General features: G+C 46.1%; 2 protein-coding genes across 2 annotated transcripts in view; both read right to left on the reverse strand.

The window, feature by feature from the left end:
- The window catches only part of LOC137334324 (E3 ubiquitin-protein ligase RNF123), a 370,362-nt gene extending 368,444 nt beyond the window's left edge, over positions 1–1,918 (reverse strand). Inside the window, exon 1 of the mRNA XM_067999016.1 lies at positions 1,699–1,918. The gene's annotated coding sequence lies outside the window, so the exon portion shown is untranslated. The remainder of the gene's footprint in view (positions 1–1,698) is intronic.
- Positions 1,919–32,199: 30,281 nt separating this feature from the next.
- ip6k1 (inositol hexakisphosphate kinase 1) lies at positions 32,200–90,996 on the reverse strand. The gene is made up of 6 exons (XM_067999017.1): positions 90,885–90,996; positions 82,282–82,663; positions 67,607–67,811; positions 59,251–59,432; positions 44,386–44,561; positions 32,200–37,880 (listed from the first exon to the last, which is right to left on the reverse strand). Exons 2-6 carry the CDS (start codon positions 82,502–82,504, stop codon positions 37,374–37,376), a joined length of 1,293 nt encoding a protein of 430 aa, XP_067855118.1. The 5' UTR covers positions 82,505–82,663; positions 90,885–90,996; the 3' UTR covers positions 32,200–37,373.
- Positions 90,997–134,289: the final 43,293 nt, after the last annotated feature.

Genomic DNA, 134,289 nt, shown 5'->3' on the forward strand with positions numbered 1-134,289 from the left:
TGGGGGAGTCCCCTCTGTGTGTGGGGGTGGGGGGGGGGGGAGTCCCTCTGTGTGTGGGGGTGGGGGGGGGGGGGGGGGGAGTCCCTCTGTGTGTGTGGGGGGGGGGGGGGGGGGGGGGAGTCCCTCTGTGTGTGGGGGGGGGGGGGGGGGAGTCCCTCTGTGTGTGGGGGGGGGGGGGGGGGGGGGGGGGAGTCCCTCTGTGTGGTGGTGGGGGGGGGGGGGGGGGGGGAGTCCCTCTGCGTGTGGGGGGGGGGGGGGGGGGAGAGTCCCTCTGCGTGTGTGGGGGGGGGGGGGGGGGGGGGGGGGAAGTCCCTCTGTGTGTGGTGTGGGGGGGGGGGGGGGGGGGAGTCCCTCTGTGTGTGTGGGGGGGTGGGGGGGGGGGGGGGGGGGAGTCCCTCTGTGTGTGTGTGGGGGGGGGGGGGGGGAGTCCCTCTGTGTGGTGGTGCGGGGGGGGTGGGGGGGGGGGGGGGAGTCCCTCTGTGTGGTGGGGGGGGGGGGGGGGGGGAGTCCCTCTGTGTGTGGGGGGGGGGGGGGGGGGAGTCCCCTCTGTGTGTGTGGGGGGGGGGGGGGGGGAGTCCCTCTGTGTGTGGGGGGGGGGGGGGGTCCCTCTGTGTGTGTGGGGGGGGGGGGGGGGGGGAGTCCCTCTGTGTGTGTGTGGGGGGGGGGTCCCTCTGTGTGTGGGGGGGGGGGGGGTCCCTCTGTGTGTGGGGGGGGGGGGCGAGTCCCTCTGTGTGTTGGGGGGGGGGGGGGGGGGCGAGTCCCTCTGTGTGGGGGGGGGGGGGGGGCGAGTCCCTCTGTGTGGGGGGGGGGGGGGGCGAGTCCCCTCTGTGTGGGGGGGGGGGCGGGGGGGGGGCGAGTCCCTCTATGTGGGGGTGGGGGGGGCGAGTCCCTCTGTGTTGGGGGGGGGGGGGGCGAGTCCCTCTGTGTGGGGGGGGGTGGGGAGTCCCTCTGTGTGGGGGGGGGGGTGGGGAGTCCCTCTGTGTTTGTGTGTGTGGGGGGGGGGGGGGGGGGGGGAGTCCCTCTGTGTGTGGGGGGGGGGGGGGGGAGTCCCTCTGTGTGTGGGGGGGGGGGGGGGGGGAGTCCCTCTGTGTGTGGGGGGGGGGGGGGGGGGGGGAGTCCCTCTGTGTGGGGGGGGGGGGGGGGGGGAGTCCCTCTGTGTGGGGGGGGGGGGGGGGGGGGAGTCCCTCTGTGTGGGGGGGGGGGGGGGGGGAGTCCCTCTGTGTGGGGGGGGGGGAGTCCCTCTGTGTGGGGGGGGGGGGGAGGGGGAGTCCCTCTGTGTGTGTGTGTGTGTGTGTGGGGGGGGGGGGGGGAGTCCCTCTGTGTGGGGGGGGGGGGGGGGGGGAGTCCCTCTGTGTGGGGGGGGGGGGGGGGGGGGGGGAGTCCCTCTGTGTGTGTGTGTGTGTGGGGGGGGGGGGGGGAGTCCCTCTGTGTGTGGGGGGGGGGGGGGGGGAGTCCCTCTGTGTGGGGGGGGGGGGGGGAGTCCCTCTGTGTGGGGGGGGGGGGGGGGGAGTCCCCTCTGTGTGTGTGTGTGTGGGGGGGGGGGGGGGGGGGGGGAGTCCCTCTGTGTGGGGGGGGGGGGGGGGGAGTCCCTCTGTGTGGGGGGGGGGGGGGGGGGGGGAGTCTCCCGGTGTGGGAGGGGTGTAGGCGGGGGGATTGGGGAGGCCCGGGCTCTGACGCCTGTCACGGATCATCACTCACCCGGCTCAGAGCGCTCCAGCCGCGGCCGCCGCCGCTGCTCCCGGTCGTGCCAGCCCCTCGCTCCGGTGCGGCCCGTGCCCGGCTAACGCTCCGGATCCCGAGCCGTGGCCCCGTTTCCCGGGTAACGGTCTCTCACTCCCCCCCTCAACGCTCCGGTACCACCGCCATCTTACACTACGGCTACCCCCCCGGGCCGGCGCCGCCAAACCCAACGCGATTTCAAAACGCACTCGACCCAGCCGCCACGGCACGCATGCGCGCCCTGCTGGGGCGGGGACTCACTGGTTCAAGCTCAGTCTCTGAGCCGGCCCGCCTATAGGGGGCGCTAGGAACTGGCCTCAGCGCTCCTGGGCTGGGGAGGGAGAATCCAGCCCCAACTCCTGGTCACTCCCCATGGACCATCCAGGAGTGACTGCATGGAGAATCCAGCCCCAACTCCTGGTCACTCCCCATGGACTTCCAGGAGTGACTGCATGGAGAATCCAGCCCCAACTCCTGGTCACTCCCCATGGACCATCCAGGAGTGACTGCAGGGGAGAATCCAGCCCCAACTCCTGGTCACTCCCCATGGACCATCCAGGAGTGACTGCAGGGAGAATCCAGCCCCAAGCTCCTGGTCACTCCCCATGGACCATCCAGGAGTGACTGCAGGGAGAATCCAGCCCCAACTCCTGGTCACTCCCCATGGACCATCCAGGAGTGACTGAAGGGAGAATCCAGCCCCAACTCCTGGTCACTCCCCATGGACCATCCAGGAGTGACTGAAGGGAGAATCCAGCCCCAACTCCTGGTCACTCCCCATGGACCATCCAGGAGTGACTGCAGGGAGAATCCAGCCCCAACTCCTGGTCACTCCCCATGGACCATCCAGGAGTGACTGCAGGGAGAATCCAGCCCCAACTCCTGGTCACTCCCCATGGACCATCCAGGAGTGACTGAAGGGAGAATCCAGCCCCAACTCCTGGTCACTCCCCATGGACCATCCAGGAGTGACTGAAGGGAGAATCCAGCCCCAACTCCTGGTCACTCCCCATGGACCATCCAGGAGTGACTGAAGGGAGAATCCAGCCCCAACTCCTGGTCACTCCCCATGGACCATCCAGGAGTGAACGCAGGGAGAATCCAGCCCCAACTCCTGGTCACTCCCCATGGACCATCCAGGAGTGACTGCAGGAAGAATCCAGCCCCAACTCCTGGTCACTCCCCACGGACCATCCAGGAGTGACTGAATGGAGAATCCAGCCCCAACTCCTGGTCACTCCCCACGGACCATCCAGGAGTGACTGCAGGGAGAATCCAGCCCCAAGCTCCTGGTCACTCCCCATGGACCATCCAGGAGTGACTGCAGAGAGAATCCAGCCCCAACTCCTGGTCACTCCCCATGGACCATCCAGGAGTGACTGCAGGGAGAATCCAGCCCCAACTCCTGGTCACTCCCCACGGACCATCCAGGAGTGACTGAAGGGAGAATCCAGCCCCAACTCCTGGTCACTCCCCATGGACCATCCAGGAGTGACTGCAGGGAGAATCCAGCCCCAACTCCTGGTCACTCCCCATGGACCATCCAGGAGTGACTGCAGGGAGAATCCAGCCCCAACTCCTGGTCACTCCCCATGGACCATCCAGGAGTGACTGCAGGGAGAATCCAGCCCCAACTCCTGGTCACTCCCCACGGACCATCCAGGAGTGACTGCAGGGAGAATCCAGCCCCAACTCCTGGTCACTCCCCATGGACCATCCAGGAGTGACTGCAGGGAGAATCCAGCCCCAACTCCTGGTCACTCCCCACGGACCATCCAGGAGTGACTGCAGGGAGAATCCAGCCCCAACTCCTGGTCACTCCCCATGGACCATCCAGGAGTGACTGCAGGGAGAATCCAGCCCAAGGTCCTGGTCACTCCCCATGGACCATCCAGGAGTGACTGCAGGGAGAATCCAGCCCCAACTCCTGGTCACTCCCCATGGACCATCCAGGAGTGACTGCAGGCAGAATCCAGCCCCAACTCCTGGTCACTCCCCATGGACCATCCAGGAGTGACTGCAGGGAGAATCCAGCCCAAGCTCCTGGTCACTCCCCACGGACCATCCAGGAGTGACTGCAGAGAGAATCCAGCCCAAGCTCCTGGTCACTCCCCATGGACCATCCAGGAGTGACTGCAGAGAGAATCCAGCCCAAGCTCCTGGTCACTCCCCATGGACCATCCAGGAGTGACTGCAGGGAGAATCCAGCCCCAACTCCTGGTCACTCCCCATGGACCATCCAGGAGTGGCTGCAGGGAGAATCCAGCCCAAGCTCCTGGTCACTCCCCATGGACCATCCAGGAGTGACTGCAGGGAGAATCCAGCCCAAGCTCCTGGTCACTCCCCATGGACCATCCAGGAGTGACTGCAGGGAGAATCCAGCCCCAACTCCTGGTCACTCCCCATGGACCATCCAGGAGTGACTGCAGGGAGAATCCAGCCCAAGCTCCTGGTCACTCCCCATGGACCATCCAGGAGTGACTGCAGGGAGAATCCAGCCCCAGCTCCTGGTCACTCCCCATGGACCATCCAGGAGTGACTGCAGGGAGAATACAGCCCCAACTGCTGGTCACTCCCCATGGACCATCCAGGAGTGACTGCAGGGAGAATCCAGCCCAAGCTCCTGGTCACTCCCCATGGACCATCCAGGAGTGACTGCAGGGAGAATCCAGCCCCAACTCCTGGTCACTCCCCATGGACCATCCAGGAGTGACTGCAGGGAGAATCCAGCCCCAGCTCCTGGTCACTCCCCACGGACCATCCAGGAGTGACTGCAGGGAGAATCCAGCCCCAACTCCTTGTCACTCCCCACGGACCATCCAGGAGTGACTGCAGGGAGAATCCAGCCCAAGCACCTGGTCACTCCCCACGGACCATCCAGGAGTGACTGCAGGGAGAATCCAGCCCAAGCTCCTGGTCACTCCCCATGGACCATCCAGGAGTGACTGCAGGGAGAATCCAGCCCAACCTCCTGGTCACTCCCCATGGACCATCCAGGAGTGACTGCAGGGAGAATCCAGCCCAAGCTCCTGGTCACTCCCCATGGACCATCCAGGAGTGACTGCAGGGAGAATCCAGCCCCAACTCCTGGTCACTCCCCATGGACCATCCAGGAGTGACTGCAGGGAGAATCCAGCCCAAGCTCCTGGTCACTCCCCATGGACCATCCAGGAGTGACTGCAGGGAGAATCCAGCCCCAACTCCTGGTCACCTCCCCATGGACCATCCAGGAGTGACTGCAGGGAGAATCCAGCCCAAGCTCCTGGTCACTCCCCATGGACCATCCCAGAGTGACTGCAGGGAGAATCCAGCCCAAGCTCCTGGTCACCTCCCCATGGACCATCCAGGAGTGACTGCAGGGAGAATCCAGCCCAAGCACCTGGTCACTCCCCATGGACCATCCAGGAGTGACTGCAGGGAGAATCCAGCCCAAGCTCCTGGTCACTCCCCATGGACCATCCAGGAGTGACTGCAGGGAGAATCCAGCCCCAACTCCTGGTCACTCCCCATGGACCATCCAGGAGTGACTGCAGGGAGAATCCAGCCCCAGCTCCTGGTCACTCCCCACGGACCATCCAGGAGTGACTGCAGGGAGAATCCAGCCCCAACTCCTGGTCACTCCCCACGGACCATCCAGGAGTGACTGCAGGGAGAATCCAGCCCAAGCACCTGGTCACTCCCCACGGACCATCCAGGAGTGACTGCAGGGAGAATCCAGCCCAAGCTCCTGGTCACTCCCCATGGACCATCCAGGAGTGACTGCAGGGAGAATCCAGCCCAACCTCCTGGTCACTCCCCATGGACCATCCAGGAGTGACTGCAGGGAGAATCCAGCCCAAGCTCCTGGTCACTCCCCATGGACCATCCAGGAGTGACTGCAGGGAGAATCCAGCCCCAACTCCTGGTCACTCCCCATGGACCATCCAGGAGTGACTGCAGGGAGAATCCAGCCCAAGCTCCTGGTCACTCCCCATGGACCATCCAGGAGTGACTGCAGGGAGAATCCAGCCCCAACTCCTGGTCACCTCCCCATGGACCATCCAGGAGTGACTGCAGGGAGAATCCAGCCCAAGCTCCTGGTCACTCCCCATGGACCATCCCAGAGTGACTGCAGGGAGAATCCAGCCCAAGCTCCTGGTCACCTCCCCATGGACCATCCAGGAGTGACTGCAGGGAGAATCCAGCCCAAGCACCTGGTCACTCCCCATGGACCATCCAGGAGTGACTGCAGGGAGAATCCAGCCCAAGCTCCTGGTCACTCCCCATGGGACCATCCAGGAGTGACTGCAGGGAGAATCCAGCCCCAACTCCTGGTCACTCCCCATGGACCATCCAGGAGTGACTGCAGGGAGAATCCAGCCCCAGCTCCTGGTCACTCCCCACGGACCATCCAGGAGTGACTGCAGGGAGAATCCAGCCCCAACTCCTGGTCACTCCCCACGGACCATCCAGGAGTGACTGCAGGGAGAATCCAGCCCAAGCACCTGGTCACTCCCCACGGACCATCCAGGAGTGACTGCAGGGAGAATCCAGCCCAAGCTCCTGGTCACTCCCCATGGACCATCCAGGAGTGACTGCAGGGAGAATCCAGCCCCAACTCCTGGTCACCTCCCCATGGACCATCCAGGAGTGACTGCAGGGAGAATCCAGCCCAAGCTCCTGGTCACTCCCCATGGACCATCCCAGAGTGACTGCAGGGAGAATCCAGCCCAAGCTCCTGGTCACCTCCCCATGGACCATCCAGGAGTGACTGCAGGGAGAATCCAGCCCAAGCACCTGGTCACTCCCCATGGACCATCCAGGAGTGACTGCAGGGAGAATCCAGCCCAAGCTCCTGGTCATTCCCCATGGACCATCCAGGAGTGACTGCAGGGAGAATCCAGCCCAAGCTCCTGATCACCTCCCTGGACCATCCAGGACTGATTGCACCCCTCCCCTGGATCGACTGGCAAGGATTGACCACCTCCCTCCCCTGTATGGGTCAGACTGTCTCCTTCTCCAGGATGGGTTAGCGAGGATTAGCCTCCCCACTTCCCAAATGAAGCAGTGTGGAGAAATTTGGCGAGAATGGGACCAGGCTGGGCTGCGTTGCCCTTTCCCGGTTGGATGACCCATCAACACTCCCCATCAAGGCTCACAGGTGAAGAGTAGCCAGTTGGCAAGGTACCAGAGAAGGGGCAGTGCCTGTGGGACCCCTTCATACCCCAGCAACAGTTAATGGGGTCAGGAAAGGAGGGGAGAAAGTTCAAGGGGCAAAGGGGGAAGTAAATTACATCAGAATCCTGACACTAAGGCTTTTAAAAAACAAGGGTAGTGCTAAATTACAAAAAAATCTTTATTTAATAAAAGTAAATACTGTGGATAATCGCATGCTACAACGATAATGGAGTTGTTGGCTAATCATAGCAATCAATCTCTATCAATTAGTCTACAACAGATTCAGACATGACACGAGGGCAAGCCCCAGTGGTGGAGAGCTTTGGGAACCATAGGTCCAAAGTCACCTTTTTTCCTCCCAAGCATGCTACACTTACCACACGTCGTCTCAAATTACTCATATTTGACCTCTGACCTCCAACAACAAAGGGGAAATGCGCCGCTTGCTGTGGATCTGTCCATTCGATGTCCCTGCATTGATTCCACTCACTGATGTGGGCATTAGATGTCCCTGCATGGATTCCACTCACTGATGTGGGCATTAGATGTCCCTGCATCGATTCTACTCACTGATCTGTCCATTCGATGTCCCTGCATCGATTCTACTCACTGATGTGGGCATTAGATGTCCCTGCATCGATTGCACTCACTGATCTGTCCATTCGATGTCCCTGCATCGATTGCACTCACTGATCTGTCCATTCGATGTCCCTGCATCGATTCCACTCACTGATCTGTCCATTCGATGTCCCTGCATCGATTCCACTCACTGATCTGTCCATTCGATGTCCCTGCATCGATTCCACTCACCGATGTGGGCATTAGATGTCCCTGCATCGATTCCACTCACCGATGTGGGCATTAGATGTCCCTGCATCGATTCCACTCACCGATGTGGGCATTAGATGTCCCTGCATCGATTCCACTCACCGATGTGGGCATTAGATGTCCCTGCATCGATTCCACTCACCGATGTGGGCATTCGATGTCCCTGCATCGATTCCACTCACCGATGTGGGCATTAGATGTCCCTGCATCGATTGCACTCACCGATGTGGGCATTAGATGTCCCTGCATCGATTGCACTCACCGATGTGGGCATTAGATGTCCCTGCATCGATTGCACTCACCGATGTGGGCATTAGATGTCCCTGCATCGATTGCACTCACCGATGTGGGCATTAGATGTCCCTGCATCGATTGCACTCACCGATGTGGGCATTAGATGTCCCTGCATCGATTCCACTCACCGATGTGGGCATTAGATGTCCCTGCATCGATTGCACTCACCGATGTGGGCATTAGATGTCCCTGCATCGATTGCACTCACCGATATGGGCATTAGATGTCCCTGCATCGATTGCACTCACCGATGTGGGCATTAGATGTCCCTGCATCGATTGCACTCACCGATGTGGGCATTAGATGTCCCTGCATCGATTGCACTCACCGATGTGGGCATTAGATGTCCCTGCATCGATTGCACTCACCGATGTGGGCATTAGATGTCCCTGCATCGATTGCACTCACCGATGTGGGCATTAGATGTCCCTGCATCGATTGCACTCACCGATGTGGGCATTAGATGTCCCTGCATCGATTGCACTCACCGATGTGGGCATTAGATGTCCCTGCATCGATTGCACTCACCGATGTGGGCATTAGATGTCCCTGCATCGATTCCACTCACCGATGTGGGCATTAGATGTCCCTGCATCGATTGCACTCACCGATGTGGGCATTAGATGTCCCTGCATCGATTCCACTCACCGATGTGGGCATTAGATGTCCCTGCATCGATTGCACTCACCGATGTGGGCATTAGATGTCCCTGCATCGATTGCACTCACCGATATGGGCATTAGATGTCCCTGCATCGATTGCACTCACCGATGTGGGCATTAGATGTCCCTGCATCGATTGCACTCACCGATGTGGGCATTAGATGTCCCTGCATCGATTGCACTCACCGATGTGGGCATTAGATGTCCCTGCATCGATTCCACTCACCGATGTGGGCATTAGATGTCCCTGCATCGATTGCACTCACCGATGTGGGCATTAGATGTCCCTGCATCGATTGCACTCACCGATGTGGGCATTAGATGTCCCTGCATCGATTGCACTCACCGATGTGGGCATTAGATGTCCCTGCATCGATTCCACTCACCGATGTGGGCATTAGATGTCCCTGCATCGATTGCACTCACCGATGTGGGCATTAGATGTCCCTGCATCGATTGCACTCACCGATGTGGGCATTAGATGTCCCTGCATCGATTGCACTCACCGATGTGGGCATTTAAATGCTTAAACACGTAATAATTTTTCTTGTTGTAACACGTTCACTTCACCTGCTGTGTCCAGCGTTTAATTTTGCCCATCCTTATTTGGGTTCCGGTGTTTGGCAATAGTGATACCGGAAGATTAGTACAGCCCCACAAATGGATATTGTTCTACCGTTACCAGCCCCCGTCCACGCTTCCACCAACCCCCCCACCCCAGTCTGTCCCAGTAATTCCGGAAAATGGCTCTAAACCCTAGGACAATCTCACCTCAGGAGTTTAAAAACCAGCTGCAGTTAAAACCATCTTCCAGCCTAACTTAATGCATAACACTTCAGTTATATGGAGAGACTAGAGAAGCTAGTATTGTTTTCCTGAGAGCAGAGAATATTAAGGGGAGATTTGATACAGATGTTCAAAATTATGAGGAATTTTGATAGAGTAAATAAGGAGAAACTGTTTCCAATGGCAGAAGGGTCAGTAACCAGAGGACACAGATTTAAGATAATTGTCGAAAGACAGAGGGGAGATGAGAATTTTTTTTATGCAGCGAGTTGTTGTGATCTGGAATACGCTGCCTGAAAGAGTAGTGGACTCAGATTCACTAGTAAGTTTCAAAAGCCTCTGCAGGAGAGATAAATACCCCAGAGTGAAGTTATATACCCACAGTGGGGAGATAAATCCCCCAGAGTGAGGTTATATACCCACAGTGGGGAGATAAATACCTCAGGGAGGTTATATACCCAAAATGGGGAGATAGACACCCCAGAGTGAGGTGATATGCCTACAATGGGGAGCTAGATACTCCAGAGTGAGGTTATGTACCCACAGTGGGGAGATAAATACCCCAGAATGAGGTTATTAACCACCATTGGGGAGATAAATACCCCAGAGTGGGGATATATACCCACAGGAAGGGAGATAGATACCCCAGAGTGAGGATATATACCCACAGGAAGGGAGATAGATACCCCAGAGTGAGGATATATACCCACAGGAAGGGAGCTAGATACCCCAGAGTGAGGATATATACCGCCAGTGGGGAGGTGATACCTCAGCGTGAGTTTATATACCCACAGGACGGGAGATACCCCAGAGTTTGGTTAAATACCCACAGGAGTGGAGATAGATACCCCAGTGTGAGGTTATATACCCACAGTGGGGAGATAGATACCTCAGAGTGAGGTTATATACCTCCAGTGGTGAGACAAATACCCCAGAGTGAGTTATTTACCCCAGAGGGTAGATAAATAAGCCAGAGTGAGGATATATACCCACATTGGAGAGATACACACCTCAGAGTGACATTATATTCCCACAGTGGGGAGGTAAATAGCCCAGATTAAGGTTATATAACTCCAGTTAGGAGATAGATACCCCAGAGTGATGTTATATACCCTCAGTGGTGAGATAAATACTCCAGAATACAAACATACGAATTAAGAGCAGGAGTAGGCCATTCGGCCCCTCGAGCCTGCTCTCCCATTTGATAAGATCATGGCTGATCTGATTGCGACCTCAACCCTATTTTCCTGTCTACATACTATAACCTTTGACTCCCTTGTTAATCAGGAATCTATCTAACTCAGCCTTAAAAATATTCAATGACCCTGCCTCCACCGCTCTCTGGGGAAGGGAGTTCCACAGACTCACGACCCTCTGTGAGAAAACATTTCTCCTCATCTCCATCTTAAATGGGAGACCCCTTATTTTTAAACTGTGGCCCCTCATTCTAGTCTCTCCCACAAGGGGAAACATCCTCTCAGCATCTACCCCTTCTAGTCCCCTCAGGATCTTATATGTTTCAATAAGATCACCTCTCATTCTTCTAAACTCCAGTGTATACAGGCCTAACTTGTCCAACCTTTCCTCATAAGATAACCCCCTCATCCCAGGAATCAGTAGAGTGAACCTTCTCTGAACCGCCTCCAAAGCAATTATTTCCTTTCTTAAATAAGGAGACCAAAACTGCACACAGTATTCTAGATGTGGTCTCACCAATGTCCTGTACAACTGTAGCAAAACATCTCTACTTTTATATTCCATTCCCCTTGCAATAAATGACTATGTTCCATTTGCCTTCCTAATCACTTCCTGTACCTGCATACTAACTTTTTGTGATTCATGTACTAGGACACCCAGATCCCTCTGTACCTCAGAGTTCTGCAATCTCTCTCCATTTAAATAATATACTGCTTTTCTATTCCTCCTGCCAAAGTGGACAAGTTCACATTTTCCCACATTATACTCCATCTGCCAAATTTTTGCCCGCTCACTTAACCTATCAATATCCCTTTGCAGACTCCTTATGTCCTCTTCATAGAGTCATAGAGTTATACAGCACGGATAGAGGCCCTTCGGCCCATCGTGTCCGCGCCGGCCATCAGCCCTGTCTACTCTAATCCCATATTCCAGCATTTGGTCCATAGCCTTGTATGCTATGGCATTTCAAGTGCTCATCCAAATGCTTCTTGAATGTTGTGAGGGTTCCTGCCTCCACAACCCTTTCAGACAGTGAGTTCCAGACTCCAACCACCCTCTGGGTGAAAAAGTTCTTTCTAAAATCCCCTCTAAACCTCCCGCCTTTTACCTTGAATCTATGTCCCCTTGTTATAGTACCCTCAACGAAGGGAAAAAGCTCCTTAGTATCCATCCTATCTGTGCCCCTCATAATTTTGTACACCTCAATCATGTCCCCCCTCAGCCTCCTCTGCTCCAAGGAAAACAAACCCAATCTTCCCAGTCTCTCTTCATAGCTGAAGCGCTCCAGCCCTGGTAACATCCTGGTGAATCTCCTCTGCACCCTCTCCAAAGCGATCACATCCTTCCTGTAGTGTGGCGACCAGAACTGCACACAGTACTCCAGCTGTGGCCTAACCAGTGTTATATACAGCTCCATCATAACCTCCTTGCTCTTATATTCTATGCCTCGGCTAATAAAGGCAAGTATCCCATATGCCTTCTTTACCACCTTATCTACCTGTTCCGCCGCCTTCAGGGATCTGTGAACTTGCACACCAAGATCCCTCTGACCCTCTGTCTTGCCTAGGGTCCTCCCATTCATTGTGTATTCCCTTGCCTAACTTACTTTCCTACCTACATTTGTGTCGTCAGCAAATTTAGCAACCATACATTCTGTCCCTTCACCCAAGTCATTGATATAGATTGTAAATAGTTCAGGCCCAAGCACTGATCCCTGTGGCACTCCACTCGTTACATCTTGCCAACCTGAAAATGACCCATTTGTGCCTACTCTCTGTTTCCTGTTAGCTAACCAATCCTTTATCCATGCTAATATGTTACCCCTACACCATGAGCTCTTATTTTGTGTAGTAGCCTCTGACGTGGTACCTTGTCAAAAGTCTTCTGGAAATCCAAGTACACCACATCCACAGGATCCCCTTTATCCACGTTGCTTGTTACTTCCTCAAAGAACTCTAATAATAGATTCTAGCATTTTCTCTATGACAGATGTTAAGCTAACTGGCCTGTAGTTTCCTGCTTTCTGTCTCCTTCCTGTCTTGAATAGAGGAGTTACATTTACTATTTTCCAATCTGATGGGACCCTTCCAGAATCTAGGGAATTTTGGAAAATTATACCAATGCATCTACTATCCCTGCAGCCACTTCTTTTAAGACCCTAGGATGAAGTCCATCAGGACCTGGGGACTTGTCAGCTTTTAGTTCTAATATTTTTTTCAAAACCCTTTCCCTGGTGATTGTAGATGTTTTAAGTTCCTCCCTCCCTTTCACCTCTTGATTCACAATTATTTCTGGCATGTTATTTGTATCCTCTACAGTGAAGACGGACGCAAAATATCTGTTCAATTCATCCGCCGTTTCCTTATTCTCCATTATTCATTCCCCAGACTCACTCTCTGGAGGACCAACGCTCACTTTACTTACTCTTTTCCTTTTTAAATACCTGTAGAAACTCTTACTATCTGTTTTTATATTTCCAGCTAGCTTTCTCTCGTACTCTAATTTCTCCCTCCTTATTATTCTTTTAGTCATTCTTTGCTGTTTTTTATATTCTGTCCAATCTCCTGACCTGCCACTAATCTTTGTGGAATTGTATGCTTTTTCTTTCAATTTAATACTATCTTTAACTTCCTTGGTTAGCCACAGATGGTACATCCTTCCCCTCGGGTCTTTCTTTCTCACTGGAATGTATCTTTGCTGAGTGTTATGAAATATCTCATTAAATGTCTGCCACTGCATCTCTACTGACCTATCCCTTAACCTAAGTTCCCAGTTCACTTTAGCCAGTTCTGTCTTCATGCCCTCGTAATTGCCCTTATTTAAGTTTAAAACACTCGTCTTAGACTTACTCTTCTCTCCCTCAAACTGAATGCGAAATTCAATCATATTGTGATCACTGCTACCTGGAGGCTCCTTTACAATGAGATCATTAATTAATCCTGTCTCATTACACATTACCAGATCTAGAATATCCTGCTCTCTGGTTGGCTGTAGAACGTGCTGCTCTAAGAAACTGTCCTGAAAGAACTCTATGAACTCATCTTCCAGGCTACCTTTGCCAATCAGAGACTTCCAATCTATATGTAGATTAAAATCACCCATGATTATTGCTGTTCCTTTCTCACAAGCCCCCATTATTTCTTCATGTATACCCTGTCCTACAGTGTGTTACTGTTAGGGGGCCTATAAACTACTCCCACCAGTGACTTCTTGCCTTTACTATTTCTTATCTCTACTCAAACTGATTCTACATCTTCTTCTTTAGAACTAAGGTCATTTCTCTCCATTATACTTATGTCATCCTTAATTAACAGAGCTACCCCTCCACCTTTTCCCAGCTTCCTGTCCTTCTGAAATGTCAAGTACCCTTAAATATTCAGGTTCCAGCCTTTGTCATCTTGCAGCCATGTCTCTGTAATGGCTATCAGATCGTACATATTTACTTCTATTTGAGCTGTCAATTCATCCATTTTGTTACCAATGTTACGCGCATTCAGATACAAAGCCTTTAGTGCTGTCTTTTTACTATTTTTGCAACCTTATCTGCTGGCGCACTCTTAAGTTTGCATGCTCTGTCCCTGCCACTCTCTGATTATCATTTCCCTTATTGCTACCTTGCTCTCTTGCCTTGTCTTTCTTTAATTTATCACATCTTCCCTTACTTGATCCCTAGCCCCCATTATTTAATTTAAAGCCTTCTCTACCGCCCTAGTTATACGGTTCGCCAGAACACTGGCCCCAGCACGGTACAGCTCCCACTTTCCCCAGTACTAGTGCCAGTGCCCCATGAATCAAAACCCATTTCTCCCATACCAATCTTTGAGCCACAAATTTAACTCTCTAATCCTATTTACCCTATGCTAATTTGCTCGTGGCTCAGGTAATAATCCAAAGATTATTACCTTTGAGGTGCTGCTTTTTAGTTTAGCTCCTAGCTGCTCATACTCTCTAAGCAGAACCTCTTCCCTCGTCCCACCTATGTCGGACATTACAGACCCACAGTGGGGAGATAAATACCCCAGAGTGACATTATATAGCCACAGTTGGGAGCTAGATACCCCAGAGTGAGGATACAAGAGTGAGTGTTGGTGATGGATAGGTTATATACCCAGAGTGAGGTTATATACCCATAGTCGGGGAGATAGACACCCCAGAGTGAGGTTATATACCCACAGTGGGGGAGATGGACACCCCAGAGTGAGGTTATATACCCACAGTGGGGGAGATAGACACCCAGAGTGAGGTTATATACACACAGTGGGGGAGATAGACACCCAGAGTGAGGTTATATACACACAGTGGGGGAGATGGACACCCCAGAGTGAGGTTATATACCCATAGTCGGGGAGATAGACACCCCAGAGTGAGGTTATATACACACAGTGGGGGAGATGGACACCCCAGAGTGAGGTTATATACACACAGTGGGGGAGATGGACACCCCAGAGTGAGGTTATATACCCATAGTCGGGGAGATAGACACCCCAAAGTGAGGTTATATACCCACAGTGGGGGAGATAGACACCCCAAAGTGAGGTTATATACCCACAGTGGGGGAGATAGACACCCCAGAGTGAGGTTATATACACACAGTGGGGGAGATAGACACCCAGAGTGAGGTTATATACCCACAGTGGGGGAGATAGACACCCCAGAGTGACGTAAATCGAAGGGGTGTAATGCTGCTGGGGTGTAATATGGACAGGGTGTCAATCAGGTGGGTGTAAATCGGTTTATGTGTAACAGACGAGTGGAAATCGGGGAGGGGGGTGTAAATCGACTGGAGTGTAAATCGTGGGGGATATAATTCGAGTGTGGTGCAAATCGGGGGCTGTGAATCAGGGAGTGGATATCGGATGCGGTGTAAATTGGGGTTGGGTAAATCGAGGGGTGGATATCGGACTGGATATAAATCAGGTGTGGTGTAAATTGGGAGGATGTAAATTGGGGTGTGGATATCAGGTGCGCTGTAAATGGGGTGGGTGTAAATCAGAGGGGTGTAAATAGGCGTGTAAATTGGTGGGTGTAAATTAGGGGTGTAAATTGGGCAGGGTGTAAATTGAGGGGGTGTAAATCAGGCGGGGTGTAAATCAGGCAGGGTGTAAATCGGGGGGGGGTGTAAATCGGGGGGGGGGGTGTAAATCGGGGGGCATAAATCGGGTGTTGTTTAAATCGGGGGGTGTAAATCGGGGGGCATAAATCGGGTGTTGTTTAAATCGGGGGGTGTAAATCGGGGGGCATAAATCGGGTGTTGTTTAAATCGGGGGGGTGTAAATCGGGGGGCATAAATCGGGTGTTGTTTAAATCGGGGGGTGTAAATCGGGTGTTGTTTAAATCGGGGGGGGGGTGTAAATCGGGTGTTGTTTAAATCGGGGGGGGGTGTAAATCGGGTGTTGTTTAAATCGGGGGGGGTGTAAATCGGGTGTTGTTTAAATCGGGGGGGGGTGTAAATCGGGTGTTGTTTAAATCGGGGGGGGGGGGTGTAAATCAGGTGTTGTTTAAATCGGGGGGCGTAAATCGGCGGGGGTATAAATTGGGTGCGTGTAAATCGGGGGTGGGTGGATATCAGACGGCATATAATACGGGTGGGTGTAAATTGAGTGAGTGTAAATCGGGATGGATAATGGACAGGGTGTAAATCGAGGGATGGATAACGGGAGGGGTGGAATATGGGTGGGTGTAAATTGGTCGGGGTGTAAATCAGGCGGGTGTAAATCAGGCTGCCCGTTTCTGACTTTCAGCAAAGACCAAGTTCACCCCCTACCTGTATTTTAAAAGACGGGAGCTTTACACCCTGTAACGCCCAATGTATCATTCTGCCGCTGAGGTGCAACTGGGTGAAATTTAGTATGTCCCTTGAAGCCGACAAGATCAGGTCAAATAGATGCTAATTGATCTTACAGATCTGCAGGTCAATTAAAAGTTTTCATGTTTTCTCCCCCCGTGACTCCTGAGTCTAATTTCTGTTGGTGAGATTTAGGGGTAAATTTTAACCTGGAGCCAGGAAGAGACCGAGGTGGGGGAACAGAATTCCTGACGGGAAACCTGGACGTCTTTATGATTTTGACAGGCTGGTTGTCAGTTGGACAGGTGAAGAGCCAGGAAGCAGATGTGAAATGGGGGTCTTAGATGGGGCGGCAGGGTGGGGAGGTCATGTTGGGGGGGGGGGGGGTCGGAGGTCACTCTGATGAAGTGGGAGGGGTCGGAGATCATGGTGGAGTTGGAGATGGTGGGGAGGGGGTTGGAGATGGTGGGGAGGGGGTTGGAGATCGTGGGGGGGGGGGTCGTAAATCGTGGGGTGGGGGTGGAGACCATGGGGGGAGGGTCAGAGATCGTAGAGGCAGCCGGAAATCTGGGGGGCGGGGGCGGCCGATTGGGTGTGTGGGATCGTGGCAGGTGAGCTTGTTGGACCTCCGGGCCCACAATCTGTGCTATAAAGGCACTTACCTGCAGTTTCGGGCCTTCTCACCTCCTCTCATGTGGCGTGAGGCAGGAGGCCTGGGAATCCCGGCCCCCAGGGGTTAGAAATTAAAATTAAAACCCGCGGCCTCCTTAAAAGCTTTCACTGACCGACCTGCCTCCTGAGAGCGAGTTGGTCGTCCACCTCTCGACCTGCCTCCGTTAAAACCGGAAGTGGGTGGGTTGGGGTCGGGTTTTAGTTTTTTACAATTTTTACCTTCCCACCCGTCCCCAACCCACCCATTCGCGGGGTTAAAATTTAGGCCTTGGTCTCTGACATTGAAAAGGACTGGCTTGTTTTCTTTGATCTGTTATTTGAAGTGAGACAGAAAGGGATGGACTGCGTGCCATAACTTTGTTATAAATAATTTATTCATTGTCTTGGAGAATTGCAGTCCTCAGTTGCCATCTAGTGGCTCCAGGAAGTGATTGTCCCGACTCAAGGTGAAGAAGGTCAGAGATCTCCAATAACTGTGGGGCCACCTCTCGAAGGTCTAGCAGAAGAATTTCGGCAGGGATGCTCCCGATTCCCCACTGTAACTTTGGCAGAAGATCGGCAGGATTGCCGGAGAAGTGGCGGGAGCAGCCGTTCACAGTGTAACGCTCCTGTCCTTACAACACAACGGGTCCAACTTACTGTCAGCAACACTGCAAGACATCCAGCTGTACTTCAGAGGGATCAGTGGGGAAGAGGTAAAATCACCTCTGAAGTTCCAACAGATCAGGAGAAGCCCATGGAGATTCTATCCCTTGGCAGATGGTCCATGAGCTGAGATTGGGCCTTGATGAGTGGTCATTAATATTACCTCACAGGTAGATCGCCCATTTGTAGAAAATGAATATTGGACTGCTTACCTCCCTGGCAGCAACCCACAGGTAAGTCCCGAACGTACAAAATTGATGGGCAGGAAGAGACCAGTTGGTCCATCAAGCCTGCCCCACACACCATGATGGCTGGAGCAGCAAAACTGGACACCAGCACTTCGGTGCGTCCTGTTAGCCAGTTAGTTGGGTTTTCACCTGATGATTCACAACTCACAGGTGAGCACGAGTAGACACTGGTGTCAGGGGCAGCTGTGGAAAGTCTGCTTCGGAGAGCACACTCCTCTCCAAGCTCTGCTCAGCAGGACACAGATGCTGAACCCCAGGGGCCATCGTTGATAATGAGAATGATAGAGGTGCAGACGCACCCTTGCGAGGTACTGGAAAACGTGCCACGCACACTCTCCACAATGGCGGAGAGGATGGAGGAGTCCAACTCCAACAATAGTGGAATGGTGTCGCAGGTACACACAATTACATAGAATGTACAACATAGAATCAGGCCATTCGGCCCAAGAGGTCCGTGGTCTATGCTCCACACAAGAACTGCGAGAATGTCTGCAATGGAGAGAGAGGCCGTCTCCGTGGAGCTTGAAGTACGGCTCTCAAATGAGTCCATGCAGGCCGTGACTAAGGCTATGCAGACTTTGGAAGCCAGCCTGTCTGCCGCCTTATTCAGTATGACCGATACCTTATCCATGGCCTTACAAGGCAGCACACCTGTTCACCAAGCTGCTCTCCAGCAGAGCAGTGGGAGAAACGTGGCGCTGGCCCGGGAGAGGGATGATGGTGAAAGGGGACATGGAAGTGGGAACTCCACTCAAAGCGCTCCCTGGTCTCACCCATTGCCCTCCCACCCACCACATCCAGTACCCGACACGCTGCCTCCTCTCCCACTGGCCGAGTCTGTCCCTGCACAGGTGCCGGTGGAACAGTCTTTGGCGGGGCCCTCATGGGCTCCAGAACCCAGAGATCGTAGGCCAAAAGCATTGCAGCCGTCAGAGCAGGGATCTGAGCAGCCTGCCTCTACCTCTGCTGAAGCCACAGGGGATGCACTACGTAAAAGCAATAGGAAGTGTAAGTTCAAGAAATTGTAGTTTACCATGAGTGTGCACATGGGTGTTTGAAGAAATATTATGTTGTGAAGTTTCCATTTTTTAATATTGGCACATAAAAATGAATTGATTGGCACCACTTTCACGTCTTGACTATTATTGTGTCCCGAATGTTAAGTTGCCCTTTCATTTGCTTCATGATGAATGCTAATACATGACGGTACCCATTGGACGGATGTGCGATGGATGTTTGCGTGGTTGTTCTGTGCAAAGTGGTGGTGGGGGGGGGTGGAGGTGGTAGGTGGTTGTTCCAGGCGGTCTGAGTATCTCAATGTCTCTCTTTTGTCATTGTTATTAAGAGAACCTGTGACAGATAAGGGCACCCCTGGCATCCAGGCGGCAGTGTGCGTGGCTGGTCTGGTGATGGGTGCCCCAATTTCACATTCTTCACCCTAACCCTAACCTTCTCCTCCTCCTTCTTCAATGTTGCTGCCATCAGAGGACGATTGATGAGCGCCTTCGTCCTCCTCCACCTCTGGATCTCTCTGCTGCTTTATGTTGTGCAGGACGCAGCACACCACGATGATTCTGGAGACCCTCGCTGGCGAGTACTGAAGGACACCTCCAGACCAATCCAGGCATCTGAAGCACATCTTCAACATGCCGATGGCTTGTTCAATGACACACTGGGTGGTCACGTGGCTCTGGTCGTAGTGCTCTTCTGCCTCATGGGTGGGGTTTCTCAAAGGTGTCATGAGCCATGTTTGCAGGAGGTATCCCTAGTCTCCAATGAGCCAGCTCTTAAGTTTGTCTCCTGTCTGGAAGAGGTTTGGAATGTTGGAATGGTGCAGAATGAACGCATCATGACAGCTGCCAGGAAATCTGGTGCACACCTACATAAATCTTCTTATGGTCGCAAACCAGCTGTGCATTGATGGAGTGAAACCCCTTTCAGTTTATGAAGTCTCCTGGTTCATGTGGTAGTCCTCGGATTGCAACGTCTGTGCAATTGATTGCGCCCTGCACCAGTGGGAAGCCAGTCAGAGAGGTGAAACCCACTGCCCACTCATTCTGGCTATTGTCCTCGCGGGGGCAGTTCACTTAATCGGACACCCTGCCTTATACACTTAGGTGACGTGGGTAGCACCCCCTGCGACCTTGGCCCCTCCTTTGGTCCCCTCTCTGCTCTTCTCCAGTTCCTTGTTGTGCACCTCGCCCTTGTGCACCCGCTGATCCCAACACAGCACGAGATGGCTGCCGTGAATGGTCATTTTCCTCCTCCTCCGATGTCCTCTGGAATACATTCGTACCCCGCCCCCATCCTGATCTTGTCAGTTTGAGAGGCTCCAAAGTTTTGCTAAAGCTGCCTCTCAACACAGAACTCCATCTCAACGCAAGAGCTCTCAGCCAAATGTTTGCCTGAGAGAATTGAGCGACCAGCTGCAGTGCCTGAGCTTTTATTGAGATGTGTCAATCACAGGATTAATAGAACAAATCAACTTCAGCTGAATCTCGCCTCCGTTTCGCTGGACACCCGTGCAGTTAAATTTGTTTCTGTTCCAGAATCAATTAAAAAATTGATTTAACTACTTCAACGATCTTAATTGACGTGCTAACTACCCACCCACCGGCAGTAATTGGGCACGCGACTTCCGGGTTTCAGCTCCGCGCACGCATTCAAACGTGCCCACGGAACCCGGAAGTGGGAGTTGGGTTGCGGTCGCACTGGAAAAATCAAGGATTTTCACTACCCCAACCCACCCGTTTGTGGGGTTAAAACTCCCCCCTGTTGTTATACCTGTAGCCCCGTTGGGCCAGTCCCACTGAAGCCTTTGAAGAATAGAATCTACAGCCTTTTGTGGGAGAGCTCTCCAGATTGCCAATGTCCTTTGGGTGAAAAAGTGCTTCCTGATTTCACTCCTGAATGGCCTGTCTCTAATTTCTAAGATTATGCCATAAAAAAGTGTCAAATGGCGTTCAATGTCAGTAAATGTGAGGTGGTACATTGGTTAAAAGAAAATAATTATACTTTGAATTGTGGGGGGGGGGGAGCCGGAATATGTGGAAGAGCAGAGGGATTTGGAGGTTCAGGTTCACAAGACACTAAAAGCAGCACCTCGAGTCGAAACGGGCATAAAGAGCAAACGGAATAATGGGTTTTATGGGAGGAGATATAGAACATAAAAGTCAAGATGTAATGGTGAATCTATATAAAACCTCAGTAAGATCACAGTTGGATTACTGTGTGCAGTCCTGAGCTTCACACTATAGGAAGGATGTTGAAGCAATAGAGAGGGCAGAGCACAGATTCACTAAGATGCTGCCTGGTGTGAGGAAATATGAAGACAGACTTAAAAAATTGAGGCTGTTTTTATTAGAACAGAGAAGATTACAGGGTGGTTTAATATCAGGTTTAAAATCAGCAAGTGATGGAACAGAGTAGATGGAATTAGACTGCTTCCAGTGATTGAGAGGTCTAGAACAAGGGGACATCGATATAAAATTAAATCATAGAATCATAGAATGATACAGCACAGAAGGAGGCCATTCTGCCCATTGTGCCTGTGCCGGCTCTTTGAAAGATCTATCTGATTAGTCTCACTCCCCTGCTCTTTCCCCATAGCCCTGCAAATTTTTCCCCTTCAAGTATTTCTCCAATTCCCTTTTGAAAGTTATTGAATCTGCTTCCACCTCCCTTTCAGGCAGTGCATTCCAGATCCTAACAACTCGCTGCTTAAAATTTTTTTCCTCGTGTTGCCTCTGTTTTTTGCCAATTATCTTAAATCTGTGTTCTCTGTTTTTTTTTATTCATTCATGGGATGTGGGCGTCGCTGGCAAGGCCGGCATTTATTGCCCATCCCTAATCCCATCCCTAATTGCCCTCGAGAAGGTGGTGGTGAGTCGCCTTCTTGAACTGCTGCAGTCCGTGTGGTGAAGGTTCTCCCACAGTGCTGTTAGGTAGGGAGTTCCAGGATTTTGACCCAGCGACAAAGGAACGGCGATATATTTCCAAGTCGGGATGGTGTGTGACTTGGAGGGGAATATGCAGGTGGTGTTGTTCCCATGTGCCTGCTGCCCTTGTCCTTCTAGGTGGTAGAGGTCGTCGGTTTGGGAGGTGCTGTCGAAGAAGCCTTGGCAAGTTGCTGCAGCGCATCCTGTGGATGGTACACACTGCAGCCACGGTGCGCCGGTGGTGAAGGGAGTGAATGTTTAGGGTGGTGGATGGGGTGCTAATCAAGCGGGCTACTTTGTCCTGGATGGTGTTGAGCTTCTTGAGTACTGTTGGAGCTGCACTCATCCAGGCAAGTGGAGAATATTCCATCACACTCCTGACTTGTGCTTGTAGATGGTGGAAAGGCTTTGGGGAGTCAGGAGGTGAGTCACTCGCCGCAGGATACCCAGCCTCTGACCTGCTCTTGCAGCCACAGTATTTATACGGCTGGTCCAGTTAAGTTTCTGGTCAGTGGTGACCCCCAGGATGTTGATGGTGGGGGATTCGGCGATGGTAATGTCGTTGAATGTCAAGGGGAGGTGGTTAGACTCTCTTGTTGGAGATGGTCATTGCCTGGCACTTGTCTGGCGCGAATGTTACTTGCAACTTATCGGCCCAAGCCTGGATGTTGTCCAGGTCTTGCTGCATGCGGGCTCGGACTGTTTCATTATCTGAGGGGTTGCGAGTGGAACGGAACACTGTGCAATCATCAGCGAACATCCCCATTTCTGACCTTGTGATGGAGGGAAGGTCATTGATGAAGCAGCTGAAGATGGTTGGGCCTCGGACACTGCCCTGAGGAACTCCTGCAGCAATATCCTGGGGTTGAGATGATTGGCTTCCAACAACCACTACCATCTTCCTTTGTGCCAGGTATGACTCCAGCCACTGGAGAGTTTTCCCCCTGATTCCTATTGACTTCAATTTTACTAGGGCTCCTTGGTGCCACACTCGGTCAAATGCTGCCTTGATGTCAAAGGCAGTCACTCTCACCTCACCTCTGGAATTCAGCTCTTTTGTCCATGTTTGGACCAAGGCTGTATTGAGGTCTGGAGCCAAGTGGTCCTGGCGGAACCCAAACTGAGCATCGGTGAGCAGGTTATTGGTGAGTAAGTGCTGCTTGATAGCACTGTCGACAACACCTTCCATCACTTTGCTGATGATTGAGAGTAGACTGATGGGGCTGTAATTGGCCGGATTGGATTCGTCCTGCTTTTTGTGGACAGGACATACCTGGGCAATTTTCCACATTGTCGGGGGGATGCCAGTGTTGTAGCTGTACTGGAACAGCTTGGCTAGAGGCGCTGACTAGAGGTTACTGACCCTTCTGCCATTGGAAACAGTTTCTCCTTATTTATTCTATCAAAACCCTTCATAATTTTGAACACCTCTATCGAATTTCCCCTTAACCTTCTCTGCTCTAAGGAGAACAACCCCAGTTTCTCTAGTCTCTCCACATTACTGAAGTCCCTAGTAAATCTCCTCTGCATCCTGTCCGAGGCCTTGACATCCTTCGTAAAGTGCATTGTCCAAAATTGAACACAATACTTCAACTGGCACCTAATCAGTGTCTTATTGCCTCTCTTTCTTCCTACCAAAATGAAATGTAAGAGATTTAGGACAGGGAGTAGGAGAAAGTAGAGGGTTGTGAGGCTGTGGAATTCACTGCCAGAGTTAATGATTGAAGAGAGACCATGTCAACATTTAAGAACAGGTTAGATAGTGTTTAAAGGAAAGGGGGAGTAAAGGATATGGGAACAGGGCTGGCGCGTGGGATTAGGATTACTGCTCGTATGGGGGATAAACACCAACGGGGATTGGTTTGGCTGTTTCAGTGTTATAATTTCTCTGTAAATCTGATTCTTTTGGGGGAGGAGGATTTTAATATTCAAATGATGTAACCGCCTGGAACAGAACGATGCTGGCGTTTCACCCCCGCCCCCTCATCCAGTCAAGTGTAGGCCAAATCAGGTAGAGGTGGTAGGTACCCTTCCCTGAAGGACATTAGCGAACCAGGTGGGCTTTTACCACTATCCGACAGCTTCATGGTCATTTTACTGGTGCTAGGCCTCAAGTAACCAGATTTATTGAATTCAATTTCACAATTTATCATTTGCCAGTCCAGTACCACACCACTAGGCTATTGTAGCCTGTCAAAGGTTCTTTCCAACTAAAGTTGTTTCCTGGTGAAGACAAGCTCTAAAATTCACTGCTGGTTCAGTGGGTAGCATTATTGCTTCTGAGACTGAAGGTTGTGGGTTCAAGCCCTTTTCCAGCACCTGACCATAATTGGGGATGCTATCATTATCCTTTTGGAGTGAAATGTTAACATCCTCCTGATGAGGTAGACAGTTTAATAAATCTGATGGCGCTATTCAAAGAAGAGCAGCGAGTTATCGTGCACAACACTCCAACTGGTCATTCATTACATTGGGTGTTAGTGCTGTCTGCAAAAGTCCCGACAGATTAAGATCCTACACTTCACAGCACTGTAACTGTTTGCACTTAGCAGTGTTTCTGCTATATAAACGCATGGCTCTTCATTTTATGGCGATCGAGGTATGCACTTGACTAAACATTTGAGTAATCAGGATTGAAGATCATCTCCGACAATTCTTGTATAAAATTTGAATTTGAACTATAATTGAATTTGGATACTTTAAATGCACTGAAGTACAAACTGATGACATTGTGCTGCTTTGTCGCAAGATTGCTATCACTGGAAGTAAGGGTGATTTAAATTACCCACCAACTTCAAATCCCAGATGAGAGATCCCAAAGCAAAGTGAGGGTACCACGATGTTGTCACAAACACTCCAGAATTGGAAAGGGGGTTGGGAATCAAGGAATGTGAAGGTTCCCTATGCTCACAGCTGGCATAATATCTCAGAACAATGGCTGCACTGAAGGCAGGTCATTTAGCAGCCTTCTGCCTTTGTTTTAGACCATTGAATTCTCTGAGTTGCTCGTCACCCCTCTGAACAAGAATCATAGAATCATAGAAGTTACAACATGGAAACAGGCCCTTCGGCCCAACATGTCCATGTCGCCCAGTTTATACCACTAAGCTAGTCCCAATTGCCTGCACTTGGCCCATATCCCTCTATACCCATCTTACCCATGTAACTGTCCAAATGCTTTTTAAAAGACAAAATTGTACCCGCCTCTACTACTGCCTCTGGCAGCTCGTTCCAGACACTCACCACCCTTTGAGTGAAAAAATTGCCCCTCTGGACCCTTTTGTATCTCTCCCCTCTCACCTTAAATCTATGTCCCCTCGTTATAGACTCCCCTACCTTTGGGAAAAGATTTTGACTATCTACCTTATCCATGCCCCACATTATTTTATAGACTTCTATAAGATCACCCCTTAACCTCCTACTCTCCAGGGAAAAAAGTCTCAGTCGATCCAACCTCTCCCTATAAGTCAAACCATCAAGTCCCGGTAGCATCCTAGTAAATCTTTTCTGCACTCTTTCTAGTTTAATAATATCCTTTCTATAATAGGGTGACCAGAACTGTACACAGTATTCCAAGTGTGGCCTTACTAAGAGCTGCAGGCACAGTGGAAAAAGTTTGGTATGTACAGCGCTCAGCATGACGCTATCCAAAGGGAGGTGGCTGGAGGATCAGTGTGCTGCGTAGCTGAATGGCTAGGCTCTGCTTTCACAGATCTGAGCACATAATCCAGGATGACACTCCAGTGTAGTACTGAGCATCAGAGGTGATGTCTTTTGGATGAGACATTAAATGCAGGCCCTCTCAGGTGGATGTAAAAGAACCCATGGCCACTATGTCCCCGGTGTCCTGGCCAATATTTGTCCTTTTACCAACATCACTAATACAGATTATCTGAGCATTATCTTCCACTGTTTGTGGGACTTTGCTCTGCGCAAATTGGCTGCTGCGTTTCCCTACAACAGTGACTACACTTCAAAGTACCTTATTGGCTGCAAAGTGCTTTGGGATGTCCTGAAGTCGTAAAAAACATTATATAAATGCAAGTTCTTTCTTTCTGAATGGGAAATAATAATTTTCAGATTGAGAAAAGGCAATTTTGTTTTAACATCAGGCACATCCAGAAACCCAGCACTGAGCTTGGTAACAGCCAAGGGTGCTAGTAAAAATGACCACAACAGCGGCCAGAGTGTTGCAAAAACCCAAATGATTCATTCATGTCCTTCAGGGAACCTGACCCCCCTACAATAGCCCACACAACATGGTTGACTCTCAATGTCTTCTAAAGTGGCCTAGCAAGGCAGAATAATAAGCTGGGCTGATCAGGACATAGGGCAATAAATGCAGCCTTGCTAGCATTACTCACATCCTGAGAACACCAAAACCTAAGTTGGTGATTTACTGCATCTTCTCTCCTCTGGGTTGGAGTGGTAGACAGCCCCCCAACACTAAGCCAGTGGCTGGAAATGGGTTGGGTGGGTAGGCAGGAATACCAGGCTTGAGGTCAGACCACTGGTACCAAGGACTGGAAACAGAGTGGCTGGGGATTGGTAGGTCCATGGCCTGAAATCAGAAATAGGCAGCCATAGGAGGGTTGTGTTCAGAGTAGAGATGGGTGTCAGGGCTGTGTGAAAAATTAGCTTAAAAACCAAAAATTGAGTTAAAATAAAATGGTGGTTGGACCCAGGCAACTGAAACAGCACCATCTAGTGGCAGGAGGAGAGCAATTACAGTGTGACAACCAAGTGTGGACATAGGGTTTTCCCCATATAAATACTTACATAAAATCATGACACAGGAAGGGTAATGTGGTAATGTGTACAGGAAGTGGGGACTGTATGCCAGACCTTTAATATATTATAGTTAGATAGATTGTTGGCAGCAGAGGAGCAGGACTTCTTACAGAGGATTTCCCCTCCCTCGGCCAGGAACTGATGCTCCCACTGCCACCTTGGCTGAGACCAGCTACTCAGGAAGTGATGTTAGGGTCTGTTTTAAGGTAAATCTAGATAACAGCATTCAGTAAAGGACTAGTGCATGTCACTGCCTTAAAAATTGAGCCCAATTACTCAATGGAGAGGGAATGAAATATCCAAAGCTCAAGTAAGAAGAGCTCTCACTTCATCTGGCATTTACTGAGATGCTAATTCATAACAAAGATTTACATTCCTTCTGGCAGTTAAGTGCTTGCTGAGAAGGTTACTGATAACTGAATGAAATAACTATCAATCTTTAGCCGCCGTTGACAAGGAATGCCACTCGCTAATAGTTCACCTTCATTGGGATAACTATGTGAAAGATGGAATTGAGACAATTTTAAGGCAATTTCCCACCTTTCCCCATTCTCTCCACTCCATCACTTACAATTTTCTGCCCTGTCCTCCTAAAGCTCTGAATCACACTGTGGAGCAGTTCAGCGGGCATTGACTATTCTTCCTGTGTAAGCCTGGACGGTGTGTTTTGGTAGGCTATTCAACCATATTTGTTGTGTTACCTGGGTGGGAGGGGGTGCGGTGAGGGAATTAATCCTCAGCTTACATCTGCACAGAGTAATGATCAGGGCCAGGAACAACTATTAAAAGTTTTGCCTTCCTAGTTCTGAGATGCTGAGGCCAATTGTAGCACCTCTACGCTGTCAGGTCAAGATCAGCACCGACTGGGGGTGGAATCTAGGATCCTCCTAGTCCATAAACCTTGGTTCCACATTGGGCACTACACTTACCAACTGAGGCACCAGTGGAGTTAATATTAAAGAAACCTTCAATCAAGTCTCTGAATAGCCTGATGGAAGTGCTCAATCAAACATGGCCAGTTTGCTAAAAATAGCAGCAGGACTATTGTAATGTGGGAAAGCCACACAGGCTCTAAAGGAGCATGTTAAGGTTTATGGAGAACAAGATTAAGATCCTACAATGGTTGTGAAGGGTTTGACTGAAGACCTTGTTGTCCAGCTTTCCTCGTGAATCTGCACATCAGGGAATGATCTCCTATGGCTTTTCCATCTAGAAGAGGATAGAAAGCTGCAATGGCCACTAAATGAATACTAATGGAACAATGCTTGAGCGCACGATCTTACAAATAAAGCCCAGTCCCCAGCCCACTAGCTCAACAGAGACACTTCCACATTGTGTTACATGGTTTTATCCCTCACCTGATGATTTAGTGAGTAAAAGCACCATCTGATGTGCTATTGGGCCAGGTGGACCAGGAAGGTCTGAAGTTTGATCTCTGGTTTGGGTTGAGTTAGCTGATCTCGACTGGAATGGCAATGGGGATATTACAACAGGGTCCAGTGGCCCTGGACTGGGGTGATTTGACAAGGGGGGTGGGGGGATGGTGGAATCTGCCAGGGTTTCAACTCCTGGTTGCTATCCAGTGTAGCCTTTTGGAATATGTGTGCTTTGGCTATGATGCCCCCAAAGTTGAATAGCTTGCCAACACTCATTGTTCAGGGTGACACATAGTGAATGACATAGGTGAGGTAGCGGATGACTGCTGGTACCTATAAAACTATAGTCAGAAGTCAGCTTCTTCAGGAGAGAACAGAAAGTTGGGAGGAGTAAAAGAGCAGAGTAAAAAAGTGGAATAAAAGAATTGATTCTCCCTCATGAATCAAAGCACCTGTGATAGTTAGAGATCTGTCCTGGGACGATTGCCCGGGCCTGCAAGCAGCATACAGAAGCTGAAAGATGTCCACTCCAACAGGACCTAGAACTGAGTGTTCAGGCGCAGGGGCACCTACCCAGACACTCCAAAGATGACATCCGAAAACAGAGGTAGAATACTTCAAGGATCAATACTGATTGAGGAATGCATGATTGAAGAGTATTCAATGGGCCACAGTCTGCAGAAAGGGCTCTGAAAAGGGACTAATCAAGAATAATCTTCACATTTTAATATAATTTGGATGAAAGACTCAGTCTATCCCGTGTGACCTAAGGAAAAAGATGCCAAGGGCTTCAGAGAAGACACTCTATTCTGATTTCCTGTACACTGCTCCTCAATCCCAAGATCACTCCGACTCCTCCCCTCAGCTATATAGTTCATAAATTGTTAATATTCTGATACATATGTAATGATCGGCAGGTAGGTTGACCCTTATTAATATTTTTTTTTAAACCGTGTAACCTCAGTAATAGGCCGAAACCAACATGCAGGAAATTACCAGGGCTGAAAAGAGTAAGAGAGCTGACTTGAGCTTCAAACCCTACATCCTATCCATCATCAAGAAAGCCTATTTCCACCTCTACAACATTGCCCACCTCTGCCTCTACATCACCGCAGTGCAGCAGAAAACATCATCCTCTCCTTTCTCACCTCCTGTAGACTTCAGGCTAGACTTCTCCAAAGCTATCCTTGCCAACCTCCCAAGTTCCATCCTACATAAATTGCTCAAAATTTAATATGCGCTAAACCCCGCTGCCCATATCCTATGCTGCACTAAGTTCTGTTCCCCTTTCATCCGTCTGTATCAACCCCGATTGGATCCTGACCCCATAACCCATTTAATTCAAAATCCCTTTTTTACTCTACAAATCCCTCCATCGCAACATCTTCCCCTACCTCTACAATCCCTTTCAGGTCTATGTTCCCAACGTGCCCCATTAATGACCGTCCCCCATTCTGCGTAAAATAAACTCTCATCTCCCCTCTGGTTCTTTGGCCATTATCTTAAATCTGTGTCATCTGGTTACTGACCCTCCTGCCGGTGGAAACAGTTTCTCCTTATTTATTCTATCAAAACTCTCCATAATTTTGAACACCTCTATTAAATCTCCCTGCTCTAAGGTAATTGACTATCAGGTCACTACCAGGGGCATCTGAGCATGACTGCAACAGGCAGTCAACTTGGTCTCCTTGTTGCTGTTATCTGGCTGGGATTATCATCAGTCTGCAGTATATTGCAGCTCACGTACTTTTACTTATTATATGCATGCTGATTTATTGCTTAATTATCAAGGAAAGGGCAATAAAGCTGTTTGTTACTCATAAGTAAAAGTAGTTCGATGGGATTGTGGTGATAGTTTTGGATGATATAAATGATATACTCTTGCAGCAGAGGTTTGCAATTTTGGTTTCCTTAAATAGGAGACAGATTGTTCCATCATTACTTTACACATCTCATCTAATCTTCTGCACATGAGCAGTCCTGCCCTTTTTCCCTTCAAGCTCTTGGGCCCAGGTTTTGTCTTCACTGGGGATGTTTATCCTTCATCTCCTTGGCTGCTTTGCTCCTTCTGGAATTTATCCCTGTCATTCTACACCCTTATGTTGAAGAGATGAGAGAAAGATCTGCATATTAATCTTTGTTGTCATTCAGCAGTTGCAGTAGATATAATGGGTGAGGATGGAGGCGTCTGGAGGAACATTGCCAGCTTCAACTCCTTTCCAGTGCGAATGGGTCTAAGGGTAGCTGACAGTGTGATTGGGTATGGGGTGGGTCAAGAGGCTCAGGACGATTTTCTTACCCCCTTCGCCCAGACCCCATGTCCTTCAATGGTCTTTGGATGGCACAATGCATGTTCAAATCACAGTGTCTACACAAATGTATCATAAATTAATAAATTAACTGTATAACAGTTGAATTGTTGGTTTCATTTAAACGATCATGGTAGTTAGTTTCCTAGGTCCTAACAGCATTGTTCTCTTTGGTGTGGAATTAGTTCATGCTATTGTATAGATTTTGTATGCAACTGTCATGTGAAGTATTTATCCTTGTAAGTTTATTTGACATTGTACTGCAAACAACTGTTCATCTTTTGCCAATTATGTCTATTGTATATCAACATTGATGAGTGGGTCATATCATTTCATTTCAAAAGGCAATTGAAAACTCCTTTGTCAAGCTCTGTCTATGGCAAAATCTATTATAAAAGTGTTAATATTTATCTGCAGTACCAGTTATGCACCAGTACGGGTGGTGTAGTAAGACGCCATACAATATTAAATATCCTATCACATAACGTTAGTGGAAAACCCTGCAATGATAGTGTAATTTGGCTCTGAAACTCAGTATACGATTGCACAATAAGGCCACAATGCAGAAATCTGTCAGTCCGCATCAAAGCAAGGTCAAAAGGTATTAATGTTCTTCAATAAATAACTGTAATGACTTTTCAGACCCCCCCCCCCTCCCAGGTTGAGATTAAAATCTATGTCTGGCGCTGGGAAGAAAACCTTATAACCCATTCCCCACTCAGTCAGAGCCCAGTGCAGCGAAATGAATTCCCCTCAAAGTGTAAATCTGTTCCGAGGGAAGGGGAACATATCCCAACCCCCGCCCTTGATATGTTATATTTCTGTCTCAATCTTTGTCCCGATGCTGTCTCTCAGGACGTTCCTTCTGGATCGGTACTATGTTTCTTTCCCGGCCTATATTCCACCCCCAGAATGTGATCTCCTCAGAGCTATAAAACCAATCTTCTATTTCCCTGGTTCCTTCACTGAGAAACAGTGCAAATTAAGAAAACATTAAGAAACTTCCCCATCCCAAAACGGAAAAAATGGAAACAATGGGATTCTTCCCCCCCCCCCACCCCACCTACCAAACCCAGGTACAAAGTCATTTTTCTCTGGAGGAAAATTGCTCCCCCCTCTACCCTCCCCCCACCCTAAGCAAGCGTTAGAGAAAAACCAAGACCCCTTCCCGAGTGAAAACAATAATTTTGGCATTAATTTTCGGCAGCACATCTCACTGCATTGCCCACCCCTGAAGACAAAATGGGAGCACTGATGTAGGGTAGGAGAGCACACCAGAACCCTGTCACCCAATGAATCCAAACGGGGGCCATTAATGGAAAGTTAGCAGAGCTGACCTGTGCCCCCCACGATTCAAAAAATCAGGGCATTGCTGGAATCTAGAGGAGGCGACTGGCCTTCCCACCCAATGAGACCAAATTCAGAGCAGTGACTGCATATGAGAGCCTACCTGACCCCCACCATCAGACAATTGACCTGGGTACAAAAGCTGTCCGACCTTGCTTTCCCCATTTGTTGCTACGGCTGGTCCAGTTAAGCTTCTGGTCAATGAGGACCACTGCGATGTTGATGGTGGGAGATTCTGTGATGGTGGTGCCATTGAAGGCCAGGAGAAGATGGCTGGTCCTTTTCCCTTTGTTTGAGATGGTCATTACCTGGCACTTATGTGGCGTGAATGTTACCTGCCACTTGTCAGCCCGAGCCTGGATGTTATCCAGCTTTTGCTGGCCTGCACCACACCCAGAGACCACCTTTCTACAAGACAAAACTGCCAATGAAAGATCAAGCGCAATTTTGTTTCCTAAATGTATTTATTTTATACATAACTGTGACAACTGGGAGGTAACACTGTCAAACACAGATCACAAGGGTACAGTATGCTCATGCCCACAGATTCCTGAAGAGATAGTCTGCTACCATTGAAGATACAGTCGCACAACAGAAATACAGTAAAAAGAACCACTGAAACTACTTTGAATAAATTAGTAATATAACAAAACAATTCCCATGTCTGCTTGGCAGCTGAGGGGTTTTCTGTCTGGTTTTGATGCTGTGCAGAAATTAACACTTCACTACATTTCTGCAAGATAGTTTAGTACAACTATCAGGAGCTCATGTGGCTTCAGCAACTTCTGAACAAGAAAAACGTATTCAGCCTTGTCCTTCCCATCCCCCTGCCATTTTCATTATTGAGTGCCACATCAAAGCTGCAGTATCCCTTCTGATCAGGTTGCTTCAGCTCTTGGTACATCAACTGGGCACAGCACTGCTCGAAAAATAAAAAAGCAATCACGCCGCACCCTGCTCCGCATCTTCACAGTGCAATGTTTTGACTGCCAGTCCCCAGGGATGGTAGTAACAGAGTAAGGAACTCCACGAGGGGCAGTACTAAGGGAATGGCATACAGAAATCAGTGATATCCATTAGAAGGTCACAAAACACAGATTTCATATTTTGCAGGGAAATAAATTTGGCAGCGCCGTGAAGGGAAACACCACCAGATCTGGACTCAGACAGTTGCACTATAAATCCCACCTGGTCTGAAAACAGCCAGCGAGCAGTTGTGGTGAAATTCTGTCGGTGTCAGTCGCCCCCTGCTCCCTCAGTTCTGTAGATCTGTCCTTTTTATTCAGAGTATTTGGCAAACGGCACAAAGTTTGGACAATCTAAATGGAGCAAGACAACATACCTGGGTTGGGCTTTGTTCCCTCACTGCGTGTGCCACGATGGAGTGGCGCATTTGTACAATGCCGCCTCTCTAGCCAGGCAGCTCCAGGTTCCAGCCACCCTACAATCTGCTGGATCCAGGTTGAATTATTCCTCATGTCTCAGCCATCTGCAATAACCTCAGGCTGACCAGATGCTCCTTAATAATTGAGGACATTCACAGTGAGGTTAATGCTCTGGGGGAATGAGAGAGCACCAAGTGCTCCAAGACCCTGCGTTCCAAAACCAGACCTCATGCCATTACATCCCTTATTTATTTCTCTTAAATGGCACTATTTTTAAAATAGCTGTGCTTTTTGTTCAGAAAGTCAAACTTCCATTTCTCTTTACTGAGAATAACTAAAAAAATGTCTCAACTTGACATTTGAAAATGTTCATAGTTGGGCAACCTGCACACTTTCTGGTCCTGCCAGCCTCTGGTAATCTGCAGTCGGGCATGGTAAGATGTCACACTGACACTCGCGTGCTTGTCCCTCTGTAATGCGCTGCCACAGAAACAAAAGACCTAAAAAGGTGGGCATGGCTCAGAAACAGAAGTGCTCCTTAACTCATTGTGCAATTGTGTTTTTTTTGGTTTTTTTTAATAAAAGTCTTTAAACAACTAAAATACAACAATTTAATCTTTTTAATACATTGTTGAGCAATGATAGCCCATACGTTACTAATTCTGGGCTGAATTACTCCACTAAATACATTTCATTCATTGCCCGTGTCTCGGAGGGGCATCAGGTTCCAGGGCTGCTCAAAACGCACTGTCCTGTGGTGGGTTTTTGCAATCCTTCTCAGGAAATACGTGGTGAGATATCTGTCGAGACGCAGGATTGAGGGTTGCAGAGATATTTAACAGCACTGCTTGATTTTTTTTTCCCCAGGGAAATCAGAGGAGTTTAATGGTGGGGATGGGAGAAGTGGGCTCAAGTCTCCCATTCACTAATAAACCATTCAAAAACCACTGCCCCACTGGAACAAAATATTGTACTGTTTTATTAAAAATCTCCATTCACTAAAAACACAGCTAACGAGCAACCGCCACTAAAGTCACCAAATGCCTGAAAGTTTTAGCAAACTCCTTGGAGCGCCCATGTTGGTCCCCACCCACATCTATCCCAGAAAATAAAACAGATTAAAAAAAACAAATCTGGGATTAAAAAAAGTCAAACTCACTAATTCTCTCTTACAACCTTCCTCCCCCATGGACCTCTCTTCAATGTCCTCTAATGTGCCTTGTGCTCCATTTCCAGGTCTTCGACCCTAGGTGCCTTAGGTCTCTGTGCACATGGTGTGAGGGCTCGGTGTCCCCCATAGAGCTACAGCTCCCAGCACGCTGCACTAAACTGTTAGCTCCAGGATGAAGTGATGGTGAAGCTCACATCGACAATCTTCCCTTTCTCCCGGCGTGCTGGGAGCTGTCCTCTTTTCCGGAATGCAATGGATTACACGTATGGAAGACAACGAATGGAACGTTCTTTTTTCCAGCTTGCAGTGTCCCATCAAGGTGTGCTGGTACCACAGTCACTTAGTAAGCTGTGGGTTGGAGTGGGAAGAAGCAGTGCCTTTTCTATTGGCTAACAGTCGGCCACTGGGGCTTTGCATTAATGACAGTTTCGTGACCGTGCTCCTGAGTGTCTACTGGCTGTAATTCTCAAGGAATGCAAGTGCTTAGTACGGCTGTTTAATATGGGACGGGCACAGCTACAGATACAGGCAGGACTACTCGGGACCCCGGCCCCTGAGCCCTGTGGCACTCAACATTTTACACCCATTCAATAGCATACTGCCTCTTTGATAAATGCCCTGATGGATTCAGATCTACTTTTAGGGGGAGGAAACTTAAAAAAAAATAATTGAGGAAGGGGAATGTTTACAGATCCGAACCTCCATTTAATATTCTGCGCAAGTTACTATTTTGCTGTAATAGTGTTTATTTTGGTTTTGCAATTTGTGCTTTGAATGGCCGAGAGCAATTTAGAGGCACGTCAGGAAGTTTTTAAGATATATATTCTCTGTTGAACAACTATTTATAGGATTAAAAGTTTTGTGTTTGACTCGTGTCCGCAGAACATAGGAAGCTGTCCCGATGTGTCCATAGGGCAAAATGTCAGAAGGATATGACTCACTCATTAGCTCAAATTTCACGTTCTCCTGCCCACTGCACAAGAACGACCCACACTGCTCTGCTCCATGGCTCATGCTCAACATTGTCTGTGAGCATCATCAAGGGAGATCCAATAGTAGTTAATGAAGTCACCGGAGAGGAGTATGGTCTAATCATCTGGTCGCACAGGATCAAGCAAGTCAGTTAAAATTTCCCTCGAAACTCAGTTTAGAACTGTACCTTTAGGTGGGAACTTACCCAGGGGCCTCTCCAGAAGACGCTGCAGGCTCTCGCACTTCTTGGGTGTGATCTATACATCACTTGCGCTCTATGCGAAGGGCACGATTCACTCCCTGGTCACAGGTAAAATATCTCTCAAACCCAGCCAATTGGCAGGGTCAGAACAATGCCGGGGAGCTTGCTGTAAAACCCTGCTCACAACCCAAAAAGCAGGAGTGTGGAACTATGTCATTCCACTTTCCCTTCTGACACACTTGTGTGCAAAAGTCCAATGCCGGGGAGGGAAAAATGCTACGCCCTGCACATCAGCACATGGCGATGTCCTTGGACAAAAGTAGATATAATACACTGTGTGACGCAGTGTGCTGTGAGCTCACTACAAAATGTTTACACGTGTGTTTGAATTCAAACCTACAGTTTGAACAGGCGGCACTCCGGATTGGTTAATCCGGATCGTCGGTTTTACACCACTGCGTTTTCCAACCTTGGCCACATGGGGCAGCATTCCAGGCTGCTTGTCAGCCAATCGTGCTTCACACTGGAGCAAACCGCTACAGGTTTCAGCTTTTCTTACGTGGGCCACTCAAAGGAGATACTGCAGCTTTAAGGGATGGACAGCATTGTGTAAACCAGGGCTCTCAGTACTTCATGATCTGGACTGGAACATACACTTCAAAAGACAAAAATAAAAATTTGGGATCAATGTAACAAAATAGCGTTCTTAAAAACTACACAGTAGAATTAGTTTGAAACTTGTTAAGTACTGCAAGTAATTGTAAGCAAAGATGTGTAAAGTCAACATATTCTGAAAAGGATGGCAACATAACAGCTTTATATTAGGAACAGCATACAGGTCAGTTTTTACAAACACACCTGCATTGTGCCAATGTGCTTTCCTACAAATTTCTAAATGTCTCCACTGAATCAGCAGGACGTATATATGTAACTGCACGAACAACAGGTGAAAGCCAAGTCCTTCTGGGAATGAGCAACGGGAAATGGCTCCCACACTTCCACTACTTCTGGTTACATTCACTGGAAGTCCGTGACAGCGCTGAGCTTATTTTTTGTCTGCTCGCTCGCCCAGTGTTGACAAAGAAAGATTGTGCTAGCTAGCAGAAGAGCCTTGCTTTGCGATACTCGTATCTAACACCCGTACGAAGCTCTGACCTTGCTGCACACAGTCCTTTGCAGTAACCCGGCGTTGGTCCGTGATCCGACTCTTGGAACGCTACTCCGATCGGCCTTCCGAAAAACGTGCAACAGCCTCCCAAGGAGCAGGCGAGCCACAGGCTCTGTGCATTAAATCGCTGGCACAGTGAGAGATTAACCCTGGCAAGGTACTGAAGAATAATATTCAAGGGAAGAAGTGAAATTCAAAACAAACCCGCACACCTGTCAGCTAAAGAACCTGAGTGTTAGATTATGGAGTCCTTCACTCACATTCAGGTGGTCGTAAATGAGGAAATTTGTCCCAGCATTTACAAATATACAGCAATCCATGCAGTCTCGGTCTTTGGGAGCAGTAGGGGAATTACCTGGCCTGCTTGCTGCTTTGGTACCGAGTGGGTGCCCCCCATGTTGGCACCTGCCACTGTATGGCAGGCCTCAGTAAGTGAATGGCATTGCTCCCTTTACAAGATGCACTAGTGTCAGTACAGGCAGTGCTGCTCCATGTGACTATGTAACAGTTTTATACACTGGGGTATAACAAACAGTTCGAACAACAAACTCACTTTTTTTTGTCTAGCAATTTGCCAGAAGTTGATAGTATTTTTTTTTCTGTGGTGTCATCGCTGCGATGAGTATCAGAGTAAGCAGTCATAGTATGTGCTTGAGAGGGAGAGGTCAGCGCCTCTCCCTCCCGAGTAATAGGCAAAGAAATAGGAAAAGTTTGGAATATGCTACTGATTCTGGAGTTGAATCTCTTCTAGGATATTAATGAGGCTCTCCAGTCCGAAGATGTAGCCTGTGTCAGGCCCGTCATGCACAGTTTGGTCATCTCGGAACCCCTTGTACGTACTGTGGGCAAAGTCTATCATCCGCACGTCAATTTGCGGCAGGTCCTGAGTGCTGCCCGAGGAGGACGATGAAGATGGCAAAGGACTGGAGCTTTCCTGCAGGTTGTCCGGGTTCAACGTCTCTGTGGGTTTGCGCCGAAGATCTGCCTTTCGCTCCTTCCCGTCATAGATGATCAGTAAAGAGCTGGAGTAGAAGCGGTAAGAAGCTTGCTTCTCCAGAACCGCCTTGAGGCTGCGAAGTTTCTGCAGAATAACATCAAACAAGTCCCTGCGCAGGTACCTGCCATTGTGCAGGAACTGATACAGAGCTTTGCCAAACCCTTCGACGGAAAGACTACGGCCATAGTACTTGTTCCTGCAAATGTAATGCCCTGAGTCTAACTGATACACCTGGAAAGACAAAACATGACTGGTCAGCATGGCTTACTGGACAAGCAATTCGCATCGCAACCAAATTGGCTGTAGTAACCTGAAATACTCTGCATTACTTTTCAACCTAACTGCAGCCTTTGTATCCAGGTTGAGATATGGGATTTCCCACCAACAAGTACCATTCCAGCACTATACATAAACTTCGGTCTCACACCTAGAGTCTGTTAGTAGCTCCCCTTTAAAAATAACCATTACAAAGAAATATTATTCACATTTCTGAATATTTTTATTTAGTGAGAGTCCTGACAATTTGAGTGAAGTGGTTGAAAGGAACTACTGAGGCAGACAGTGTGTGCGATTATCAGTAGAGGTAGAGGTAGTTACAGAGTCCGGCTGAGAGAAACAACAGTCCCACAAAATAAGGGAGTTGGATTATCAGTGGAGATACGGTCAATAGCACAGGGTGCTGGGGGGGGGGGGGGGGGGGGTGGGGGGAGTTACTGGGTGAGTGTGAGGGAGCTGCATTAGCAGTAGAGATACAGTCAGTAACAGAGGGTGCTGGTGAGGAGAGGTTGCTGAATGACAGTGTGAGGGAGCTGAATTGTCAGTAGATGTACAGGCAGTAACAGGGTGCCGGGGGGGGGGGGGGGGGGGGGCGGGGGGAAGGGGAAAGAGAGAGATTAGAGTCTGATTGTGAGAGAGCTGCATTAATACCAGTAGAGATACAGGCAGTAACACGGGGCGCTGGGAGGAGAAGTTACTGAGTGATTGTGAGGGAGCTGGATTAACATCATATGAACTTACGAATTAAGAGCAGGAGGCGGCCATTCGGCCCCTCGAGCCTGCTCTGCCATTTGATAAGATCATGGCTGATCTGATTGTGATGTCAACCTACTTTCCCATCTACCTACGATAACCTTTGACTCCCTTGTTAATCAGGAATCTATCTAACTCAACCTTAGAAGTATTCAATGACCCTGCCTTCACCGCTCTCTGGGGAAGGGAGTTCCATAGACTCACGACACTCAGAGCAAAAATTTCTCTTCGTCTCCGTCTTAAATGGGAGAACCCTTATTTTTAAACTGTGGCCCCTAGTTCCAGTCTCTCCCACAAGGGGAAACATCCCCTCAGGATCTTAGATGTTTCAATAAGATCACCTCTCATTCTTCTAAACTCCAATGTATACAGGCCCAATTTGTCCAACCTTTCCTCATAAGATAACCCCCTCATCCCAGGAATCAGTAGAGTGAACCTTCTCTGAACCGCCTCCAAAGCAATTATGTCCTTTCTTAAATAAGGAGACCAAAACTGCACACAGTATTCTAGATGTGGTCTCACCAATGCCCTGGTACAACTGTAGCAAAACATCTCTACTTTTATATTCCATTCCCCTTGCAATAAATGACAACATTCCATTTGCCTTCCTAATCACTTCCTGTACCTGCATACTAACTTTTTGTGATTCATGAATTTCTCATTCAGTATGCGGATGGCCCGACTAGAGGGGGCAAAACTTGACCTCCTCTTGGGAAATAAGGAAGGGCAGGTGACAGAAGTGTTAGTGAGGGATCACTTTGGGACCAGTGATCATAATTCCATTAGTTTTAAGATAGCTATGGAGAATGATAGGTCTGGCCCAAAAGTTAAAATTCTAAATTGGGGAAAGGCCAATTTTGATGGTATTAGACAGGAACTTTCAGAAGTTGATTTGGAGAGTCTGTTGGCAGGCAAAGGGACGTCTGGTAAGTGGGAGGCTTTCAAAAGTGTGTTAACCAGGGTTCAGGGTAAGCACATTCCTTATAAAGTGAAGGGCAAGGCTGGTAGAAGTAGGGAACCTTGGATGACTCGGGAGATTGAGGCCCTAGTCAAAAAGGAGGAGGCATATGACATGCAGATAAGGCAAAGGAGAATCCAAAGAGCTTCTACAAATACATAAAGTGCAAAAGAGTAACTAGGGAGAGAGTAGGGCCTCTTAAGGATCAACAAGGTCATCTGTGTGCGGAACCACAAGAGATGGGTGAGATCCTAAATGAATATTTCGCATTGGTATTTACGGTTGAGAAAGGCATGGATGTTAGGGAACTTGGGGAAATAAATAGTGATGTCTTGAGGAGTGTACATATTACAGAGAGGGAGGTGCTGGAAGTCTTAACGCGCATCAAGGTAGATAAATCTCCGGGACCTGATGAAATGTATCCCAGGACGTTATGGGAGGTTAGGGAGGAAATTGCGGGTCCCCCAGCAGAGATATTTGAATCATCGACAGCTACAGGTGAGGTGCCTGAAGATTGGAGGGTAGCAAATGTTGTGCCTTTGTTTAAGAAGGGCGGCAGGGAAAAGCCTGGGAACTACAGACCGGTGAGCCTGACATCTGTAGTGGGTAAGTTGTTCGAGGGTATTCTGAGAGACAGGATCTACGGGCATTTGGAGAGGCAGGGACTGATTAGGAACAGTCAGCATGGTTTTGTGAGTGGAAAATCATGTCTCACGAATTTGATTGAGTTTTTTGAAGGGGTAACCAAGAAGATAGATGAGGGCTGTGCAGTGGACGTGGTCTACATGGACTTTAGCAAAGCCTCTGACAAGGTACCGCATGGTAGGTTGTTACGTAAGGTTAAATCTCACGGGATCCAAGGTGAGGTAGCCAATTGGATACAAAATTGGATTGACGACAGAAGACAGAGGGTGGTTGTGGAGGGTTGTTTTTCAGACTGGAGGCCTGTGACCAGCGGTGTGCCTCAGGGATCGGTGCTGGGTCCGCTGTCATTTGTTATTTATATTAATGATTTGGATGAGAATTTAGGAGGCATGGTTAGTAAGTTTGCAGATGACATCAAGATTGGTGGCATTGTGGACAGTGAAGGTTATCTAGGATTGCAACGGGATCTTGAAAAATTGGGCCAGTGGGCCGATGAATGGCAGATGGAGTTTAATTTAGATAAATGTGAGGTGATGCATTTTGGTAGATCGAATCGGGCCAGGACCTACTCCGTTAATGGTAGGGCGTTGGGGAGAGTTATAGAACAAAGAGATCTTGGAGTACAGGTTCATAGCTCCTTGAAAGTGGAGTCACAGGTGGATAGGGTGGTGAAGAAGGCTTTCAGCATGCTTGGTTTCATTGGTCAGAACATTGAATACAGGAGTTAGGATGTCTTGTTGAAGTTGTACAAGACATTAGTAAGGCCACACTTGGAATACTGTGTACAGTTCTGGTCACCCTATTATAGAAAGGATATTATTAAACTAGAAAGAGTGCAGAAAAGATTTACTCGGATGCTACCGAGACTTGATGGTTTGACTTATAGGGAGAGGTTGGATCGACTGAGACTTTTTTCCCTGGAGAGTAGGAGGTTTAGGGGTGATCTTATAGAAGTCTATAAACTAATGAGGGGCATAGATAAGGTAGATAGTCAAAATCTTTTCCCAAAGGTAGGGGAGTCTATAACGAGGGGGCATAGATTTAAGGTGAGAGGGGAGAGATACAAAAGGGTCCAGAGGGGCAATTTTTTCACTCAAAGGGTGGTGAGTGTCTGGAACGAGCTGCCAGAGGCAGTAGTAGAGGCGGGTACAATTTTGTCTTTTAAAAAGCATTTGGGCAGTTACATGGGTAAGATGGGTATAGAGGGATATGGGCTAAGTGCAGGCAACTGGGACTAGCTTAGTGGTATAAACTGGGCGACATGGACATGTTGGGCCGAAGGGCCTGTTTCCATGTTGTAAACTTCTATGATTCTATGTACTAGGACACCTAGATCTCTTTGTACCTCAGAGTTCTGCAATCTCTCTCCATTTAAATAATATACTGCTTTTCTATCCCTCCTGCCAAAGTGGATAAGTCCACATTTTCCCACATTATACTCCATCTGCCAAATTTTTGTCCACTCACTTAACCTATCTACATCCAGGCTCCTTATGTTCTCTTCACAACTTACTTTCCTACCTACCTTTGTGTCATCAGCAAATTTAGCAACCATACATTCGGTCCCTTCATCCAAGTCATTGATATAGATTGTGAATACTTGAGGCCCAAGCACTGATCCCTGTGGCAGTCCACTTGTTACATCTTGCCAACCTGAAAATGACCCATTTATGTCTACGTTCTGTTTCCTGTTAGCCAGCCAGTCCTTTATCCATGCTAATCAGTAGAGATACAGTCAGTAACACAGGGCATAGGAGGGAGGGGTTACTGAGTGACAGTATGAGGGAGCTGGATTAACATCAGTAGAGATACAGGCTGCAATACAAGGCACTAGGGGAGGGGTTACTGAGTGACAGTGTGAAAAAATGGGATTAACATCAGTGGAGATACAGTCAGTAACACCGGGCACTGGAGGGAGGTTTGAGGGAGCTGGATTAACATCAGTAGAGGTACAGGCAGTAACACAGGGCGCTGGTGGTGGGGGGGGGGGGGGGATTTACTGAGTGACAGTGTGAGGGAGCTGGATTAACATCAGTGGAAACAGTGTAATCCTTTGGCTGTGTCATTCCAGCATTCAAGACAGAATTGGATAAGAAGGACTGCATTGTGAATATTAAGAGCAGGCCAGTGAAGGAAGAACAGTAGCAAAACGCTTTATTGAGCCTCTCTTGCTTCTTCTCTCCTACAGGTTGTGGCTTGTGCTGGGCTAGAATTCCACAAACTCCAACAGGTACCCAATATTTCACCTGAATGGCTGCTGTGTGATCTTAAATGTTAATAGGCTAACTTGACCACGGTAGGCAACGTGACTGAACCCAATCACATCCTCACTCAGAATCGTTTTCCAGCACGGGTGAATGCACAGCGGTTAGGGGTTGGAATTCTGCTCATGTTTCCTCTCATAGGACACCTGGCGTCCCAGTAGCAGTATCCCCAGTCCTGGTATAAAAGGTACTTCCTGATATCAGTCCTAACTTGTCTTTTACTGTTACCCTCTTCTTACGGTCACGGTTTAGCTTGAATTACTATACCGAATTTTACCTTTCTTTTACTATCTGATGTACCTCTATAAGATCACCTCTCAGTCACCTTCTTTCCAGGGTGAAAAGTCCATGTTTCACCTGTCTTTTCTCATACCTCAAACCTCTGACACGAGGGATCAAGCTCATGGCTCTGCTCTGAACTGCCTCCAGTACTCAAACGTCTCCCTCGTGTCTTGGTGACCAGAGCTGGACAGAGTGGGCAAGTTGTGGTATGACCAGAACGTTGTACAGTTTGAACATGACTTCCTCTGACGCCTGTTCTACGGTTGTGGTTACATAATTCTGTGTTCTATTTGCTTTGTTGATTGCTGCTCTGCAGTGATTGGACATGTTGAGCATCAAGTCTAAAACCTCTAAACCTCTTTCAACGTCTTACCTAGCTCACCAATTTATCTTCCCATGTACTGTACTTTATAATATTCTTTGATGAAATTCAATAACAAGAAAGCTTGCATTTATATAGCATCTTTCATAGCCTCAGGATGTCCCAAAGCACTTCACAGCCAATGAAATACTTTTGAAGTATGGAGGTAAACACAGCAGCCAATTTGCACACAGCAAGGTCCCACAAATAGCAATGAGATAAATAGCCAGGGAATGTTTTTTTTTAAGGGGTACTGGTTGATGGATAGACATTGGCCAAGATATCATGAGAATGCCCCTTCTTGTCTTCGAATAGTGCCGTAGGACATTTTACATCCATTTCAGCTGGCAGATAGGGCCTCAGTTTAATATTTCATCCAAAAGAGCACTCCCTCAGTATTGCATTTTAAGTGTCAACCTAGATTATGCGCTCAGGTCTTGGAGTGGGACTTGAACCCACAATCTTCTGACTCAAGAGGTGAGAGTGCTACCAACTGAGCCAAGCTGACACTTCTCTGCCATTTTTCCACCCATATATTTGTTCCAATTCATCTTGTAGTTTCCAACTTGCCTCCTGATTTCAAGTCCTCCTCTTAGTTTAGCGCTGCCTGCAAATTTGACCAGTTTGCATCAAGTTGATGAACCCAAGTCATTTAATGTAAATTAGAGATTGTAGTGTTGTGAACACCAATCCCTAGGGCACCTCACTCAGCATTTCTCCTCCCCTCCCACCCCCGAACCTGACATGACTACTTTAACAAATACCTGGTGTTTCTTGCTCTTTAGCCAATTTCTTATCCCTTCCACGGTTTGAACCCTGAACCCAACCACTTTAAGCTTAAAATGGTTATGTGGAGCTTTGTCAAATGGGTCCATTGTGCCCACCTTGCAAATAATGAGACCAATATAATCTCCACACTAGCTCTGCACAACATACTCTCCCCCTCCCCCAATCCCAAAGTATTAACTACAAGTTATGTTTGAGGATAACAAATCCTCAAGGTTTCCAGTCTCCTCTGTGGAAGTGTATGCCAATAAACTGCCATCTGTTTGGGGACAAAGGGAAGAGACTCTGTGATAGGACACAGAATTAAGTTTCTTTCCAGTGAAGATTTAAACAAAATAATTTACCTCGTAAGGGAACCAAACTCGAACTGAACAGTGGGCTGCACTTTATTATTTTAGATCAGTCACTTACCTGCATCCCACACACTCGCACACCCAGTGCTCCCGATGTGCTCAGCTCACATTTTCTCATCTGTCGTGCTGCCTTCTCCTCAGAGGCATCATCTCCATGCTGCCTGGTCCCCATCTTTAGATCCAGAATACAAGGATACCCAAACTGATGAACCACGTTCTCCAGGAGCAGAAATTCTGTGGCGAGCTTTATTAAGGAACGTCCCGCCCGTTCCAAAGCAGAAACCACCAAGTACAATCCTAATATAAAGCTATTCCAACAGCAAGGGGACTTTATTAAAAGGCATTGCCCTTACCATTAAGGCCTTGCTCCTCAGCCAAAACTTTAGCCCTGAATCTGCACAATATCATACCCGGTCCATCCTGAAGTCATTCCATAGATACAACCACTCTTGGGCTGACTTGCTATGAAGAGGAACGGGAATAGTTTGGCCAAAACTATATGACCCACTAACCCCTCCTGACCAGCTGTAACAGAAACACTGACTTATACGAGGGGCTTTTAAACTACACATTATCCAATCTCTTATCACAGCTTTCACTGAGTAAAGCAAAAGCCATTTTTAATTTTGGTGTAAGGATTAATATTTCAATACTGACCAACATGCCCTATCAGCAGTCTAACAGTTCAAAAGGTATTTCTCTACCAATTTTATCTCACTCCCTCTCCCCACTACCTCATGCTGGGTACTAGTAGCCATCCATTACTTCACCTAATTGGCCATTCTACATGTACGAGCCTCAATAGTGAATACTGGTGAGATATTCGACTTTGGAAGGCACCACAACCAAGCCCAATCCTGTTCTCACTGATGTCCACATGTGCACACTTACCAGGAGGATTCATTGGATAGAGATCAGAAGCAGGAATCCAGGAAAAATTTCCCCCCAACTCTTTAGCCCAGGGGTGGTACAGCCAACTTCAGTGACTGGCCCCAGCCGAGACTGTCTGAAGGGGTGCTGGAGGCAGATTCAATCGCGGTTTTCAAAAGGGAATTGGATAAGTACTTGAAGGGAAAAAATGTGCAGGGCTACAGGGATAGGGCGGGGGCCGAATAGCCTCCTTCCGTGTTGTAACAGCTAATTTAGCACAGACCAAGAAACAAACTTGGGACCTCCTGGTCTGTATGAATTAGGACCACAGCATCCTAGTGCATTTAACCGCTAAACAATAGGGAAGGCCATCTCAAGTTTACTCTTTTAGAAATATTTATCCAGGCTCCAGAGTACAAATGCGGTTTTAATACAAATTATAACACCACTCAATTTTCTTCAACTGTCCTGCTGGCAAGAAAAAGAAAATCAAGGACAGGGACTAGCATGAAGGACGAGGAGTGACAGATGGAGGGATAATGACTTAAGTGTATTCACGAGCACCTGCATCGCGCCAAAGGGTCTCTGAATGTTTGCTCGCTGATTTGCAGAGCTGATACTGCCTGTGGCGAGAGGGGAACATTTGGCTTCAGTCTGTGTTATAACCAATTCACAGAGCTCTTCCACCACAGTAAACCTGCCAGAGTCAGACCCGCACAGCCCTGGCAATGTGTAATGTTGTATAGCTAGCGCTGCAGAGTCTGACTGGGTGGGCATGAAGACATGATGAGGGGAGGGGCCATATAGACAGAGCTGATCCCATCAATTGCAACATTTACTTGCAGCTGAAACAGTTTAAAAAAACTAAATGGAGAGATAGAGATTTTTTTTGTAAATGGGGACAGAGCAGGATTTAACCCTCTCCCAAAACTAAAGAATCTATTTAATTAACAGTCTTGTATCTAATACAGGACTGTCCCATCACTCTTTTCAAAGGCAACATGCATGGAGAGCAAAAATTGGTAATTGGCTCAAAACATTACCAAATATGAATCACTCAATGTGAACAAATCAAAACCCAAAACTAATCAAATTGTTTAAATAATTTCTGTCACAGGTCAGTGTACACAGCTAGATACACCATGCACATTTCCCAGCTTGGAGAACTGAGCCCATCCACACAGGCCTGCCTTTCTGTCTGAAACCTGGGGCTTGAGTTTGAAATCTCAGCTGGGCTCTGGAATTGCCAGCAGCTGTCGATAAATTCTGTGTTGAGACAAAGATTTCAAGAGAGTTGTTTTCACTCCAAAGGAACAAACAAGCATGACAATAACCCACATCACGTGAAAACCAGGCAGAAAAGGATTTTGGGGGGGGGGGGGGGGGGCCATATGAGAGAGAGAGAGAGAGAGAGAGAGAGAAATGCATCATGGAGGTTGTAGCTTCCAGCCTTCTGTGAAATTGCAATACTCAGGCAGAAAACTTAACCAACTGCAAGACATGAGTGACAGAAAAAGTAAAAAGATTTAATATTTCCAGCTCTTTTGCACAGTTTAAGCCACTAAAGGTTCTGAGCTAATGGTGTTGTCTGGGTGAGGTTTTTCCTTATGTTGCCGAGGAGGAACTGATGTTTGCAGCAGGGTCGGAGTCGGATGTTGGCGAGGTGCTTGGATGCTGACCTAATACATTGCGGCAGAGTCAGTCAGTCCTGAACCATGGGGGAATGGCCAACTGTTCAGGGGTTGGCTCGCATAGGAAAAACCTCCCTTGACAGCACTACATCAACGGCAGCTTCAGCAAGGATTCCAAATCCATCGTGGAAAGTAAAGGGAAGACAAAAATATATTTTATTCTGTAACTAATTTAAGACAAAGGAGGAAGGAGGGAAGAATAAAAATATAAATAATGTACTTGCATCTTAAGCAAATATTGACAAAGGTAGGGCAAAAAAATATTTTATGGTGAAAATAACTGGGAACAAGAGGTTTTGGAAATGGAAGAACAAAGTTACTTACATTTTAAGCAAATTTTGTAATGTGGTAGGTAAACAGTCTTGTAATATATTGTGAGGTCTATACCATTCAGCATCAGTAATGCATGTCATTTTTATCTTGATTTAGTCATGTAATATATTTCTTCAATAAATTAGCTGGGGCACTTGTGCTTATGCTGCATTGGGACTACGGGAAACATCAGAAACCACATTTCAGATCCTGGACTACCCATGAGCAATGCCACGGGAGATCGATCAGTGTTCATTTAAAAACTGGAACGACTAATGTAAAAGGAACTGCAGCAGAAGCAGCCCTTCAGAAAGGCAGAGTTAGCTCAGAGGGGTTCAAGGGTGTCAGTTAAATAAAGTAACTTGCTCTGGTTGACAGCTCTGTTGATTGATGCACCATCTGGTGTGAAACCAACATACACCTGACCAAGGAGGTCGCCAGTTTGATTGCCAGTCTATGTTGAGTGAACAACCGACACCTAAGGTGGTGGAAGTGGTAACAGCATTCCCTTCAGTACCCGTGGCCAAGGGAGGAGGAAAGAAACATCAGGGTAGGGGGGGGGGGGGGGGGGGGAGGGTGATCCCACTCCTGATCGCCATCCAGCTGTGTAGGCATTGGGTGAGCATTGTGGTTGGCTGTAATACCCTCCTTGGTAGAATAACCTGTCAACAGTCACTGCCAAAGCTGAATGGCCACTTCGGGCGAGGTAATGAAAAGCGACTGGTGTGCATGGAACTGTACCCCAGGATGAGCCCGCGCCTTCAGCTGAGAAAATCAGGAAAAGCAGCAATACTAATCCACACGCTTAAACCACAGCGCATTTTTGCACAAAATGGTTACAGTATTAATGATACTATAAGGAGAGCAGGAAAGTTCTGTTCGCACTGTCTGGAGTAGGAGTAGAGAAGGACTGGAGAACAGACAACCTGCAGTGGGAGTCGGGGGGGAATTCCCAGATTAGAGGTGGGTGGGCTTTTATTGGAAGGCATGGTCTGATCTGGGAGTGCTTCTGGTGCTTTACCTGCCTGAAGGGATAGGAAGTAGCCATGTGAATGCAGAGCCTGGCTGCAGCCATTCCCTTTTTGTTGTTAACCACTGGGAACAGTCCATGTAAGCAGAATCAGAACTGATCTGTCTCTCACAGCATGACAACAGCCAGTTAGAAATGAAGAAGAAATTGAGGGTGGAGGAAGAGAGAGAAAAGTGCAGTTTTTTCCCTATGTGAAGATAATGCAGAATGAACGCTAACAATTATTTTAATGCAAATTGGACTAGCCTAAGACAAGCTCTGGGAACTCGTTCCTGCTCACTGTTGCTGTGTGCAAACTACAGTAATGGAAAACAAAACCTAAAGCTCCAGAGGTTGGTGGCATGTGAACTGCAGCATGTCTTTCACTCTCCCTGCTGCAGTACTGAGTGCATAGAACACATGCGGTAGACATGTTCTCTGCGTTACATCTGGTATCCTGGTAGCTTTCAGCCATTAGCTGCCTAGGCCCTAAGCTCTGGAATTCCCTCCCTAAACGTTTTTGCTTCTCTACCTTTCTCTTCTCTAAGACACTCCTTAAAACCTTGGTCACCTGTCCTAATATCTCCATGTGGCTCGGTATCAAATTTTGTCTGATAACACTCCTGCGAAGCGCCTTGAAACGTTTTACTCTGTTAAAGGCGCTATATAAATACAAGTTGTTTGTTGTTGTGTTTCCAGGCCTGCTTTGCCCTTCCCATACTGCAAGCTGCCAGTATTGCTATGCTTTGGACTGAAAATTCCTGGTCCGTAGCTTTTATGCAAGCCTTTTGTCAGAAAGTTAAGGATCAATGTTATTTTCCAACTTACTTCCTGAAATCTGGGGCTCTTCACTCACAGCTCCACAATGCAAAGGTACAGCTCTACCAGGGCAGTGGGTTACAATCAGCAACTCCAATACATGTACAACTTAAAAAAAGCATGGGAATATAATTCAGTAATTGCTTGTCCACAGAAAACCAACAAGTTAAAAACAGCTGTAAACTGCTGACTTTGCATTTGCAACCATAACGTAAATTAGCAACATAAATCCATCTGCTAGCTGGGCAACAGCCAGAAGTGACTATACAAAAACAAACTAGCAAATTTAATACAGGTTAACCCTTTGGGACCTTAAGCATGATGCACTAAGGCCTACTGACTAAGCAGATTTGCCAAAAATAAGAAATTAAATGGTTCTTGCCCAGGCACCATCAGTGTGACAGACCTCCAGGCTCCAGTCACACAAATGCACCATAGGCCTGTCCCATTCACACTGACCAGGCATCAGCTGATAAGCGGAATATAGAAAAAAAATTTACAGGATCCAAATCATCAGTTCAAAACCACTAGCATTTATTAGAATGTTCAAAAGATCAACACTTCATTTTTGACCATTAACCCCACAACACATTTACATAGCAACACACAGGAACGTTGATGGATATTGAGAACTTTTAACTACAACAATAACTTGCACTTATATAGCACCTTTAAAATAGAAAAACGTCCCCAAGTGCTTTACAGAGGTGTAATCAAATAAATGGATGCTGAGCCAAAGAAGGAGTTATGAGGTGACGGAAGTGGGTTTTAAGGAGAGTCTTAAAGGAGGAGCGGGCAGTGGAGAGGAAAAGGGGTCTGGGGAAGGAATTCTAGGGTATGGGGCCTAGGTGGCTAAAGGAAGGGCCGCCAATGATGGGGTGAAGGGAGTGGGGATGCACAAGAGGCCGGAGTTGGAGGACTGAAGAGTTTGGAGAGGGGTGGGGCTGGGGCTGGAGGATGTTACAGAGTAAGGGAGGGATGAAGCTATGAAAGGATTTAAATGCGAGAATAAGAATTTGAAATGTGAGGCATTGGGGGAAGAGGAGTCAATGTAGGACATCAAGCACAGGGGTGAAGGGTGAATGGGACTTGGCGCAGGATAGAATATGGGCAGCAGAGTTTTGGATGAGCTGAAGTTTACAGAGGGTGCAGGATGGGAGGCCGGCCAGGAGAGCACTGGAATAGTCGAGTCTGAAGCTAACAAAAGCATAGATGAGGGTTTCAGCAGCAGATCGGTTGAGGTTGGGGCAGGGCAGGTGTTACAGAGGTGGTCTTTGTGATGGAAAGCATATGCAGTCAGAAACACAGCTCAGGATCAGATGGGCCACCGAGACTGCGAACAGTCTGGTTCAATCCAAGACAGTGGCTGGGGTGGGGGGGAATGGCAAGGATGTGGAGTTTGTGGAAGGGTCAGTACCAGAGAATCCCAGCGAGCTGGGACTGGATCAGGGAGGAGCAGAGAATCCCAGGGAGTTGAGGCCGGATCAGAGGGGAGCAAAGAATCCCAGCGAGCTGGGACTAAGTCAGGAATGAGCAGAGAATCCCAGGGAGTTGGGACTGGATCAGAGAATCCCAGGGAGTTGGGACTGGATCAGGGAGGAGCCGAGAATCCCAGGGAGTTGGGACTGGATCAGGGAGGAGCAGAGAATCCCAGGGAGCAGCAGAGAATCCCAGGGAGCTGGGACCGAGTCAGGGAGGAGCAGAGAATCCCAGGGAGCTGGGACCGAGTCAGGGAGGAGCAGAGAATCCCAGGGAGCTGGGACCGAGTCAGGGAGGAGCAGAGAATCCCAGGGAGCTGGGACCGGGTCAGGGAGGAGCAGAGAATCCCAGGGAGCTGGGAACGAGTCAGGGAGGAGCAGAGAATCCCAGGGAGCTGGGAACGAGTCAGGGAGGAGCAGAGAATCCCAGGGAGCTGGGACCGAGTCTGGGAGAGCAGAGAATCCCAGGGAGCTGGGACCGAGTCAGGGAGGAGCAGAGAATCCCAGGGAGCTGGGACCGAGTCAGAGAGGAGCAGAGAATCCCAGGGAGCTAGGACCGGGTCAGAGAGGAGCAGAGAATCCCAGGGAGCTGGGACCGGGTCAGAGAGGAGCAGAGAATCCCAGGGAGCTGGGACCGGGTCAGAGAGGAGCAGAGAATCCCAGGGAGCTGGGACCGGGTCAGGAAGGAGCAGAGAATCCCAGGGAGCTGGGACCGGGTCAGGGAGGAGCAGAGAATCCCAGGGAGTTGGGACTGGATCAGAGAAGAGCAGAGAATTCCAGGGAGTTGGGACCGAGTCAGGGAGGAGCAGGGAATCCCAGGGAGCTGGGACTGGGTCAGGATGTGACTGGTAGCTGCACTGTAATATAAATGTAGCAAATGTATTTTGTATTATTACAGAACAGCTAACTGGGAGTCACTGAAGATTTATACGGTAACTGAGGTTAAGTCCACATTTACAGATGGACATTTGGATTAGTGAACAGTTCCCACCTGTGAAAGGAACGTGGCTGTAAAAAGTCACTTCTGAAACACTGCTGAATTCTGATGTCTTAAGTTAATGACGCACATAAAGCAGTACAACACAACATAGCATAACATCCAGCTGATCGGGGTCTCTGCTAAATAATTCCGTGCAATCAGCCCGATACATATCGTAAAAAGCAAAGCAGCTGCTGACATAAAATGAAAGTTCACTTTTTTTTCTTTGAAGTCTTTAAGTTTATTTTTGTTAAGTTTAGTTAATAATGTAATAAATTGAGTCATGGCAGGGCAGCTCCAACCCGTCAAATGCATGGCCTGTGCAATGCGGGAAACTCCAGGACGCTTCCCGTGTCCTGGACAACCACAGGTACAGGAAGTGTCATCAGCTGGAGGAGCTCAGGCTCTGGATTTTGGAGCTTAAGCAGCAGCTGGCATCACTGTAGTGCAGCCACGAGGCTGAAAGCTACGTGGATAGCACGTTTCAGGAGGTGGTCACCCTGCAGCTTAAGAGACTGCAGGCAGAGAGGGACTGGGTGACCGTCAGACAGACAAGGAGGACCAGGCAGGTAGTGCAGGGAGTCCCAAGGGCATCGTGCTCTCTAACCAGTATTCAGTTCTGAATACTGGTGGGGGAGAGGGTTCATCTGAGGAGTGCACACCCAAGTCCACAGCGCCATGGGTGGCTCAGCTGTACAGGGGGAGGAGGAGGAAGGTCAGCAGAGCGATAGTGATAGGGGATTCTATAGTTAGGGGAACAAATAGGCATTTCTGCGGCCGCAGACAAGATTCCAGGATGGTATGTTGCCTCCCGGGTGCCAGGGTCAAGGATGTACCGAGCGACTGCAGAACAGTTAGCATGGATTTGTTAAGGGAAGGTCGTGTCTGACTAACTTGATTGAATTTTTTGAGCAGGTTACAAGGAGGGTCAATGAGGGTAACTCGTTTAATGTAGTGTACATGGATTTTAGCAAGGCTTTTGACAACATCTCACATGGTAGACTGGTCAAAAAAGTAGAAGCCCATGGGGTCCCAAGTGAAAGTGGCAAGTTGGATCCCAAATTGGCTCAGTGGCAGGAAGCAAAGGGTAATGGTTGACTGGTGTTTTTGCGACTGGAAGGCTGTTTCCAGTGGGGTCCTGCAAGGCTCAGTACTAGGTCCCTTGCTTTTTGTGGTTTATATTAATGATTTGGACTTGAATGTAGGGGGGCTTGATCAAGAAGTTTGCAGATGATACAAAAATTGGCCATGTGGTTGATAGTGAGGGGGAAAGCTGTAGACTGCAGGAAGATGTCAATGGGCTGGTCAGGTGGGCAGAAAAGTGGCAAATGGAATTCAATCCAGAGAAGTGTGAGGTGATGCATTTGGGGAGAGCAAACAAGACAAGGAAGTGCACAATACATGGGAGGATACTGAGAGGTGTAGAGGAACAAAGGGACCTTGGGATGCATGTCCACAGATCCCTGAAGTTAGCAGAACAGGTAGATAAGGCTGTTAAAAAGGCAAACGGGATACTTTCCTTTATTAGCCAAGGCATGGAATATAAGAGCAAGGAGGTTATGCTAGAACTGTATAAAACACTGGTTAGGCCACAGCTTGAGTTCTGTCACCACATTACAGGAAAGATGTGATTGCATTAGAGAGGGTACAGAGGAGATTTACGATGATATTGCTAGGGCTGGAGAATTTTAGCTATGAGGAAAGATTTGGAACAAAGGAGGTTGAGGGGAGATTTAATTAATGTATATAAAATTATGATGGGACGAGATAGAGTGGACAAGGAGGACCTATTTCTATTAGCAGAGGGGTCAGTCACCAGGGGGCATAGATTTAAAGTAATTGGTAGAAGGGTTAGATGGGAGCTGAGGAGAATTTTTTTCACCCATAGGGTGGTGGGGTTCTGGAACTCACTGCCTGAAAGGGTGGGAGAGGAAGAAACTCTCAACTCATTTAAAAAGTACTTGGATGTGCACTTGAAGTGCCGTAACCTACAGGACTACGGACCAAGTGCTGGAAAGTGGGATTAAGCTGGATAGCTCTTTTTCGGCAGGCACGGACATGATGGGCCAAATGGCCTCCTCCTGTGCTGTAATTTTCTATGACTATTATTCAGTATTAACAGGACTGGCTTCTAATATATAGATAAGTAGACTGAAAAATATAAAGGGAAAAATGCCCTGCTGGTTATCTGATTTAAAACAGAAAATGCTGGACATACACAGCAGGTCAGTCAGTATTTGTGAGAAGGCAGGTTATGGCATTTCAGGTGTGAAACACATCAGAGTAAAGAAATGTTAACCCTGACTTTTCTCAGTCAGACACTGACTGATCTGCTGTGTATTTCCAGCATTTTCTCTCTTTGAGGATACTGGAGTCTGGGAGGTTTATAGATATAGGCTGTGAACAAGCGTCTCAAGCCTTTCTTTGACCCAATTCACCGTGTGGGAGAGAGCTGGAAAGACTTGCACCCTCAGAGATCTCTGCGCTCCCCCAATTCTGGCCTCTTGTGCATCCCCGATTTTAATCGCTCATCATTGGCGGCTGTGCCTTCAGCCGTCTAGGTTCTAAGCTCTGGAATTCCCTCCCTAAACTTCTCTGCCTCTCCACCTCTCTCTCCTCCTTTAAGACGCTCCTTAAAACCTACCTCTTTGACCAAGCTTTTGGCCACCTGTTCTAATATTTCCTTATGTGTCTTGAGTCAAATTTTGTCTGATTATGCTCCTGTGAAGTGTCTTGGGACATTTTACTACATTAAAGGCGCTATATAAATGCAAGTTGTTGTTGTCTTGCCATATGTACTTGAAATCATTAGGATTAGGTAAAAAGAATAAATACAATTCGGAGAGATGTCCCTGGACCATCCCTTTGAAAGAGATAGGTAATCATATGTGGCCACTATATAGAATGGAGTCCCCAGAGATCAGTCATTGGACAGTAAAAGCTTCTACAAGTATATAAAAAGGAAGAGGGTAGCTAAAGTAAACATTGGTCCCTTAGAGGATGAGACTGGGGAAATAATAATGGAAAACAAGGAAATGGCAGAGGAATTGAACAGATATTTTGTATCTGTCTTCAAAGTAGAAGACACTAATAACATACCAATAATAGTAGAAAATCAAGGGGCAAAGGGAAGGGAGGAACTAAAAACAATCACCATCAGGGGGTCCTAGTGCAAAAAAAATCAAAAAGTTAGTATGTAGGTGCAGCAGGTGATCAAGAAGGCCAACGGAATGTTGGCGTTTATTGCTAGGGGGATAGAATATAAAAACAGGGAGGTATTGCTGCAGTTATATAAGGTATTGGTGAGACCGCACCTGGAATACTGCATACAGTTTTGGTCTCCATACTTAAGAAAAGACATACTTGCTCTCGAGGCAGTACAAAGAAGGTTCACTCGGTTAATCCCGGGGATGAGGGGGCGGACATATGAGGAGAGGTTGAGTAGATTGGGACTCTACTCATTGGAGTTCAGAAGAATGAGAGGCGATCTTATTGAAACATATAAGATTGTGAAGGGGCTTGATCGGGTGGATGCGGTGAGGATGTTCCCAAGGATGGGTGAAACTAGAACTAGGGGGCATAATCTTAGAATAAGGGGCTGCTCCTTCAAAACTGAGATGAGGGGAAACTTCTTCACTCAGAGGGTGGTAGGTCTGTGAAATTTGCTGCCCCAGGAAGCTGTGGAAGCTACATCATTGAATAAATTTAAAACAGAAATTGACAGTTTCCTAGAAGTAAAGGGAATTAGGGGTTACGGGGAGCGGGCAGGAAATTGGATAGGAATTTAGATTTGAGGTTAGGATCAGATCAGCCATGATCTTATTAAATGGCGGAGCAGGCTCGAAGGGCCGATTGGTCTACTCCTGCTCCTATTTCTTATGTTCTTATGTACTAGAGAAAAAGTACTAGGTAAACTAATGGGTCTAAAGGCTGACAAGTCCCCTGAACCTGATGGCTTGCATCTGAGGGTCTTAATGGAAGTGGCTACAGAGATAGTGGATGCATTGGTTGTAATCTTCCAGAATTCACTAGATTCTGGAAAGGTCCCAGCGGATTGGAAAACTGCAAATGTTACACCCCTATTCAAGAAGGGAGTGAGACAGAAAGCAGGCAACTATGGACCAGTTAGCCTAACATCTGTCATTGGGAAAATGCTAGAATCCATTATTAAGGAAGTAGTAGCAGGACATTTGGAGACTCATAATACTATCAAGGAGAGTCAACATGGTTTTATGAAGAGGAAATCACGTCCGACAAATTTATTGAGGAAGTAACGGGCAGGGTGGATAAAGGGGAACCAATGGATGCAGTATATTTGGATTTCCAAAAGGCATTCGATAAGGTGCCACATAAAAGATTACTGCACAAGATAAGAGCTCATGGCGTTGGGGGTAATATATTGGCATGGATAGAGGATTGGCTAACTAACAGAAAACAAAGAGTTGGGATAAAAGGGTCATTTTCAAAATGGCAATCTGTAACTAGTGGGGTGCCGCAGGATCAGTGCTGGGGCCTCAACTATTTACAATATATATCAATGACTTGGATGAAGGAACAGAGAGTGTCTTGTGGCCAAATTTGCTGATGGTACAAAGATAGGTGGAAAAGCAAGTTGCGATGAGGACACAAAGAGTCTGCAAAGGGATATTGACAGGTTAAGCGAATGGGCAAAAATTTGGCAGATGGCATTTAATGTGGGAAAATGTGAAGTCATCCACTTTGGGAGGTAAAATAAAAAAGCAAAATATTATTTGAATGGAGAAATACTACAAAATGCTGCAGTACAGAGGGATCTGGGTGCCCTCGTACATGAAACACAAAAAGTCAACATACAGGTGCAGCAGGTAATCCGGAAGGCAAACGGAATATTGGCCTTTATTTCTAGGGGGATGGAGTATAAAAGCAGAGAAGTCATGCTACAACTGTACAGGGTGCTGGTGAGACCAAACCTGGAGTACTGCGTATGGTTCTGGTGCCCTTATTTAAGGAAGGACATACTTCGATTGGAGGCAGTTCAGAGAAGGTTCACTAGGTTGATTCTGGGTATGGAAGGGTTGTCTTATGAGGAAAGATTGAACAGGTTGGGTCTATACTCATTGGAGTTTAGAAGAATGAGAGGAGATCTTATTGAAACATATAAGGTTCTGAGGGGACTTGATAGGGTAGATGCTGAAAGGATGTTACCCCTCATGGGGGAATCTAAAACTAGGGGGCATAGTCTCAGAATAAGGGGTCGCCCTTTTAAGATGGAAATGAGGATGAATTTCTTCTCCCAGAGGGTCGTGAATCTTTGGAATTCTTTACCCCAAAAAGCTGTGGGGGCTGAGTCATTGAATAGATTCAAGGCCGAGTTAGACAAATTTTTGATCAGCAAGGGAGTCAAAGGATATGGGGAAAGGGCGGGAAAGTGGAGTTGAGGTAAAAATCAGATCAGCCATGATCTTATTAAATGGCGAAGCCGAATGGCCTACTCCTGCTCCTGTCTCTTATGGAATGATCACCTTTCATTGCATGCGTATAAAGACAGGCTCTTCGAAGGGATTAAAAGCAGAATTGTTAAATTTGCTGGCAACACAGGATGCAGGATGGCAAAATGTGCAGCAGAGATAAGAGGATGTAGAATGAGCCAATTATCAAGAGGTAGTTAGTGCAGATAAACACACACTAAGAGTCAGTGACACTGCCATCTGTTGGAAGAAGCATCAGCAAAGCAGCTCAACAAAGAAGCGTCTATAGAAAACGTGCTCAAATACCCCACCCACAATCCATTCCTACCATAACCTGCCAACTGTTAGCCTTCAGATCTCCCACCTAATGTCTCCTTTATGTTGTGGATCTGCATTCACTAATTGCAAGGTGCAGGGGCTGTTGGGACTTGCATTTTCTCACAGAGGCTCTAGCTCCTCGTCAAGAAAAGGTCCCCCTTGGGCCAGTTGTGAGAAAGTTGCCCACGGCCAGGGCCAGCAGTCTGTGCCTCAGGCCCAACCTGTGACAGCCACATTAATGTAAAGGGGACAGACACTAAGTTACTATGCCTTACATGACTATCCAACGGCAGCACATACACTTCCCACTCCATTCAGTGCACGGTCAACATAGGTGACAACGCTTCTGTGGATGGATTGTAAGCTAGGCCATTTAGGAGGGAAATCAGGAAGCACTTTTTCCCACAAAAAGGAGTGGAAATCTGGAACTCTCTTCCCTCAAAAGGCTGAGGATGCTGGGTCAATTTAAATTTTCAAAACTGAGATCGATAGATTTTTGTTAGGTAAAGGTATCAAGGGATAGAAAAATAGGAACATATGGAAATATGGACATGGAACAAAGGTGGGTAAATGGAGCTGAGATACAGATCAGCCATTAAACGGCAGAACAGGTTCAAGGGGCTGAATCACCTACTCCTGTTCCTATCTTCCTATGTTCAGAAAGATGTAATGCATTACAATACAATTAAACCTGATGCACAATGGAATTAACGTGGGTTATGGGACAAAGCAGTAAACTGTAGATATACCATTTGCTAATTTCAATTCTAAAATAGTCTCACATCGGTGGAAGGGGGAAAAGAAAAATGCTGCACCAGACTTTAAACATCTCCCTCTGAGGGTGAGGCTGACTGTGACATTTCCTCCAGGTAAACGTTGGGAAGACCAAAGCCATTGTCTTCGGCCCTCGTCACAAACTCCATCGCTCTTCTCAGTCACTCTCAGGTTGAACCAATGTTCCCAAAGGGAACTTCTGACCCCTTATCCTCGCCTATCCTATCCTACTTCGATCTCAATGGAAATGCTTCGAAGTTACAACACAGAAACAGACCATTCGACCCCGTCTGTGCCACAAGCACAGTTTTAACACATATACCGACTCTGTTCACATAACCCTTCATTCCAGCTTTGCAATCTAATCTTGAATGCTGACGTAGTTTCTGTCTCAATAGAAATACATACAAGAAATATCTCTAACATCATCCACCTATCCCATCTTAGCCCACCTGATGCTGAAACTCTCATCCATGCTTCTGTCACCTCGAGACTCTTCTATTCCAATGCTCTCCTGGTTGGCCTCCCATGCTCTGTAACCTTCAGCTCATCCAAAACTCTGCTGCCTACATCCTATCCCCCACTATATCCCACTCATCTATCATGCCTGCCTTTGCTGGCCTACGTTGGCTCTTCCAATGCCTCAAATTTAAAATTCTCATCCTTGTGTTTAAATCCCTCCACGACCTCATCCCTGAAAATCTCTGGGGGTACCTTCTGCAAAAGTACAACCATCCCTCCAAAATGTTTCTGTTCTTCTGACTTCGACCTCTTACGGATTCCCCCTGCCTTTGCCCCACTATTGGCGGCCGAGTCTTCTGCTCCTTTCACCTCACCCTCTGGAATTCCCTCCCTAAACCCCTCTGCCCCTCTCTTCTCCTTTAAGGCCCTCTTCAAAGGCCACCTTCTTGACCATGCTTTTGGTCACCACTCCTAATCTCTCCTATGGCTCCGCACAACAGTGAAGCAGCTTGGGAGTCTTTCTACATTAGAAGGCGCTATATAAATGCAAGTTGTTATTGTCATGGGGTACTGGTGGAGCAACATTGACTCAGTTCACATCTAGATATGTCTTGAGGTGCAGAAGTACTGTGCATTTCTGTTCAGACTTAATGAGGTGCTACACTTACATTAGGCTGTACTAAATAAATAGGAGAGGACGGTAAGCAGGGCTGTCATTGTGCTGACCTCAGCACATTATATCAGTGGATCTGAGCAAAGGATACTGTAGAGTTTCCGCTCCTTTGAATCAGAGCGCATGCGACTCAGCTGCTGCTTGTGGCAGCGTAGACTCCAAGGGTTGAAGCTGATCTTCTCTGAAATCAGCATACTGTTGCTATCCAGCATTTGGAAGGGAATGTCCGACGGAATCTGTAGCTCCATCTTTGGACTCTTCATCTCCTGAGAGCTGTGAGAAAACCAGAGAGAGAAAAGGATGAAGAGGAAAGGAACCATTTTACTGCCAAAAAGACAGCCAGAGGCATCGCACACGTTCACCAGCAGCAGGATGGGCTGGCGACCTTTCTAGACACATTGACCTGAATGCAGTCTCAGTGCAATCCAATACTTCAATGAATACACAACAGCATCTTATGGTGTGTTAGTTCACATCTGTTTCTCTAATCCCAACCAAAAAGTAGTGTCATGTTTTACTGGTAACCTTCCATTCCTGTTTTTTGGGCGCCTGCTTTGAGAAATACTCATTTATTGCACTAAACGTTTTACATATTTGATTTTACTATAAATCATCTAATTTTGCATTCAAAGCTAGAACTGGAAACGCTCTGATGTTCTGTGGAAAGTATCCATCTTACAACAGTTAGGGATTGAAAGCCATTCTGTGAGGAGCACGCAACTTGAAAACCAAGCTGGGAGAAAATGAAAATGGGCAGCCCTGATGTTCTGGGAAGAATTCACTTCATACAAGCCTCATCAACAGTAAGTAATGGTCAGTCGCCTGTTCAGCTGTGTAACATGGGCAACAGGACTGATCTGATTTATACTCGTTACAACGAGCCCCTTTACTATACAGTCCACAGGTCTCATGCATGCGCACACACAGTGCAAGCTAGTGCCAACACAATGACACATACTCTGTGACATGGGTAACTACCACATTTTTTGCTCAAGGTTTTAATTTCCTTCACAGTACGTGGGCAACTGATATCGCATGTCGCTGCCTGGTACCAGTCACTCCATCCCTGTAGGAATGCAAACACATGCAATATCAGAAACACACACTACTTCTAACAGAAGACAGAATGTTAGTGTGTCACCTGTTAATTGTGAGAGTTGTTGGCTGAATTCGCACTGTGTTCCTAAAAATGGACAACTCGCCCTTTATCTGAGCTGCCACCGACAGCAGTACAGACACAAAGTGGATTCACTGCACCAGAAGACTTGGCTCTCAGTGGCACCTGTGAATTCACTTTTGGGAATAAAGAGGCTGCTCCTTTCAAATTCAAATCCTCAAATACACTGTCAAGTTGAGAGATTCCCTCAATCAGTTGTGGTTTGCTCTGTACTGAGCATTAAGGAGAAGACTACAGGACACAGACGTTTCTCTCAAGCCTCAGCCGAGAATTTATAACACTTCCTTAAAAAGCACTAAATAAATCGCTCAGTGAGAACTTCTATTCAATCCGACTTAACTCCCTCTGTCCGCACTCACTAAATACTACAGCATTCCTTCAGTTCAATATATGCAAAGGCATGTTTATATTGCAATAAAAACAGATTATCCCAGCCATCAATCTTAGCAAAGGTCAGCAGTTTTACATCTGGGAAGCAACCAGCTGTGTAGGACCTGCACTCGGGGAAGTCAGCAGCATTCACGCAAGCCTCACACAATAATTCTTTGACACCGTTTTCCCCCCAAACTTTATTTACAGCTCAGTTTTTCCACGTTTTCTGTCTTCTAGCAGTTAGGATAGTAACTATTGGAGATATTTCCATAGCATTTTGTATTCTCTCATACACATTTACAGCAGTAAAAGATAACAAGCACCAGCTTTACTTGGCATACTGGCACCAAAACACAAGAAAAATCACTTAAGCCACTATGCATCAAATTATCCCGTTCAATTATTCTCACCATTGCCACCACCACAACAGTACACCAATGTTATAAAGTGACAATCTTGTACTGTACCAGTTATACAGTGTCAGACCTATAACCACCAGTACCGTATCCCAATGTTACACAGTGACAGACCTGTATCCACCAGCACTGTACCCCAGTATTATAGTGTGACTGGCTTGTACCCATCAGTACTGTACCCATGATAGACCTGTACCCATGTTACAGTGACAGATTCGTACCCACCAGTACTGTATCCATTATAGTGACAGACATGTACCCACCAGTACTGCATCCCAGCGTTATACAGTGACAGACCTGTACCCACCAGTACTGCATCCCAGCGTTATACAGTGACAGACCTGTACCCACCAGTACTGCATCCCAGCGTTATACAGTGACAGACCTGTACCCACCAGTTCTGCATCCCAGCATTACACAGTGACAGACCTGTACCCACCATACTGTATCCCAGCGTTATACAGTGACAGACCTGTACCCATCAGTACTGTACCCCAGTGTTATACAGTGACAGACCTGTACACACCAGTACTGTATCCCAGCGTTATACAGTGACAGACCTGTACCCACCAGTTCTGTACCCATGTTATACAATGACAGGCCTGTACCCACTGGTACTGTACCCATGTCATACAGTGACATATGCACCCACCAGTACTGTACCCCTTATACAGTGACAGACTTGTATCCACCAGTACTGTACCCATTATAGTGACAGACCTGTACCCACTAGTACTGTATCGCATTGTTATACCATGACGGGGGGCAGTAGCAACATGGATACAGAATTGGCTAAGTGACAGGAAACAGAGTAGTGGTGAAAGGTTGTTTTTCGGACTGGAGGGAGGTGTACAGTGATGTTCCCCAGGGGTCGGTGCTGGAACCACTGCTTTTCTTGATATATATTAATGACTTGGACTTGGGTGTACAGGGCACATTTTCAAAATTTGCAGATGACACAAAACTTGGAAGGGTAGTAAACAGTGAGGAGGATAGTGATAGACTTCAAGGGGATATATGACCTCAACTCCACTTTCCCGCCTGATCCTCATGTCCCTTGATTCCCCTAGAGTCCAAAAATCTATCCATCTCAGCCTTGAGTATATTCTCTCCTTGTGCATTAGAAATATTCCCCATGTCATTTTACATTGAAATAAATGCCAACTATCCAGGCCAAATTAACAGTACATTAAACATCAAAAATACCCCTTTAATCAGTATCACAGGAACAATACTCCAGACTTGAGCACATAATCCAGGCTGACACTCCACTGAGGGAGCGCTGCACTGTCGGAGATGAGATATTAAACTGAGGCCGTCTGCCCTCTCAGGTAGACATAAAAGATCTCACAGCACTATTTCAAGGAAAAGCAGGGGAGTTCTCCTCTGTGTCCTGGCCAATATTTATCTCTCAACTAACATCATTAAAAAAAATTGTCTGGTCATTTATCTCATTGCTGTTTGTGGGACCTTGCTGTGTACAAACTGTCTGCCGGGTTTGCCTACATTACAACAGTGACTACACTTTCATCACCATTTGTTGCACTGAAGACGTAAGCTGTTTAGTACTTCAAACGGCAGTAAACAGACTTATTGCAGTCGCTAAAACAAATGGTCAAATTTATCTGCAAGTAAGTTCCCTGCACAGAAGAAACTGTGGTTTTACTAAACAAACCGTTGCAAAATAATAGTGCTGAATCTTTGAAACTCATTCCAGTAACATTTGAACTGAGTTTCTGATGAAACGTTACATGGCGATTGTTCCTGGACTTGCTTTTCACCATCTCAACAGGCATTCGAAATAGGGAACTGAAAATCCTAGGACAACTGTCCAAATGTATCCCTGTCTTTCTGTGAAGTGGAAGCAGGCTGCCTCGAAGGATAAGCAGGTTCTCTCTCAATGATCAGGCAAACAGAATACCGATCATCTCCACCATTCAAGCAACTAAGGAGTTAACAGCAGTCTTTTGGTTACCCGTTGAGTCACTTGCTTTGGACATTTCGAAATTGTTCTAAATGTCTGATGCAAGTCGGCAGGTTTGCATTTTTTTTATATTTCAAAGAGAAAACTAGCAAACATGACCGTATCATATTCTGATCAGACAACACCACCAAAACAATGGCTGCCTGCCTCCTTATTAAATAAACAGCCACCTCTAGACTGTTTTGTGTATGGTTTCTCTCTCCAACACCAAGGCCAAAAAGACCTCTATGTTGAAGCCTCAGCTAACTAAAGTCAATTTTAAAACGTGCTGCTTTATTTATTCTAAAGACAGAAACGCTCTTGTTCGAGGCATGTTGGAGCACTGACTCCAGCACAATATACCTTTTACAAAGTAATTACATCAAGGGCACAACACACTTGACAGAAACCACTTGGCTTGGTAAAGAAAATGTAAAACAGAGAACATACAAACATAAGAAATAGGAGGAGTAGGCCATACGGCCTCGAGCCTGCTCTGCTATTCAATCAGATCATGGCTGATCTTCGACTTCAACTTCACTTTCCTGCCCGATCCCCATATCCCTTGATTCCACTAGAGTCCAAAAATCTATCTATCTCAGCCTTGAATATACTCAATGACTCAGCATCCACAGACCTCTGGGGTAGAGAATTCCAAAGATTCACAACTCTCTGCGTGAAGAAATTCCTCCTCATCTCAGTCTTGAATGGCCGATCCCTTATCCTGTGACTATGTCCCTTGAATGAAGTTTGCTCGGTTCATTACTACGCCATTAAGACCAAGGCGGCCATGGATTTAATTCCCAGTCTGTGCCGAGTTGCTGATCTCAGTCAAGGCAGCAGCTGGGGTGTTACAATTTGTTTTAGCTCCCCTGTGGTGGTGAGGGGAAAATCAGCCATGGCCCCTACTTCTGACTGCTACCTAATGACCCCTGCTGGAAAGCGGGTGTACATAGATGGCAAGTGAGGGCAGCATCAGGCTCATCTGTGGTGCTGCACACAGTCAAATAGCCTGACGACACTCAATCTCCACACATGCAGGATGGTAACCTGTGAGACACACCGGAGGACAGCTGGCACCCGGGGAATCTGGTCTTCAGGAGCAGAGGAGGGAAAATTGAGGGCGATTTAAAAAATGACATTAGGGATGATTGTTCTGTACAAAATGAAATTCATAACCAACCAAAACAAGAATGTGGTTTCTCACTGGAATGTTTTTCTCTTCCTTTCTGGTCAAAAATGACAAGTTGCCTGTCAGTGAATCCCTCTCTAGGTTACAGAGGATGGCACGGATTCCCTGCCATTCGTATAATAAAATGTAACAATTTTCCACAATGCATTACGGACAGAAGATTTCAGAATTACAATGGGACGGACGTATTCAACACCTTAATACAATAGGCAGGAATGGGAGTTCTTAAAAACAAATTAAAAAGTTCATGTTTATGTCATTCGGGAAACTCATTAAACAGAGGACAGAAAGTACAGTGCCCATTTTGGATGACCTAAATGATCAACATCATAATAGGATAAACCATGTACTTATCCAGATCAGTGGTAAAGGTCTTTCACAAGCTTAAGTAGAAAGTCATTAGCCTGGTCTGTAATAATATGTTTGCATTATGGAATGAGGTGGAGGAAATTCAGCCCTTTCAGCTCGAGGGCTGGATAACAAACTATGGTCATCAGCTCGAAACCTGGTTCATTACAATGCTTGCAAATAACCTCAGATTGGGGACTTCTGCTCATCCAATAATAGACAAACCATTCACAGTGTGCAGAATGGTCCCCACGGGCAGTGATCTGAGCCTGCCCACATCTATGACCCAGCTTCAACAGTCGCTCAGTTGATAAACACACTCATTAGTGCGGTTTCGGCTCAGTTAGCTGATCTCAGTTGGGGCAGGTGTGGGGGTATGGTCTACTCCTTTTAACTTAGTGGCTTAATTTGAAGCACTGAATAATTTGAAATGCGCTAAAATAGAAGTGGTTCTGCAATATTAGGATGGTACTGGGCTAACAATGCAAACTCAAGCATGAAAACAGATGCTACTTACTTTCCTGTGTCAATTCAACAGATCCTACATCATATGATACTGGATCAAAATAATTCTTGCACTGTCACCTCTCATCCCTAATCTAAATTCAAACTGATGGTGGTTCTACACGTCCTGGTCTCAGACTGGTACCCGTGTCGTGCAATGTGCAGCCTGCAAACAACCATTATGATTCCTGCCCCACACTGCATTGTGCCAGACGGTTAAATTTTTATGTTCAGAGAGCATGAACGGGAGGGAGTGAGGGCTGTCTCCTTCCAGTAACAACATTGAAAGTTCTCAGATTGTCCACTGAATCACCATTTCAATTTGGGCTTGAGTTATACTCCGCTCAGCGTGAAACCCAAACAGTGTTGAGATTACTGCCTCACACTTCTTAGTTTTACATGTGGTTTTCTCAACTTCCAAGCTGAGCTGATGCAAAAATTATACTGTATTGACTCCTGGTCCAGCAACACATCGATTTTAAAATTCACATCCTTGTGTTCAAATCCCTCCACAGCCTCGCCCCTCCTTATCTGTATCACCTCCTCCAGCCCTACAACCCTCCGAGATCTCTGCGTTCCTCCAATTCTGGCCTCTTGTGCACCCCCGATTTCCTTTGCTCCACCAGTGGCGGCGGTGCCTTCAGTTCCCTAGGCCCTAAGCTCTGGAATTCCCTCCCTAAACCTCTCCCTCCTCCTTTAAGACGTTCCTTAAAACCTACCTGTTTGACCCCTGTCCTAATATTTCCTCATGTGGCTCAGTGCTAAATTTTGTCTGATAATGCTATGAAGCACCTTGGGACGTTTTACTACGTTAAAGGCGCTATATAAATGCAAGTTGTTGTTATGTGAACCCCAGCCTTAACTGACTTTATAACGTGCTACTCTTCATTGGGCAAGTTTGAGAGGGAGTCACAACATTCAGGGGAAAAGAAAATGTACAAAGTCATTGAGACATTATGTTGTTCGCAGGCATACATGTGTTTCAAACACATACCTCTAAGCTAAAGTGATCAATGATGAAAGAAGAACTTGTATTTATAAAGCGCCTTTCATGACGTCCCAGAGTGCTTCATAGTCAATTAAATACTTTTGAAGTGTAGGGAAACGCTGCAGCCAATTTGTGGTCAGCAAGGTTCCACAAACGGCAATGTGATAATGACCAGATAATCTGGGTATTTTTAGGGGTTGGTTGAGGGATAAATATTGGCCAGGTCAGGAAATGGTTTATTATCGTTGCATTTTAAGGTTTGTTCTGAAGGGCACTTCATTTTCCACTTTGTGATTTTAGAATCCACACACACTGGGTTGCTACAGGAATGTGGGAACAGGAGGAGACCATTCAGCCCCTCGAGCCTGTTCTGCCATTCAATTAGATCATGATTGATCTGTATCTTAACTCCATCTACGTGCCTTGGTTCTGTAACCCTTAATACCCTTGCCTGACAAATCTATCAATCTCAGTTTTGAAATTTTCAATTGACCCCCAGCCTCAACAGCTTTTTGGAGAGTGTTCCAGATTTCCACTCCCCTATGCGTGACAAATTCTAGCCCCCTTCCTACGTCACTAACTCCATGATATGGACAGGTGCTCCATACAATGCACCAAGTAGAATGACTTGCTTTACTGCTTTCCAGTTATTTTTTTAAATATAAATTTGTTAAAAATAATCCACAACTCAAATCCTGCTCACAAGTTGGGAATCAGCAAGACATTGTCAATTTTGAGATTCAATGCATCAAAAATACAGCAAGAAATGAAATGCTGAATCTTTAATTCGAACCATCATACACCTCTTCAAACAGGTTTCTCCTGTAATTTGATACCTCTTATGATGGACTGAATAACCGCTATATCAGAATTCCACAGGGCAGCTGCAGAGAAAAAACTGTTTACCCCAGATCAATCCCGGTTAACTCTCTCTGCTAAACCACTCAAAGGCTGATACGTCACTAACTGTAGAAAAGGATTAGAACATGATGCAGATCACATAATGCAGTGATATTCAATATGGCTCAGGTCCTGTAGTCCTCAGCACACATGCAGTTCCACGAGCCTTTGGTCCTCCATTCACTGTCAGCTTAACTGTGGATTCCTAGGATTCAGAGCTGTTCCCTTTCCTTTTCTTGCACTCCAACAAAAGATACGGGTATGTTATTCAGAGGGAGGGCTACCCCAGCATCCATCGAGCAAATGAAAGCGTCCTATTTAAATAGAACTAGTGGTCCTATAGTGTACTCCTCCTCTTCCTGCAGTCTGGCCTGATTTCCCCATGACAACTGCACACAGTGACATGACTGAGATCAGGAGCTCACTGTATGGGGAAATCACAGGTATAGATTTGGGGCCCACCACTGCAGCATTCCTGAGAGCTCCCCTTGAACAAATCATTGGTTGGGGATGTGGTCCTTGACGAGGTTATTAAAACTGTCCACACTGAAGCATACGTACAGGCACCCTGAAATCGCTCTGCCTACCTGTCTGTGTTGTCAGAATCGTCCTTCTGGAGCAGATGCTCGTTGCTACTAGTTGACCGGTAAAGGCTTCTCCGTGAATGTTTCCTGCGAGGTTGCTCCCTTTCTTGAACCTCATCCTGCTCCAAACCTTCACTTTCCACGTATGGGTATGCGACCAGATTAATGTAACCGTCACGACCTCCTTCGAAACACACCAACACAACTCCTGGATGGGAAGACCATCAGCATTTAACAAGCTAGCAAGTTCAGTCGTATAAATTAACCCATTAGCAATGTGTTATACAACTTCATGCACTCTTCCATTTGTGAACTGTCCAAGCGTTAATGATTCTTGCCTATTCAGAACACCCTCCTAGAATACAGCAGCACCAATTCCAAGGTAACCCTCCCTTGGGCAAATGGAATTCAGCTGCTGTAAAACACAAACAGCATCTGAATTCACTTCCTCAATCTAATTTCCCTGAGAAAGCAATGGCAAAATAAGTGCACGCATGCATGCAAAGCATCAGGCGATGACCTTTGGTTTAATAAACAAAAGCACAAAATAGTGATGCTGGAAATCTGAAATAAACACAGAAAATTCTGGAAAATACTCAACAGGTCAGACAGCATCTGTGGAGAGAGAAACCTTTGGTATAGTGATGAATTTGCCTTGTTCACTCGGGTAAACGCAGATAACCCATGTCCGCTCAATGAGATCAAGGACAACATGTGAAAGCCTGCTGGCTCCCTAAATTTGCCATTTACAAAGTGGAACCCAGCAGAGCCGGTTTGTTACTGCGCACACTTTGCCCCGAGGCCTCTTGGAAACCCAATTCGCAAACCGCCTTCACAAGCAGCCGTGCCTCATCATCCACATGAGGAGAAAGCGCTGTAATATAAATAGGGCACGTGATTCGTTGTTTATAATGTGCAACACAGGGAACTTTAATCTCAGTTCTCCAAACTGGACCACAATAACATCAGTCCTTGCCAACTGGCATTGGTCAGTTGGTGCAAAAGGTGATCTGACAATATGGTCATCGTCAAAGTACCAGTACTTCACAAACAGATTATTTGATCTTTGTTACTCAAAATTATTGTAACCCCAAAGAGTCCATATGATTGGACTTTGAGAAACTGTGTTTAACAGGAGTTGACAATGTTTTCTACATTATAGTAACAGCGCCTTTTACTTAATAAAACGGGCCAAGAAACTTCACAGGATGAGCGGTGGGCACCAAGCAGGAAGTGGAAGTTAGGCTGCAGGATCCGCCACCAATGATGAAGTGGGCTGGGATGCATAGTAGACTGGAACTAAGAGAGTGCAGGGTGCGATCTGTGATGTATGGTTGCAGAAATTGCAGAGGCGGGGTACAGCCATGCCCTTCAGGGATTTGAAGTTGATATGCTGGGGGGCAGGGACAATGGGTAACTGGCACTTTGTGCAGGAAACAACGTTAGGCACTGGGTTTTGGATGAATTGGAGTATGTTTAGAGCACAGCCGGGGAAGCCGGTGAGGGCAGCACTGGAGGCGACGAAAAGTCACACTGCTTGAAATAGGATGCATCTGTCATACAGAGAGAACGTGCTCCTCAGCACAAATCTATTTTATACTTGAGATCCATTTTCCCTAATACACTAATGGTGGGTACACACCCGATTCACTTGCACTCTTATGGAGGCTACACACCCTAATCAATGGCACTAATATGGTGGGTACACACCCAATTCGCTTACTCTCATGGTAGGTACACACCCGATTCGTTTACACTCCAGTTGACCATTCTCCCGTCACACAGGCCTCAAACAGCTCAAATTCATATAATCTTAATTTGGGATGATCAGTGCAAGACGCCAAATGAATTAATTAACCTCAATAGCTAATTTTAACTCTGGTACTTGACTCATCAGATGTTGCTGTAGAACTAGAAAATAGAGTGGCTGGAATATCTAATTTGATCTAAGTGGGCGTTACCATAGACCGGTCCTTGTACCATTTGTAGCCCGCCTCCCCTGCACCTGTGACCCTCAGCAGAGTGGTTGCTCTATGTGCTTCATTAGCCTCCACTTATAGCTGGAGTGCTAAAGTGGTTGGATTTCAGTGATGAATCAGTCTTTCTCCAGAAAAAGGCAAGGGAATGTTATTAGGAGGCAAGGTGACCCTAACACATTGGAAACGCTTGGTTTAAATAGAGGCATTCAATTACTGATCTTAGAGAGTAAAAAAACAAACTCTTTCTGATGGGAAGTGGCCAGCCTCCTCTTGGCAACTGGTCGTCATGGTATGACTGAACAGATGCCCATTGTCTGAAGACTCCCGGCAGTCCCCTCAGTCTGTGATACACATTCCTCAAGACTATGTGATTGCGGCCCTCAACAAAAGATAATGCGTAAAAGTGGCCTAGGTGATGGCAAATTTAACAATTCTGTACTTCATGACATTACAAAAAGATCAGAACATTCCTCAAAATAACTGGTAGCAATGGACACGTGTGGTTTAACTGTCTCCTTCAGACTCTTAATTTGTGAACAGGTCTTCATAACCAGCTCCCTACGTGCTGAGAACTATTAATACCCCAGTTTATACAAGACTACTTTAGTCACAGCCAGAGTCGGGACAGGAAAGGTCATAGTGTTTGCAATCTGAGTTCATTCGGCCAACTCCCAGAATCTGGCAGATTAGAGTGTTCGTCGCCATCCACATTGATGTCAACAGCCACTTGAGAAGTTGAAGAAAGGGAGACAGCTGCTAATGTTGTGAGATGTTCAATCCTTAACGTTTTTATTCAGTCTTCAAGCTTTGGCACATTGTGAGAGCAGCTTCCTTCGGGTTGATCAGATTAGCATTGGACTAAATGAACTTGGACTTGAACTCTTCTAGAACAAATTTTCCTGATGGCGAGGTCAAAGGTAGTCTTTTTCCAAATGTAATAAACCCATCTATCACATGCTCAATAGTTTGGGAAGCTTCAATGTGTAGAATCTATTATTTTTCCTTTCCTTTCACTTGTGGCGTGCCTCATCAGATGTGATGCTGTTCTAAAACAAGTGGATCGCTTTGCTTTCTCACGTACAATGTCTAATCCTGCTGTTAGAGTACATTGATGTTTAACCTGGTCTATCCTTTAAAGCTAATAAAATGTGTGCTGTAAATAGGCACGTCTTAAGTCAAATTAGAGGCTAATTGCAGTTAGTGAGGGAAATTTGTAGATTGACAGATGCTTGTAAAGTTCCAACTCCTGGTCATAAGAAACCAGCAAAAAATTACTGGATTTCCTTTTCTAAAAAAAAGATTTTCAGCACAAACTCTAACTTGTGCCAAACTTCACTGCCCACATCCCGCTTTGCACCAAGTCCTGCTTGCCCATCCCCCCACCCCATCCTTGCACACCTCCGTTGGCTCCTCGTTCTCCAACACAGAACTGAAAATCCTTGTCCTCATTTACAAATCTTTCGATGACCATGCCCCTTGCCTATCTCAACAACCTCCTCCACCCTACTCTCTGGAACTCTCACCCTTGCTACTACTTCCCTCCCACTTTTAAAAGCCTCAACTGTGCTCTCAGTCATCTCCCCTAACTCTTCTGCTGCTGCTCGGTATCTGCTCCTCCACTGTGAAGCCCTTCCGGACATTTCCTACGTTTAAGGTACAAGTTGTGTTGTCCCTCTGGCGACTCTGCTGAGATTAGGAACTTCCCCCAGGAGGAATGGTTGCCACAAACCCACATCTTTTCTCTGACACAGTAACTGGTGCAGATGTTCTTAAAATAACATTATTAAATATATCAAGCTTTCTAATAAAGTACACCATGTGTCTTATTTAAGCCAGCAGCTCAATGCTGTGAATGTGTTACAGGAATTTAAATCATGTATTCCCAGTAGTGAGTCTGGCCTTTAAGGTTTAATCCATTAATATAGTAACCACCTTAGGAATAATCCAATTTGCGTTAAGACTGCACCTACACGGGGACATTCTCAGAATGCATTGCAGTTCACGCTACTTAAGGCTTACTTAACCTTGTAATAAATAGCCAGCTCACAAACAACTATGGTACCCTTGGAAGTAGCAATGCTGAAATCATCTAACAGTGTGTAGACATTTAAAAGCTCTAAAGAGAACAGATTAAGACTAGCTAGTCAGCATGTAAATTGAGTACTTAGTACAACGTCCCAAGGATAAATCTGAGAGAAAAGCTAGTTGTTCTTCGACTTACTCACAGCTCAACAATATTTACAATATCAATGTATATCAATTGTCGCTACTGATGCACTTAGATGCTTCTGAGATTCAGGGGGAAAAAAAGGGACTGACGCACTGTGGCAGGGGGGGGGGGGGGGGGGGGGGAGAAAATGAGCAACACACGGGAAAACACGCTCAGGATGGAACCAGGGATCTTCCCAGTCAATCCACGTGACTCAGCACCACCAGGCACTGTGTTTATCAGGGTGAGCTACTGGGCACTACCATTCCTGATTTGGAAAGGTGTTGGAGTGATTAAAGGAAGAAGTGTCGGGCGCGAGTATTCCGCCTTTCTCGCAGATTGGTACCTTTATAGCCCTAGTTGCTGACCATGAGTTAGCTCAGCTGTGGAGCTTCAATCCCTGCTGAATAATACTCAGGCAGCAGTAGACAGGAACTCGACTGTTCAGATGACAATATAGATGCATGAACAAAACATTTTAAGTGCTTAGCGCTTTATCACACACCCAGTGTTCCAGGTGCTGCAGGCACCTCCTCCCACTCCAAGAAACAGAACCAAAATAGAATTTGCTCTGAGCAGTGAACGAATGGCACCCGCTGCTCATTAGATTTAAACTTGCCCACAAACAATCCACAGGCTTTAGTGCGGGAATGTCCTCTAAAATTTTTTTTCCTTTTAAATGTCCAACAATTAAACTCGGACGGAATGAAACTCCACATTTTTAAAAGTTAATTTTCAGTGCTGGAGAGATAGTTTGGCAGTCATTAAGACTTACCAAGCCATTAAAACTTAGTTTAGACCTCAAAAAACCCAGCGTACCTTTTTCTGTGTAGATTAGTGTTTCCAGTTGGGCAGTGCAGCAACTTCGCGCTGGGCCAATCATTTCACCGGCGAGCTGTACTTCCCGTGCAGCTTTCGGACATGCAGGGCATTTGGTAGAGCAACTGCCGGATTTGCGTGTTTGACTGTGCAAGTGTGCTCGCCAGAAGCTGCTCTTCCATTTGCTCTTAAATAACAGCGAGCACTGTTCAGCTCTCCATTATTTTTGGAGCAAATTCCGGGCCAATGGCTCTCCTGCTCACATACTACCACGGTCTGTGCTACCACAGAACACACCGAATGATGAAAGGGGGCATTCTCTCCTCCTCCCACACAAAACTTGCAGAAAGCTTGAATGGGTCTAACAACAAAACATCTGATGGCTGCTAATACAGGAGCAATGAGTGAAGCATGGAGGCAAACTCACATGCACTGAATTTAGGGCACCATGCAAACCCTGAAATTTGCCCCCAACAAATGCCGGAGCCTTAGAACCAGAGCTTTACAGCACAGGTGGAGGCCATTTGGCCCCTTGTGCCTGTACCGGACCTTTGCTAGAGTAATCCAAAACCACTCCACTGCCCCAATTTCTCCCCACAGCCCTGTATCTTCCTCTATGATATTTATCCAACGTTCTCTTAAAAGATGCAATGGTCTCTGTCTCAACCACTCCCTGTGGCAAAGCTATCCATGCTCCAACCCTCTGCCTAAAGAAATTTCTCCTAATCTCACTGACAATTCAAACTGATGATCCCTCATCACTGACTCACCGTCCCAGAGGAAATGGTCTTTCCCTATTCACCGTATCAAAATGCTTCATAGTTTTAAAAACCTCTAATTTCTTCTTAGCTTTCTCTGCTCCAGTGGAAAGAGTCCCAGTATCTCAAGTCTCTGCTCATAACTATAGTTTCCCATCCTGGCTAGACACGTACTCTTCTACACATCATCTTCTGTCCTGCCCACACAATATCGAAGTACCTTGGACATGATGGCCATGATCTGTCTCAGTATCCATTCGCTCATGGCCCTGTTTGGTTAGTTCCTGGGGGAAATCGAGGGCCCTTCCCATCCCCCTCGCAGCACACAGAATAGCTCTTGGTGCAAGCAGCAACTGGGTACATCGCCCCCTGCTGTGGCAAAGTCCCCTCATCGCAAACACATGTAAAGCACGTTTAGTGCATACACCAATTGCAGCAAGTGAAAACGCCTTCTGGTGTAGCTCGACTGTGTGACTGGCGGTCTCCTCCCCTCAGAAACATCACAACACACCTTCATGGAGGGACAGGCAGACTGACAGGAAAGTGAAGGTGGGAGAACTGTTATAGCCACCACAAAGCACAATACAACCTACAACACTCTGAATGCACACGTCCCTCTATCAACACAATATTCTGAATCCTGCTCCTCATGCATGGATCCAAGATGTGCCAAAAAACTCAATTCAACTTTCTGCACATGTGTGGACTGACTGGAGAACAATACAACCAATATGTGAACTAATGCAAGGCAAAAAATATAAAGGCAGTCAAGGTGGTAATTTCTCCCCCCTTTTCCTTGTTCTGCCAGTTATGTGAACGCACAGCCACCAGCACTGCCAGGTCCCACAGCAATACAACTTCAATCAAAACTACTCAGTCCTTTAAGAAGGAAGCGAAGCTGCTGACATATATACAGCTGGACCAGAAATTGGGAAACCCATAACTGGGCTCAGCACCCCTGAGCTATGGAGAGGGAAAAATACGACATCTTGCTGGCAAATGAGCATGTGTGGATCCTGGGTGAGGTGATATTTGGGCTCAGCTGTGATGCCCTCCATGATGAATAGCCTAGCAGTTTTCACTGCCTCTGTCCACACAGAAAGAATGGACACCAGGGGTAGCTGTCAGCACCTGTGGAACAGCACTCCAACAATAGTCAATGTCTTCAGGCGATGAAGGTAGAAGGTTGGCAAAAAAAAAATGCTTCCGACTGCACGCGTGTTATACAGTTAGCTCTCTGTTAAAAGATTGCTCTATTTATAGTCCAATACAGAGATTCATGAGGATGTTTTTAAACAATTGTGCCTATCTTGGGCCCGCAGTTCTTCCTATAGAAACCTGAACATGTAACATAGAAACATAGAAAATTGGAGCAGGAGTAGGCCGTTCAGCCCTTCAAGCCTGCTCCACCATTCAATATGATCATGGCTGATCCTCTATCTCAATATCATATTACCGCTCTCTGCCCATACCCCTTGATGCCTTTTGTGTCTAGAAATCTATCTAGCTCCTTCTTAAATATATTCAGTGACTTGGCCTCCACAGCCTTCTGTGGTAGAGAATTCCACAGGTTCACCACCCCGAGTGAAGAAATTTCTCCTCATCTCAATCCTAAATGTCCTACCCTGTATCCTGAGACTGTGACCCCTCGTTCTGGACCCCCCCAGCCAAGGGAAATATCCTCCCTGCATCCAGTCTGTCTAGCCCTGTCAGAATTTTATACGTACAGAACGAACAGACACCTGCGCCCAAGGCAGTGGGCGACTCCTCAGCTAAGCAGGTCTGATGACATCATAAGCCACAAGAGCAAAGCCTGAGTGGATCATGAACGTCAGCAGAGCTTATGACTGAAATCCAGCCTTTAACTTCCTGGCAGTTATTACTAATTGTGTATTAATGCAGAATATATTTTTAACAGGATTATGTGCTTTAAACAGCAATCATTGCTACAGCAGCTGAAATCTCACAAAAGAAACAATCCCCATTGTTCCACTGGAAGCTGCTCACTGATATAAAAGGGATGATCTGTGTTACTTGTTAGGCAGTCAAGGTAAAGGTTTGTGTTCCTGAGTCTATTTGCAAGACCTCTATGCGGAGCAATGTACCTGCTTACCCAAAGCTGAAGAAGCTCTTCTGCGTGTCCGTACCTTGAATTGACCTCCTTGTTACGCCAAAAAGGCTTCTACTTTCAATACTACTTTGGAATAATTCATTAGTGTTGAGACTGAAGGGAATGAGGCCTTTTGTTCGATTACCCACTGTATTTCAAGTCCAACTCTTTATTACTTGAATCATTAACGGCATGATAGAGCTGAGGGAACAAAGATTACAAACGAGGGCACTTTTATGTTGATACTGGGATACCAGGAGACTGGTGCTTGTCTGCAACCACCGCTCTCCTCTATTTACTGTCGGACAGAGCACCCGATTTGGTTCTGCCTCCAATGGGTGGTCAGGTCCCGAATGCAGTTAGACGTTCCTCTGAACTGTAGTGCGGTCAGTAGTGGGTGTACCATGCTCAACCTTGACAGCACACTATCAATATAAAGTCCTGTAAGGAGGACTACCGGGGTCTCACACCTCAAAAGCACCTAACCCATTATTCTGGATAATAATTTTTCACTGCACTCCATGCTTTTGAGGTGTAAGCTTTCCTGGACGCTAGCTACCAAAGTAAGAACCCCGACAAGGTCGGGACAGGCCCTCTCAAAGAGCCACACCACTAAATTAAGGTTCTGATGGGAGCCTTGCTGCATTTGGCCCTCCGAGTGATAACTGTTCCTGGCTGTACGATATCACTCTGGGCTGAATGATGCCAGATCTATTATCAAGTCTTCCTGGGTCAGAAGGGAGTTAGTAGGATAACTGCTATCTCTTCCAATCAGACATTGTGATCTTGGGTGCACAAGATGTGATTTCAAGACAATAAGAGGCAACTTTGGAAGGCTGACCATGTCTGGGAGCACCAGACTGAGCACTCACATGTCAGGCCTCAGTACCCTGGGTGTCCTTCGACCCATAAAATAGCAATGTCAATCTTTGTTTGGTTGAGGGGTAAATGTTAGTCAGGACACTGGAGAGTTCTCTGCCCTTTTTCGAATAGTGTCATTGGATCTTGAAGAAACACCTTGGCTCTTGGAGAGGGACTTGGCTAAATATCTTATCCAAAAGAAGTCATCGCAGACGCTAAACATCTTCTCCAAAAGACGTCACCTCAGACTATCTAACATTCCTTTAGTACTGCACTGAAGTGCCAGCCTAGAATACGTGTTGAAGTCCTGAAATGGCTCTTGAATCCACAACCTTCTGACTCGGAGGAGAGATATTCCTGAGTCAAGTTTCACTACCATTAAGAAATAGCTAAATGTGAGGGTTGAAATGAGAGTTCTGTTGATAGCAGTGGTACTTGTAATATGGGCTCACCTCATCTGGGCCTCCTTGGCTGTGTGATGTTACCAGAAAAAGCTGTTCTCTCTCATTTTACCTAGCTACCCAGAGAAAGCAAAATTAACACAATTAGAAGTTGACCATCCGAGCATCCGTAGGCCAAGTGAAAAGGCTCCAACAGATCCTGTAGTTTTTTTTGCCGCTCTCTGGGAAAGTGCCTGGCCTCCACTCAAATACTGGAGCTCAGCATGTGTGGAATGGTGGATGCAGCTCCTGATCCCTGTGTATTGGAACATTCCCAAGTGCCCCTCCAGCAAAGCATAGCTTGGGACTGCTCAACAAAAAGTCAGTGTTCAATACTGACATGCAGGCAGTTTACAGAAGAGCTTTCACTGTTGTCTGCTGCAGTTAGTGAAATCTTTGTAATGGTGGAAACGTAATGGTGGAATTGATCTGTAAGCTATCGGATCATGGCGAGTCATAACTGTAGCACCCAAAACTGTGGCCTGTGGCCCATGAACTCTGCCAATTTGGCATATGAAGCCACAAGCTTTGAGTTTCTATTATTAGAACATACTCCCTTGGTTCCTCCTGTTTTAATTTCATGCATTCGAAGATTTGGGCTACGAGGGGGGTCTGTACTCTGAGCTGCTCCCTCATTGGTAGATGAATCCTAACCTGAACACTAAGATCAGTTAATATCTGCAGCTTAAAATATATGCAAGTTGATGTTAACAGGAATTTAAACTTGACGGCTATTGTTTGGGGGGGGGTCCATGGTACGGCAATGAGTGTTTCTATTACAAAAAGCCAGTGTATTACATTGGCAAGTAGGAGACGGTTAGAGACCAGCCAAAGAATAAGTAACAACGTGCCCCATCGGTCACATTCACCCACAGAATATACAATCCTAAATGATTTCTGCCACAGTTATATTCAATGCAATGGTCCGCTTTGAGGACAATGGCAATTTTGGGCTTGGTGGCATATCACAACTACCTTTATGCAGCACACAGGCATTCATTATTTTTTAATGAGCCCCCCTCTTCCCTTTTCTCAGGATTTTCTGTGTCACCTCCTCTAGCCTGCAGGTTCACGTGTATGCAAGGGGTGAAGAGGCTCTAGGTTTTATGCTCAATCTTTTTTTAAAAAAGCTTTTAGTTTCTATTATTAGTGCATACTCCCCTTGTCCAATCGTCTGTTTTAAAGCAATCTTTAAAAAAAATTCTGCTCATTAAGGTGGAGGATTTGAGTGTGCTGGGGACTAGAAAAATATTCATTTCAGGCATCCAGGTACAGCACCAGTTAGATACAGAGTAAAGTTCCCTCGATACTATCCCAAACACTCCCAGGGTAGGTACAACACTGTTAGATACAGAGTAAAGCTCCCTCCACATTGCCCCATCAAACACTCTCAGGGCAGGCACAGCGCGAGTTAAATACAGACTAAAGCTCCCTCTACACTGTCACATCAAACACTCCCAGGGCAGGTACAGCATGGGTTAGATTCAGAGTAAAGCTCCCTCTACACTGTCATATCAAACACTCCCAATGCAGGTACAATGCAGCTCTAATTTTAAGATTGTGCCCCCTTGTTCTGGATTCCCCCCACCAGAGAAAATAGTTTCTCCATATCTAGCCTATCGAATCCCTTTATTATCTTAAACACTTCGATTAGATCACCCTTCAACCTTCTAAACTCAAGGGAATACAAACCAACTTTTCGCAACCTGTCCTCATAATTTAACCCACGATCTGGATCCCAGTTAATAGCACTCCACCGCTTGAGGTACTGGGCGCTGTCACTGTGCTAACACCTCAGGCCTACAGGTCTGCACACACCAGCATACATAGGGCAGTGCCACAAATAGCAGTGGTCTAATCGTGGTGTAATGCATTCCAAATTTTCTTTAGTCAAAACAAGCCCACTTTTCTAATTTGGGACATGCTCTTGATATTACAATCGCAGAATGGCATCTGCAGCTTTGTGTGGAGCACTCTGGCATGGCTGTTCCCAACTTACACAGCATGTTTCAGAGTTTCTGTCGCCCAGTGTCTCCAATAATCAATAAATCAAGGTTGCTGAGATGCTGAGTGCGGGTGCTAACAAGCAGCTGAACAGTCTCAGTATCAGACGAGCCTGCCCTTAATGCACAGTAATGATGCAGGATTTAATCTTGTATTGTTTTGTTGAAATGTATTTACAAGAGTTCCCTGGGTTACCTAATAAAGGCACCACCCAGTGTGATACTAAACCATGCAAACCAAAGATTCCAGGTTCCACTTTCATTCTGTACTAAGGTAGTTGACCTCAGCAAGGGTTGGCAATAGGGATACTAGAATTGGGCTCAGTGAGGGGAAAATCAGCCTGGGTTCCCACTTCTGATCACCATCCAGTAACTCTAGCTGGAAGTGCACGTATGATTGTTGAGTGTGGATAGGATTGGGCTCGGCTATGATACCCCCACACTCGAATATCCTGCCAACACTTGTTATGGCTCAGACATAAATAAAGGCCATTTGGGTTTAGCTAGAGGAAATTGCACTCAATCAAGGCTGGATAATGGACAAGCAGTCTGATAACACAGGCATCTCCACATCATGATAACACAGAGGCAGTGGTAAGGTTGAAAGAGGTGATGGAGAGGTAGAGCTGGGTGTTGCCCACGTACATGTCGAACTTGACCTCATGTTTGATTTTGTTACCATGGGACAGCATGTAGATAAGGATGAGGAGGGGGCCAAGGATAGATCCTTGGAGGACTCCAGGGGTAACAGTGCGGGGCAGGCAATGACCATATCCAACAAGAGAGCGTCTAACCACCTTCCCATGATATTCAACGGCATTACCATCGCCAAATCCCCCACAATCAACATCCTGGGGGTCACCATTGACCAGAAACTTAACTGGACCAGCCACATAAATACTGTGGCTACAAGAGCAGGTCAGAGGCTGGGTATTCTGCGGCGAGTGACTCACCACCTGCCTTCCCAAAGCCTTCCCACCATCTACAAGGCACAAGTCAGGAGTGTGATGGAATACTCTCCACTTGCCTGGATGAGTGCAGCTCCAACAACACTCAAGAAGCTCAACACCGTCCAGGACAAAGTAGCCCGCTTGATTGGCACCCCATCCACCACCCAAAACATTCACTCCCTTCACCACCGGCGCACTGTGGCTGCAGCGTGTAACATCCACAGGATGCACTGCAGCAACTCGCTAAGGCTTCTTCAACAGCACCTCCCAAACCCGCGACCTCTACCACCTAGAAGGACAAGGGCAGCAGGCACATGGGAACAACACCACCTGCACGTTCCACTCCAAGTCACACACCATCCTGACTTGGAAATATATCGCCGTTCCTTCATCGTCGCTGGGTCAAAATCCTGGAACTCCCTTCCTAACAGCACTGTGGGAGAACCTTCACCACAGACTGCAACAGTTCAAGAAGGCGGCTCACCACCACCTTCTCAAGGGCAATTAGGGATGGGCAATAAACGCTGGCCTTGCCAGCGACGCCCACATCCCATGAACGAATTTTTAAAAAAGGAAGCTATTGCTGGAGATGTCTTGGCTACAATCAGATGGGTAAGAGTGGAACCAAGTGAGGCCAGTCCCACTAAGCTGGACAATGGAGGAGGGGCATTTGAGAAGGATGGTGTGTCAAAGGCTGCAGAGAAGTCAAGGAGAAAGAGGTGGTGATACTCAGAGGACTGGTTAGGGCCATTTCAGTGCTGTGGCAGGGGGTGAAACCTGATAGGAGAGATTCAGGCAGGGAGTTACGAGAAGGATGGGCAAGGATTTGGGACAACAGCCTGGAGTTTCCTCTGCATTTTCGCCTAGATACATCTGTAATTTAAGCACAAATCAATTACATGGCTTAAAAGATCATGGAATTTTGGGCATAAGTGATTTATGCGCGTAACTACAAAATGCCCAAGTCTCCTAGATCTATCATGGCCACCCATCAAACCCTACGCCCAAACGAATCTCCGTCCACAAAGCTGACTGCGTCACAGACTCAAATTCGAGTATCCGCCAATTGCGTTTTTTTGGGGTAGGCGGGGGGGGTGGGTCTCAATATTGTGACCAGATTTTCAGATCCAGCAGGAAAGAGTCATTTTTCTGGACTTGTAATTGCAATTTTTGAACACTGTTTTATAAATTTATCCTCACTGAGACCTGGTATGTATTATCAGTTTCTTTTAATGCACTGATAAGGCTCAGTGCTACTGGACTAGAGAGGGAGAAGAGAAATAAACTCATCAGCCAGGGTTTCTGTTCCTGATCCCTGTCCAGTGACCACCAACCCCCAGGACAGTGTGTATGTGTAAAAAGCAGGTGAGGACAGTACATGGCTTGCTGTGATCTTGAAAAGGCTTCTTGTGATCTTGAAAAGGCTTCTGGGACTCACCATCCAGGTTCACATGTGAAGAACAGCCACTTTCGTTAGATATCAGAAGGACGGGGTGTCCAACATGTGGGGCCTAGGACCCCCTGCAGCCCTCGAGCCCTGGCAATCAGGTTCACAAAACCCAGGTCACTCAGTCCTGTTTGTGCTTCTGTTTCCTATTTGCTGGTTTGTTCGGGGTTTGAATTTTTTCACCCTGCAGGTTTGGAAAGAGCTGTTGCCTTATCGAGGGATAAATCCTAAATGAAGACACCAAGACCTGCTAGTACCAGTAAGTTGATGTGTATGCAAGTTAATGGGAAGATGGAGTTAAATTTTTAGAGGTATGCACTCATAGCCCAAAGGCAAAAGTTTGGACATCCCTGCCATAGGGTAACTGGTAATGATGGAACGGTCTGTCATTTTAAAAGGGGAAAATGGGGTAGAATTGGAGCTCATGGTTTGGTGAATGCAACATCTGTGCACTGATAAATCAGGAGCTCGACTTTACAAGCCTAAAGCACTATTTTTAAACAATGATTCTCTTCGAGCTCTCCGGTGTTAAGACTAATTTATCATCCTCTCTGTGGTCATGATTTAGTGATGTGGATCACATACCAGATCTATTTAAAGCACAAACACCGCAGGGTGACAGCAGATTCAGTAAACAGTCAAAAATACTGCCAAATTGTTCCAATTTCAACGAGGTAGCAAATACTGTCACTCATGGTCTCAACCACCTCAAACCAAACAGTGCCAAGTACTACCACTCAGTCTCAACCATCCCAAACCAAACAATGCCAAATACTGCCACTCAGTCTCAGCCATCCCAAACTAAACAGTGCCAAATACTGCCACTCAGTCTCAGCCATCCCAAACTAAACAGTGCCAAATACTGCCACTCAGTCTCGACCATCCCAAAGCAAACAGTGCCAAATACTGTCACTCATAGTCTCAATCCTCCTAATCCAAGCAGTGCCAAATACTGTCACTCATACAACCTCAACCATGCCAAACTAAGCAGAGAGAATGTTTTCTTGAATGTGCACTTAAATTTACTCCGCAGATGAAATATTAAAAAGAATCTTCTGGAGAGATACTACCAACTTTAGTTACAAGATTTGAAATGTCTCACCTTTGTACTCTGGAGTAAATTCTTTCATTTCTGGCGGCAGTGACTCGTAGAACCTCTGCTCCCGACTGATGAGGGGTTTACAAACTGTGTGATCATCATAGCGCATCATACTGGTGTGTCCACCAACCTGGTGAATAAAGGGCTCCAAAAGCACTCCTTTGCTTCTCTCTGGAACTGTGTTGTTACCATATTTCCCCACTTCCATGGTGTCCAAAAGGCACATTGCGTTACTGGGCCGCAGCTCAGAGGAGACATGGAGCACAGCGCATAGGCCTGGCTTCGTTGGCTGTGGTGTGCATGGACCAGAGGACCAGCCCCCAGGACCAATGATTGTCACGGAAGACCAGCTCCAAATTCCAGTAGTCCTGTTCAGCGCTCACTTCTAAAAGAGAAAAAGAAAAAAAGTCAGCTCAACTGAACTCCAACAACCCACCGACTGGCTCCTCACATCAAGCACAGGTCCAGTGTGAAATAAGGTTCGGCAATCTCAATCCAAATGGGCACAAAACCGCTGCTAATGGGGTCTGTTGCTCAGAGAGGCCATGGGATAACCTTTATTGGGGCAGTGGGGAAGTTTTCCTGAGTTTGCAGCTGAGGTATGTTGGTGCTGAGGTACCTTGATGCTGAAAAACTCAGTGCCCAAAATGGAAAGTGGTCATTCGTCAACATCCCTCACTTTCATGAACATAAGATTCGCGCACATAAAAAAATAAGTGGTACAGCAGACCTGGTCAGCACTTCTTTTTGGAGAAATCAATATTTGCAGACTAGGGTAAATAGTGGCAACAGTAAGAAAACTAACATGAACAAATCAGTGCAATCAGGATCAATCTACAGTCAGAGTACTTCCTGCTGTGCAGATGCTGACTGGAAAGTCACTCGCCCAAATCTAACAGAAGTTCCTTTCAAAGTACACTTGGGAAACCTACAACAGAACACAATGGTCCTCTAACAGTACAGTTTTTTGCTGCATCAGATGTGGAAAAGTGTCCTTTCAGCAGTAACTATGTCTTAAGAGAAGCTGGAGTATCAAAGGCCCGTAAATGACAAGCGTGCAGCTGTGACTCGCGAAGCAAGTGATGATGCAAAAGGTTTAAAAAAGCACAGAAAACACAACAGGGCTACAGCTCACATGGGTGATACCTGTCTATTTTTAAAAATGACTAGCAAGTTTCCCGTGGGGAGTCAGATGATGCACTGTTTTATAGCGACTGGAGTGTTACAACATTTAATTCAGAACGTATTATTCTGCTGCTAAGGTGGAGCTGTGCTAAATCGTCCAATTGGGAGCTGTGATATTCATTACAATTAGTTTATGATATGTTAATCCAAGTCTTGAGTCATAGCTTCCTCCAGAATAACATTAGGATGATTCAAAACATCGTCTTCAACATTCACAACAAATTCTGGTACCTTGCCACCGATCCATAGTGATCCACATAGACTGCCCTAACGCTCTCAGGCTGTACCTGGCCATTTAAAAAAAATTATTCGTTCATGGGATATGGGTGTCGCTGGCAAGGCCAGCATTTATTGCCCATCCCTAATTGCCCTGGAGAAGGTGGTGAGTCGCCTTCTTGAACCGCTGCAGTCAGTGTGGTGAAGGTTCTCCCACAGTGCTGTTAGGTAGGTGGTTCCAGGATTTTGGCCCAGCAACGATGAAGGAACGGCGATATATTTCCAAGTCAGGATGGTGTGAGACTTGGAGGGGAACGTGCAGGTGGTGTTGTTTCCACATGCCTGCTGCCCTCGTCCTTCTAGGTGATAGGCGTCGCAGGTTTGGGAGGTGCTGTCGAAGAAGCCTTGGCGAGTTGCTGCAGTGCATCCTGTGGATGGTTCACACTGCAGCCACTGTGCACCGGTGGTGAAGGGATTGAACATTTAGGGTGGTGGATGGGGTGCCAATCAAGTGGGCTGCTTTGTCCTGGATGGTGTCGAGCTTCTTGAGTGTTGTTGGAGCTGCACTCATCCGGGCAAGTGGAGAGCATTCCATCACATCCTGACTTGTGCCTTGTAGATGGTTTGGGGAGTCAGGAGGTGAGTCACTTGCCGCAGAATACCCAGCCTCTGACCTGCTCTTGCAGCCACAGTATTTATGTGGCTGGTCCAGTTAAGTTTCTAGTCAATGGTGACCCACAGGATGTTGATTGTGGGGGATTCGGTGATGGTAATGCCGTTGAATGTCAAGGGGAGGTGGTTAGACTCTCTTGTTGGAGATGGTCATTGTCTGGCGCAAATGTTACATGCCACTTATCAGCCCAAGCCTGGATGTTGTCCAGGTCTTGCTGCATGCGGGCACGGATTGCTTCATTATTTGAGGGGTCACAAATGGAACTGAACACTGTGCAATCATCAGCGATCATTTCTGACCTTATGATGGAGGGAAGGTCATTGATGAAGCAGCTGAAGATGGTTGGGCCTAAGACACTGCCCTGAGGAACTCCTGCAGCAATGTCCTGGGGCTGAGATGATTGGCCTCCAACAACCACTACCATCTTCCTTTGTGCTAAGTATGACTCCAGCAACTGGAGAGTTTTCCCCGATTCCCACTGACTTCAATTTTACTAGGGTTCCTTGGTGCCATACTCAGTGAAATGCTGCCTTGATGTCAACGGCAGTCATTTTCAACTCACCTCTGGAATTCAGCTCATTTGTCCATGTTTAGACCGAGGCTGTAATGAGGTCTGGAGCCGAGTGGTCCTGGCGGAACCCAAACTGAGCATCGGTGAGCAGGTTATTGGTGAGTAAGTGCCACTTGATAGCACTGTCGACGACACCTTCCATCACTTTGCTGATGATGGAGAGTAGACTGATGGGGCGGTAATTGGCCAGATTGGATTTGTCCTGCTTTTTGTGGACAGGACATACCTAGGCATTTTTCCACATTGTCGGGTAGATGTCAGTGTTGTAGCTGTACTGGATCATTTTGGCTAGAGGCGCGGCTAGTGCTGGAGCACAAGTCTTCAGCACTACAGCCGGGATGTTGTCGGGGCCCCATAACCTTTGATGTATCCAGTGCACTCAGGCGTTTCTTGATATCACGTGGAGTGAATCGAATTGGCTGAAGACTGGCTTCTGTGATGGTGGGGATATCGGAAGGAGGCCAAGATGGAGCATCTATTTGGCACTTCTAGCTGAAGATGGTTGCAAACGTTTCAGCCTTGTCTTTTGCACTCATGTGCTGGACTCTACCATCATTGAGGATGGGGATGTTTACAGAACCTCCTCCTCCTGTTAGTTGTTTAAATGTCCACCATTCACGACTGGATGTGGCAGGACTGCAGAGCTTTGATCTGATCCATTGGTTGTGGAATCGCTTAGCTTTGTCTATAGCATGTTGCTTCCACTGTTTAGCATGCATGTAGTCCTGTGTTGTAGCTTCACCAGGTTAGTACCTCATTTTTAGGTACGCCTGGTGCTGTTCCTGGCATGCTCTTCTACACTCCTCATCGAACCAAGGTCGATCCCCTGGCTTGTTGGTAACGGTAGTGAGGAATATGCTGGGGGCATGAGGTTACAGATTGTGCTGGAATACAATTCCGCTACTGCTGATGGCCCACAGCACCTCATGGATGCCCAGTTTTGAGCTGTTAAATCTGTTCTGAATCTATCCCATTTAGCACTGTGGTAGTGCCACACAACACGTTGGATGGTGTCTTCAGTGTGAAGGCGGGACTTCGTCTCCACAAGGACTGTGCGGTGGTCACTCCTACCAACACTGTCATGGACAGATGAATCAGCGGCAGGTAGACTGGTGAGGATGAGGTCAAGTAGGTTTTTCCCTCGTGTTGGTTTGCTCAACACCTGCCACAGGCCCAGTCTGGCAGCTATGTCCTTCAGGACTTGGGCAGCTCAGACAGTAGTGGTGCTACCGAGCCACTCTTGGATATTGAAGTCTCCCACCTAGAGTACATTCTGTGCCCTTGCTACCCTCAGTGCTTCCTCCAAATGGTGCTCAACATGGAGGAGGACTGATTCTTCAGCTGAGGGAGGATGGTAGGTGGTAATCAGCAGGAGGTTTCCTTGCCCACGTTTGACCTGATGCCATGAAATTTCATGGGGTCCGGAGTCAATGTTGAGGACTTCCAGGGCAACTCCCTCCTGACTATCACTGTACCGCCACCTCTGGTGGGTCTGTCCTGCTGGTGGGACAGGACATACCCAGGGATGGTGATGGAATAGTCTGGGACATTGGCTGAATGGTATGATTCTGAGAGTATGGCTATGTCAGGCTGTTGCTTGACTAGTCTGTGGGACAGCTCTCCCAATTTTGGCACAAGTCCCCAGATGTTCGTGAGGAGGACTTTGCAGGGTCGATTGGGCTTGGTTTGCCTTTGTCGTGTCCGATGCAGAGTAGTCCGATGCTGGGTGGTCCGTCCGGTTTTATTCTTATGACTTTTTGTAGCGAGGTTGTACAATTGAGAAGCTTGCTAGGCCATTTCAGAGGGCAATTAAGAATCAACCACATTGCTGTGTGTCTGGAGTCACATATAGGCCAGACCGGGTAAGGACGGCAGGCTTCCTTCCCTAAAGGACATTAGTGAACCAGATGGGTTTTTACGACAATCCATTACTAATACTAGTTTTTTTTAATTTCAGAGTTTATTTAATTGAATTTAAATTCCCCAGCTGCCATGACAGAATTTGAACTCATGACTCCGAATTATTAGTCCAGGGCTCTGGATTACTAGTCCAGTAACATAACCACTATGCTACAGTACCCACTTTATCATCTTTGTGTCCTGTTCGACGTGAACAAAACTTCTAACTCCACGTCCTATCCAAGAGTGCTTACCTCTACCCCCACCTCAGCTGCCGAAACCTTTACACGTGCCTTCTTCACCTCCAGACTCGACTGATCTGCTGGCTAACCATCCATTGTCTAAGTTCCATAAACCCCAATTAGTCCAAAACTCTGCGCACGTATCTTGACCTGCAATAAGTCTCCACCTCCATTCTCGCTAATCTACATTGGCTCTTTGTCCCCCAATGCATCAAATTCAAAATCCTTGCCCTGAACTATAAATCCATCGATAGCTTTGCCTCACCCTATCTCTGCAATCTCCCCTCGTGAACATTCCGTTCCCCCAACTCCTGCCACCTTTGCATCTCCGTCCATTCCCTACCACAGGTAGCATTCCTTTCAGCTGCCTCAAAGTTGACAGCTGTGACTCAGTGGGTCAGAAAGTTGTGGGTGCAAATCCCACTCCAGAGCACAAAATCTAGACTGACACTTCAGTGCAGTACTGACGGAGTGCTGCACTGTTTGATGTGCCGTCTTTCAAATGAGATGTGGATACGAAATATCCCACGTCACTATTCAAAGAGCAGGGGAGTTCTAACTGGCAAATATTTATCCCTCAACCAACATCACTAAAATAATCTAGTCATTATCTCATTGCTGTTTGTGGGTCGTTGCTGTGCTCAAATTGGCTGCTGCGTTTCCTACATTACAACAGTGACTGCACTTCAATAGTATGTAATTGGCTGTAAAGTGGTTTGGGACGTCATGAAAGGCGCTATATTAATGCAAGTCTTTCCTACCTTTATTTTCTTTGTCCTACTCTGGAACTGCCCTGTCTAAATCTCTACCTCTCCCTCCAACTTTAAAAACCTCAAGACTTAGTTTTTGACCAAGCTTCTGGTCACTCATCTTAAGTTCTCTTGTTCTGATGTGGAGATACTCTTGTTCTGGCTCAGGATCTGTTTTCCTTATGCCTATTTTTGAAGCAGCTTGGGACGTTGCTTTACGTTAAAAGTGCTTTATAAAATGGAAGTTATTGTTTGTGTTACCAAAAGGTCATTACCCTCGACGTACTCCCATCACTGCAATGCTTGTGAAAGAATGGTTCCAGCTCACTAAACTGGTGAGAAGCGCTGCTACTGTCGGTTGAGCAATATTTACAGACAGAATTTATCAATGATGTGGCGGAAAATCCCAGCAACCCGCAGTTAATGTGTTTATATTGTAAAACTGCCTCCTTGTTAAAGCTGCTGGTGACAGGGAGGGAAAACAAAATCAGCTGGGGTTCCTGCTTCTGGTTGCTATTTAGTTGCAAAGATCGTCTAGATATCAGGTGAGAACAAGACCAGGCTCGGCTGGGATGCCGACACTTACTAACTAGGTGGTGCTGGCAGAACGGCCATTTGGGCAGTACACTGGGAAGCGACGGATGTGCAGGAAAACTTATTCCAGCTAAAGTCAGCATCTTCGGATGTGCAGGGGAGGGCATCAAAAAGCACTGTGTGCTAAACTAAACCCGCATGCAGCAGGGCAGACAAGCATTCAACTGAAGAGTTACTGAGTTAAAAGGAAGCCGTGGTTTAAATGACACATACCATGGGGAAAGCAGATACTGGAGGGTAAAACTCTCAACTGTTAAGTTCCCATTAGCTGGGACTAGCACTGTTGTAAAATTCTGTCTCAATGAATATTTCAACACTGCAACAGTCCTGGTGTCCAGAGTGGTACAAGTTCCCAGCTCAAGGTCACTGTGGCCATTTCCGAAGTGCGGCCATGGCTGAGGTCAATTAATTCAGCACAGTCTAGAATTCGAACCAGAAACTCTGGGGTGTGTATGATTTAGTGCTACATGAGGTTAGGTCATCGTGAGCAGCCAAGTGGTTTTTGCCTAAATTTGTCTGTTTCTTTAAGTCAAACTTTATTCTATTGTAGCAGCATAGTACAGTTTTAACCTTAGAACCGTTCCAACCCACATGAAATTATCAGAATAGCGTAACATTGTTTGAAAATCCTTACTGACCCCATATGGAATTTTTAAGGTAAATTCTCAAACTCTCAAATAAAATCCACTGATTCAAAAGTTCAAATCAATGATGTCACTCAGACTTCTGCACCTCCAATTGGAATTTTAGAACCAAGTCAATCAACCCTTCATAGCAGACTTGGTAATCCCGTACTTGAACCAGGAAGGTCCGCAGTACAGAGTGCAGACCAGCTCACTGGCGGGATCGATCGGTCATTGGAGATTGGGATGATTCCCACTCAGCGCCAGAATTCTACAAGCCAATGTCCCAGCGTTAGGTGGTCCTAGCTCGACAAACAGTAGGAAGCTCATCAGTGCTCTGAGCTGGTAGGCTACGTTAAACTCCAATGGTGAACAGAGCCCTCGCTCTGCTAATCTGCACTTAAGCTCTCCAGACTTGTGTAAGTGCAGTGAATGCCCATGGGGAAGACACGATGCACTCCATACCGGGCAAACAAAAACTCGACCAGTGGGTGCAGATTTCTCAGCAGCTTGACTAGAGACTCAAATATGGTAATGAGCTTTACACATCAAGACACCTGGCTAAAGAAGAATAAAACCCCCAGGATTTCAGTAAAGTATAATCTTCTCATGCCATTAAAACGTACTGATTTAATTTGCATTGTGTTGGTACCAGTATACTAAATGCACCCAGAGGCAATGAAAATCATACGAATTTAAACTTTAAAATATAAAAATCGCTTCTTTACACTGCAGTGTGGGCATCTCTTGTATGTACCTGCTGTACAACAGCGACAAGGCAACCATTGGGACAGCGATCGAGCGTCGGTGGGACCTCGCTATGCACAAGTTGGCTGCTGCATTTCCCTACATTACAACAGTGACTACATTTCAAAAGTATTTCATTGGCTGGGAAGGACTTTGGGACACCCCGAGGTTGTGACAGAAGCAATATAAATGCAAGTTCATTCTTACCACTTTGGGAGGTACAAATAATCTGAATGACACCAATCACTGTAGCAGGTACCACACAGTCCTTGTCCACGCACCAAGCCTGTAAAGTGGGATAGTCATATACGGATCGCCTCTCCTTCCCGCCTCAAACCTGTTGCTCCCATTTCTCAATCAGATCCCAGTACCTTTTTATCCTCTCATTGTTTTGCCTTCATCTACTACTTTAAAAAATGTTCTCGTCTCTCCGTGCTCATCCGGTTTTCTTTCTATAATCTTTCACTCCTCTTCAGTCATTTTTCAATTTAATTTCAAATTACTTTTCCCTCTTTATTGTGTTAAATGCAGTGCACGATTACTTCACTGTGTTTCAAACTACATCTGAAACCTTCTCCTGTGACTTTATTCGTTCAGGATACACCAGTTCATTTGCAGAACACATTTTCCTATAATGCAGACCAGGCCACATTCAGCTACAGCCTTGGCTGTCTTAATGGCGCCGGTGAGCCTGATGCATACTGTTCTTCAATCTCATGCATACTTTACGCACAGGGATAGAGAAAGATTTAAAATGGAAATCCAGCCTCTTACGGCTTCTCGAAAGACTAGGTATTGATGCCACAGATAAGTTGGATTTTCCATTCAAAGAAAGCAAAACATAACCGAACTGCTGCAATTACAGGAGTATCACTTTCAGCATACAAAAACAGCCAGCCTGATCCCTTAAGCGAAACAGGAAACCACTTCAATGAAATTAAATCCAGAGGCAAGCTGCAACATTTGCAACTCCATATTAAATCCTGTAACTGCAGAATAAGCTGAACTGCATGTACTAATTGAATTTCTCACACACAATGTAAAATAAGCACAGAGTACAATCTTGGCCTTCAACTATTCAGTGAATGAGCAGCACTTAATACGTACCCTCGCCCCCGCCTCCCGATGGCTCAATGGTATAGAACTGAACCATACAGAGCAGGAATGTCCCACAGTCTTTAACGGTACTTTGCTGAGTTTTCTTATTGCGTGTAGTGTGGTGGTAACTCGACTCACTCAGTGCCCCTGGGCTAGGAAGGGGAAAAGAAAAATCAACCAAGATTCTTACTCCTGTTGACTCAACTGTGATGTCTAATGCAGTCGAATAGCCTGCATGTTATTCGACTGCTATTCACTGTGGAGCATCCGCGATGCTGAGATTATCATGGATAGCATGTTCAGTGAGGTGGTCACACCAGAGGTAAAGATTACGCAGACAGAAAGGAAATGGGTGACCGCCAGGCAGAGTAAAAGGACTAGTCAGGTAGAGCAGGAGTCCCCTGGGGCCATCTCCCTCTCAAACAGATATATCACTTTGGACACTGTTGGGGGAGATGGCTTATCAGGGGAAAGCAGCAAGAGCCAAGTTCTGCTGCACAGGAGGGGAGGAAGAAGAGTGGCAGGGCTATAGTGATAGGGGATTCAATTGTAAGGGGGACAGATAGGCGTTTCTGCGGCTGCAAACGTGACTCCAGGATGGTATGTTGCCTCCCTGGTGCTAGGGTCAAGGATGTCGCGGAGCGGCTGCAGGGCATTCTGGAGGGGGAGGGTGAACAGCCAGTAGTCATGGTCCATATTGGTACCAACGACATAGGTTAAAAAAAAGGATGAGGTACTGCAAGGTGAATTTAAGGAGTTAGGAGATAAATTAAAAAGCAGGACTTCAAAGATAGTGATCTCAGGATTACTACCAGTGCCACGTGCTAGTGAGTATAGGAACAGGAGAATAGACCGGATGAATGTGTGGCTGCAGGGATGATGTAGGAGGGAGGGATTTAGATTCCTGGGACATTGGGACCAGTTCTGGGGAAGGTGGGACCTGTACAAGCGGAACGGGTTACATCCGAGCAGGATCGGGGCCAATATCCTCGCGGGGGTGTTTGCTAGTGCTGTTGGGGAAGGTTTAAACTAGAGTGGTAGGGGGATGGGAACCTGAGCAGGGAGTCAGAAGGGAGTAAAGTTGAGAGCAGCAAGAGAGGGGAAGACACGGGGAAATTTACAATACATGTAGTACAAACAGTTGTTCAAGAACAAGTGAAAGGGAAAAGCGTAGAGCAGCAGAAAGTGTACTTTAGACACTACAGATAAAATAAAAACTAGAAGGCGTAAGGCAATTAACCCAGCATCAAAGCTGAAGGTCAGGCTAGGGTGTGTGGCCCAACTAAGAGTTCGATACAGAAATGCACGAAGTATAGGAATAAATTAAATGAACTACAGGTTCAAATTCAAATTGGAGGGTATGACGTGATAGCTATTACTGAGACATGGCTGCAGGATGGTCAGGATTGGGAACTAAATATATCGGGTTTAAGGTCCACAGGAGAGACAGGGAAAATGGAAGAGGGGGAGGAGTAGCCTTAGTGATTAGAGATGAAATCACTTCAATGATAAAGGAGGATATAACGAGAGGTAAGCAGCCAACAGAGACCTTATGGGTTGAATTGAGAAATAGGAAAGGATCTAAGACTATAGTGGGAATTGTGTATCGGAGCCCTGGCAGCAGCTCTGAAGTGCTAGATTGTATAAATGCAGAGATTAGACAAGCGTGTAACAAAGGCATTGTGGTCTTAATGGGGGACTTTAATCTTCACATAGATTGGGAAAAGCAGACTAGCAACTGTCAGAAAGGTAGTGAATTTCTTGAGTGTGTCCGGGATAGTTTTCTACAGCAGTATGTCCTAGAGGCAACAAGGGGGCAAACCATACTAGATTTAGTAATGAATAATGAACCAGATTTAGTTAACAGCTTAACTGTGCGGGAACATCTATCCAATAGCGATCATAACATGATCGAGTTCAATGTCGTGTTTGAAAGGGAAAAAAGTGAATCAGCTGTTAAGATTCTAGACTTGGGTAAGGCCGACTTCAATGAGACAGAGACTGTCCACAGTAAACTGGGCAAATCTGTTAATGGGTAAAACGACTGATGATCAATGGGAAATGTTTAAAGAAACATTTAACGTGATACAGAATCGGTTTATACCCGAGGGGCAAGAACTCTACTTGCCAAAAAAACAGCCATGGACAACTAAAGAGGTAAGGGACAGTATAAGACATAAGGAAAGGGCATACAAAAAGGCAAAAAATAGCACAGATCTTGGCGAATGGGAAAGATACAAAGATCAACAAAGGGTCAAACAGATAGTAACAGCTACAAAAAGAGTATGAAAAGAAACTTGCAAGGGATATCAAAACCAATGCGAAGAACTTTCATAGTTATATTAGGAAAAAGAGGGTGGTCAGGAGCAGTGTTGGCCCCTTAAAAACTGGAAGTGGGGATATTGTCATTGACAATGGGGAAACGGCAGACATGTTGAACAATTACTTTGCGTCAGTATTTACAGTAGAAAAAGAGGATTGCATGCCAGAAATCCCAAGAAAACTAATATTGAATCAGGGACAGGGACTCGATAAAATTAACATAAAATTAACACCCCATCCACCACCCAAAACATTCACTCCCTTCACCACCGGCGCACTGTGGCTGCATTGTGTACCATCCACAGGATGCACTGCAGCAACTCGCCAAGGCTTCTTCGACAGCACCTCCCAAACCCGCGACCCTACCACCTAGAAGGACAAGAGCAGCAGGCACCTGCACGTTCCCCACTAAGTCACACACCATCCCGACTTGGAAATATATCGCCGTTCCTTCATTGTCGCTGGGTCAAAATCCTGGAACTCCCTTCCTAACAGCACTGTGGGAGAACCTTCACCACACGGACTGCAGCGGTTCAAGGCGGCGGCTCACAACCACCTTCTCGAGGGCAATTAGGGATGGGCAATAAATGCTGGCCTCGCCAGCGACGCCCATATCCCCTGAACGAATAAAAAAAAATTTATTAACGACTTAGATGAAGGCATAGAAAGTCTCATATCTAAGTTTGCCGATGACACAAAGATTGGTGGCATTGTAAGCAGTGTAGATGAAAACAAAATTACAAAGGGACATTGATAGATTAGGTGAATGGGCAAAACTGTGGCAAATGGAATTCAATATCGACAAATGTGAGGTCATCCACTTTGCACCAAAAAAGGATAGAACAGGGTACTTTCTAAATGGTAAAAAGTTAAAAACAGTGGATGTTCAAAGGGACTTAGGGGTTCAGGTACATAGATCATTGAAGTGTCATGAACAGGTGCAGAAAATAATCAATAAGGCTAATGGAATGCTGGCCTTTATATCTAGAGGACTGGAGTACAAGGGGGCAGAAGTTATGCTGCAGCTATCCAAAACCCTGGTTGGACCGTACCTGGAGTACCGCGCCTTCGGAAGGACATATTGGCCTTGGAGTGCAGCATAGGTTTACTAGAATGATACCCGGACTTCAAGGGTTAAGTTACGAGGCGAGATTACACAAATTGGGGTTGTATTCTCTGGAGTTTCGAAGGTTAAGGGGTGATCTGATCAAAGTTTATAAGATATTAAGAGGAACAGATAGGGTGGATAGAGAGAAACTATTTCTGCTAGTTGGGGATTCTAGGACTAGGGGGCAGAGTCTAAAAATTAGAGCCAGACCTTTCAGGAGCAAGATTGGAAAACATTTCTACACACAAAGGGTGGTAGAAGTTTGGAACTCTCATCCGCAAACAGCAATTGATACAAACTCAATTGCTAAATTTAAATCTGAGATAAATAGCTTTTTGCCAACCAAAGGTATTAAGGGATATGGGCCAAAGGCAGGTATATGGAGTTAGATCACAGATCAGCCATGACCGTATCAAATTCAGAGCAGGCACGAGGGGCTGAATGGCCTCCTCCAATTCCTATGTTCCTATGCACTCACTTGGGCCAGTACCCATAGACCTGAGCACCAGTCAGGGCCTCCATGAGAAGAGAATATTTAAGGAGAGGGTTTCCCCTCCTATGTTGTGCCTTACTCGACACAATGAATAAAAGGAGTTTTGACACAGCAGGTCCAGTGTATTATGATACGTTAGAAATGGTCAACGGATGGCTCCCTTCAGATCTGCTGTTTTGCAGGGGCAGTCTCAGGTTGTTAAATCTACTTATGAAACTGCACCCGATTCTCAATAACGAGGCAAGTGCCAGTATATGGATCCTGTTCCTAAAAACATCCCCATATCTCACAATAAAACAATCGCAGTAACAGCACATTACACTTATGAGGCCCCTCATCTGAAGTGCTCACTTTAGGATTGCTTGCAACGTCCTGCTCAAGTTGTAGGATCAGTATGTATTCCCAATACTGCCATGTAACATGTTCACAGGGATTTATTCAGATCGAATCATAATCAGTTCAATTCCTGCAGAAATATGCTGCAATCGTAGAAACTGTAAATAGCTGGCCAAATATCCAGCTCATCTGGAATTTCACATGGACCATTAAGATTCAACAGAGAATAGAGCAAATCCAGAAATGAGAAGGGTCCCTTTATACAAATAACATGAGATAAAGTGGATGGAAAGAATAGCTCATGCCAGAAATACACAGGTTTGTCAGCACCTGAAGAGTAAAGACAGGTTAAAACTCAGGTGTAAACCCTTTGTAAGAACTGTTCAGTCTACAGATGAAAAATGAACTTGTCTTTTCTCTAGGCATTAGTCGTGGCTCAGTGGGTAACAATCTCACCTAAGTCAGAAGGTTGTGGGTTCAAGTTCCACTCCAGAGTTGAGCACAAAATCTAGGCTGACACTTCAGTGTAGTACTGAGGGAGCGCTGCACTGTCGGAGGTGCTGTCTTTTGGCTGAGACATTAAACAGAGGCCCTGTCTGCCCTCAGATGGGCATAAAAGATCTCATGGCACTATTCGAAGAAGAGCAGGGGAGTTCTCCCTGGTGACCTAACCAATATTTATCCCTCAACCAACATTACTAAAGCAGATTACCTGGTCATTATCACATTGCTGTTTGTGGGACCTTGCTGTGCGCAAATTGGCTGTCACGTTTCCTACATTGCAACAGTGACTGCACTTCAAAAAGTACTTCATTGGCTGTAAAGCACTTTAGGACATCCTGAGGTCATGAAAGTTGCTAAATAAATGCACGCCTTTCTTTCTCTATTCAGATTGCTGGTTATTCATGAGGCAATTGTATCCCCTTCTGTCCTGAAACCATTGGTTCTTGCTGGAGGTCAATACCTCAGGGACCCATGATTCGTGTATGAGCCGAGGCAGTGAGCACTGGCAGTCTATGGACTGTGGAGGGCATCACAGCCAACTGAGTTTAGTCCTATCCTCACCCAGTGTCCGCATTCACACACTTTCCAGCAGAGGCCACCAAATAGCAATCAGAAGCGGGAACCGTGGCTGATTTCCCCCTCTCTCGCCCAGTGGTGCTGAAGCCAACTGTAAACCATTCGAACACAGCACCAATCTGCAGCATTATACTCAGTACCACGATAGCTCATTGGCTGAGACTCAGGCCAAACATTCTTCACTTTCATTTGAGTGTTTTTATACTAGCTGCAAAGTGATTTAAATATCTTATAGGGTTCCTGTGTTCTTGTTATAAAATCTGATGGAAGCATTGTTTTGAGTTGTGTTAATTCTTATAGGTACATAAATGCACCATAAATCCAGAAAGTGTCGTCACTGGGATTTCAGTAAAACGTAATGGTGGATGTGAGAGAGTTTTGTACTATGTCCATTCGAACTGTGACAACACGAACAGTACAATTAGAGATTTTCTACTTCCAAACTGGGGTTACTGGAGAGCTTATTTTGAGCTGCATAACACCAGGTAAAGCACTCGTGGAAAGAGGCCCATCACTGGTGCTGGGAGCAGAACAGGATAAATGCAATTTTTCGTATTGTGTAATGGTACCAATATGTTTAGTAAGCCTGGTCATAACAGTGAACCACATGTACCACATGCAACAGGTTCACCAAGATCCTAACTCTTTCAAACTGGAATGAACCCAACTCCCACATCTAGGACACAGACCTGCCTCCCAATCCAGGTCATTGGTCATGCAATATTAGTTATCAAGTTCGAGGCTTCTCATGATTACTCAAGAGCCATTGGAAAACTCAATTTTTAAAAAATCAATGTAGAATGTCAGGAACCACATCAAAATCAGAGCAGAATGTCAGGAATCACATCAGATCAGAGCAGAATGTCAGAAATAACATTCAAAATCTGAACCAAGTACATAAATCATTTTAATCGCACTCGCAGAGTTCTGGTCGGCCCGGCAATTAAAAGTCACTCATTGTCTCCATCTTTCCTGCTCCACTTTATCACAAAATATGGTCTGAAATGTGGTATTTGAGAACAGTACTATTCAGAATGTCTGCACTGCATTGTGAATTATGAATAACCAGCAATGCATCAAATATCAGGTCAGAAGTATTGGATTCTCCACACCTTGACATTTACACAACTAAGAATAAAACCGGACGGACTCATGGCACCGGACACGACAAAGGCAAACCAAGCCCAGTCAACCTGGCAAAGTCCTCCTCACTAACATCTGGGGACTTGTGCCAAAATTGGGAGAGCTGTCCCACAGACTAGTCAAGCAACAGCATGACATAGCCATACTCACAGAATCATACCTTTCAGCCAACATCCTAGACTCTTCCATCACCATCCCTGGGTATGTCCTGTCCCACCGGCAGGACAGACCCACCAGAGGTGGCGGTACAGTGATATACAGTCAGGAGTGAGTGGCCCTGGGAGTCCTCAGCATCGACTCCGGAACCCGTGAAATCTCATGGCATCAGGTCAAACATGACAAGGAAACATTCTGCTGATCACCACCTACCGCCCTCCCTCAGCTGATGAATCAGTCCTTGTCCATGTTGAGCACCATTTGGAGGAAGCACTGAGGGTAGCAAGGGTACAGAACGTACTCTGGGTGGGGGACTTCAATATCCAAGAGCGGCTCGGTAGCACCACCACTGTCCGAGCTGGCAGAGTCCTGAAGGACATAGCTGCCAGACTGGGCCTGTGGCAGGTGGTGAGCAAACCAACACGAGGGAAAAACCTACTTGACCTCCTCCTCACCAATCTACCCGTCACAGATGCATCTGTCCGTGACAGTAGTATTTGTAGGAGTGACCACCGCACAGTTCTTGTGGAGACGACGTCCCGTCTTCACACTGAGGACACCATCCAGCGTGTTGTGTAGCACTAGCACCGTGCTAAATGGGATAGATTCAGAACAGAGCTAGCAGCTCAAAACTGGGCATCCATGAGCCGCTGTGGGCCATCAGCAGCAGATTTGTATTCCAGCACAATCTGTAACCTCATGGCCCGGCATATTCCTCACTCTACCATTACCAACAAGCCAGGGGATCAACCCTGGTTCAATGAGAAGCGTAGAAGAGCATGCCAGGAGCAGCACCAGGCGTACCTAAAAATGAGGTGCCAATCTGGTGAAGCTACAACTCAGGACTACATGCATGCTAAACAGTGGAAGCAGCATGCTATAGACAGAGCTAAGCGATTCCACAACCAATGGATCAGATCAAAGTCCCACACTCCTGCATATCCAGTCGTGAATGGTGGTGGACAATTAAATAACTAACAGGAGGAGGAGGTTCTGTAAACATCCCCATCCTCAATGATGGCGGAGTCCAGCATGTGAGTACAAAAGACAAGGCTGAAGCGTTTGCAACCATCTTCAGCCACAAGTGCCAAATAGATGCTCCATCTTGGCCTCCTTCCGATATCCCCATCACAGAAGCCAGTCTTCAGCCAATTCGATTCACTCCATGTGATATCAAGAAACAGCTGAGTGCACTGGATACAACAAAGGCTATGGGCCCCGACAATATCCCAGCTGTAGTGCGGAAGACTTGTGCTCCAGAACCAGCTGTGCCTCTAGCCAAACTGTTCCAGTGCAGCTACAACACTGGCATCTATCCGATAATGTGGAAAATTGCCCAGGTATGTCCTGTCCACAAAAAGCAGGATGAAACCCAATCCAGCCAATTACCGCCCCATCCGTCTACTCTCAATCATCAGCAAAGTGATGGAAGGTGTCATCGACAGTACTATCAAGCGGCACTTACTCACCAATAACCTGCTCACCGATGCTCAGTTTGGGTTCCGCCAGGACCACTCTGTTCCAGACCTCATTACAACCTTGGTCCAAACATGGACAAAAGAGCTGAATTCCAGGTGTGAGGTGAGAGTCACTGCCGTTGACATCAAGGCAGCATTTGACCGAGTGTGGCACCAAGGAGTCCTAGTAAAATTGAAGTCAATGGGAATCAGGGGGAAAACTCTCCAGTGGCTGGAGTCATACCTAGCACAAAGAAAGACGGTAGTGGTTGTTGGAGGCCAATCATCTCAGCTCCAGGACACTGCTGCAGGAGTTCCTCAGGGCAGAGTCCCAGGCCCAACCGTCTTCAGCTGCTTCATCAATGACCTTCCCTCCATCATAATGTCAGAAATGGGGATGTTCACTAATGATTACACAATGTTCAGTTCCATTCGCAACCCCTCAGAGAATGAAACATAGAAAATAGGAGCAAGAGTAAGCCAGTCAGCCCTTCGGGCCTGCTCCGCCATTCAAAATGATCATGGCTGATCGTCTAACTCAGTACCCTGTTCCCGCTTTCTCCCCATATTCCTTGATCCCTTTAGCATTAAGAAATATATCTATCTCCTTCTTGAATACATCTAATGACTTGGCCTCCACGGTGGAGAATTCCACAGGTTCATCACCCTCAGTGAAGAAATTTCTCCTCATCTCGGTTCTAAATGGCATACCCCGTATCCTGAGACTGTGACCCCGGTTCTGGACTCTCCAGCCATCAGGAACATCCTCCCTGCATCTAGTCTGTCTAGTCCTGTTAGAATTTTATATGTTTCGATGAGATCACCTCTCATTCTTCTAAACTCTATTGAATATAGGCCTAGTCAACCCAATCTTTCCTCATATGTCAGTCCTGCCATCCCAGGAATCAGTCTGGTAAATCTTTGTTGCACTCCCTCCATGGCAAGGACATCCTTCCTCAGATAAGGAGACCAAAACTGCACACAATATTCCAGATGTGGTCTCACCAAGGCCCTGTATAACTGCAGTAAGACAACCATGCTCCTGTACTCAAATCCTCTTGCAATGAAGGCCAACATACCATTCGCCTTCCTAACTGCTTGCTGCACCTGAATGCTAGCTTTCAGCGACTGGTGTACAAGGACATCCAGGTCTCGTTGCACCTCCCCTTTTCCCAATCTATCACCATTCAAATAATAATCTGCCTTTCTGTTTTTACAACCAAAGTGAATAACCTCACATTTATCCATGTTATACTGCATCTGCCATGTTCTTGCCCACTCACCCAACTTGTCTAAATCACATTGGAGCCTCGATGCATCATCCTCACAGCTCACATTCCACTCCAGCTTTGTGTCGTCTGCAAACTTGGAAATGTTACATTTAGTTCCCTCATCCAAATCATTGGTATATATTGTGAATAGCTGGGGCCCAAGCACTGATCCCTGCAGTACTCCACTAGTCACTGCCTGCCACCCGGAAAAAGACACGTTTATTCGTACTCTCTGTTTCCTATCTGTCAACCAATTCTCAAATCCGTGCCAGTATATTACCCCCAATCCCATGTGCTTTAATTTTGCACACTAACCTCTTGTGTGGAACCTTATCAAAAGCCTTCTGAAAATCCAAATACACCACATCCACTGGTTCTCCCCTATCTATTCTACTAGTTACATCCTAAAAAAACTCCAGTAGATTTGTTAAACATGATTTCCCTTTCATAAACCCATGCTGACTTTGTCCAATCCCGTTAATGCCTTCCAAGTGTTCTGTTATCACATTTTTTATAATAGACTCTAGCATTTTCCCCACTACTGATGTTAGGCTAACTGGTCTGTAATTGCCTGTTTTTTCTCTCCCTCCTTTTTTAAATAGTGGGGTTACATTTGCCACCCTCCAATCTGTAGGAACTGTTCCAGAGTCTATAGAATTTTGGAAGATGATCACCAATGCATCCACTATTTCCAGGGCCACTTCCTTTAGTACTCTGGGATGTAGATTATCAGGCCCTGGGGATTTGTCAGCCTTCAGCCCCATTAATTTCCCTAGCACTATTTTTTTTTACTAATACATGTTTCCTTCGGTTCCTCCCTCTCACTTGACCCTTGGTTTCCTAACATTTCTGGGGGGTTATTTGTGTCCTCCTTTGTTCTGCCATTTCTTTGTTCCCCATTATAATTTCCCCCATCTAATCTTTTTCTCTTGATATATTTATAGAAGCTTTTACAGTCAGTTTCGATGTTCCCTGCTAGTTTACTCTCAGTCTATTTTTCCTCTTAATCAATCTCTTTGTCCTCCTTTGCTGAATTCTGAACTGCTCCCAATCCTCAGGCTTGCCACTTTTTCTGGCAATTTTATATGCCTCCTCTTTGGATCTAATACTATCTCTAATTTCTTTTGTAAGCCACGGTTGAGCCATCTTTCCTGTTTTATTTTTGCGCCAGACAGGAATGAATAATTGTTATAATTCCTGCACACGTTCTTTAAATATTAGCCATTACCTATCCACCGTCATCCCTTTTAGTAAAGTTCCCCAATCTATCATAGCTAACTCGCACCTCATACTTTCGTAATTTCCTTTATTTAGATTCAGGACCCTAGTTTTGGATTCAACTACTTCACTCTCCATCTTAATGAGGAATTCTATCATGTTATGGTCACTCTTCCCTAAGGGACCCCCGCACAACAAGATGGTTAATTAATCCTTTCTCATTGCAGTCCGTGCCCGCATGCAGCATGACCTGGACAACATCCAGTCTTGGGCTGATAAATGGCAAGTAACATTCGTCCAGGCAAGTGCCAGGCAATGACCATTTCCAACAAGAGAGTCTAACAATCTCCCCTTATCATCGCCGAATCCCCCACCATCAACATTCTGGGGGTCACCATTGACCAGAAACTTAACTGGAACTGCCACATAAATACTGTGGCTACAAGAGGCTGGGTATTCTGCGGCGAGTGACTCACCTCCTGACTCCCCAAAGCCTTTCCACCATCTACAAGGCACAAGTCAGGAGTGTGATGGAATACTCTCCACTTGCCTGGATGAGGGCAGCTCCAACAACACTCAAGAAGCTCGACACCATCCAGGACAAAGCAGCCCGCTTGATTGGTACCCCTTCCACCACCCTAAACATTCACTCCCTTCATTACCGGCGCACCGTGGATGCAGCGTGTACCATCCACAGGATGCACTGCAGCAACTCGCCAAGGCTTCTTCAACAGCACCTCTCAAACCTGCGACCTCTACCACCGAGAAGGACAAGGGCAGCAGGCACATGGGATCACCTGCACGTTCCCCTCCAAGTCACACACCATCCCGACTTGGAAATATATCACCGTTCCTTCATCGTCACTGGGTCAAAATCCTGGAACTCCCTACCTAACAGCACTTTGGGAGCACCACGCGGACTGCAGCAATTCAAGAAGGCAGCTCACCACCACCTTCTCAAGGGCAATTAGGGATGGGCAATAAATGCTGGCCTTGCCAGCGATGCCCTCATCCCATGAACGAATAAAAAAAAAAGCCATCGATGTTGAAAACTTGATCATATTTGTTGAATATTCACGTTCTGACTGGCTGCTCAAACAACCACCCCACAACATGTAAGAGGCCCACTGCCCAATGTATCCAGCCTTTATTTCCAGAAGCTGATCTCCGCTCAACTTGCCATTCTGCAGTTTCACAGGAAACACCTTCTTTTCCAAGTACTCAACATGTTAAAAAAAAACCCACAACCAGAGCCTGAACCAGCATCTGCCATAGGATTTCAATAAATCCAATGGTGGATGGCGTAAGTCTTGTACTATGTCCCTGAGAACTGTGAAAAGCACCCAGCAGTCGAAATACAGATTGTGTCTGGGGAGAGCACTGAGCTGTGCAACGCTAAGGTGAAGTACTGGTGGTTACAGGCCTGTCACCGGCAGTGCGAGCAATGGGAGGTAATGAGTAGCACACAAGATGTAGATCAGGGTGAGCTGGAAGACAAATGCTGCAACAAAGGGAGATTTTAACATGCATATAGACTGGAGAGAGAAGTAGGAAAGGGAATAGAATTATTGAATGCAATTAAGATAGTTTCCGAAAGCAGTAAGTCTTAAGCACAGCAAGGGAGCAGGAATGCTCAAATTTTATCATGAGCCAGAAACAGGCCAGTGGTCTGGTAGGAAGGGAGCATTGTGGAATTAGTGACCATAATACAACGAACCTCCCAATCAGGCTTGAGGTGGTGGGGAGGGGGGGGGGGGCGGAATTTACAGACCAAGGTTTTGGATTAAAAGACTAACTGATGAAAATGGAATTGACTGGAATAGGTTGGTCAATTTACAGATTAATAATGAATCTATGCAAGAAGGTAATTAGTGGATTACAAACCAAACCCATACCCATGCAAGGCAAAAGTCATACTTCTGGTTTAGGTATGACAATAGTAGAGTTCAAGAATATAACGGAGTGCTAAATGAACAGTTTGCTGTTTGTCATAGGTAATAGGGGTGAAGCCAGGCAAATCTCCTGGCCCAGGTGGTTTCTACCACAGGGTATGAAAATATTCCAAAGTTTGCTGAATATGGGGATAATACCAGAGCAATGGAAGGTTGTAAACACAATGGCTTATTCAAGAAAGGGGGAAGGGACAAACCAGGAACTATAAACCAGTGAGTTTAACTTTGAAAGTGAGAAAATTGCTCGGATCCATCATCAGGGACAGAATAAGTGAGCACTTGGAAAGCTGATTAGGGAGTGACAGCATGGTTTTGATAGGTAATGCCTGGCTTAACCTGCTGGAGCGTTTTAACAAAATCACTATGGTGGGGGATAGAGAAGGATCAATAGACGTCATATATATTGATTTTCAGAAAGCATTTTTTTTATTTGTTCATGGGATGTGGGCGTCGCTGGCGAGGCCGGCATTTATTGCCCATCCCTAATTGCCCTTGAGAAGATGGTGGTGAGCCGCCTTCTTGAACTGCTGCAGTCCGTGTGGTGAAGGTTCTCCCACAGTGCTGTTAGGTAGGGAGTTCCAGGATTTTGACCCAGCGACGATGAAGGAACACCGATATATTTCCAAGTTGGGATGGTGTGTGACTTGGAGGGGAACGTGCAGGTGGTGTTGTTCCCATGTACCCGCTGTCCTTGTCCTTCTGGGTGGTAGAGGTCGTGGGTTTGGGAGGTGCTGTCGAAGAAGCCTTGGTGAGTTGCTGCAGTGCATCCTGTGGATGGTACACACTACAGCCAACTGTGCGCCGGTGAAGGGAGTGAATGTTTAGGGTTGTGGATGGAGTGCCAATCAAGCGGGCTGCTTTGTCCTGGATGGTGTCGAGCTTCTTGAGTGTTGTTGGAGCTGCACTCATCCAAGCAAGTGGAAAGTATTCCATCACATTCCTCACTTGTGCCTTGTAGATGGTGGAAAGGCTTTGGGGAGTCAGGAGGTGAGTCACTCGCCGCAGAATACCCAGCCTCTGACCTGCTCTTGTAGCCGCAGTATTTATATGGCTGGTCCAGTTAAGTTTCTGGTCAATGGTGACCCCCAGGATATTGATGGTGGGGGATTCGGCGATGGTAATGCCGTTGAATGTCAAGGGGAGGTGGTTAGACTCTCTCTTGTTGGAGATGGTCATTGCTTGGCATGCGTCTGACGCGAATGGTTCCTTATAGAGAATGTAAACTAAAATTGATGGGCACAAAATTGTAGGCAACCTTGTGACATGGATAGGAAACTAGGCGGGCTGGGATAAAAGGAATGTCTCCAATTGGCAAGCAGTGAAAGGATCAGTGTTGGTACCCCTGCTTTTCACACTCGGATTTGAGAATACGGAGCTGTATATCCAAATTTGCAGGTTATACTATGGTAGGAGGTACAACCGACAAAGGGAACGGGAAGTTTCAAAAGGCCATAGATTAAGCGACTGGAAACAATATTGGCAGATGCAGTTCTATGTAACAAAGTGTTGGCTGGAAAACTTTTGGACACAAGAAGGGTATATAAGAGGACAATCTAAATAGGTAAGCATAGTTTCGGGGATTTTGGTTCCCAGGCACTTGACTCATTAAAAGTTTGCCCACGTGCGAAAAGCAGATAGGAACCTGTACTTCATCACAAGGTATATAAAGAATATAAAGAGCAAAGAAGTGCTAATGCAATTTTACAGAGCACTAATCAGTCAACATTTGGATGAGTGTTCAACTATGAGTGGTCCACGTTAGGAAGGATATGCTGGGCTTGGACAAAGTCCAGCAATAGTTCATCAGGGTCATACCTGGGAGGAAGGGACTGAGCTGTGATGAGACAGTGGGTAAACTTGCGCTGTATCCCGAGAGGAGAAAGTTAAGGAATTATCCAATTTAGGAACTTCAAATAATGACAGGTATATACAAAAACTTACTTTCCATTTTTGCAGGATACAGGCAGATTGAAATTGGTTTCTGATTTTTTTTTGAATCCCAGATAAAGGGCCATTGTGCAGGATAACACCGAGATTGCAAAGAGTGGAAAAGACGAGATGACAAATCAACAAAACAAGTGATTGGACGACACCAACCTTGGGTATTAAAAGGCTGTAGGAAGGGAAGGCTCAGGCAACTGAGGAGTTCGAGAGAGAAGGACCACTTTTAAAGTCAAATGTGGTGATACATAATTCATCTGAACACTTAATTCCATTATACATTAGATGGGAATTTGCTCCCAGATCCAGGCAGTCTTTCGATATAGATCATCCATAAAACTGGTTTCATCAGAGTACTTAAGATTGGCATCCCCTCAATTCCTGGTACCCCCTGCTTAAATGGCCCAAATGCTATCCAGCAGAATTGGTGAGCATTAGTTTTGCAATCACATTGCACCAGGCATTTGTTAATATATAGGTAGCCGTGGCTCAGTGGTAGAACTCTCATCAGAAGGTTGTGGGTTCAAGCCTCACTCCAGGACTTGAGCACATAATCCAGGCTGACACTTCAGTGCAATACCGGGGGAATGCTGCACAGTCGGAGGTGCTGTTCTTCGGATGACGTTAAACCAAGGTCCTGTCTGCCTTCTCAGATGGATGTAAAAGATCCCACGGTACTATTTGAAGAGCACGGGAGTTCTCCCGGTGCCCTGGCCAACATTTATCCCTCAGCCAATATTGTGTTTCCGTACATTACAAGAGTGACTACACTTCAAAAAAAATTACTTAATTGTCTGCGAAGCGCTTTGGGACGTCCTGAAGTCATAAAAATGTACTACGTAAATGCAAAGTTATTTCTTTCTTCTATCCATCGGCTATTTCTTTACAAAGCACACTTTGCTGCGTCTGGTGGCCTGTAGCTGCAGTGTTGGGCTTTAAAACAATCACCTCAACTTGTACTTCTTAGCTTTTAGCAGACACATAGCTCTGCAGGTAACACAGGACAGCTGATACCAAAGAAAATGCCTCAATTTTCAGCAGATTTTTTAACATTTTAAATAAAAAGACAAAATTGCATCTAGCTATACGAGATCACAATAAACTGCACAGCCCAGGAAATTCCCCTCGATTTAAACCTCCATGAACCTGAAAAACCTGCACCAAGCCTCTTCACAGAATGGTTATAGCACAGAAGGAAGCCATTCAGCCCATCGAGTCCAAGCCGGCTCTCTGCAAGAGCAATCCAGCTAGTCCCAATCACCCGCCCTATCCCTGTAGCCCTGCAAATTTTTTCCCTTCAAGTACTTATCCAGTTCCTTTTTGAAAACCATGGTTGAATCTGCCTCCACCACTCCCTCAGGCAGTGCATTCCAGATCCTAACCACTCGCTGTGTAAAAAAGTTTTGCCTTATGTCGCCTTGGTTCTTTTGCCAATCACCTTAAATCTATGAACCTCTGGTGCTTGACCCTTCCGCCAATGGGAACAGTTTCTCTCTATCTACTCTGTCTAGACCCTTCATGATTTTGAATACCTCTATCAATTCTCCTCTCAACCTTCTCTGCTCTAAGGAGAACAACCCCAGCTTCTCCAGTCTATCCACATAACTAAAATCCCTCATCCCTGGAATCATTCTAGTAAATCTGTTCTGCAACCTCTCTAAGGCGTTCACATCCTTTCTAAAGTGCGGAACCTAGAATTGGACACATTACTCCAGTTGTGGCCGAACCAGTGTTTTATAAAGTTTCATCATAACCTCCTTGCTTTTGTACTCCGTGCCTCTATTTATAAAGCCCTGGATCCCGTATGCTTTCTTAACAGCTTTCTCAACCTGCCCTGTCACCTTCAAAGATTAGAATTGAACCCTTTAGTTTGTATTGCCTCTCCTTGTTCTTCCTATCAAAATGCATCACTTCACACCTTTCTGCGTTAAATTTCATCTGCCACGAGTCCACCCATTCCATCAGCATGTCTATGTCTTCTTGAAGTCTATCACTATCCTTCCAAGTTTTGTGTCATCTGCAAATTTTGAAATTGTGCCCTGTACATCCAAGTCCAATGTATATCAAGAAAAGCAATGGTCCTAGTACCGACCCCTGGGGAACACCATTGTACACCTCCCTCCAGTCCGAAAAACAACCATTCACCATTACTCTCAGTTTCATGTTACTTAGCCAATTTCGTATCCATGCTGCCACTGCCCCTTTTATTCCATGGGCTTCAACTTTGATGACAAGCCTATTATGTGGCATTTTATCAAACATCTTTTGGAAGTCCATATACACATCAACCACATTGCCCTCATCAACCCTCTCTGTTACCTCATCAAAAAACCCAATTAAGTTAGTTAAACACAATTTTCCTTTAACAAATCCGTGCTGACTTTCCTTAATCAACACTTGTCCAAGTGATCGTTAATTGTGTCCCGGATTATCGTTTCTAAAGGTTTCCTCACTACCGAGGTTAAACCGACTGGCCTGTGGTTACTGGGTTTATCCTTATACCCTTTTTTGAACTAGAGTGTAACATCTGCAATTCTCCAGTCCTTTGGCACCACCCCGTATCTAAGGATATCGGAAGATTATGGCCAGTACCTCCGCAATTTCCACCCTTACTTCCCTCAGCAACCTAGGATGCATCCCATCTGGACCAGCTGACTTATCTACTTTATGTACAGCCAACCTTACTAGTACCTCCTCTATCAATTTTTAGCCCATCCAGTAACTCAACTACCTCCTCTTTTACTGTGACTTTGGCAGCATCTTCTTCCTTGGTAAAGACAGATGCATAATGCCTCAGCCATGCCCTCTGCCTCCAAGCATAGATCTCCTTTTTGGTCCATAATCAGTCCCACCCCTCCTCTTACTATCCGTCTGCTGTTTACATGCCTATAGAAGGCTTTTAGATTCCCTTTTATGTTGGCCGCCAGTCTATTCTCATACTCTCTCTTTGCCCCTCTTATTTCCTTTTTCGCTTCCCCTCTGAACTTTCTATATTCTGCCTGGTTCTCACTTGTGTCATCAGTCTGACATCTGTCATACGCCCCTTTTTTCTGTTTCATCTTGCTCTTTATCTCTTTTGTCATCCAGGGAGCTCTGGCTTTAGTTGCCCTACCTTTCTCCCTCGTGGGAATGTACCTAGACTGTACCTGAACATCTCCTCTTTAAAGGCCGCCCATTGTTCAATTACACGTCAAAGGACGCGTAGTGCTCTCCCTTGTTTCAGACCCAAAGCCCCGTGTTAGCGTCTGCTACATCTCCAAGGGCACTGCCTGTTTATAAGTGAAAAGCATCGGCTGCTGAATACATTGAAAACCATTCTGCAGAATACCTGACCTCACTGTATGACAATGCTACTAACAATCTCTACTGGAGCTCTTTAAGCCCAACAAAACTACAACCTATTGCAAGCAGCACATACTTTGGAAGCCGCTGAAAGTTTTGCCGGTGTAATGGATTCTTACTGCTGGCTTCCTTTCTCACAGGATCAATACAGTCACACCGTGTCTACTTACTTGTAGCTGCGCCCAGACGCAGAAGCTGCTGGCAGATCAGAGCTGTCAATCTGCCAGCCGACTGCTTTCCACACACTTGCTCTCAAGCATCTGTGAAGGTGACTACAAACGTACCAGCATGAATTCCTTCCCACAGCACTGACATGCATGTCGGTCATTACGACACCCCGAAGCACCCGCCCTCTCTGCTGATTACACACATCTCGCGCTTGGAAATAAACAAGTAAATTAGCTCAGAGAAAGGCTGCCTATTGAATCAGCTGTGCGGTTCGAAAGACCACAGAGGTGACCCTGCTAAGAGGCTTTATTGTTACGACAAACCAGTTGCTGGGGATTAAGTGCTTTGTTGAAAAAGCTCTTCACACTTAAAATCTTTTCTACACTGCTGACCTTCCCCCTTTCTCCGCCCCCCCCCCCTTCCATCTTCTTGTGAAACTTCAATTGTTGGTTCATTGATCTCCAAAAATTAGGGTCGGGTATTGAACACAAGATCGGGTCAGAGGAAAGCAGCCCTTCGACTCATTTGATCACAACCTTGCAGAATACGAATCCTACTATCTCCCACCACAGTACCAACACAACTACAACCGGTAGCGTCCGAGTTCAAGATCAACAACAGCACAGAACATCAAAAAGAAAGAAAGGACTTGCATTTATATAGCGTCTTTCACAATCTCAGGACATCCCAAAGTGCTTTTACAGCCAATTAAGTACTTTCTGAAGTGTAGTCATTGTTGCAATCTAGGAAACACGGCAGCCAATTTGCACACAGCAAGGTCCCATAAATAGCAACGTGATAATAACCAGATAACCTGGGGCATTTTTTGTTAGGGGTTGGCTGAGGGAGAAATATCGGCCAGGACACCAGGGAGAACATCCCTGCTTTTCTTTGAAATAGGGTCTTTTACATCCACCTGAGGGGGCAGGCAGGGCCTTGGTTTAACATCTCATCCGAAAGATGTCACCTCCGACAGTGCAGCACTCCCTCAATGCTGTACTGGATTGTCAGCCTAGATTTTGCGCTCAAGTCTCCGGAGAGGGACTTGAACCCACAACCTTCTGACTCACAGGCGAGAGAGTGTTACCCAGTGAGCCACAGCTGATATCTTAAAAAAAAGAGGAATAGGACATCACTGCAATTGCTTTACTGCAACCAGCTGCTTCTAATACAATATAGCTGCAGAACCAAAACACACCACCTATTTGTTCCATTTCTCTGCAAGAGACAGTGACTAGGGGTTTCCCAACCTGTGGGCAGGACAGGAGGGGAAAAAGTGTTGCATGCCCCAAGTACGATAGGGTAGTGGTTACAGCCCGGGACTAAGTGGAGAATTCGGGTCCCAATGTGGCAAGTTGTGAAAATGATTTCAGTAAATCGGGTAATTTACGAGCACCAGAAAGATGTCGGATTGTCATTAAAACCCAACTGGTTCACTAATATCCTTCAAGGGAAGGGAACTTCCCAACCCTAACCCGGGCTGGCCTATATGTGACTCCAATGGTTGATTTTTAATGCCAAAAGGGCAACTAGGGGCAGGAAATAATTGCAGCCTTGCCAGAGCCCAAGAACAAGTAAATAATTTTTTTAAAATCACAACAATGAACCTCCTCCCAGAGTGTTACTGGGAGAAACCTGGGAGCAGGTAAATCGGCTGGCTCGTTAGGCCTCAGCTGGAGTATTGTGTACAATTCTGGGCACCACTTTAGGAAGGATGTCAAAGCTTTGGAGAGGGTACAGAGGAGGTTTACCAGGAATGAGGGAGTTCAGTTGTGTGGAGAGATTGGAGAAGCTGGGATTGTTCTCCTTAGACCAGAGAAGATTAAGGGGAGACACAATAAAGGTTTTCAAAATAATGAGGAGTTTTGATACAGCAAATAGGGAGAAACTGTTTCCACTTGCAAGTAGGTCGTTAACTAGAGGTCATAGATTCAAAATAATTGGCAAAAGAACTAGAGGGGAAATGAGGAGAAATTTTTTGACAGAGGGCTGTTAAAATCTGGAATGCACTACCTGAAAGGGTGGTGGAAGCAGATGCCATCGGAGCTTTCAAACAGCATCTGGACATGTACTCGAAGAGGACTAATTTGCAGAGCTATGGGGGAAAAAAATGGGGTTGGGGACTAAATTGGACAGCTCTTTCAAAGAGCCGGCACAGGGTACAACGGGCTGAATGGCCTTCTTCTGTGCTGTAAGATTCTATGACATCAGAATGGTGCAGGATGTGGGTGAAGCCTAATTATAGCATGTCTATAATAATTGAATATTCATCTGGTGAGCCACTGAGCCAACAGTTATAAAAAGCGTCAAAACATCTCACCAGTTACTTAACAAGAAATTAAGGACCTCTTCGGGTTCAGCCCTCAAAATCTCAATTATAATAACATTCAACAATGTTACCTTCCCTAGGGACTGCACCTTGACTGGTGGGAAGGTGAGTGTGCGCTTATCACTCAGCCATGCTGGCGGGAGCATAACTCCTGGTAGGGCCATTCAAGTGAGACAGGAAAGGGAGGAGCCAGGCTAAAAGCATTCCTCCTGGTAGGGGGTCGTGAGTCAGGCTAACAGCCTATCCAGGTAAAAATGCCTCTCCTTACAGAAACAACCCAGACAGAAGATACAAACTGCTACAGACTTACAAATATAGACATCAACTGAGGAGATCTGCTAGATGTAAGGCAAGATGATACTCCGAGCAGAGTCAAATATCTTCCTCTGGACAAACAGCAGTGGAAGAAATGGGTTGTGTCCTGTGTCACTGGACACAGGAGACTCTAACTAACTATTATGGCTCTTGTTAACAAAACCATTTCAATAAAGTCTTTCATTTTCTTGACCCCAGTTGATGGAATCCACTGGTTTCTGGGCATTTGTTGAAGACAATCTCAAGACAGTAGAGAGACTATGTACCCAAAAACCAGAGACCTCCTTTAAACATTTTTATTAAGAACTAGTTTTATTTTTCTTTTAGAAACATATTTGTTCCTAACATAAGAGATTTGAAACATGTTTAAAATGATCCCCAGCAATTCATGGGCTCATTCTCTGTAGATTGCCAAGCAAGAGAAATCACAACCAATCGCACAGCAGCCACTTGATGCATTTTGTGAGCATGGATTTGGACACCTTGAAAACAAACACCAGGCGGACAGAAAAAAACCTACAAATCTGCAGTGGTTGTGGCAACTGATTGACTACAACCAGACCATCCCCCCGTGACCACTGCATGACCTGAGGCTCACTTGTAAACAATCCAGAGGACCCGAGATATCAAATCATCATCAATGCAATGTACTCCGGATAAATCCCAACTTCAGCTAACGCACGCATCAAACTGTGTGAAACACCCTGTTCGTAACGCACACATCAAACTGTGTGAAACACCCTGTTCGTAACGCACACATCAAACTGTGTGAAACACCCTGTTCGTAACGCACACATCAAACTGTGTGAAACACCCTGTTCGTAACGCACACATCAAACTGTGTGAAACACCCTGTTCGTAACGCACACATCAAACTGTGTGAAACACCCTGTTCGTAACGCACACATCAAACTGTGTGAAACACCCTGTTCGTAACGCACACATCAAACTGTGTGAAACACCCTGTTCGTAACACACACATTAAACTGTGTGAAACACCCTAATGATAACACACATTGGTATAAACACACAGGGTTTGTGACTGCCTCATTAAGAGAGGTACTATAGAAACATGCAGGACCCACTGATAAGAAACAATGTCTGCATTACAAAATACATCGTCCTCTACAATGCTTATGCACTCTGCCTTGGCACCAAGTGTTTGCATATTTCATCAAATCTCAAATTTATAAGTTGCTTTAAAATTGATTTTAAAATAAACAAGACATTAAAAAAAAAAGGAAGTCATTGTTGAAGATTAAATGAAATCTTCAAATTCTCCCCCATCCCCCACAGCTGCTAGTGCATATGGGCATCACTGGCTACAGCACTGGCAATCACACAGAAGATCCCAGAACAGCTGGAAAGATGGATTTCAGGCGTTAACCAGGTTGGGTTTGGCTGCGGTTACCCCCAAAGTCGAATAACCTGTCAACGCTCTAGGTCCACAGATGAAGAATGGCGTTTTGGGTGAAAAAGAAAAAGACTTGCATTTATATACCGCCTTTCATGACCTCAGGATGTCCCAAAGCACTTTATAGCCAAAGAAGTACTTTTGGTGTCATCACTGTTGTAATGGAAGGAGACATTTGGACAGGTGACCAAAAGCTTGGACAAAGAGGTAGGTTTTGAGGAAAGTCTTATAGGAGGAGAGAGAGGTGGAGAGGTATAGGGAGGGAATTCTAGAGCTTAGGGCCTAGACGGCTGAAGGCAAGGTGGTCAATGGTGAGGCAAAAGAAGCGGAGTGATTGTGACAGGCCAAAGTTGGAGGAGCGCAGAGTTCTCGGAGGGTTGTCGGGCTGAAGGAGGTGACACAGATAGGGAGGGGCGGAACACAAAGATGAGAATTTTAAAATTGAGGTGTTGGTGGACCAGGAGCTAATGTAGGTCAGCGAGCACAGGGATGATGGGTGAACGGGACTTGGTGCGAGTTCGGATACAGGAACCAGAGTTTCAAGGGGTGAAAGATGGGCGGCCGTCCAGGAGAGCATTGGAATAGTCAAGTCTGGAGGTAAAAAATAAAAAGCATGAATGAATGTTTCAGCAGCAGATGGGCTAAGGCAGGGACAGAGACAGGCCATATTACAGAGGTGGAAGTAGGCAGTCTTGGTGATGGAGAGGATATGGGGTAGGAAACTCAGCTCAGGGTCAAATAAGACACCGAGGTTGCGAACAGTCTGGTTCAGCCTGAGACAGTGGCCAGGGAGGGAGATGGAATCAGTGCCTAGGGAACAGAGTTTGTGGTGGCCAAAGACAATGGCTTTGGTGTTTCCAATGTTTAACTGGAGGAAATTTCAGCTCTTCCGGTACTGGATGTCGGACAAGCAGTCTGACGATACAGAGGCAGCGGAGGGGTCAAGCGAGGTGGTGGCGAGGTAGAGCTGGGTGTCGTCTGTGTACATGTGGAACCTGATGTCATGTCTTCAGATGATGTTGCTGAGGGGCAGCATGTAGGTGAGAAATAGGAGGGGGCCAAGGATAGATCATTGAGGGACTCCAGAGGTAAAGGTGCAAGAGCAGGAAGAGAAGCAGAAGATTCTCTGGCTACGACTGGATATGTAATAGTGGAACCAGGAGAGGGGCAGTCCCACTCAGCTGGACAACGGAGGAGAGGCATTGGAGGAAAATGGTGCGGTCAATTGATGCACGTCACATTGCTACGGAGCAATCACTGAAGTGAGCAGGTAACGGTTTACTACACTTGACATTATACTTCTATCAGATTATTTAAAGCAGTATTTATCTGTAAGGTAGCTATTTACAGTCCATCGTTCGTTCACGAACAAAAACAGAAAACTCTAGAAATATTCAGCAGGTCATGCATCTGTGGAGAGAAGAGGAGCTGATGTTTCAAGTATTAGCCCTTTGACACAGACGCCGCCTGGCCTGCTGAGTGTTTCCTGTTTTTGTTTCTGATTTCCAGCATCTGCAATTTTTTTGCTTTTTGTTTATACGTCTTTCACACATCAGCATGGAGCTGCTTCATGGGGTTTCTGGCAACGTCCACCTCATGAGAGCACAAACACTTCAACAGGCTTTTAAAAAAAAATTCAACTTCTTTCAACACCTCTGACCTCAATCGGCAAGTACTCTCTCCAATATGGAACTGGCCGATAGGGACAAGAGCAGTCTTAAACAGCCCTGGGTAGAAAGACAGCTAATCCCCTTCCTATCCAGTGACCACTGCTGGAAGCAGAGATTGGGCAAGGACAGATTCACACGAGGCTGTGACCTCCTCCCCAGGTTCAAATAGCCTGTCTTGTTTAGACATGATGAATAACTGCTGGGCCAAGGCACTGGGCAACAATGGGCACAGAGGTAACCGTATTTTGGCAGGAGTCTGCTCCTACAGGAGATAAGGAGTGAAAGCCGGGGAGGGGGGGGGGGCTCTTTAAAAAACAAACATCCTCCAATTCACCACCAAAATTCTCAAACTTTCTATTTCTACAGTTCCCAAAAACCATAAGGGAGGGGGTGGAGGAGGAAATGAAACACAGATGGCTGTGGAATGAATGCTGTTACAAACATATGACTGTAACAGCTATGAGGGTGCGCTCAACAATGTGACACTCTCTATAAACTATGTCTTGTATGGCCACTGATTGATGACAGTGTTGAGAGGTAGATCGAATTGCAGATAAACTGTGAGAAGCTCCATTGGATAATCCACATGCATCGCAGGATTCTTCCATTACAACTCTCATGTGGAATTAGTGAGGACAACATTCGATAATCCGATGATACTCATCGCAGCATCACTTGAATGAAGAAAAGACATTTGCATAGAAAATGGCAGAAATGTTGTGACTGCTAAGTCATTGACTACATCAACTGCAGCACTGACTGAGGCGGTTAAATAGGGGTGCCCTAAGCTACGTTAGGGCTGTGCAATGGGGCCAGTGGCAGCCCACCTCCACTTCACTTGTGGCCCTCAGCATATTTACTGTCCCATGTGTCCCTAGGCCTGCTTCCATTCACTGTGGGAGGTTGACCGAGCTGGAATTCAGTGCTTTTCCTTACTTTTTTACTGCTGTCCAGAAGAAAACAAGTCATCCCAGCTTCCATATAGAAAGAAGGGAAGAACTTGCATTTACGTAGTACCTTTTCATGTCCTCAGGCCAGCGTAAAGCACTTCACAACCAATGAAGTACTTTTAAAGCGTGGTCACTGTTGTTTTGGAGGGAAACGCAACAGCCAATTTGCATACAGCAAGTTCCCACAAACAGCAATGAGATAAATGACCAGTTAATTTGTTTTTCTCTGTGGTGTTGGTTGAGGGATAAATATTGGCCAGGACATCAGGAAGAACTTCCCTGCTTCTTTTCGAATAGTACCGTGGGATCTTTTACATCCACCTGAGGGGGCAGACAGGGCCTCGGTTTAATGTCTCATCCGAAAGATGGCAATTCTGACATTGCGGGTCCAGATTCCCATCACTCTGTGGTGCAGGCATGTTGCAGCGTTGAGTGATCCTCGAGCAAGACGATAGTTGGGAATGAGACCCTTAAAAAGTTTCCAACATTTCCCCAGATGCAGAAGAAACAGAAACCTCCTCCAATGATGCCTTTTGGCAAATCATCCAACTAAAGTCAGAAAATCCTCACCACCACAGCCAGTCAACTAAAATCCTTTCTGTTTTAAACGTAGTGTTTTTCTTTGCGATTTAAAAAAAATATTTCTATCCTGGCAAACAATAGCAGGTGCAACTTTCCACATTAAGATCCTACCAGCAAGTCTTGCTGCAAAGATATCTTCAGCGAACTGAAAAAATGGCAGCAATTGAGAAAAAACGACTGGGAAAAAACAGACAAAGTACCAAGAAAAATCAGTAATCCGCACTAAAAAATGTAATACGACTGACAAAAGAAACTGCTACAGGAAACTCTGGAAAACTTCAAGTGAAACTGAACTCTCAGTGGGGGAACAAAAGCAGAAAAAAATTAACTAAAAAGGAAGCCATCAGCTGACCCCAAAGGAGAGTACATCTTAAAGGGAAGCTTCTGAAAGGGAAGTGTTTCCAGATAATTTTCCAATGCTGGATGACAAGTAGATATGATGCTTCACATTACTGCACTGTAAACACAGATTCCTTGTAGCAGGACAGTGAGTTGAACTGCAGGACATTTCACCTGCCAACTCAGAACACCACAGCTTAATCTGGTCTCATTTAAGTTACACTGCAGCTTTTACATCAATGTGATATGGTTTTGACACTAAACCAATACAAATAATACAGTATAAATGGGGAATGATGTTACTGAACTGAGGGTACTTTGCATCTTGGTGACTAGTGTGACATTCCCTGAGCGAGGCAGGTTTCAAACTGTTTCACCTTCACATCGGCTAATGTACAACTTCTCAAACTTCCATTCTTAACTTTTCGCTGGGAGGAAACAGCTGGCTCATCAGTTCTTCAACTTTAAAAATTGAACCAGTGATCTCAGCTGCGCAGCAGATAGCACAAGGCTCAGCAGAAAAACATTAGACAGGGTTCCTGCTCGCTATCCAGTGACTCATGCTGGGAAGCAAGCCTGTGAGGACATTGGGCGAGGACAGGATCAAGCTTGGCCACGATGCCCCCCGCAGTCAAATAGCCTGCTGACTCTCAGTCTAAGCTCACACATCAAGACTAGCCACTTGAACAAGATACTGGAGGGAAAAACAGTAAAGACTGGTCAAAAAAATATTTAAGATTCTGCCACTTGGAATCCATGCATTCATTCAGCACCCTAAGACCTGTATCAGCAGAAGTTCTGTTAGTGTTTTTATCATTATTTTAGTAAGAAAACATCCAAAGCAGGGTCCCCAATCAGTAGTTTATTTCACAAACTTCAAAAATGGCAGCCTCATGACAAATACCCCCAGACACAAAACCAACCAGAGAGGGACCAGAAAATTTAAATAGTGCTCAGTACCCCCTATATATAATTTAATCGAAAACTCTTTGAACCTATTACACTTTCTTCCTCCTCAATACAATTCACCCCAAATTTAGTTATCTTAAGACCAACACAACTGCCACATCTCAGTCGTGAAAAGGCTATTTCCTTAAAGATAATAAATGTCCTTAACTACTCAGCATCTGGAGCAGTCCAGTACACAGACTATGTGCATCCTGTTATGTTGAATGCATTTATTAGTTACATCTTTCTCGTTAGGAATATTGCAGCTCCTTTTCGTGCTGAGAAAAATCAGCCATCCCTGCTTCTGATTGTCAGATGTGGCTCAGTGTTTAACACTCTCACCTGAGTCAGAAGGTTGTGGGTTCAAGCCCCACTCCAGAGACTAGAGCACAAAATCCAGGTTGACACTTCAGTGCAGTACTGAGAGTGCGCTGCACTGTCGAAGATGCCATCTTTCAGCGAGACGTTAAACCAAAGCTTTGTCAACCCTCTCACGTGGATGTAAAACATCCCTTAGCACTATTCCAAGAGCAGTGGAGTTCTCCCTGGCGTCCTGGTCAATATTTATCCCTCAACCAATATCAATAAAACTGTTTATCTGAGCATTATGTTTTGCTGTTTGTGGGACCTTGCTGTGTGGAAATAAGGTGTTGAGTTTCCAACAAGACAACTGTGGCAACACTTTAAATTGGCTGTAAAGCTTTTGCGGACATCCTACGGTTGTGAAAGGTGCTATATAAATGCTGAATCTATCCTCACTCAATATCCCTGATCATGTGTACAAACCTTGTCCTTACTCAATATCTCCAATCAGGTGTACAAACTCTGTCTGACCCTGTCCACATTCAACTTTATCATGGCGGCTGGAAGAGAGCGGGTGGGGGGATTTGCAGGTGCGAAACTCGGAAGGTAAGTGGGCGGGTCACGATCCGTGATCGCATCCTTAATGACACTTCCAGGTTTCGCAACTGGCAGCCAACCAGATTGACAGGTTGGTTGCCTGTTGGCAATGAGAGGAACTGCACATCAGAGAGGGAGACAGGAGAAAGAGAGGGAGATCATCGGGCTTCCGAAAACATCGGAGATCAGTGGGAGGGGTCTTCCAGCCGACATCGCAGATCAGGGGCTGCAGGAAGCATCGCTTTTAAGATTTTATATTTGTTAACTTTTTTTTAAAGCATGGAAAATGTCACCTTATTTAATTTATTTACTGTATTGTTCATTGATCCAGCCCTTCCAGCCTGGCATGAACCTGAAGTGATGGGAAACCCAAAAACGTATGGTTAAAATCATAGACAAAATATAAAGTACCTTAAGTATCTCAATTAGGTACACTGCCCCTTTAAGTATCAGCCCGCCGGATTTAATTGGGCTGGACTTCCTGGTGACTGCTGTGCACACGCACACAGATCTGCCGGAGTCCATTGCAAAAATGGGTGGGTTGGAGCAGAGATGTCTGCCCGCTCCTAAAAACATCAATTTTGTCTGGGTGCCTCCCCAGTCCCCAACCCACCCGATCTTGGGAGCTAAAATCATGCCTAATGTCCCTGATCAGGAATACAGACCCTGTCCTCTCTCAATGGGCAGAATTTTAACTGTGAAAAATGGGTGGGTTCGTGGCATGCATTGAAAATTGCAACAATTTCAGACCCACCCATTTCCAGTTTTCACCGGGGTGGGACGAGTGGCGGGCAACCAATCTGCTCCCAGGAAGCAGGTTGGTCACTAGAACCTTTCAAGGAGGCTGCGGGCCTCCAATTTGAAAAGTATTGCGATTTCAACCCCTGGGGGCCGGGATTCCCGGGCCGCCTTCTTCATGCCACGAGAGGAGGCGAGAAGACCCGAAACTGCAGGTAAGTGCCTTTCTAGCATAGCTTGTGGGCCTGGAGGAGCAGGCATGTTTTCCCCAGGCCCAACAAGCCTACCTGCAGCAACCGCCCCCCCCCCCACAATCTCCGAACCCCCCCGAACGGGGACCCCCAATGATCGTTGACCATAAGCGATGACCCCCAATCCCGACAACCCCCCCCCATGACTGACCCCTGACCCCTCCCCCCATGACTGACTCTTCCGACGACTGACCTCCATCACCCCCCCCGCCCCGCCGACCCCCATGCCCCCTCCCATCCATACAATCTAAGACTTACCTTTTCACGTCTTCTTGCTCTGCTCCCGTCCAACTGAGGCCAGCCTGTCAATCAGGCCAGCCAGTTGGACAGCAAACCAACAAAGAAAAAAGAAAAAATATCCTCACGTCAAAATCGTGAGGACGTCCGGGAAATCCGTGCTTCCAGGTTTCCCATCTGCGATTCGACCCCCCCACAAACCCCTTTCCCAGCTCCGGGTCAAAATCCTGACCAATGTCTCTGATCTGTTGTGTAAACCCTGTCCTCACTCAATGTCTCTGATCAGGAGTACAAACTCTCTTTGAACCTGTCCACACACAATGTCCCTGATCTGTAAGGAAATATAGGTTAAGATATTTAGGGGAACCAGGCCCAAAAGGATTAATTAGTCAAGGCTTTATTTAGCACAAGCAAGAATCAATACATTACGGTATTTAAGCAGTAGTTTACAAAGCACAATTGGGAATTATATTATCCCATTGGCCTTAGGGTAGAAGCCACGGCCTTGTACTCCATTCCTCCATTCGCGTGTTCTCGTTTACCCACCTGGTACTTTCTTTTCTGTCCTCTACCTTTAACAGAGGCTCTGACTCCCCCAGTTACACCCCAAAAAATGGAACTGCGACAAAACACATCCAATCAGGTATTTTCTAAAATACTCCCTTTAATTTACCCAATCATACAGACAACACGTACTTGTCCAGAAGAGACAGTGCCTTGTACCCCCCCCGCCCCCACCCAAGCCTTATCTCTCCTTATTCTCAATAACATTCTTAGCACAATGTTTCCTTGTCCCTGCAGTTGATGAATCCCCCTATAGGTCTTGAGGGTAATGGGAATACTAGCTTGCTGCAGCATTCCAGTATGTCCGTAGCTGCAGTAAGTTAATTTAAAAGTAGTCTGTGCTAAATAAAGTCATATGGCTATTAACCATTATGACGTCAGTCTCGAACAATTAAATAGAGAGTCAAGTTGACTACAATTTGGTGAGCCAGCCAGAAGACTGACACAATAGCCGTTGGCATATATGGTGTAAGTGAGATCCTAGGACTGACGTGTACTGATATCGCACAGTTAAGGAAGGGAACCGTTGAGACCTACCAGTAGTATAGAGATGGTTCATTAACATTCTAGTGTCAAAAGAATAGCTAGCTCAACTAACTCACTACAGCAGCGAACCCAATGAGACAATCGACGATCCGGAACAGCAGACAGAGGGATCCGCGGTACAGCAACCGAAGAGGAAAGAGTCAAACTGGACTCCTCCGGAGGGTCGCTGCCCTCAGCTGGACATGTATGCTCAAGCTGTCAGGAAATGCGTCAATGCCAGATTCATCAGCCGCACTCAGAAGACAGTCCAGAATGTCACCCGAGCACAACGCAACGCCATCAACGCTCTCAAGACCAACCGCAACATCGTCATCAAACCAGCGGACAAAGGAGGAGCCATAGTCATACAGAACAGAACAGACTATTGCAAAGAAGCATACCGACAACTGGACAACCAGGAACACTACAGACGGTTACCCGCAGATCCGACCAAAGAACACACCCACCAGCTCAACAAACTGATCAAGACCTTCGATCCAGACCTTCAAAGCATCCTACGCATTCTCATCCCACGTAATCCCCGCGTGGGAGACTTCTACTGCCTCCCAAAGATACACAAAGCCAACACACCCGGACGTCCCATCGTATCAGGCAACGGAACCCTGTGTGAGAACCTCTCTGGATACATCGAGGGCATCCTGAAACCCATCGTACAGGGAACCCCCAGCTTCTGTCGTGACACTACAGACTTCCTACAAAAACTCAGTACCCACGGACCAGTTGAACCAGGAACACTTCTCACCACGATGGACGTCTCGGCACTATACACCAGTATCCCCCACGATGACGGCATCGCTGCGACAGCATCAATACTCAACACCAACAACAGCCAATCTCCGGAAGCCATCCTACAACTCATCCGCTTCATCCTGGATCACAATGTCTTCACCTTCGATAACCAGTTCTTTACCCAAACACACGGAACAGCCATGGGGACCAAATTCGCACCCCAATACGCCAACATTTTCATGCACAAGTTCGAGCAGGACTTCTTCACTGCACAAGACCTCCAACCAACACTATACACCAGATACATCGACGACATTTTCTTTCTATGGACCCACGGCAAGGAATCACTAATGAGACTACACGATAACATCAACAAGTTCCATCCCACCATCAAGCTCACCATGGACTACTCCTCAGAATCAGTTTCTTTCTTGGACACACGAATCTCCATCAAAGACGGGCACCTCAGCACCTCACTCTACCGCAAGCCCACGGACAACCTCACGATGCTCCACTTTTCCAGCTTCCACCCTAACCACGTCAAAGAGGCCATCCCCTATGGACAGGCCCTGCGAATACACAGGGTCTGCTCAGACGAGGAGGAACGCGATGGACACCTACAGACGCTGAAAGACGCCCTAGTAAGAACGGGATATGACGCTCGACTCATCGATCGACAGTTCCGACGGGCCACAGCAAAAAATCGCATAGACCTCCTCAGGAGACTAACACGGGACGCAACCAACAGAGTACCCTTTGTCGTCCAGTACTTCCCCGGAGCGGAGAAACTACGCCATGTTCTCCGCAGCCTTCAACATGTCATCAATGAGGACAAACACCTCGCTATGGCCATCCCCACACCTCCACTACTCGCCTTTAAACAGCCACCCAACCTCAAACAGACCATCGTTCGCAGCAAACTACCTAGCTTTCAAGAGAACAGCGTCCACGACGCCACACAACCCTGCCACGGTAACCTCTGCAAGACATGCCAGATCATCGACACAGATACCACCATCACACGAGATGACACCACCCACCAGGTGCATGGTTCATACTCCTGTGACTCAGCCAACGTTGTCTACCTCATACGTTGCAGGAAAGGATGCCCCAGAGCATGGTACATTGGCGAGACCATGCAGACGCTGCGACAACGGATGAACGGACACCGCGCAACAATCGCCAAACAGGAGGGTTCCCTCCCAGTCGGGGAACACTTCAGCAGTCATGGACATTCATCCACCGACCTTCGGGTAAGCGTACTCCAAGGCGGCCTTCGAGACACACGACAACGCAAAATCGTCGAGCAGAAATTGATAGCCAAGTTCCGCACCCATGAGGACGGCCTCAACCGGGATCTTGGGTTCATGTCACGCTACACGTTACCCCACCAGCGAACAAATGTTATCTGTTTTTAATATAATGGGTCATTTGCTGGCTCTCTCTGCCTTCCGGATGTTTCTGCCTCTCTCTGTGTTTTTTTTTTCTCTGTTTTTTTTCCCTGTTTGTTTTTTTGTTGAATGTGTATTCGGAGGTTCTGCAGGTAACACCTCTCTGTCTGAACACGGTGATTGCCTTGGCAACGGGCAGTTGCAGGGGCAGTCTGTAAACACCATGTATTATTGTTCAATATGTATAAATGCGTAGGCTTCAAGGAGATCTTGAAACATTTGCCTGAGGAAGGAGAAAATCTCCGAAAGCTTGTGAATTTAAAATAAAATTGCTGGACTATAACTTGGTGTTGTAAAATTGTTTACAGATGTTGAGAGAGCCTGAGATAGGAAGTTTGAGAAATTGTGTGTAACAGTGTCATTTTTGACCAGTCCTGAAGGGGACTCGTGTCAAAAGGGGACAAAATGGATTCAAAGTTAAGTAACTGAGGATAAGATTGTGCAGGAGGACGAGGAGTTAAAATAGAAACTTTAGACTTTGTGCGAGGTGGAGAATAAGGTGAAGAAACTGGAACGGGACAAGGAAATTAAAGAGGATTAGAAAGCGAGATCCTTCTTGTTTCAGCCACAAGAGTTAGGAAGGTTGAGAGAGGAAGCTGAAATTCGGAAGGTAGGTTGAAAGATGAGGAAGAACGAACAAGTATGGAGGGACCTTTACCATTCCAGGCTTGGATGAGGACACAGTCTGTGAGCTTGATACTTTGAGTCGGTACAGAATGGGGTTGCATGATGGAATCAAGGAGAAGGGAGAGGATCACAAGATACAGAATGTTTTCTTTTGTTTTCAGTGCACTGTTTCTTTAAAAAGCCTGTCCTCATTGTGAGTGCTTCCTTTTCCCCCTTTTTAATGCTTATGTGTTTTCTCTTCTGTGTAATGTTATAAAGATTTTGTTTAGCTGTGAAAGTAGTTTTATTCATTATTTTTAGTTTGTTGGAAAGATGTGTCTGAAGAAATAATGAAACGAAAGACAGTGTAATTTACTGAGTTTTAGTAATAACGTGCTGTATTGATAACTTTATCTGTTCTGTCTTGTGTTTATTGCTGAATTAAAATTGGAGTTATTTAGATTAGCTAACCTATTAAATTGTGAAAACCAGACTTTTATTGTGGCCACGTAAAATTCTGGTTATTTGTGTGAGGGTCTCTAATTCCGGACATGAGATCGTCACAAAAATTGATATTTTGAATTTCTTAAGTGCTTAACGATTTGAAGTAAACATCGAGTGATTTAAAGTTTAAGTTGTGTACTGGTGCGCGTAAATTGATGTGTTAATATATTGGGACATTTTGAAATAACTTTTTGTTTAATCATGTTTTACGGTATACTGAAATGTGACAGCTGTTAGCAAACTGACCCTTTGATCACGTGATTGATGGTGGTCAAACCAAAGTGACCATGAGGAAGAAAAAAAATGGTTGAAGTATCTCTGCTATCCGTGATAACGATCTGGAGTAGTTAGATTGCACTGTAGAATTGTTTCATAGAAAGTTTCAAGTTAAGAGAATGAAGTACTATTGATTTCTGCTGTTTTAATGGATTTTCAATTACGAAGGATGGATGAAAATTGGTAAATCTTTTGCGCCTCCATGGCTCATGTTTTGAAAATTGGAAGTTAAAGATGCTTAAATTTATTATCCAGATTTTAAACTGTATTAGTATCTTTGTGCTTTTATAACAGTGAAAACTTGCACAAAGACTTTTTGAAAAAAGATCAATTTGAACTTCTTTAAAGCATTCTTGTCTTAATGACATTACAACTAAAAAAAACTGCTATTGTGATTGATTCTTCCCCCACCCCCTGAACTTCCAAACATGTTAATCTGCTGACTCAATGAGAGAGAGAGAGAAAGAAAATTTGGGAGATAGGCTCTCCCATGTTCTTCTGGCGCAGTGCTTTAGTTATACGTACAAGATTTTTAAGTTTCTTAATTTAAATGGATATTTCCCCACCGTGACAGAAGGAAATCATGAATTGACAAATTAACTTCTTGGGCTCTCAAGAAGAGCCACAATGGATTTCCTGTTATTCTTTTCTTTTACACAGGGAACTATGGTTTTGGGACTGCATAAGTGTTGATGGTGCAGGATTACCACTTGTATGTAGTTCTTTGACATACAAGTGGCTTCACAAAGTTACGGAGCAACTTTTGCTGGAGAAGTGTTGGTGCAGGAAACAGCCAGTGGTGTGAAGAATTTAAGACCATATCTGCAGATATCCAATAGCACAGCGTGGTGACGATTCAGACTGAGGCTTTGCCTCTCAAAGGCTCGGCTTTAACCCAGTCAGCATTACTTATAGTCATTCGAGACAGCGTGCTTCAGGGTTGGGGGGGGGGTAGAGAGAGAGAATATGGGAGGTAGATCAAAAAGTAATTACAAGCACTTCTGTGTCTACCGTAAAACCACTATGAGTGGGCATAATTTGTTTCTGAAATTGGAATTGATAAGATAAATTAATATGAGTTGCTGTTCAAGGACTCACGAAGGAAAAATTTACCTGTAGTTTAAGGGGATAATCAAATTATATTTTAAAATAAAATAAATCCAGTCTAAATGGTTCCTATCTAATGCTGTGCATCAAGGAAGAAAGTATTTTGTGGAGGGAATAAAATTGTACATTGACAAGTCCTGTCAGTCTAACAATACTGCTCTCTGAAATTAGGATAATTTTGAAATGATGGAATGGACTCAGGCATAATGTAGTGGGATATTTTGGGAAATGAAAAACGGTCCAAGAAGAATTTAAGTAAAATAAACCAAAAATATTGGACCAGATGATAAATATTGTTTTGGACAGCAAAGTTCCTCCAGGGCTCATGAATGAGATAAAATGGTAATATAATGGGATGTGTAAAACTGGATGAAAGGAGGTGTATGAGAATTAAAGGTAGAGTCAGGGAAATTACACCACCAAATTGGAATTTTTCTAAAGTCATCGCTCTAGGTGATTATGGGTGAATTTCAGGAACCAAGCCAAAAGGGTTAGGGAAAGATGTGTGAGTGCATCCATGATTAAAATAAAACACCTGGGCATGATTTACTAAAGATATCAATCTGGTATAAATGTACAATCTAGTGAAAATCAGAAAAGTGTATTTGAAAATAATTGATAGCTTCCTCATGGTCTTGCCTATGAACAATGAGAAAACTGCATTTGATAGCCTAGCTATTATCTGAGACATCAGGACCCTGCAGGGGGAGAGAAGCTAAGACCTCCATACACCCCCTGATTTTTTGATAAGATAACATGAAAGCTCAAGAATGGCTACGGAGGACATGAAAAATACAAATGTATGTTGCCATCAATTGGAATCGGAGACCAAGATCAAGAACATGATTTCAAGGGCCTCGAGAATCATAGAAATTTACAGCACAGAAGGCGGCCATTCGGCCCATCGTGTTTGTGCCAGCTGAAAAAGAGCTATTCAGCTTAATCCCACTTTCCAGCTCTTGGTCCGTAGCCTTGTAGTTACGGCATTTCAAGGGCATATCCAAGTACTTTTTAAATGCAATGAAGGGTTCTGCCTCTACCACCATTTCAGTTAGTGAGTTCCAGACCCTCACCACCCTCTGAAAAAATTTCTCCTCAACTCCCCTCTAATCTTTCTACCAATTACTTTAAATCTATGTCCCCTCTCTGCTAAGGGAAATAGTGCCTTCCCATCCACTCTATCTAAGCCCTTCATAATTTTATGCACCTCAATTAAATCTCCCCATAGCCTCCTCTGTTCCAAAGAAAACAACCCCAGCCTATCCAATCTTCTTATAGCTAAAATTCTCCAGTCCTAGCAACATCCTCGTAATTCTCCTCTGTACCCTCCCTTGTTGAATCACATCTTTCCTGCAATGTGGTGATTAGAACTGTACACAGTACTCTAGCTGTGGCCTAACTAGTATTTTATGCAGTTCTAGCATAACCTCCCTGCTCTTATATTCTACGCCTTGGCTAATAAAGTATCTGTATGCCTTTTTAACCACTTTATCTACCTGTCCTGTTACCTTCAGGGAACTGTGGACATTCACTCCAAGGTCCCTGTGTACCTCTACACTTCTCAGTATCCTCCCATTTATTGTGTATTTCCTTGCCTTGTTTGCCTTCCCCAAATGCATTACCTCACACTTCTCCAGATTGAATTCCATTTGACACTTTTCAGCCCACTTGACCAGTCCATTGATATCTTCCTGCAGTCTATAGCTTTCTTCCTCCTCACTATCAACCACACGGCCAACTTTCCAAAATTCTTAATCGTGCCCCCTACATTTAAGTCTAAATCATTGATATATACCACAAAAAGCAAGGGACCTACTACTGAGCCATGCGGAACTACACGGGAAACAGCCTTCCAATCACTAAAACGCCCGTCGACCATTACCCTTTGTTGCCTGCCACTGAGCCAATTTTGGATCCAACAGGCTTTTACTTTTCTGACCAATTTGCCATGTGGGACCTTGTCAAAAGCCTTGCTAAAATCTATGTTGACTACATCAAATGCACTACCCCCATCGACCCTCCTTGTTGCCTCCTCAAAAAATTCAATCAAGTTAGTCAGACACGAACTTCCCTTAACAAATTCATGCTGACTGTCCTTGATTAATCCGTGCTTTTCTAAATGACAATTTATATTGTCCCTCAGAATTTTTTCACCACTGAGGTTAGACTGACTGGCCTATAATTACTCGGTCTATCTCTTTCTCCCTTTTTAAACGGTATAACGTTAGCAGTCCTCCAATCCTCTGGCACCACACCTGTAGCCAGGGAGGATCGGAAAATGATGATCTGAGCCTCTGCTATTTCCTCCCTTGCTTCTCTTAACAGCCTGGGATACATTTCATCCGGGCTTGGTGATTTAACTATTTTCAAAGATGCTAAACCCCTTAATACTTCCTCTCTCACTATGTTTATCCCATCCAACATTTTACACTCCTCCTCAACTGCAACGTCTGCATCGTCACCCTCTTTTGTAAAGACAGACGCAAGGTATTCATTAAGAACCATACCCACATCTTCCGCTCCACACAGAGACCAAAAAAGTAACCTAATAGGCCCTACTCTTTCCTTAGTTATCCCCTTGCTATTTATGTATTTATAAAACATCTTTGGATTTTCTTTGATGTGCTTTTCCAATGGCCTGGTGAGTTATTGGAACCACTCTTCAAACAGAGCAGTTGCTCTTACAGGGTTTAATCTTACTGGACATATGACTTGTGCCATGGAAAATACGCTCGGAAATACCATGAGGAAAGAGAGACTGGCCAGCAGAAAGTTAATATTCACCTGTGATATGTTGTATGTGAGGAAATGAATGACGAAGGTGCACTGAAGAACTGGTCTCAGTCATGCTCAGTTACTTGACAACAGCACAACATGAAATGGTTAATGTGCTTAGGAGAAGGAGAAAACCTTTTAAACAAGGCACTGACACATGCTCCATAGAGAAACCGACTAATTAATGAAATAATCAGGAAACACTGATACCCATCAGAGGGACTGAAATTAAAATAAAGAGGGACATAGTAATTTGATTTCCAAAATTCAAGGTTAGGTTCCTTTGAGTTAATGAAATTGGGACAACTGAGGGAAAATATCCACATGATGGATATTAGTAAAAAGGAGAGCTGGAGAATCTTTTAAGTCCATGATTTCTTGATATGGTACACTGTAGTTTTCTGAACAGTGTTTAATGATTTTCTTTGTCTATATCACAATGTGTAATATTAACCAAATGAAACCAGCAGCAATATGTATATTTCTATGCGTGTTTATGTAATAAAATGTAACTTAAGGTTATCTTAGATAAGACCAAGAAGAAAGTTACGGGGTAAGGTGAAAATTGAAATGTTTCATTCAGGTTTAAAGGGAGGGAGGTGTAAGAATATGGTCTAAACTGAGCATAGTCAAGTATCCCATCTCACATAGCATCTAGGCATTTAGCAAAAGGGCGATGCTGGGAGAGACAAAGTTACTGTCTCTGTGTGAACAAAAGCAGTATGTAAGTGGTACGGTTCATCTGAATTTGTTTAACAGAGCCAACATGGGGGTGGGATAATTTACGACTAGGAAATAAGACCAGAGATGCGCATGTGCAACCTCGATAGCCGAATAGTATAAAGATAGGGCACTCTGCACCCAAAAGTTAGAGCTCTTGAGACGGTTGGAAGTCCACAGCCCACTTTGACCAGAAGAGTAAATGGCTCAGATAGGTACGTGATGCTGACAAGATGAGAATGTTAGATAAGGCCATGTGGCTGTTGGAGATTACAATTGAAAGACTGAAATGAAACAACGCAATGCTGACATTGAAAAGGGGACATTAACCTTTCGAATCACAAATGATGGGAAACAATGTCTAATGCCGGGCAGAATCCGTGGATAAGATTACTCTCACATGGCTTTGTGCTCGTCCAGGGGATCATGACAATCATTTTAATCATACTACTACTATGTGAGAAGCGGACCCTAAAAACGTCAACTGTAGACAGCAGACCTTAGAAACCACAGCTTTGCTCGAAAGGGTTAATTAGTCAAGGTTTTAGCTGAAACTACTGTACTATAACGGACTGCTTTTAAATTAACTTACTACAGCTGCAGGCACTAACAACCATAAGAATCTTATTATTGCAAACTAAGTGAGGAACATAGCGGTACCCCCATTCCTTCAAATACACTGGAATGCTGAAGCTAGCTAGTACTCCCAATTACCTTCAAGGCCTGTGGGGGATTCATCAACTGCAGGGCCAGGGAAACATTGTGCTAAGAATCTTGTTTTTGAGAATAAGGATAGATAAGGGAGGCACATGGCACTGTCTCTTCTGGACAAGTACACGTTGGGTAAATTAAAGGGAGTATTTTGGAAAATACCTGATCGGATGTATTTTTCCGCAGTTCCGTTTTTTGGGGTAAAACTGGGGAGTCTGAGTCTTTGTTAAGGGTAGAGGACAGAAGTACCAGTCGGGTAAACAAGAACGAGAATACGTGAACGAAGGAACGAGGAATGAGGTTGCGGCTTCTACCCAAAGGACAATAGGGCAATATAATTCTCAATTGTGCTTTGTAAACTACTGCTTAAATACTGCAATGTATTGATTCTTACTCGTGCTAAATAAAGTCATATGGCTAATAGCCATTAGGGTGTCGGTCTCGAACAATTGAACAGATCAAGAGTACAAACCCAGTCTGAGTCTGTCCTCATTCAATGTCCCTGATCAGGAGTACAAACTCCGTCCTCACTCAATGAGCCCCCTGGATGACAAGAAGCACACAGGGTAAGAAAAGGCAAAAAAGGGAAGCTTTTGTCAGACACCGAGAGCTCAATACTGCAGAAAGCCTAGAAAGTATAGAAAGTGCAGAGATGAAATTAACAAGAAAATTAGGAAAGCAAAGAGAGGGCATGAAAAAATACTGGCAAGTAAAATCAAGGAAAACCCAAAAATGTTTTACTAAGAGCAAGAGGATAACTAAGGAAAGAGTAGGTCCCTACTAGAGACCAAAAAGGTAACTTGTGTGTGGAGGTGGAAGATGTGGGCATGGTTCTTAATGAATACTTTGCATCTGTCTTCACAAAAGAGGGGGACGATGCAGAGATTGTAGTTGAGGAGGAGTGTGAAATATTGAATGGGATAAACATAGTGAGAGAGGAGGTATTAAGGGGTTTAGCATCTTTGAAAGTAGTTAAATTACCAGGCCCAGATGAAATGTATCCCAGGCTGCTGAGAGAAGCAAGGGAGGAAATAGCAGAGGCTCTGACCATCATTTTCCGATCCTCCCTGGCTACAAGTGTGGTGCCGGAGGATTGGAAGACTGCTAATGTTGTACCATTGTTTAAAAAGGGAGAAAGAGATAGACCGAGTAATTATAGGCCAGTCAGTCTAACCTCGGCGGTGGGAAAATTATTGGAATCGATTCTGAGAGACAGCATAAATCGTTATTTAGAAAGCTACGGGTTAATCAAGGACAGTCAGCATGGATTTGTTAAGGGGAGGTCGTGTCTGACTAACTTGATTGAATTTTTTGAGGCGGTAACAAGGAGGATCGATGAGGGCACTGCATTTGATGCAGTCTACATGGATTTTAGCAAGGCTTTTGACAAGGTCCCACATGGCAGACTGGTCAAAAGAGTAAAAACCTATGAGATCCCAGGGACAGTGGCTAGTTGGATCCAAAATTGGCTCAGTGGCAGGAAGCAAAGAGTAATGGTTGACGGGTGTTTTTGCGACTGGAAGGCTGTTTCCAATGGGGTCCCTTGCTCTTTGTGATTTGGACTTGATTGTGGGGGGCTTGATCAAGAAGTTTGCAGATGATACAAAAATTGGCCATGCAGGCAATAGTGAGGAGGAAAGCTGTAGACTGCAGGAAGATATTAATGGACTGGTCAGGTGGACAGAAAAGTGGCAAATGGTATTCAATCCAGAGAAGCGTGAGGTAATGCGTTTGGGGAGGGGAAACAAGGCAAGGAAGTACACAATAAATGGGAGGATACTGAGAGGAACAAAGGGACCTTGGAGTGCATGTCCACAGATCCCTGAAGGTAGCAGGACAGGTAGATAAGGTGGTTAAAAAGGCATAGGAGATACTTTCCTTTATTAGCCGAGGCATAGAATATAAGAGCAGGGAAGTTATGCTTAAACTGTAAAAAAAAATATTGGTTAGGCCACAGCTTGAGAATTGCATACAGTTCTGGTCACCATATCACAGGAAAGATGTGATTGCACTAGAGAGGAGATTTACGAGGATGTTGCCAGGGCTGGAGAATTTTAACTATGAGAAAAGATTGGATAGGCTGGGTTTGTTTTCTTTGGAACAAAGAAGGCTGAAGGGAGATTTAATTGAGGTATATAAAATTATGACGGGACTAGATAGAGTAGATAGGGAGGACCTATTTCCCTTAGCAGAAGGGTCAGTGACCAGGAGGCATAGATTTAAAGTAATTGGTAGAAGGATTAGAGGGGAGCTGAAGAGAATTGTTTTCATCCAGAGGGTGGAGGGGGTCTGGAACTCATTGCCTCAAAGAGTGGTAGAGGCAGAAACCCTCAATTCATTTAAAAGTACTTGGATGTGCGCTTGAAGTGCCATAACCTACAGGGCTACGGACCAAGTGCTGGAAAGAGGGATTCAGCTGGATAGCTCTTTTTTGGCCAGCCCGGACACGATGGGCCGAATGGCCACCTTCTGTGCCATAACTTTCTATGATTCTATGAATGTCTCTGATCAGGAGTACAAACCCAGTCTCAGTCTGTCCTCACTCAATGTCCCTGATCAGTAGTACAAACCCTATCCTCACTCGATGTCCCTGATAAGGAGTACAAACCCAGCCTGAGTCTTCACCCTCCCCAGACTGTGGTGCTGAATTTTAACCCCTCAGGATCCAGACACAAACTACCACATTTAATTGGGTTGTGTACTGAATAAACAGTTGTAAGTGACAAACGCAGCTATCCTGAAGCAATGCAGACAGATCTGTATACCATCCCTGCTTTTGCTAGAGTTTATGACACAAACATGTCACAACATCACTATGGTGCTACCTACTTCTATCCGTGTGCAGCTCTCATCTTAATCTAATTCTAGTGCTCACTTTTTACAGAAAGTTATTCAATTATTGTGATAATCTCTTTGTCAAGGCCTGCAGTGCAGAACAGCAGCACCAAGGTTAGTGGGAGTAAAGAGAAGACAAAACAAGTTGCAGGAGTTGTCCATCTTGGATTTTTGTTTAAAGTCTGCAGGTTGTAGGTGAAAGGAGACAATGAGTGAAGTGAGGAGTTCCACACTTTTGAAGGCGTGGGAATGAATTATGGTGAGGACAGTATAATTAGTCTCAATTTCAATATCGAATGCAAGGTGGAGAAAGGGTGCGTTAGGACTGCTTACTTGGAGCTCAGAAGGAAAGTTCAGAGATACAATGATGAAGGTCAATGAGTCAACTCTTCAAGTAAATGATTTGTTTTTACAATTTCCCAACCAGAAAATGCCAAACCTCAAACCCAACTGTCAATGTTCAGTGTGCATTCACGCATCACAGACCTCAGCAAATTATCATCTCTCACTGAAAGCTGACGTAGAATTGACATGGTCTGTAAAAGTAACGTGCTCCATGTACTCAAAGTGCAATCGGCTCATCTTCAGGGCCGGACAAAGCCATTAGTGAAAATCCTCACTCACATGGGAGGATCCTGGACAAAAGCAGATTTAACGACAAACAAGTAAACAGCTGGAACGCCTGCTAACTCTTTCAGTTTTTTGTTTCTTTTGTTATATAAAAACAGAAAGTGAGGAGCTCCCTGATGGGCAACATGTAACTGAGTCACACGGATCAGAAGGTCCCAGGTTCAATTAGATAATCTCAGCCAGGACAGCTATAACTGGTCTCGGCGCACCTGGTCGGGGTGAGGGAGTATCCGCCTTCAGGAGAGAATGGGAGAAAGTTAATTTTGGGGGAGGTGGAGGAGGAACTAAAGTGCAAGGATGCTGTCACCTTGAGATGTCACAAGGCAGACTTTCATCCAGTCATCTATTAATGCCACGAGGATGTTCACAAATGATCTCAACACACTCAATTTAATTATTCCACCCCACTATGTAAACAGGTTAAATTCAAAACTACTTCCATTGTAATCAGCTCCTGAATGAATTATGCCATTAATTGAACTCCTTTTGTTGCTTTGCTGTGTAGTACTTACAACAGCCTGTAATTAACATATCAGCACTTAAAAGCACATCACTCAATATTTATGGATCAATTAATCAACAGATATGCTATTTTAAAGACATGAGGGGCAAAGCATCCATCAGAATCCACCAGTAAGAGAACAGCAGTCCAGATGAGTATCTAAACCTGTCAGGGGTCAAAGTAAAGGTATTGCATATATTTGCTCCAAAATCTTCTTTTAAGCGCACTACCATTAGAATCAGGCCACCTCTCCAGTGAAAGGCTAATGGTTTCAGTGCAGGCTCAAGCGGGTCACTTGGTTATGGCAGTGGATAATTGGGCCCTATAGAGCAGTAAGGTCACAGGTTTGACTCCTGGTCTATGCTGTTAGCTGATCACAAATAAGATGTCAGTAAAAGCCCTACAGCTAGCCTCTATGTCCTGGGAGGGGAAATTCCAACCAGAGTTCCCACTCTTGGTCGCTATCCAGTGCTGGAAGTGGATATGGGGTTAGGACAGGATCACGCTTGCTGCGAGACTCCACAATGTTGGATATCCTGCCAACTCAATGTCTAGGTTCACACTTAAAGAATGGCCATTTGGAAACGGGTCTGGCGAGCAGCCAGTTACTGTGGAACTGCATCCCAAAACGAGCAATGGGGAGGTAAGATTGAAATAAAAAGAATTATGAAAAGCAAGAAAATGTTTGCAGATATTTTACACAGAACAGATTTCATTAGTGCTGCAAGTTCAACTGGTTAAACTAGAATTTGAAGCAGCTGATTTAAGTTACGTGCCAAAAAGCAGCAATTAACTAGA

The sequence above is a fragment of the Heptranchias perlo genome, chromosome 17, assembly GCF_035084215.1.
Source record: "Heptranchias perlo isolate sHepPer1 chromosome 17, sHepPer1.hap1, whole genome shotgun sequence".
Lineage (NCBI taxonomy): Eukaryota > Metazoa > Chordata > Chondrichthyes > Hexanchiformes > Hexanchidae > Heptranchias > Heptranchias perlo.

Excerpts from the sequence above, each read along its gene's own strand:
- ip6k1 (XM_067999017.1), bottom strand. The coding sequence starts at position 82,504 with ATGTGCCTTTTGGACACCATGGAAGTGGGGAAATATGGTAACAACACA. Across the intron at positions 59,433-67,606 it reads GATTCTGACAACACAGACAG|CTCTCAGGAGATGAAGAGTC; the intron begins GTAGGCAGAGCG and ends GTTTTCTCACAG. Across the intron at positions 44,562-59,250 it reads AAAGGAGCGGAAACTCTACA|AATTTCTGCTCCTGGAGAAC; the intron begins GTATCCTTTGCT and ends AGCTCGCCACAG.